Source organism: Puccinia triticina, chromosome 17A, assembly GCF_026914185.1.
Source record: "Puccinia triticina chromosome 17A, complete sequence".
NCBI lineage: Eukaryota > Fungi > Basidiomycota > Pucciniomycetes > Pucciniales > Pucciniaceae > Puccinia > Puccinia triticina.
In genome coordinates, this window is record NC_070574.1 from 2,644,355 (window position 1) to 2,753,764 (window position 109,410).

The following is a 109,410-nucleotide window of genomic DNA, read 5'->3' on the forward strand; positions in this document are numbered from 1 at the left end:
AAGTCAGATCCCGGGTCGTGAACCGGGCGGTGTCCACCTGGCCCCAGTAGGCAATCATCGCGGCCTTGAGCTTCGGCCAATCGGGGGGACTGAACCCTTCCAGCGTCTCGAGAATATCCAACAGCTCGTCGGTAGCAAGGAAAAGCCGAATCTGCCAAGCCATGTCCAACTCGGTGGCCTCGTCCAAGCTAGCCACCATCTCGTAGGTTTCAATAAACCTCTTGACCTTGGTCCCATTGAAGCATAGCCGTTTGTTTGGCGACTTGATCTTGACCATTCCGACGGATTCTAGGGAGAAAACTGACGGACAAGAGAGTGCGGCTCACAGCGGTGGCGATGATGCTTCGATATGAGTGTAGACTTTCGGGGGTGCTACTAAATGGAGGGGACTTACTTCTTCCTCTCCTATGCCCCGCCGCCGAACACAAAAAAAAAGAATATCACAAAAAAAAAGAAAAGGAAAGATTCAAATCGACGAATGACGTGTATTGATGGATCGAGGCCGTTCGATCGTGGGTGTGTGAGATAGGGTGGCCGGATCCAAGAGTTCGAGGAGACAAAGAGACTCCCAATTGATTCAGCTGAGACTCTTGATTTCAAAGGGATTCAAGGTAAAGGAAAAAAAAAAATAAAGAAAAGAATTTTAACCGCCAAACGGCCTCAAAACCACAGTCCGAGACTGTAAATCTTGAGGTCGCTGGTTCGATCCCGGCTCGGGGGACCAAATATGGAGCTTCGTCCGGTGCTAGGCCGGCGACAGCGCTGGGAGGGGAATGGTGCCTGGTGGCTGCCCTCGCGGATCGGTCCGGTAAGATGAGTCGAATGGGATTCAAGGTGATAGCTGGGAAAGTGGTTTTGAGTCGTTTCGTCGAGGGTTAGACTCTCGACGGCGGTTTGTTTTGCTGGGGGATTCTGTTGAGGGATTCTTGGGTTTCTCGATGGGACTCTCGATTCTTTTTGACGGCGGATCAGAATGCCATGCCGCTCCCCTCCTCCAAGTTCTGCAAACTTGGACTCGGGGAGACAACATGTCACATACATTTCATCATATCCTTGCGCGCCACGCGCGCATACACAACAAATCACAGAGACAGAACAGAAACAAAGCCAGCAAAAACTCAAAAGAGGGAAGAAAAGAAAAGAAACCAGACGCCAAACAATGAAGTAATGAAGAACAAGCACCAAAGAAAGCAGAGAGCCAGAGCGGAAGGAGGAGAAGAAGACACAGAAGCCAGAAAGAAAAGGGGGAAAGAAGGGAAGGAATCAAGAGCAAACAAATAAACCCACAGTACAAACTGTGTTAGGACCAAGAATCTAAAAGAGGAGTCTTGAGAGAGGAAGGGAAGCAGAAGAGAAGAAAAAAAAAAGAAAAAAAAAGGGAAGGGGGGGGACGACAGAATAGGAAAGGAGCCTAGAAGTGAGGGGCTGGATTCTTGATGGTTGAGTCTTGAGATTCTTGAGGCTGGGAATCTTGGGGACTGATGCCCGTGAGCGCGGAAACTGAAAATAAATTTGACTACCGGGTTATTCACCACACCGTTCATCCTCTCAATGACCGGCCATGTGCATCATGCCCAGTCATCAATAGGGCATCCAGTCATGGTCATCATTCAACGCCCAGTCATCGGTCTTGATGACCGGTCATCAGTCTTGATGCCCGGTCTTCGGTCTTGATGACCGGCCATAAGTCTTGATGCCCGGTCATCATTCTTGATGCTCGGTCATCAGTCTTGATGCTCGGTCATCAGTCTTGATGATTGGTCATCAGTCTCGATGCCCGGACATCGGCTTTGATGACCGGTCATCCGTCTTGATGCCCGGTAATTGGTCTCAATGACCAATCATCAGTATTGATTCCTGGTGATTGGTCTCAATGTCCGGTCATCCTATTGATGACCGGTCATGGGCATTGATGCCCAGTCATCCTATTGATGATCGGTCATTGGCAGCGAGATCCAATTGAATGAAAAGAGGATCAGCCAGTAGGTGAGGTGGCGTGGGGTGCAAGCTGGTGCGAGGTGTGGTCCAAGAGGCAAGTGTTGGGTTGAAGCAGACTTGCCACAAGTGGAGGGCTGTGGCGAGTTGAGGCAACTAACTCGGGAGGCGTTTGGCAAGTTGTATAGCAAGTCCATTGGAATCTGAAAACTCACCCGACTTGCTAAATTGGGGTCGCGAGTCCCGCTTTACACTGTGAAAAAAAAAACTCAAGAAACTGCTGCCAGTTGACATGCAATATTACAAAGGTGCCTTTGTAATATTGGATGTCAACTGACAGAAGTTTCTTGAGTTTTTTTCACAGTGTTAGCGAGTCCGTTGGAGATGCTCTCAGCAGCCTCGGGCTGGGACAGCACCCTCTTGGAAACTATCTCCAACTGGCTTGCCTTTCTTAGACTATGTATTTACCTACCACACCCTCCAAACACTGAGGTTGGTACAGCTCCGTAGTATCTGTTCTTATCAGTGTAATTACTGGTATTGGTTCATCAAACCAATCAATTAATTACTCTTATCTTTGAAATGCCCTCAGCCATAACCTGGCTTGCCGGACTGGCTGAGACTATGGCCTTGGGCTCACACTATCCCCTTGTGCTGTCAGGCAAAAACCACTTTTTTTCTGATTGCTTCTTCTCCGGAGGTTTTCAATGAACATGCTTCTTTCCTCCCTTTCAGGAAAAGAGAGGAAAAGAGAACGCAGTTAAAGAACTTCCTGTGTGTGAATTTAGCTGTCCCTTGTTCAAAGGCTCGAGCAATCCTCCGAAGAGGGTGACTATGCCTGACCTTGCTAGATAGTAGGCAAAGAAAGTCGATTTTGGACTTTTTTTGTTGTTCCTTCTACAGCAGCTACACGACTACATTGGAAGTCAATTGAAGCAGCCCATGAGATGCAAAAGAGGCATGGCTCGCTGCTCGTATTTTTTTTGGTATTTGTGGTGCTTGAATCTGATTTTTAAAAAATCACCAAAGAACTGTTTGAACTCCACCTCCAAGAACGCATTTTTTGTTTAAGGATTCAAAGGCAGGCCGACAATTGTATCTAATTTATTTCTGATACCTTGTGCCTGAGTGAGATAGACATAAAAAGGCATACACCACAGGAGCACTTTCGGCGCCTTCGGGCCGAGAACCCAACATCACACATTGTTCAACGCCAACCTGACAAGCAGGTCGGGCTGCCGTGGTTCTGCTGGTGATGCCACGTTTGGTGTGACTTGATGGTCATGGCATGCAGTCAAACTTGCGGTGGGCGGCCACCGGTTGGGTTGACCATCCCATACTTTGGACAAGCCGCCCGGCGGCTGACCTCTGTGTTTGTTGGCACCACGACTGCCAAGGGTCCCAAAGTCAACCTGCCGGCGGTTGACCATCAATACACGTCGTCAGCTTGACCATTAGGCTGCCTGACAATTGACCAGAAAGCTAGCAACCTGACCATCAAATCCCTGACGGTCAGGCTGCATCTGGTCAAATGTTAGAATTGGAAGCTCGCCGAGAGATTAAATGGAAAGGGCTGTCTGATTAAATGTTGGGGAGCAGCTCACGGATGCTGTGGTGGCCGGATCCTGGGCGTCATGGCTCAAACTTAAATAAAGTCCCAAGACTTCGGGCCGTCAGGAGGGACTTCACCAAACTGGCACAGCAAGAGTCTGACTTCAATTATTTTTTCAATGATCAATGCTCACACATCTGGTGAGCAAGTGTTGTCTTGTAGGGCTCGCACCATATTCTGAGGGAAGGCTACACAAAAAAAAAACACAAAATGTGTACATATAGTGGAGGACTTCCCGTCGGCATTTAGAGAGCTCTAGATGCCCCAATAACTCCTAAATTAAGACATGTACTAAATTAAAAATCAGTGCGCATGAAAGTCATGAGCTGTAGGGTTAGGAAAACATTTTCCCTTCTACCAAAAATTAAGAGTATGGGTGTGTAAATTGAGATCTGGGAGGTTCCTAGACTTGACAGGAAGTCCTCCAGTGCCCAGCACCTCTTCTTGATGTGCCATTTCCATTCTAACATCATTAGTTTTGGATTCTGTACAGTGTGCATTGTGCAAGATAGAATGAAGTGGACCACAGATCTGATTTTGTTCCCCCAAACTTTTGCTGCCCAATGGGAAGGGGTGAAGCCAGAAAGGTTTGAAAAATGGCATAGTTCTGATTCTGTCAGCCCAAGCTGACATAGGGTCAAGTCCCTCCTTCGGAGGGTCCCTGCGGGACAGCGCCCCCCCTCAAATAAAGGGACCTAGTTAAGTTAGCCGGTGGAGATGCTCTTATGCAAACTCAAGTCCCCTTGTCGCGCCCCGCGAGGGGGAGGGTTAAGTTCGCGCTTGAGGGGTGTAACCCTCAGACAGGCCCTCTCTGAACAATTTTTCCATTTTCCTGACCGTTGTCGATCTTCCTCAACCAACACGGCAGCCTACCAGACGACTCATACAGCTTGACCAGCCTATCAACCTAGCCCCGATGATGGAACGACAGATCAACAACTACCTCGATCTATCACCCAGACAGCCCGGCTCAAGCTCACCAATCACCTTCGAGCAAGCACCAACACCTGGACTAAGCTCGCTCACTCAGGAAGAAGGGGATGTAGATCAGAATGAAGAGCCTGTTCCACCGGAATCCAACCACCACTCACCATCACGTCAGTCGACCCATCCGCCGGCCGAGCCAACATCTTCCAGCAGTGAACCGAAGCAGCAGCAACAGGCACCCCTTTGTTCAGATCCACCACCAGAACATTCTGCGCCAAACCCATCCAAATCAGACTCCACAAAAACAACGTCTCACACTGCTGCCAGCTCGACTACTCTCAAAAAACTGAACAACGCCCAGAATGCACCCCAAACTTCGACGAAAAAGCCTGTGAAACCAAGCTTCAAGAAAGTCAACAATAAAGGCACGACAACGACTGGCTTCCCAGCCCCCTCGAACCCCTCTGCTACATCCACTCCGAAGCCAGCCGCTGCGAATCCAGTCAACCCGCCGAAGAAGAAGGCTGGCGAATACGACCTCAATGATCCGTCTATTTGGGGCGCCTTGTTTTGCCGTAGCGAAAAGGTCGGTCTTCTCTCGTCTCGCTCTCCTCCCCCTCTGTCTCTCTCTCTCTCTCTCCACAAAAACAGCACATAGAGGCTGATTGAGCGGGTTTGATTGGTACGGGTGACAATTGGAATTTGATAGAAGCCGGCCGCCAAACCAGTCCAGCCGGGAAACCTCCCTCCTCAAGCTTCTCTGTGCGTACCCTTCCTTCTGCTCCGCAGTCTTTCCACCCCCACGCGACATTCTCGGAGTTGACCCGGCGTGTATGCGTGATAAGCTTTAACAACTCCGCCGTCGACCGTTTGGAAGCCCGCAAGAAACGGCGCGCCGAGGAGAAGCGGATCTTGAATCAGCAGATGAAGGTTGGCTTCGACTTGCTCCGTCAGAACATGGACATGATGGATTTCGAGGTTCGTGTCCCTTTCTCATTATCAGCAAAAAAAGAGTGACAAAAGAAGACGGTGGAATCGTATCAAGTCTTCTAATATCGAGCTGTTTGTGGGACAGATTGAGTACAAGAACCACGTTCGAGCAATGGTTGAACGGCCCTTGAGTCCGGAGTATCTACCGAAGGAGACGAGTGAGAATGGGAGTGGTGGTGGTGGTTCATGGAAGCCAGAAGCAGGGCCGACGGGAGGGATACCGAGTGGGAGTCAAGGGGTGAATGGGGGTGCACCGGCAAATGTATTCCGTCGGCCGGACGGCTACACGCGATATCTCAATCCACCCCCTCCTTCTTCTCTTCCAGCCTCTCAAACTATCCCCCCTACCCTTTCGCATCAACCCCCAGGCCCTATCTATTCTTCCTCCTTCCCTCCTCATCTTCCTAAAAAGACTCTGCCTAGACCGGGCATGTTTGGCAGCACTTTCTTCATCTGGCAGCCTCCTCATCTGCCTTAGTCATTTTATGTATAACCCTTATTATCTCCTTTCGTGTTTTGATCAGTTACAATTATAGAACCCTTTGCTTGTGTAATTCTTAAACCTAAAACAAGGACAATTCAGCTGTTTTTTTTTGGTGATTGAAAATGTTTAATCCTTCAATCATACAGTTACACAATCGTTTTTTTTTTTTTCTTTTGGATGTCAGGTAATTGCATAATATGTTGTTCTTTTTTGTCCGCCAATCGATGAAATAATTTTGTTAGGTGAATGGCAGTCGTATGTGAAAATACAACCTTTCTCTACTGTTTAAAACTCCGGAATTAACATCAGTTTGTGCCTGGTTCTTTTCCTCCGCTAATGACTGAAGACCAATGAAGTAGATCCTTCCACGAAGTTGTAGATTGCCATTAAGAATTCTTCGAAGTTATAGACAACGCATTTGACAATTGCTCAGGAGGCAAGAAAGATCTTCAGGTTCAACAGCACATCTCTTGATCAAAATATTTTAGATACATTTCATTGTGTGAGCCGATCTTCGGGGGATGAAAAAGAAACAAATGATGCTACAAAGTTACACATTTATTTATGATTGGCAGCTCTTCTTAGAACTCTCAAAAGACAAAGCTAATGAGTGGCAGAAGTTATTCTCAATAACGTGTTATAGTGATTCTCTAGGAAGAAAATTAAGCACAAAATTGGCCTTCAGAATCGCTTCGACTCCCACAGCGGAGGCTACTTCTCACTTTGACCACAGTGAGACCATTATTACCGGCTCCTCCCTTGGTTTGACTTATCACGCCGGACTGTCCAGGGAAAGTTAAATTAGCAAGCATTTGGGTGATTTTTGGTACACGTATGTCAGATGGAGGATCTTACTTTTCCTTTACATTCTTTGATCGTCTTCGATACCACAGGAGCAATCTCCTTTTTCTTACTACATGTCAACCATTTGCCATCAAATCAAGCAGAAAATCGTGAGTTTTTCTTTTTTTGCGTTTACGCGTCACGGATGGGCAGGGGATGAAAGAATCTATGAAAAGATAAGACTTCAACGCACATAATGAGGAAAGAGGCATCGGTTGTGTAGATGAGTACCTATGAGAACATGAGGCGGCAAGGAATTCAGTTCTCATTCAATCCAGTCCATCAACAGCAGAAAGCATTAACAACTATTCTCACCGTGCAGGTTTTGAATGTCTTCAATATGGAAGGCGCCGACGTGCCCTTATCACCTAGCATGCGGCCCTTGTTATCGGTGGGGATGCTGTTGAACGCACTATGTGTAATCATTTGCGGAAACCCGGGATGATAGGTCAGGGTGAAAGGTCTTTTGGAGGAGATTCTGGTGGATGCAAAATATTCATCAAACACTTACGTCTGACAATCGTTGTCGACTGTCAATGGTGCCCCAACGTTGAGACCACAAGCCAAGTTGCTCGGAGGGAAATAATCCGTGTCATGCTCCGCCCGATGGTCTTGAACTGTCAGCTCCACCGAGTTCGGCAACGGGGCTCGACCCGTCTAAATTATATCGATTGAGACGTGAAGATGTGATTGTCAGAGATTCCGATTTGGTGCATCATTTTAGCAGGTTATAAGATGATCACTAACAATAGATGGACACTGGTCGAAGATGCTGTTAAAGCCCGCCTCGAGCTGCTGCTTGGTTCTGCTCGAAGTGAAGTGATGCAAGGAAGTCGAGAATGAGTTTTTGAAGACGACCCGTTTCCATGTGATATACATAAATGCTAAGAATCTCACTGACACTACGCCCCTATTTGGGACCGAGACGATTATCTGGTTATAATCGAAGCATCAGTCCAGAAACTGCGAGAGATAATTTAAGGAATCGACACATACGGTGCAATTACCAGACAGCTTCGCAAACCTGGACGAGACTCTGTCAAGGATATTCTTTGGTTGGTCGTAAACGATCTGGGAGATCGCCCTGGTTAACAGGCACCAAGATTTCCGATTCGGGATTTCGGATATTTGCATATAGAGATCCATCAGTTCGAAAGCATTGGAACCTATTGGAGCGGAGTGGCAGGTCCACAAGCGAGATTCGAGATAACTCACTGAGCGCATTCTTTTCTATCGACTGGTTCAAAGTCGCAGCTCGCAGCGAGGGAAGTAGGTGCAAACCAGGCTCCAGCAAGTGCCAGACTGAGGAGAGTGAGGTGATGGGAGGAAGAAAGCATGATGGCGAGCTCGATGGAGGGGGATGTTGGTGGGGAGAGGAAGCGCCCTCAGGGGGTGGATGGCCTGGTGTTATATACCCTGTCGAGCTTCCACTCAGTTCCTCCCCACTCCCCATGCCTCTCTGCTCTAACCCACCCACGACCGATGGATTGCGTCATAGCACAAAATTAGCTGTGGTGAGCCATCGGCCACCGGGCTCCCTCCCCGGCCGGCGCATATTAATGGGGCTGAATCTGCTCACAAGAACACACTCAAGCCTCAGCTAGTCCACAGATAACCTCAGCAATTCCGGTGCATCCTCATGAATTTATGCGTCATGACTTGATCGAAGATTAATTTCCATTCCCGAATCCCAACCCTCTCTACAATTTATAAGGGTCTTTGACCCCGAGTCTCGACTTACATACATCCGAGATGGACGATGGCCGATGAGTTGGACAGCTTTTTACTGACTATGGATGATTCGAAAGTAAATATTTCGAGGAACTCCTTTCCTGGAAAACCGGGTCTGCTTATGCCACATACTGGGGTTCAGATGGCTGAATGCGAGTGCATACTTGAAACTTCCCGTGGGTTCCTACATAAATATGTGCGCCGCCCTAATTACCAAGCGGATCACAATCCTGGCGTTAAACAGCACCATGAAGTGGCTCTCGCCCGGTGGGGGTTTGTTAGGCCTGGAGTCGTGTTAATCAAGCCTCAAAACTATGTAATCGCACCTTCTGACTTCAATTTCTCGCCAGCAATGCGGCCATCCAAGTCGATCGGAACAGATGATAGCCTGGGTGTGTGTAACAGCGCGTGTTTCCCATCGAGGTCCAAGATCCTTCAACGTGTGCCCGGAATTGCTGGGCGAATCGATGTTATATCAGCTAATTCCCAACTCTGTCCCATTGACAATGCCGGCCGGCCGAAAGCTCATCACAGTAAATATTGTGCTCCGGAAACGCTACGTCGAATTGATGCAATCGATCGGTTGTGGGTTGGCTTGAATGAAAACGGAAGCGTGGGGGGGAGGGGGCTGACTGGAAGGCTAACGGGGTATATAAGACCTGACGAGGCCATCGATTCCTTGGAGTTAATCTTCCCACCAACATCTCCATCCGTCGAGCTTGCCATCATGCTCTCTTCCTCTCATCACTGTACCCTTCTTACTATGGTACTCGCTGGAGCCTGGTTAGCCCCTACTTCCCTCGCAGTGAGCTGCGACTACGATGTAGTCGATAGGAAACAATGCGCGCAGTGAGTTGCCTCGAATCATGCTTGTTGACCTGCCACTCCATTTCAATGGTTTCCAACTGAGTCTGATGGCTTGACATCCATTTGAACTCTCAAATCCAAAATCTTGGTGCTTGTTATGCAGGGCGGTCTCACAGATCGTTTACGACCAACCAAAGAATGTCCTTGACAGAGTCTCGTCCAGGTTTGCGAAGCTATCTGGTAATTGCACCGTATGTGCCGATTCCCTTACTAGTCTTCTTCAGTGATTATCTTGATAGCCAACCAGTTTGTGATTTCTGGACTGATCGGCACTGCTTCCATTTTAAACAGATAAGCGTTTTAAACCCAAATAAGGACGTGGTGTCAGTGAGATTCTTGCCATAAATAACTTGAAAAAAAAATCTTGACGGAATCGCGGAATTGCACTCTTCCATCACTCTGATTTCGAGCAGGACCAAGCAGCAAATTGAGGCAGGCTTTACCAGCATTTTCGACAAATGTCAACCCTGGGTTAGTAATCATCTTCTCTCTGCTCATATGTATAACGGATCAATTCCTGTTGCCAAACACATGTTCATGTTCCAATTGACATAATTAAGACGGGTCAATCTCCGTTATTCAACTCGGTCTATCTCCAAGTTCAAGACCATCAATCGGGCCATGATACGGACTATTTTGCTCCTGAAAAATTGACTTGTGGTCTCAACTCCAACGCACCATTGACACTTGACAAAGATTGTCAGACGTAAGTGCTCGATGCAGCAGAACATTATCCAAAGAGACCTTTTCACCTGACTTGTATGTTTCCTGGAATGACTACACAGTGCGTTTAAAAGTATCCCCGTTGATAACAAGGGTCGTATGTTGGGTGACAAGGGCCAACCGACGTCGTCCATATTGAAGACTTTAAACACGTGCACAGTGAGTTCAGCTGTAGTTTGCTGCTTTTGATGGACTGGATTAGACGACATGCTGACCCTTTGGTGACTGGGCCATAGGTACACATCTACACAACTGATGACTCCCCACTTATCGCGTAGGTTATCCATCAGAGAACATCTTGGGTCTCTTTCACCCCTCAACTGCAATTGGATAGTGCACGAAAGAAACTCATGATTTTCTGTTCTACTTCTTGAAAACTGACTATAACGTATTAGTAAAAAGAGCGAGATCGGTTCAGTGGTATCGAAGACAATCAAAGAATGCCAAGGAAAAGTAAGCCACAAGCATTTTAGTGTCTGCTTTACTGACCGTATATGAGGAAGAAAAATACCTGGGATACTAATAAATTCACATTCTTTTGACAGTCGGGCGTTATAGGTTTAACGAAGGGCGGGGGCGGTAACAATGGGCTCACTGTAATCAAAGTGAGGAGCAGCAAACGCTGCGGTAGTAAAACTGATTCTGAAGGCCAATTTTGTTTTTGATCCCTCCTGCAAAAGATTTTGTACCATCATGCATCATTCAAAATAGCAGACTTTACATGACATTCTTAACAAGGCTCCTCATCAGGCTGGATTTTACATGTAAAATTGGTCACGGTGCTGCACTTTCAGAATTTGACAAAGTTAGGCTTTTACATGGCACATGCAATGTGAAAAATAAACTGTCAAGATCCAATTCCCCCTTCTATTCTCCATCGAAAAAAATCATGAAAAGTGATCAAGGCCAATGGAATGGTACATCATGATATGTGTGTCTAGTACTATCTAGAAGGTGATTATAAACAAACTTGTAGAGAATCAGATCCATCACCACAGAGTTTGCTACTCCTAAGTTTTACCACAGCAAGGCCATTATTACCGCTTGCTCCCTTGGTTAAACTTATGACGCCCGACTGTCAAGAGCATTTTGAGTTAGCATTCCAGAGATTTTTCAAGATACTCAGGTGATGGTGACTTACCTTTCCTTTACAGCCTTTGATCATATCCGAAACCACTGGAGCAATATCGCTCTTCTTACTAGATAATCAGATTCCAAAAGGTAGAGCAGAAAAGCGTGAGTTTTACTCGTGGACTGTTCATCTATTGTTGAGTGGTGAAAGATTCTCCAAAAGTTCAGATTTTTCTGAGAAATAACCCACGCAATTAGTGGTGAGTCATCGGTTGTGTAGAGAAGTATCTATGACCGAGTCACCGAACAAGTCAGCTTGCCATCCCGTACATCAACTTCAGCCAATTGAAATAATAGCTGGACTCACCGTGCATGTTTTGAAAGTCTTGAATGTGGAGGACAAGCGGCCCTGTTTATCAACCGGGATACTATCGAACAGGCTATGATCGATGACGGAACCTTAGAATTAGTCAGGTTCAACGGTTTCTTCGGGGCTCGTGAAATCACTGCTCTACTTACGTCTGACAATCTTTGTCGGCTGTCAACGGTGCGTTACGGTTGAGACCACAGGTCAAGACTCGAGGAGGGAAAAAATTGGTATCATGGCGTGCTTGACGGTTTTGAACTTCAACATAGACCATTTTGAATAGCGGATTTTGACCCGCCTGGTACATAGATTTGGACGCGGACATGCGATCAATCAAGACTCCAAAGTAAACCGATTTTTGGTACATCAGGAATACGGAAAAGTAATTACTAACATGGTTTTGACATTGATCGAGGATGCTATTGAAACCTGCCTCAATTTGCTTCTTTGTTCTGCTCGGAAAAGTGATCCAATAATTCGAGGATCTCGAGAACAGTTTAACACGACCTGATTCCACCAAGTTTTTTCTTGACAAGGTTTATTAAGAATCTCACTGACACAATATCCTTTTCTGTGTTCGAGACGATCACCTAGTTACATTAAAGCATCCTCAATCAGTCCAGAAACTACAGGCTGATTCGCTGTTGATAGAATAATCATTGAGGAAAACATAATCTACACATACCGTGCAATTACCAGATTGCCTCGCAAGTCCAATCGAGACCCTATCGAGGATATTGTTTGGTTTGTCATATATGATTTGTGAGATCGCTCTAGTGGTCAACGAGCAGAAAAAGTTAGGGTTTAACGCATTTAGATGGAAACCTATCAGCTCGAAAACATGGAACAGATTGGCAGGCGAAGGAGGGAGATTTGAGGCAAAAAGATAACTACCCACTGAGCGCATTGTTTCCTATCGACTAATTCGTCAGGCTTACAGCTCACTGCGAGGGTGGTGCGGGTTAGCCAGACTCCAGTCAGCACAAGAGCAACGAGAGTCAAATAATGAGATGATGAAAACATGATGGCGATGTTGATGGATGGAGATGTTGGTGGGGAGAAAACCCTGGAACTGGGAGCAATCGATGGCTTCGCTTTATGCCACTCAGTCCCTCTCCACTCTTTTCTCTCTGCTCTCATTCAAGCCACCGAAAACCGATCAATTGCATGACAGCGACTTCGGAGGAAATCATGTTGGCTGTGATTACAGCCCTATCTCCCCGGCTGACATACAAAGTTCTCGAACAGGATGGCAGAGGGGGATGCGGAGTTTCCAAACTCGGATTTTCGAGGATTTTCCGCACACTGCCAGACCGAAAGTTTTATCCCTGGAAACAAATTCCCGAGCTGCAGCAATGATATTTATGCACGGGGGAAATGATCAATCAGCAGACTGCAGCGACCTGCAGGAAACCTACTGCCAAAAATCCATGTGTTGCACAAGATTGCACCTCCGTGTCATGATTCTTCACATGTCCAAGCAAACTTATCTATAAACCTCCCTCCTGGGCGCGGACTGCCAGGGACTGCCCACATTTGTTGCGATCTCCTAAACACAGGCAAACAGACAGTCACAAAAGGCAACTCATTTAACCCTACATCATTTTGAAGAAAAGGCCCCTAAAGTAATGGGTAGAGAAAGAAACGGGACAAGGAAGTAAATCTCTGTTGAGATGGTGGAGCCCGTTTGTAGTTTTTGTATGCTTGTACATAGATATGTTTCTACCAAGCAGCCCATTACTACATTCTACCAATAATCTCCAAAGACCAAAGAAACAGGATGGTTAAAATTCTCTTGCCATTGTAGGTCTTCTACCTTGCAGTGACGTGAAAATGCACTCTTGCTAAAAGATGGGTGAATATGCCCTCAGGGATTAGATACAGAAGAATGAAAGGTGAAAGGCTTTTGCTATGCAAAGCACAGAATTTTTTGGCCTGGCTAAACTGCACTAATTTGCAGCTCTTTGGTGCTAAGCTTGCACTATTTGGGCCAAGGGTGTAGCTTTTGAGTTTGGTAGCCACGTGTAGCTTTCAAGTTTGGTGGGAAATGTTTTTAGGCCCTGTTTGGCACTGAGATGATTATAGGTGATATAATCGCTGATTAATTCAATAAAAAAATACAAAATTCAACATAAAGGCTCCAATTTTTTTTTGTAGGGAACCTACAGTGCTGGTCTCTTCAACTTTGAAATCAGATTCAACTGATTCAGTCATCTTTAGCACCATAATACCATTATATCACTTTTGACCAATATGAAGCAATATAATGGTGTTATGATGCTGAAGATGGCTGGATGAGATGATTCTGGGTTCACAGTTGAAGAGACCAGCACTTTAGGTTGCCTACAAAAAACATTTGGAGGCTTTATGTTGAATTTTGTATTTTTTATTGAATTAATCAGCAATTATATCACCTATATTTATACGGACTTACTTTGCGCACTGCGGAAAACTCTTCGTGCACTGTGGGGGTCGTTGTCCTGACGTCCAGCCCCCAGTGCGCGCTTCTGCCACGGCTCTTTGCGCACTGCATTTTCCCCCAAAAAAATTGACTTGCATTTCTTGAGATATTTTTTGATGAATCAATCGAATGGCTTTTTATGATCCCCCAAACAAATAATCAAGTCATTTAGGGGTCTCCTTGAGCCTAAAGAAAATTGACATGAAAAAATCATATTTTAACGCAACAAGCATTTAAAAAGCCACTTCCTGCGACCCAGTAGCCACAAAAACTTCACAGTACAATAACGCATATGAAACTTCACAGCCTGATAATTTTTAGAATTTTCACCAGCTTTCCTGTAGCTCAAATAGGTATTAGGGGGGTTCACAATTGGATTTCACCAGCAACTTTTTATCACCTCACCAGTAGAGATGCGCACGCTGCGCAATTAAATTTTTAGCCTCACACCAGGAGGATTTTATGCTGGCTGAGCAAAGGAAACATACTGGTGCCCATCACACCATGAACCTGGGCGGGTCAAGACCGGCCATCAATCTCACACACCTCACAATCATGGGGTCAACAAACACCCATACATGCACCCCACTTGATGACCAACCTGGGATACATACTCCACTCGATGACTTTGGGTCATTGAGTGGATCACCACTACCCGGTCATTGAGTGGGTTCGCACTCCACTCGATGACCGGACCGGGTCATTGAGTGGATACAAACTCCACTCGATGACCAAGCCGTCATCGAGTGCACACACCCCACTTACTCCACTTGATGACCCGGTCCGGCCATCGAGTGGATACACACCCCACTCGATGACCAGTCCACTTGATGACCGGACTGGGTCATTGAGTGGAGTAGTTATCCACTTGATGACCGAGCCGGTCATCGAATCAGGTGTGTATCCACTCAATGGCCGCACCGGGTCATCGGTGTGGATCCACTCGACGGCCAGACCGGCTCATCGGTGTGTATCCACTCGATGGCCGGACCGGCTCATCGGTGTGTATCCACTCGATGGCCGGACCGGGTCATTGGTGTGTATCCACTCGATGGGCGGACCGGTGTGGTCATTATTCCTGTGTTTGTAGGAGGAAAATTCAAACTTTTATGTGTACTCACAAAACGCCTCAAGATACAGCCAACTGGAAAGCAGAAATGGAATCTAGGACCAAAATAGCCCCTAGTCACCCACTGAAACCACCCTCATATCTCTACCGGATCAGAAGATACGCAAATCACCCCTTTCACGCACCAGTCCGAGTGGGTTCACACACAGACTCAACTCTTGGCTACCATACTTAGCATAATGCATACGGCACATGAATTACTTTTCTTCCTTCCTTTTATCAGGCCTCACCTCCTATTTCCCCTTGCATATGTTTGTTTCCCATTTGCATATCTTTGATCTTGGAAAATCCTTGTATGAATATATATGATCCTGTTTGCATATCAAAGGGACGCATTGTAAATAGTCTAGCTAAATTCCCTCAGTTGTACTTTCTCACCAGCCAAATTCCCTCAAAGCTGTTCCCCTGGAGCTAAATTCCCTCATCATTGTCTATACAAGGAGGCCTCTGCCTGCCAGTTGTTTTCTCCTCATCCCATCAGGGGACATTCCCCCTCAGATCCTCATGCCATCCGGCGGTCTATATTCCCTACTCACTTATCACTCATATTATCTATCCATATCACAGTTATCAGCTCACACCACCACTCAGTTCACATACCTTTCACACTTTATTTGAAATTCACATCACCGCTCAGTCACACACCTTTCACCAGTAACCAGTCCCCGGTTCCACTCCTGGTTGAGCTTAGCTCCCTCTCAACCTCATCACCCCTCACGTTCTGAACTTATATACCCTCAGGCAAAGGACCTAGGTTCAAGCCCCACTCGAGACATCAAGTCACCGTCACCTATCACATACATCAGTAACCCCATCAACCTCGGACATCGACAACAATCCTCTTATATATCTCATCTTCGAACATATCCTATCACAAAATAAATTGCCAAGCTTACCTTGGTGGTCTTGTTTTCTGATATACAGAAAGGCAGAGCTAGCACCTCATCCATACCTTTCGCCATTCAGCAAAAGGGTCTCACAACAACTTTTGAGTCTTACACCGGGTCATCGAGTGGATACACACTCCACTCAATGACCGAGCCGTCATCGAGTGCACACACCCCACTTACTCCACTTGATGACCCGGTCCGGCCATCGAGTGGATACACACCCCACTCGATGACCAGCTCGGTCATCGAGTGGATAACTGCAAGAATTCAAGTGACTAAGAGATTTATTTCATTAGATCTTATGTACAAAGTGTATGATAGCTCAAAAGATGAAGAGAAACAGAACATGGACTCTGGTCCGTACCTAAGAGTAGGATCGCACTTATGACAGGCAGCTGATAGAAGAAATAGAGTTTTGATGTGAGTAGAGAGATAGGGATATGACACAAAGAGGGTCTTGAGAAGGAGATAACAAAATAGAAGAAGACGGTCAAGAATAATCAGGATACCGGGACAAGGGCGTCGATATACTGAAGTGAGTCTGAGAAGGTGGTAGAAGCGCTAGAGGGTGTTTCAATGTTTTGTTGGATGAGCGCAGCGGTCGCGGTTGTTTAAGGGATCTTTCAGATGGAAGAGATGAGCAGTGCTGGATAGGAGTCTGATAGAACGCCGATTGTTGTCGCTCTGCACTGGCCCACTAGGGGTCCAGGTTGGTTGCGGTATCTAGGCCCTGACTGGTTTGGTCGTATTCCGCCTGCATGTGGGCTTTGCCTAGGCAGTAAATGAGGGTACAGTGGATGGATTGGTTAGCATACAACTCCTGTATCATCAGTTGAGACTGGTATAGGAGTCGGGCTTACCTGTGCTGTGAGGGTTGATTTGGACTGGAGCTTGAGCTTGATGACTGTGAGGCTGAACCGGTTGAGACGGAGGAGGCGCGTTGCCTGAGGTGTCAGGCGAAGTTTCACAATAACTACTCCACTCAATGACCAGGTCCGGTCATTGAGTGGATACACACCCCACTCAATGACCGGCTTGGTCATTGAGTGGATACACACCCCACTCAATGACCAGCTCGGTCATCGAGTGGATACACACCCCACTCAATGACCAGCTCGGTCATCCAGTGGATAACTACTCCACTCGATGACCCGGTCCGGCTATTGAGTGGATACACACTCCACTCAATGGCCGGACCAGGACATCGAGTCGAGTAGTTATCCACTTGATGGCCGATCCGGTCATCAGGTGGATATTCACCCCACTCAATGTCCCGTTTGGTTCATCGAGTGGAGCAGGTAGCCCACTTAATGACCAACCCGGTCATCGGTGGAGTAGTTATCCACTTGATGACCAACTCGGTCATTGGTGGAGTAGTTATCCACTCAATGACCGGGTTGGTCATTGAGTGGAGTGTGTATCCACTCGATGACCGGGTTGGTCATTGAGTGGAGTGTGTATCCACTCGATGACCCGGTCCGGCCATCGAGTGGAGTGTATGTGTCCACTCGATGACCTGGTCCGGCCATTGAGTTGGTATGGATGACCCGATTGGGTCATTGAGTGGAGTGTGTACCCACTCGATGACCTGGTGCGGTTATCAAGTCGAGTACACCCTGGACGCACTTTTCAAGTTTTCCTTTGGGAGACCTTCGAAGGGAGCGGCTACATTTGAAAAACCATCGAAGTGCCCTTGTTCAAGTAGCTTTCAAAAGTCATCCAAAGATTTTCCCAATTTTTGGGAAAAACTTTGGATGAATTTATCCGGAAAAAACCCGCCCAACCAGCGGGTTTCACCGGATCATCTCTTCGGAGCTCAACTCTGATTGCCCTTCGAAAGGCCTTTGGTGGAGAAACCAGCTCCACCAAATGTCTTCCGAAGGGCATTCAGAGGATATTCGAGTGCCATCCTCAGGGTTCCCCACCCAAGGATATTTGAAGGATTTTTGAATCTGACCCATTAAGTTTGACCAGCGGTCCCAATATTTCCCAATGTACAGCGCGGTGGGCCACAATACGCAGCAGCTGCCTTTTTTGTGCGACTTCAATGGGAAACAGAACTCCCAGACTTCTTCATCCCACCTGTTCCTCGCCAATAATGCTCCTCCCATCATCTCTTCATTTTCCCTCATCTCCACCTCCCTCACAGATCACATCCTCATTGGCCGAGCCTGCTGGGACCGTGAGTTCCAGGGTAAGTTGAAGTCTTACTTCAAGTTTAAGTCCAAAGTCCAGTAGTGAACTCAACTCACCTGATTCTGCTTCTGGTTTTGCAGCTCGGCTTGATCGCTGCCGTTCCGAATCAGCCCAATGGAGGACTGAGCCCAAGAGCCTGGATGACACACATGAAGATTAAATCATTCTCAACTCCGTTTATCTTGATCTCTCACTTCCTTTCTCTCTTCTCCCCCCCCCCTCCTCTCTCCCCTATCTTGATCTCTCACTTCCTTTCTCTCTTCTCCCCCCCCCTCCTCTCTCCCTAGTCTACACTACCAGATATATGATTCAGTTATTAGAAAGCTTCCCCAACAAACTTTGTAAAGGGTTTTTTATTATTGTTGCTTAGATTGATCACAAGAAACATATATGTACAAATTCGAATAGCAATTGGTAAAATGAGCTGGTCTGGATGGGTCCCCAATGCGCGGTCCGGGTGGGTGAGCCGGGCTGAGGAGCATTTGAAAAAACAAGCGGGCCCAGAAGGGTCCCACTTGAATTAATATTGAAACGGAGTGCAATTTCTCAATCGAATAACATTTGAAGTCTAACGACTTCGAATGTTATTCGAAGTTACTCCGGAGATCTTCCAACTATGTGTTGGATGCGCTCCGAAGTGCACTTCGGACAAAACTCAAAGTGGATATCCACCTTGGAAAAACTCTGAAATGGATTCAAAGGACTCCGGGATCCCACTTCGGAGTCCCTTCAAAAGGCCGGTTTGACCCAAGCAAGACGTCCCTGCCTTGCAGGCGGGTACTTCAAAGGATCTCCGGAGTCAATTCGGAGCTCCTTCAAATTTTTGCATCCGGGGTGTATGTAGTTATCCACTCAATGACCGGCTAGGTCATCAAGTGGAGTGTGTGCAGTCAATGGCCAACCCGGGTCATCGAGTGGAGTGTGTATCCACTCGATGACCAGGTTAGGGGTGTTTGCGTGTGTCCAATCACCGGTGTTGGGGACAAGTTGAGTGTTTACCTGACCCAATGACCGGTGTTGACCAGCCATCAGATGGAGTTATGCATTCCAGGTGATGACTGGTATTGACTGGTCATCGGAAGGGGTGCCGTAAAATTTTGCTGGTCCCTGTTGGATGACCAGCAAAGTTTTACCATTTCTGGTGGTAATTTTATGGCCCAAATTGTGCACCAGCAAGGAAGATTTTATGGGGTCACCAGGAGCCAAAAATCCAATCGTGAACCCCCCTATTGCGTTTATTATTTTGCACATATGTATAACTTTTTTGTTACACACACCAAAGGCAAAAAATTTTGAGAGCACAGAGAAATATGCTTCAAATTAATTCCCTGAATTTCCCGCAATAGTGTGTCATTATAAAATGAGATATAATAAGGGGTGCGCGGCAGGCTTAGTAGGAAAATTACTGCTAACTGTATAGCTTTTTTGTTACACACCCAAACAGTCCCAAAATTTCAGAAATTTTTTCATTGTGGATATTCTCCGCGCCTTAAATCTCTTGGCAATAGTGTGTCATGATAACATGAGATATAAGGGGTGCGCGGCGGGCTTAGTAGGAAAATGGCTGCTACATGTATAGATTTTTTGTTACACGCTGAAACAGTCTGAGATTTTCAGGAATGTTTAAATTTTTAATATTCTCCGCGCCATAAAGCTCTTAGCAATATTGTGTCATTAAAACATGAGATAAGTTAGCAGCCATTTTCCTACTAAGCCCGCCGCACTACATTTCATGTTATCATGACACACTATTGCCAAGAAATTTATGGCGCGGAAAATATCCACAATGAAAACATTTCTGAAATTTTGGGACTGTTTGGGTGTGTAACAAAAAAGCTATACAGTTAGCAGTAATTTTCCTACTAAGCCTGCCGCGCACCCCTTATATCTCATTTTATAATGACACAATATTCCTAGGAATTTCAGGGAATTAATTTGAAGCATATTTCTCTGTGCTCTCAAAATTTTGTGCCTTTGGTGTGTGTAACAAAAAAGTTATACATATACACAAAATAATAAACGCAATACCTATTTGAGCTACAGGAAAGCTGGTGAAAATTCTGAAAATTATCAGGCTGTGAAATTGCACATGCACTATTGTGATGTGAACTTTTTTTGGCTACTGGGTCGCAGGAAGTGGCTTTTTAAATGCTTGTTGCGTTAAAATATGATTTTTTCATGTCAATTTTCTCTAGGCTCAAGGAGACCCCTAAATGACTTGATTATTTGTTTGGGGGATCATAAAAAGCCATTCTATTAATTCATCAAAAAATATCTCAAGAAATGCAAGCCGATTTTTTTGGGGGAAAATGCAGTGCGCAAAGAGCCGTGGCAGAAGCGCGCACTGGGGGCTGGACGTCAAGACAACGACCCCCACAGTGTGCGAAGAGGTTTCCGCAGTGCGCGAAGTAAGTCTTTATTTATATTGGTGCAAAACGGGGCCTTAGCTATAACGTAGTGCAAAAGCCTTGTCCAAGGCTAAATGAATCATGTTATGCTTGTTTATAGCTCTATTTTTGCACTATTTTTGGAGGGGGGGGGGGGGGGAGGAAAGTAAACCTATTCCACCAGGAAAAAAAATAGTCACTTGATGACAAGTGACATCATGCCAGCTCCAGTGGGCTACCCACCATCTACCCACCATCTACCCACCATCTAACCACATCTCACCCCCATCTACTTACCTTTCAGAATTTCCACAGGAGATCCTCAGTTTTAGCTGGGCACCACTAATCCTCATTTCTGGTCAGCTGATCCTCAGTTTTGGCTCCCAGCTCATGCTCTGCTTTGGTGTCCAGCTCATGCCCAGCTGTGAACCAGTCCTGGACCATCTGATTCTCAGCTTTATTCCAGTCATGGATCAGCTTAGACTCAGATTAGGACTATCATTGGCCCAGCCAATGCTCAGCTTTGGACCAGTATTGGAGGACTTCCCGTCAGAATCTGCCACTCTCCCAGAAGTGATCTGGGCCCCAAAAAGCTAGATTTCCCGGCAAAAATTTAGACTTGAGAGTCCCAGATTGCACGGGAAGTCCTCCATTGGCTCAGCTGATTTTCAGCTTTGGATCAATCTTGGCCAAGCCAATGCCCACTCCTGTAACAGCTGATGCTCATCTGTGGACCAGCCTTGGCTCAGCTGATGCTCAGGGTCCAAGATTATTGGTAAACACAATATATGTTCACAACAATTTCTTCCTGAGAAGGAAACAGGTCGACTGATGATTGGGAGACTTAGGATGTGTAGTTCGCAAATTCAACTGAGTGGGGAAAGGAAGACACTAGGAATCACGCCTATAAGAAACTTCTTGAATCTCCTCAAGGTCTTCCCCTCCAAATCAATACCTCGGTGGCCTTGGAGTGCAGTAGTCGCTGACAATCAAGATCATCCGTTTATATTGAGATGGGGGCAACAACATATCTCATACAACACAGACACAGCGGCGCACAAGATGGGAATATAGGCCAGATGATTGCGAGGAAAAAGGGGTGGCTGTACAAGTTGCACTAACATGGGACAAATTGAGTGGAGCAGACCAAGAGAGCAAGGGTGTGCCAAGATTCTGCACAGTGATGCATGATCGGCTAGGGGATTACTACTCTTGGACCCGGAGAAATGAAAAAGGTGTGAGGAGAATGGAAATCTTGCAACAGTCCGGGATCGGCGTTTCTGCCCTAGGAAGTCGCTCAACTGAAGGTTGGCGGGAGATGAGGGTGAGGAGTCCCGAGATGAGCAACAAAGGCTGGAAGCAGAGGGGGCCTGGGAGAGGCTACTTACGGCAACAAAGCGAGTGTTGCTAATGCCATCTGTGTCCGGCGCTGAGGGGAGCAACACACAGTCCAAAATGGTTAGCTGAATGATCTGCTTCTGATGATTCTGGAGTGCTGAGAGTCTAGAAGTGGCAGGCTTACCAATAGTTAACATCCCCATCCGACTTGGCTGCAGGGTATGGGAGGAGTGTTGGGGCCGGCGTAAATGGCTGGAAGCGCAACGTGAACGGAGAGCATGAGGATGGTGATCGCAATGTGCGCACTGGCGACGATGCTGGTCGCATGGTCAAACAGTTTCATGTTGGAATCATATCGAATGGGGCTAGGATGGAGGGGATCTGTATTTTTGTGTGTTCTGGAGTTTGATGGGGCTCTGGGGGCATCGGGGCGATGTGGGGCGAGCCAGGGCGTTTTTGGAGGCCAGAGCTCTTCATGAGAGCTCTTGAGTCCTCGACAAGCACGGCCAAGCCCGCACATCACCACTCTCCCAGCGCGAGATTCACTCTACAAATTGCACCTAATGTTCATCATTGTACAAGGGGAAGCCCCCAAATTTGGGGTTCCAGGGGGTGTTAAAGTCATAGGGGTTTGTAAATCACAGCAAGGGAATAGCCCCCAAATTTGGGGTTACAGGGGGTGTGAAAGTCACAGGATGTGAAAGGCCCAAAAGGGAATGGGACAGAGCAAAGGAAATGACATAAAATTTTCAAACCTTTGATGATGCAATTTCAGGGTGACTATGCATTCAGTCAAAGGAGAAACCAAATTTCAACTGAAAAATAGGTCAAAAAACAACATTTCAAGTGAAAACTGGGTGAAATAAGGGCATTTTATTTTGTGAAAAGACACAAAATTTGTTATTGAAAAAGTAAATATTTGGAAAAATGGTGATGAGAGATATCTACTCAAAAACTCCGAAAATGTGAGAGAAATTCCTTTTAAAAAATTTTTGAAGTTTATTATGAAGGCTGGCCACTTTCAGGCTGTGGAATCACTACCTTAGTAGTTTGGCTTGACAATGCAAAACACAGGTTCATGAAGTACAATACCAAAATTACCAATTTTTTGACCTTGAGATTTATTGATTGTGAGGGAGGAGGCCGGATTGAAAGGAAATTTCTTGTGTATGAGCTTGGAAGGCAGTACAGACAGCTCCAGACTTATCTGGGTCAGATGTGAAAGGAATGTGACTGTGAGGGATGGGCACAGAATCATTAACTCTGTTACCTGATACAACTCTTGTGTAAATCACATTTGGGCCCAACCTGGTTCCATTACAAAGTCCCATTGTCCAATCAAGGTTCCTGGGCATTATTATTAAGCAATTTGGTCACCTGTTGGGAGTTTGTAAACTCTTTGATCCACATCTGTAGCATTATCAGTAAGCCTTATTGAGTGATTTGGATTTATTTCAGATGGAACAAATTCAAACTGTTGCATGAGACGATATTAATGGTGAAGGATTGTTTAGATTATTTGCATAAGTCCTGGAAGTAGATCTTGACCATGAACTCTGTGGTTTTCAAACTCATTTTCTGTGTCATATATGTCCAGCTGTAAGAATTTGGGGAATTCCTGTGAAAGTGGAAGCAAACTTCCAATGTTATGGTGAATTGTACCCTTCACCTTGAATGTATGGATACCTTTACCTTGATTGTTGAGTGCATCTCTGGTTGAGGCATTGACTCCAAGAGATGTAAATGTGAAGTTGCTATTTATCAAGCAGATGGATAGAATGAGTTGATTTCCCTCAGGTATATTAGGTTGATATATAATTTTGAAGATCTGAAGCAATTCAGGGGGTGGGGGTGGTTTTTATGAAGTGATCCTGCCTTGGCGGCAGCAAAGTTAGGTTGTTTATCCTGTGAAGATTATGGCTTGACACTTCACACAACATCTCACTGCCCTCAAAGTTTCTGGCCTGAACCCAGGAGGCTCAGTCCAACACCATGCATTTGGTCTGTTTACATCATTCTTGGAATATTTCCGAAGGAATGGTTACCTGTGAAATCATGTTCAACGAAATTTCCAGCAGGAGGATTATTTAAAAATCCTGCTCTTGAGATAAACTTGAATCAATTTGTTCCTGAATAAGGCCCAAATCAATTTCAGGTGGGTCATTCCAGTTTGCGGGTATTTGCACAAGGGATAGATTTGAAGAATATTCATAAGTTTGAAATGGACTCTGCATATTTCTTGGTGAAGCACTCTGGGAGTTGAGCAAGTTAAAAATAGACAACCTGGAGGTGTGGTTGCACTTCCAGCATATTTGGCTGGGTTGAAGTCATCCCAGTTTAACTGGGATGCACTCAACCAATTTAAACTTGGTTGATCTCAACCAATTAAATATAAACCCAAGGGGGGTACCTTCGATTTATATTTCATCAGTTGAGATCACCCAAGTTTAAATTGGTTGAGTGCATCCCAGTTTAACTGGGATAACCTCAGCCAAGCCAATTATGCTGGCAGTGTTGCCATGATTGCTATTTCCATGCTGGGATGGAGATTTGTGTGAGCTGTGTTCAGATTGGTTTTGTGGTTGAGGATTGAAATTGTAAGAAGATTCATGATGTAGATGATACTGTGTTTAGATTGGTTTTGTGTTTGACAATTTAAATTGTCGGGAGATTCATGATTTTGATGATACTGTGTATGCGGGGGTCTGTTGTCAATGTTGATGGAAATTTGGGGATGAAGACCACTCATGATTTGGATTATTTGATTGTTGAGTATGAGGAAAATCTTGAGGCTGATAAATAGAATGTTGGTGCTCCTGCCACAGAGAAAAAGAACATGGGAATGTGAATATTGCTGGTAATGATGGGAGGGCGAGAATTGATGATAATGGGATTGTTGAGAATGAAGAGAGTGTGAAATTTGATGATGATGGGATTGTCAAGCATATATGATGAGAGGAATTATGTAGGTGTTATGATTTCTGAATTCATGCAGATCAATCATCAGTTTAACAATGCTTGAATGGAAATGGTGTCTGTAAGAGTCCGTTTGAGCAATCTGCTTGAACGGGCTTGATTATTGATGTGTGATAAGAGTCCATTCAAGCAATATGGTTGAGCGGACTCGGTGAAATTTGCTCACCAAGTCCGCTTGATGAGTCTGCTTGAACAGACTTGACAAAATGACTCTGGAGTCACTGGTCTGTTCAAGCAGAAGAGCAAACTCTCTTACCAAATCCTTTCAGAGAGTCGCACCAGGAGTCCGTTCAAGCAGAGTCAATTCAGAGGGAACGGACTCTGCATTGAACAAATGCGGTTAATACAAAAAAGTATTGACGCCGGCGTTACTTGCATACCGACGCCGGTGTTACTTGCATGACAGGTATTTGTACTGGTTTGTTTGGCCCCCAGAGGCCATTCCTTTAGCTATATGTAGATTGTGTTTCCCAAGCAGAACACCCATGTCAACACCTTTTCAACTACAACGGCGGTTGCACGATTTAAGGTCTGGCCCGTCAGATTGACAGGGGGTGGAAGCCATCGTCAAATGGCCCCTCAGGCTGTCAAAGGGTGACCACATCTAGGGTTCCAATCTGGACCCCAAAGATCCGGTGCTACCCGACCGGATACCGGGTTGAGTCGGGTCACGGGATGGCTCCCAAGATACCGGGTATCCGGTCGGGTATCTGTAAAGGAGAGGGGCAGAGGAGATCTTCAATCCTCTGCTCCGAGTAGCTTTTCCCTGCCCTGAAATGTGGCAGGGAAATACCTCAAAGAGGACTCGTTTTATATTGCGAGTAAGGAGGGGGGATCGGAACAACAAGAAAGACAAAAAAAACTGCAATGTTGGTAATTTGATTTTATCAACATCAATGATTGCCTCAGCAAGCCAGTCTTTGAGACAGATGAGGGACTCAAGGGTTTCAGCTTTCATCCGATTTTGTGTATAGTCTTGAACGTATCAACCGGCCAAGAATGCCCTTTCTGTTGGAGCACTGGACGCCGGTGCTGCAAGGTGAGTTCGAGCCATACTTGCAAGTGTTGGGAACTCTTTGGAGTGTGGCTTCCAAAAGGTTAGAGGATCACAAGACTCCTCTTTGCATTCGGAGCTCAGATAGCAATTGATCTCCTCATCGAGCGAGGAAACCTTTTGCTTCTTTTTTTTGAAAAGGCTAGACTTGATGGTGTTTTTGGGGGCTGGTTTGGGTGGTTTGTCATTTGTGTGATCTTTGTTGTAGCGGTTATTGACAAATTTCTCGGCTTGACTCCAAAAGTCGTCAAGAACGGATTGCCTGCTGTGATTAATTATCTTGAGGATTTCAGGAGTAAAGATGTTGGTTTTGACGCGTGGGTCAAGCAATGTAGAACAAATATAAACGGGTTTATTTATTGCAGAATCAAAGTATTCCTTCAGCTTGTTGATGTAAGACTCAAAAGTGGTTGTGAAACCCTTTTGCTTAATGGAGAAGGGTATGAAGGAGTTGCAAGCTCTGCCCTTCTATACTACCAGCTACAAGACCCACCAAGCTCCGCTTGGCAATTTTTAATAAGGTGATAGGAGTGGTATGCTCAAGATGAGTTTGTTTGAGACACAGTATAAGGTTGTATTGCTATGTAAGGGTTGTTATGAGTGTAGTAGTAAGTTGTAAGTGTTGTGAGTATAGGTGGTGAGTAAATCACTGATCAGTAATAGACTGAGGAACAAAAATGGGGGGGGGGAGAGAGCTCCTTATATAGACAAATGTGAGGGATTTTTGCTCCAGGGGGGCTGTGCAAATACAGGAGTGGCTGTGTACAATTTATGCAAGGGGTGCGTGCATGAGTGAGGCTGTGCTTAATTTATGCAAGGAGGTGCATAAATGAGGCGGGGAACAATGGGGTTGCAGGGCACAGCTGCAGGGGCAGTGCTACATGATGTAATGCGGATGGAAAACAAATTCAAACTAATATATGCAGTGGAGCTAGAGTGGAGCAGGGAAAATATGGGTTTTTATGTGTATAGTGAGGGAAAGGTGACTTGAGATGCGTGACAGGGGTTTGATGGGATGCTACAGGTTGTCCAAAGGGCTAACTTCCAGTGTAGTGGGGCTCCGGTTACGCTTCCAGTGGGGACTAGGGGGTACTTTGGCTGTAGGTTCCTTTTCTGGGGTCCATGTGGTCGTACCGCGAGGCATTCTATGACTAATTACGCAAATGAGAGAAAAACTTTTGATTTTTCCCATTTTGTATACCACATCCTCCCCCAACTTATTGTCTGTCCCCAGAAAATTTACCACATCTATTTCTGTATCTTGAGGTTTGAAAGCTGAAGTTTGAGCTTTTTTAGCCGGAATTCCTCAGATTTCTAAATAGCTGGCCACCAGATGTCCATGCACATCGCTGCGGGGTGGTTGAGCGGGGTCGACAATTTTGATCCAAATTTGACTTTTGTCATCATTGGATTTTATTGAGGAAAGTTTCTCTGTTGTTGAGGAGCCGTGGCGCTGCGCAGCAGTCAACGTTGTGTCTTTGTATTGTCCGCAGCTGTTGCCCTGGACCGCTAGAGAGCGCACGCCTGGAGCCGTGAGCCTCGGTTGACGAGTATTGATCAGGGACCTGTACCAAGTAATCGGGCCCTGGGCCCGGGTGCTCTCTGCGCTGATTGCGCCCGCCCGTTCTGTTGGATTCCAACCGGGTATGCATATTGGCCATACCCCATGGGGGTTATGTACATATGTATGTGTCAGCCTTAGAGTCAACTCAGCTGACCTAAAAGTCTGCCTTTATCTACTTTTACATATGAATTACTTCATATCTTTTTCATCTTAAGAGATAACCTTGTTTTGACTTCATATTCTGTTTCCTCACGTAATTTTAACCCTAGTTACAACTTACCAATTCTTTGTAACTATACTCCTTCCCTGAGTTATTGAGTTGTGGCGCGCATGCGCAGTTGTGACGTGTCAGCGCTACCAGGCGCACCAAACCACATGTACATATGTAAATTACATAAGCAAACTGTGAAAATTTTTGTAGTCAGGATCCCCCTTGCCTGAGGCGGATCAATAGACTTCAGCACACCAGAACCACACCCCAGATAACCCCAGGATCACCACCAAAGAGTTTACAACACTCCCAGTATACCTACCGTCACAGGCGCCTAGGATATTGACAGTAAGTAACCTCTTTCACTGAACCTTGTTTATCTCAGAGGTAAAACTCTGTGTCTTGCTTGATCTGCTCTTTCCTGCTGGCCTTTGCCTTCTCTTGATCACAGGGCTGTCCCTCCATAACTGCTGGCCTTTGCCTTATCTTGATTACAGGGCTGTCCCTTAGGTTTCCCTTTAAGAACCTTGACTATCCAGAAGGAAGCTAAAAAATTGTGGCTGGATTAAACTTATCTAATCCAGAGACCCTCCACGTTTCTTTGGTGAGAGGAGGCTGTAGCACTCTCTAGCACAGCTTGGCAGCACTCTTCTGAAGAGGTAGCATTGCCAGTGGACATGCATTCCCACCAGATTAACCTTGAATATCTCCTTATCCTGATCCTGCTCAGTTTATTTTTCCCTTTCTTTCTCTCTCTCATAATTGTATTTTCTTTATCCAAAGAAATCCAATTATTTCCCCCTTTCTTTCTTGTGTCCTGCTGTCACTAAAGAGACTCAGGCTCACAGTATGTATCCCTTCTTCCGCTCAGTTCTCGATCCCAACGACCTCGAACGAGTAGCCGACTTTACCAACCGCCCCCTCCATCTCCCGGGGCGGATTCCTTTGAGGCGCCCTCGGTGCCTCAGAGCCAATCCGTTGATTTCGCCGCCATACTGATTCCAACAAACCGGCACCTGATCTCGCTTCTGCAGCCTTGAGCTGCATGGGACCAAACTTCCCAATCTTCGGCCGACTTCTCAATCCAAACAACCTTGACCAACACCTCAATCCTAACTACATAGACGACTTAACGGACCACCTCTACCATCTCCAGGGGTGGATTCCTTTGAGGTGCCCGCGGTGCCTCAGAGCCAATACGCCGAAATCACCACCTCCTTCCACCAGTCTGATTCCAACAAACCCAAACCAAACGACCGACTTCTGCAACCTTCTGCCGACAATCCCAAACATTCAGAGCCGGGTGTACCACAACATACGTATTTATCTGTTTATATTGCTTATTTGCTTGTTCAACCCTGCTGATTTTCCCTTTCATAGTTCCTATGTCCAGGTTGATTTGTTGAGGTCATGCCCTGCTTAACTGCAGAGGCATTTGGCTTTATCACCTCAAAACTACCCCACCTCTTCAAGATCAAAGGTCCAGATCGCGGGGCCTGCAGCCCTTTGTTGTCGCCAAACAGCCCTTTGTCGTCGAGATGTTGCTGGGTGAGTTGTGTTTCTGCTTTGTGGTGTGTGCTCGAGGGGCTGGCTTATAAAAAGGCCTCTTTTCCTGGGAAGCAGAACAGCTCATCATCCTTCCTTCATTCGCAGCAGTATTCAACACAGCCTCCGCATCAAAGTCTTCACTAGCAGTCATGTTTTCTCTTCCAGACCGTGTGTCTCATCCTTATAGTTTGCGCCCTCGTGCGAGTTCCGTTACGACTAGAGTACGTTGTTTATTCAACAAAACTTGTTGATTGATGCTGAGGTGCTCTTCCTGCTCATAGACTGCTTGCCCATCCATCAATCCCCTTGGGTTCGATCACAATTTACTTAATCATCATCCATTAGGGCAGCCGTTCCCTGGGGTAAGTTGTTCATGTTTTGTTATTGTTTTTAGAGAGAAAAAACTGATAATGATCTCTCTTCTCCCAGGATGCTGATGCTACCCCCGTTGAGCAAGCAGCTCACGCATCGTCTGGCCGCATGAAATGGACCCAAGAGCGCCGTGACTACCTCACCCAGTCGCTGGTGATGTCTGATATTTGCTCCGATTCCCCAGAGGCTCTTCGCGAGATCATCATCGGCAATGCAACAATGGATACCTTGAAGAGAGTACGTTCCACCTTACTTCTGTTTATGATTTTGGGTGCTGATTTTGTTTCTTCAGGTTGCAAACTCAGGTCAAGATGTCCCTGCTCCCTCGAGCAATGAAAGGGTGCTTCACCCCTCTCCTTCCTCAGAGGTTGACCGCTTGGTGATACCGCCCGGCCTTGTTGGCCTTCATCCTCAATACCAAACGCCAAAACCATATCCTGCCATCTCTACGGATACAACCGCTTCCATGTGGGAGTCCCCCACTTATCAACCTGGAACTCCCAGTCGTTGTTCTTCCGCTGATTCTCCGGTCTATCAAGCCCAGGTCTCAGACAGTCCTGCTGTCCCAGTAAGTAGACTTTTTATTGCTTGCGGTTTGAAGGCAGCATGTGATGCTTATTTGTCTATTTCTTTCTTTCTCCAGGATTTTTTGTCTAACAGGATTGTTTTCAACGATTCTTGGACCCAATTGCCAGGCTGGATGTCCAAACCAACGGCTCCTCACAAGTCTGAGCCTGACAATCATCAGCCAATCCAGGTTGATGATCAGCCTGACCTTCCTCAGAGCAGTAAAGAGGCTGCTCCAACTAGTTCCAATCATGAGCATGACAAGTTATTGGAAGATGGTTACCGTAGTAACCCAGAGTACCCTTGCATTCCGTTGCCGGCGGTTTGTGGTGATTACGGTATCACCGAGTTTGCTTTTCTTTGCCCTCACCAGATTGAGGCCCTTCTCAACCGTCGCCACAATCCTGTTCCCGCGTCTCCCATCACCATTGAGCCGGCTGTACTCTTTCATTTCTATACCGGGCTAGTTGAAGACTTCATTGCATATTCAAACCGCAGCCCATCTCCCAACAATTTTGATTGCATGGAGCGTATTTGTTTGTTCCAGGCCTGGGCCAATCGATACCTTTCCGCTGATCACTATGTTCGTCAATGACTGATGACAATAGGTGAGTTTCTTTTTTTTTTCTACTCCGTTTGTAGGAGTGTGCCAAAGCACACTCCATTTGTAGGAGTGTGCCACAGCACACTCTGTTTGTAGGAGTGTGCCACAGCACACTCTGTTTGTAGGAGTGTGCCACAGCACACTGCGTTTGTAGGAGTGTGCCACAGCAGACTTCGTTTGAAGTAGTGTGCCACAGCACACTCCGTTTGTAGGAGTGTGCCACAGCACACTCCGTTTGTAGGAGTGTGCCACAGCACACTCCGTTTGTAGGAGTGTGCCACAGCACACTCCGTTTGTAGGAGTGTGCCACAGCACACTCCGTTTGTAGGAGTGTGCCACAGTACACTCCGTTTGTAGGAGTGTGCCACAGCACACTCCGTTTGTAGGAGTGTGCCACAGCACACTCCGTTTGTAGGAGTGTGCCACAGCACACTCCGTTTGTAGGAGTGTGCCACAGCACACTCCGTTTGTAGGAGTGTGCCACAGCACACTCCGTTTGTAGGAGTGTGCCACAGCACACTCCGTTTGTAGGAGTGTGCCACAGCACACTCCGTTTGTAGGAGTGTGCCACAGCACACTCCGTTTGTAGGAGTGTGCCACAGCACACTCCGTTTGTAGGAGTGTGCCACAGCACACTCCGTTTGTAGGAGTGTGCCACAGCACACTCCGTTTGTAGGAGTGTGCCACAGCACACTCCGTTTGTAGGAGTGTGCCACAGCACACTCCGTTTGTAGGAGTGTGCCACAGCACACTCCGTTTGTAGGAGTGTGCCACAGCACACTCCGTTTGTAGGAGTGTGCCACAGCACACTCCGTTTGTAGGAGTGTGCCACAGCACACTCCGTTTGTAGGAGTGTGCCACAGCACACTCCGTTTGTAGGAGTGTGCCACAGCACACTCCGTTTGTAGGAGTGTGCCACAGCACACTCCGTTTGTAGGAGTGTGCCACAGCACACTCCGTTTGTAGGAGTGTGCCACAGCACACTCCGTTTGTAGGAGTGTGCCACAGCACACTCCGTTTGTAGGAGTGTGCCACAGCACACTCCGTTTGTAGGAGTGTGCCACAGCACACTCCGTTTGTAGGAGTGTGCCACAGCACACTCCGTTTGTAGGAGTGTGCCACAGCACACTCCGTTTGTAGGAGTGTGCCACAGCACACTCCGTTTGTAGGAGTGTGCCACAGCACACTCCGTTTGTAGGAGTGTGCCACAGCACACTCCGTTTGTAGGAGTGTGCCACAGCACACTCCGTTTGTAGGAGTGTGCCACAGCACACTCCGTTTGTAGGAGTGTGCCACAGCACACTCCGTTTGTAGGAGTGTGCCACAGCACACTCCGTTTGTAGGAGTGTGCCACAGCACACTCCGTTTGTAGGAGTGTGCCACAGCACACTCCGTTTGTAGGAGTGTGCCACAGCACACTCCGTTTGTAGGAGTGTGCCACAGCACACTCCGTTTGTAGGAGTGTGCCACAGCACACTCCGTTTGTAGGAGTGTGCCACAGCACACTCCGTTTGTAGGAGTGTGCCACAGCACACTCCGTTTGTAGGAGTGTGCCACAGCACACTCCGTTTGTAGGAGTGTGCCACAGCACACTCCGTTTGTAGGAGTGTGCCACAGCACACTCCGTTTGTAGGAGTGTGCCACAGCACACTCCGTTTGTAGGAGTGTGCCACAGCACACTCCGTTTGTAGGAGTGTGCCACAGCACACTCCGTTTGTAGGAGTGTGCCACAGCACACTCCGTTTGTAGGAGTGTGCCACAGCACACTCCGTTTGTAGGAGTGTGCCACAGCACACTCCGTTTGTAGGAGTGTGCCACAGCACACTCCGTTTGTAGGAGTGTGCCACAGCACACTCCGTTTGTAGGAGTGTGCCACAGCACACTCCGTTTGTAGGAGTGTGCCACAGCACACTCCGTTTGTAGGAGTGTGCCACAGCACACTCCGTTTGTAGGAGTGTGCCACAGCACACTCCGTTTGTAGGAGTGTGCCACAGCACACTCCGTTTGTAGGAGTGTGCCACAGCACACTCCGTTTGTAGGAGTGTGCCACAGCACACTCCGTTTGTAGGAGTGTGCCACAGCACACTCCGTTTGTAGGAGTGTGCCACAGCACACTCCGTTTGTAGGAGTGTGCCACAGCACACTCCGTTTGTAGGAGTGTGCCACAGCACACTCCGTTTGTAGGAGTGTGCCACAGCACACTCCGTTTGTAGGAGTGTGCCACAGCACACTCCGTTTGTAGGAGTGTGCCAAAGCACACTCCGTTTCTAGGAGTGTGCCAAAGCACACTCTGTTTCTAGGAGTGTGCCAAAGCACACTCTGTTTCTAGGAGTGTGCCAAAGCACACTCCGTTTACCACGCATGCATCAGCTTGTCAACTGGATTCAGCACCTGATTTCAACTACCAACACTGAAAACATACCTCCAAATGAATTTCAAACTCTGAAAACAGAACTAGCTGAGCTGCAAGCCTCAGTTGACCAATTTACACAATCTACCATCAGAGCACATGCATCAAGAATCCTTCAACACCTTGCAACCATGAGTGGCCAGTTTGTTGGTCCTGGATGGAACAGTCAAACTCCCTTTATGCATGTGAATTACGAACTCAACCTTGTCACCCTGCTCAAGGAAATACAACCTTTTCTACTAGACGTCCTCAAGTACACCAATCAACCACATGATGAACTCAGAGCATCTTTTTTGGCGCAAGGTGAACAGATCTCAGCGCTAAACCACAAGGTTAACTCAGTCATGCAAAAGCTGCAGACTGCCAAGGAGAAAGCAACAAAAACCAAGAGCATGAATGCTGTATACAACTTTGTGCACTCTGTTGAACAGATTCTCTGCCGTCGCCTCAACATTAATGAACCCTGGTCTATCACCATCACTCAAGTGCTCAAGTCACATAAGACCAACTGGCCTGCAGTGAAGACTGCTCTTAAGCGTGGAGATTTAAGCAGGGATTTCCTCCTTGAAACAATCAGGCAGATTAAGAAAGAATGACTTGAGTATGGCCATGCTTCAAAATCTACAGCTATGGGCCTGGTTCTCTCACAGAGCTGCTTCCAATGGCTTTGGATAACCTTTCACTCACCCCTAGCAAGATTGAGATGCTTTGACACCTTCTGGCCTGGATTTTGCCAGACCTCCCAGACTCGGCAATGCTGGACGATCTCAAAGAAGAAGCTTAAAAATTCCTCCTCTGTGTACATGACTTCTGTTCGACCATGTCCGACCTACATGTGTACCTCCAGTACGGACTCTTCAGTAGATCTCATCCTTCTCTCCTTGTAGCTCTTGTCCTCTTGTTCCTTGTCCAATCTGAACAATTTCCTACTTACATCTTCATCACCAATTGCTATAGACTTTGAAACTAACTGGAATACATGTATCTCATGGAATTTATGACTGCAAGACCCACCTGATTGGGGTTTGGTTTAAGATACCTAATCCCAGCTTCACAACTCCACACCTCCCTCTGCATAAATAACATCATTCAACTACAGCCTCAAGTTAATTCAGGGGTTTTGCCTATCACAGCCTGCATAAACGTCACATCATACATGTTGAGATACACCACAATGTGGTCAGATCAATCAACCATCAACAGCGCCAAATTATTATAGTTTCATATAATAAAGTACAATACAAACTACATAATAAATATCTTTAGTACAAATACTTTACATTAAATCTTTTCTCTCAGATTTCACGTCTTTTTATCACCCAGAAAACCTGTGATATTCCACTCAGCAGGAATCAATCACGCCACAAATTAGCACAGTAAAACATCAGTTTCACACAAAGATTCATACTCATACTAGGTGCACAGCTATTTCTGGGTGTTTTTGTTTTCACACATATTTCCCCTCAATGATTTGCATTCACATGTTGGTAAATCTCATCTTAGAAATGATTATCTTTCCCAAATTAGTCATTTTATTTCACATTACATTAATTCCTTTTCACACTATATTAATTTTTATTCACACTCTGATAATTTATTTCACACTACATACATTATTGTACATCAAAAAAACCACTCTTAGACAAGTTTTCATCTATAAAAGGAGGCCTTTCTTGCCCCTTCCTGTTTCCTTTTTCCCCATGCTTGCACTAAATAGTAATATTAAGAAATTACTTCCGCATTCATCACTTTATTATAGTTAGATCATCATAGTTAAGAATTAGATCATAAATTTAGAAATTGATAATTATAACTTTCCCTTGATAACAAACCCAATCACTTCATTTAAAACATCTCTTTATGCGCACAAAACCTGGTTCTTAGGTTCTGAAAAAGCTAGATAATAGAATAATTCAGTAGATTGCGCCACACTAAAATTCTTCCAGAGTTTATTTTACGAAGGCCTTCAAGCACCTTTAGCCTAAACTTTCCTGGTTTTTGCTATATTCCCTTCCAAGCTTGGATCACGCCTTGCGTAGAAGTTCCACAACCGGCGCATAATTTTCAAAGTTCATCGTCAAACCTCCCAAGGCAATGATTTGACATCAACTTGCCGCAGCTATGGCAAAAAGAAGTCCCAGTGAGGCAAGACCGCCAATCACCATCTCCTGACGGGGTAAGGCTAGCCTTCTGCACAGCAGACCTCCTAGCCCCGTCGGGCAGGAGTTGCAATCAATGAGCCGGCAATCTCACCACCTTACAACGGTGCTGCAAAACTGTGCTGGCCCACTTTCCAAAACAAAATGCCCTGTATTTGTCCCGGCAAGAATACCACCCAGCCATGGGCATGGCATCACAGCACAGCCCCATCACGGGCATGGCTACCCGCCACGCATTTATGTACCTAGATATGTAAATAAAAAAAGTTGTTTGTACAGAAAAACTGTAATGTAATGATGTTGAATTAACCATAACAGACCATAACTCTGCATTCTGAATTCATTCATTCTCCGCGGCCTCTTTGTTGTTGGAAACACTCCCACCTGCCCCAAGCCAGGCAGCCAATCCTCCCTCTAACATCGGAATGAGGTGTTGGATGTGCTCTTCTCCCCTCGGGACATTGGCGACCTCCTTATTCCCAGGAAATTTGCCAGAATTGAAAACAAATATGCATACCAGCATCTTTATGCACCACAGTGGTGTTGTTTTCCTCGGCTTCTTTCCGCTGAACACAAACCCGACCTGTGGCTGATGCCTCACACCCTCCTGCAATGGAAATGGATGATGAGCGCTGGAATGTGAAGAAAATTTGATGTGGGTTGCGGATTAGCATGTCAGCAATGATCCTTGTTTGCATTATCAAAGTGTCGCCAAGAGGCCAAACTGTTCAGCTCCACGGGTGGCAGGTGGTCAGTTTGCATAAAAGGAGCTTGGTCCTTTGGCCGCAGGGGATACTCTCTCCTCTCAGCTTGATGTGGAAATCATTCAGCCACCTACCAAGCTTGAAGTCATGGTGAAGATGGTGAAAATGCTGCTCTGCCTCCCGGCAAGCCTCTGCTCTCAATATACATATGCATTTGTACACATTTGTTTAGGAATACAGACCAATGAGACCAGCAGGAACCCTTTTGGAAAACTGCTTGGTTAAACTCAGCTGTGTTGAAAGGCAAGCCCTTCCGCGGTCCCCAGAACCCAGACCCGCTGCAACCAAAAAGGAAGCATGCGCGGTTAAGCCCAGACCCAGCAGCGCGGACAGGTAAGCCCTTCCGCACTTGCCCAGACCAAAACCCTAACCTGCGAGCTAATGTATTGGTTCGCAGATTGCAGAAGCAAACAAGGTGAGAACCTTTTTGGTAATTGCTCCAGACCAAGACCAGCACAAGACAAAGTTAAAAACGTTGTACGTACCGAGACAACTCCGGCAGACCTGATAACCAAGGCTGACCGCAAGTTTGTTCTTACTCAGAAAACTTGCAGAACGACTTGGAATTAACCCAAAGAACCCCAAAGACCTCTTGGAGGAAATTGAAGTTCAAAAAGTAGACTCAGAAGCTACAAAACCGTACGCACCAGACGACGCAAGAGACTCAAGCTATTTAAGCTATCTGCTCATAACTCCCAGAACCAGACAGAGAAGACAGAAGCAGAAAAAGAGCTAGTTAGCTCTATTTCAATCAACAGTCAACGAGCTGAGAGATTATCGACATCATCGCATGCTTGAGAACCCGGTGCAGTCACAAAAGTAAGATGACAGTTGCCTTCATTGACGGCAGCGCACTCGGCTAACAAGTCACTCTAGATCTTCACATTCTTCCCCACATCAGACGTTGCTCAGACCAGACAAAGCATTCCTAAGACCTTTACAAGAGACAGAACCACATGTTCTGCTTTCAGGTAAATAAAGCACATTACTTTTGTTTCACAACAGCGTTGTAATTAGTTAGATAACTGTAGAGTCTAACAAATGAATATATTTCAGTTATTCCAATTCTTTTAATTTGTACACATGTACATCTGGTTTCCAAATTTCTGACCATCCCCTGTACATAGCTCTTGTATTTCTGTTTTCTTCCCTCGCTTCCAGCTTCCCTTTTGTGTATATTTTTTTTGTTGTATTGTGTTTTCCGGGCAGATTTTTTCCTGCCTCGGATGTGTGCACAATAAACAATGACTGTCTCTAATATTTCTCACAGTTATTCGTGGCATTGCGCGTTGCACATCGCGCCCCACTACCACGAGCAAGCGGGCAATACCTGCCAGTTTCATCTTGCCGCGGACAGTTGCACGCGGTAGTTGTGGTGGGGTGCTGTACATATGGTGTGCAATTTTTTTGCTGTGTGGTTTATGGGCCACTGTGTATAGGCCGTCTGTTCTGGCCACCCCGTTTGGTGGACAGGCTGCAAGCAGCCGACTAACATCGGCTGCTTGCGTCTGGTGATGTGGGGTTTGGACGGCGGATTGGGCAATGGAATGGGAGACGGCTTCATGAAGCCGTCGTGGGTCCTGGCACGGGGCCCGTGACTGGGCCGTATGTTGTTTTGGGGGAGGTCCTGTCGTGAGACGTAAGGATCAGCCCGTCCCCAGACGTTCTAGTGCACCCGGGGTGTAGGTGGAGGATTGACCAGGAAGGAAGCATGTCTTGCCAGGGTTACGGGTAATCAGGAGCCGGCCATGTGGCCAATCAACTCGGTGCGACGATGTCTGACTTGCTGCCCTAAATGGGTACGGCGGGCAGAGTGATGTATGGCCTGGAGCTCAAAATCATCTTGGTTGGCACTAACAGCTTGTTGCTAGAAACAAGGAAGGCAAAATCATCATCAGATTCCCTAGCTTGATGAGCGCATATCTTGATAATCCATTGGAAACAAACCAAGTGCTTGATGAGGAGGGATAGCTGCACACTGGCAATCTAGGATTTCTTGACAATCACGGAAGACTTAAAGAAATCATCATTGTTAGAGCATCTGCATTGGTGCAGGAGCAAGTCCGGTAGTAGCAGATTAGCTTACTACCAGATTATTGCTAATCTTGGCCATCAACCACATTGGTGAGTGCCAGTTCAATGTGTAAGTATGGTGTATGCACCTGCAGCTTATTTCAGCTGTGTTTGGTGCATACATTTGAGTGGGGAGCAGTGCCCGCATGCATGGGAATATGCATGCAAGGCTTACTCCCAGGATTAGCAAGGAGTAAATTTACTCCTCCTTAGTCCAAATTGGACTCCAAGGAGGAGTTTAGTCCGACTGAATTGGACCCAATGCGGTTGCCAAGGAGGATTAGCTACGCTAATCCCTCCTTAATCCGCGACCGATGCGGATGCTCTTAAGGGGTAAGCTGTCTGTTTCCTCATACCGCTCCAGTGCTCAAAGAACAGCCCGGCCTCTCATGCAACTCTATGATATGCAGATATCAAGTATCTCCTTTGGACTTGGAAATGTTGATCATCAAAATGGATGCTGTCAACAAGGTTGCAGTCATATCTTTTTACTGCAACGACCAAGCCACAGAGTTCCCAAGGGCTTACATCGTCTCCCAAGGGGATCAGCTACATAGCCGCGCTCTGTGAAATTGTCAACAGTAATATCTCTCAATGTGAGTTTGTCCATCATCCCCGTTACAACAATCTCACCAAACTGGCTCTCCAAGTCAAAGGTTTTTTGAATCCCACATGGTTCATTACAAGTGGCCAGTCTGCACTTTCTGGCTGCCTTGGCTATCATTCAATCTTTGGCAGACATTAAAATCTGATGCTCACCAACTGCCTTTCATTCTTTCTTTGCGCCAACAACAACCACCCTAATGTATAGAAAAGGTTGAGGGATAATATTATCCTAATCTCACACATCGCAAAGTCTCCTAGTGGAAAGGTTCTCAAAAGAATCCCAGTGCCACTCAAGGATTCAAGATTCCCCTGTACCTGCCAAAAGTTGTTCCGTCCAAGCTTGAAGTTGTAAATCTTGCTTGCTTCCATGCTTTTTTTCTCGAAACAATTTCACTGTTTTAATTGTACTAGAGGCCAAGGCGGCTCCGCCGCTGCAGGGAAAAAAGGCCCAAGGTCACAGTTGTGGGTGGAAAGTTACTGTGCACCGTTTTTAAGCTTGTCCAGATGGTCTGGGGGCAAAAAAATGAATAAATAGGCCTTTTAAAAAGTTTTGGAAAATATGAGTTCATTTCAAATGCTTGATTGCAATAAGCGTAACAGCATGCTTAGCTATACACCCACTTATACTACACTGGATTATCCCACTTTTCAGCTTGGTTTTCCTCTTGAAGCTGCATAACATACACCAGGCTGAAAACAGAGGCAATGTGTCCACATTGCCTGTGTTTTGGGCCCTGATTTTTTATTTGGTTGAGGGAAACCAATTGCTTGTTACCAAGAGCAGGGAGTTGCATTAGGTGTTCCACATAGATGTTCATCCTTGCTTCAGTGCTTCCCCTCATCTAAAATCACTATATTATCTACTCAATGGTTTTTTTATCCCACCATCTCAATTGAATTTTTCTAAAGTCTCAAGTAATATTTGATGAAAATTTCATTGTACCTAGATGGAAAGATCAATGCAGTTATTTCTATTTCTTATTAACCTCCAGGTTGGTATTTAAAAATGATTGGGAGTGGTGGCATCATGAATGAGTCAAACTGCCAGATTCATGAAAAAATGAGGCAAGCTGACACTTGGTTCCTGAGTGTGACATCAGCCAAACAAAGAAAAATCATCATGAGGAAGAAAGAAATATCAATTTTTTAGGTGCAAGGATCTGAATAAATCAAACAAATATCAGGATAGACCTCAACACAGAAAAATGTGTTTTGTGTTGGGTATAACCCAATCAGTCAAGCATAAAAAGATATATTAACTCTGGTGCCCACTTCTTATGGCTGTTGTTATCAGAGGAAAACTAAGTGTTTCTTTAATATTTGTTTCAGCTCTTGCTATTTTAGACTTTCATGTGAAAGATCATGTGAAAGACCAGTTCTGCCACCGCTTCACTGCAGGATTTTGAATGAGCAGGGTTGTCGGGGAGAGAATTGGTGGTGGTGAGGGTGGGGGAGAATCCTTGCGGGTTCGGAGTAGGGGAGCGCGTGGTTTCCTCTCGTCGAGGATGTAATCAGATGGACGGAGAGGGCGGGCGCGGACTGGAGGATAGGGCAGGGGATTGATGGACATACATAGAAAGCGTTGAAGATCTCGGTCATGACATCGAGGAGCATGATGCTTCATGTGGGGCAGGCGAGGACCGGCGCCGAGGCAGGCGGAGCAATGGACGATGACAGGACCTTCACCGGCGTCGACGGCCTGCTGGACGCCCCCAGGGTGGGTGGGCTGCAGGTGGGTGGTGACTAAGGTGTCGAAGGCCTGGGCGGCAAGAGAATTGATTTCGTGGGCGGCCCGCTATGACCGGCACAGACCGGTCATCGGAGATCCGAGTCCCCTCAATGACCGGCACAGACCGGTCATTGGGAGGAGATCTTAGTCCCCTTGATGACCGGTGCAGACAGACCGGTCATTGGGAGGAGATCTGAGTCCCATCGATGGCCAGTCAGACCGGTCAACCGGCCATCGGGAGGTGTGAGTTCCCTCAATGGCCAGTCAGACCAGTCATTGAGAGGTATTAGCCCCCTCAATGGCCGGTCTGACCCGTCATCCAGAGATGTGCAGGCCGCCAAGGAGGTTGAAGCCTCCCCAGCAAGCGAGGGCACATTCCGACTGCTTGAAGCCAAATTCCTCGGATTCGGAACAACCCTGGATGTCCCTGACTGGTCATCCAGAGGAGTAAACCTCTCAAGCTGACCTGTAAACACTTGGACGAGTGTGTACAGGACAGCATTTTTTCTGCCCAGGTGCAGGGCCCTGGCAACAGAGTTGTGTTCAGGCAGGTGCAAAGAATGTCAGAGCCCAGGAACCTTTGTCATGTGCGAGCTGGGACCAATACTTAAAGGGCTACACCACGGGCGCACAAATTTCAAAGTTCGTCGTCAAACCGCCCAAGGCGAAAATTTGACATCGAACCGCCGCAGGTACGGCAACTGTCAGTCCCCATCAGGCAAGACGGCCGAAAGCCATCCACCGACGGGGCTAGGCCAGCCTGCCCCAAACAGACCTTCTAGCCCCGTCGGGCATAAATTGCCGTCGAGCTGCCGGCAATCTGACCACATCACGACGGTGTCGCAATAGAGTGCCCGCCCGCCGTCCAAAACAACATTGCCCGTACTTGTCCCGGCAAGAATACCGCCCCACCACGGGCATGGCTTCACGACACAGCCCCTCCACAGGCACGCATCATACCACGGCCCCATCACCGGCATGGCTCCAGGCCACGCAGTGGGAATGGCTCCCCCGGGGCCGCTGCCTCCCCTGCGGGCTACCCCGGGCGCCTACCCCCAAGGACCGCCCCAAGCACCACCCACCCCTCAAGCCAGCCTCTTCTCATCTCCATCCGCTCATCCGCAACCACCATGGCCACCACAACCTCCTCCTCAGCACACTCCTCCTTCGCCCACCACCGGCCATCAAACCTCTCCATCGACATGCCCATCGCAACATCCTCAGTCGTCAACAAGACCGCCTCCAGATCCGCATCCCTCTACCAGAACTGTCTCGAAACCAGGGCCCTGCTCAGAAGAGTCCCGGGCTTCGAGCAAGGCCCATGGATCACCGAAACGAGAAACCCAAACAGTCTGCTCAATGGTACACCCACCCCCTTCCTCACACAGAAAAAACAAACAAACAAACAACTCACTGACTCACTCACTCATCCTTGCAACAGACTCGCCTACCGACCCCAACACCCCGCACTCCAAACACTCCTCCAATCCACTCGATCCAGTCACCCAGACCCTCGAAAAATTATAGGAGATACTTTCTTCTCTCAGCTGGATGCGGACACCATTCGGCCCCCCACTGAGCTCGAAGTCATGGCAAAGATGGCCATTCTTGCGGAAGAAAGTGCAGTTGCTGCTCTTGCTTCCGGTCCTGCAACCCGCTAAGCGTCCGCTCTCATGTTTCTGGACTGTTTGACCCCCCCACCTGTACATAAAAACTCCTATGTACATATTTCTCTTTTATTTCTGTGTTGCTGTTTGACTCGTGTCCATGTTTCATCCCCCCTGTACACAAAACTCCTATTTCTCTTTTCTTTCTGTTTCATTTGTGTCTATAGTAGCTTTTTTGTATTGTGTTTGTTGGGGCAGATTGCTTTTCTATCCCTGATATGTGCACAATTAACAACTCACTCTTTTGTACTTGTTGGTGGCACTGTGTCATCTGAACACTTTGTGTGCCGCTGCCGCGAGCAAGCGGGCAATTCAACTGAGATTTTTGCAACCTTTATCTTGCCTTATAAGACGGTCACACGCCGTAGCTGAAGTACAATGCCGTACATATGGCGTGCATTGGTTTCGGCCATTGGACGTCTGGTATGGCCAGCCTGTTTGGTTGACGTGATCCAAGCAGCTGGGTAACGTCAGCTGCTTGCGTCTTGTGACGTTGGATTCAGACAGCGGAAGATGCGAGGGGGTGGAAGACGGCTCCACGGAGCCGTTGTGGGGCCTGACACGGGGCCCGTAGCTTGGCCGTATGTCGTTGCAGGGGAGGTCCTGTCCTGAGACGGGAGGATCAGCCCGTCCCCAGACGTGCTCGTGCGCCCGGTGTGTAGGGGGAAGCTGTTTGTCCCCCCAGGGGATCTGGGTTTCGTCCCACCCCCTCCCTGAAGGCCCCCTGTTTCATTTGAGTAGGCTCCTTCTTGATTTCAAAAAACACAAATTTGATTTGAATCTTGAAAAAAACTTTAAAATTTAAACTTCAAACTCACACAAAACAAAAAATATGACCACAATCAAAACATACAAAAAATAAAATAAACTCAAACAAAACCAAAAATTTACACTCAAACAAAACATAAACTCTAAATTCAAACAAACCATAAACTCTAAACTCAAGCAAGAAAACCAACTTGAACTTTTTAAACTCAAAAAACACGAATTTGAAACTTTTAATTTCTTTTGCCTGCAATTTCAATGAAATGCAGCATGAACCCATGAAGTCAGTTTCTGTGAAACTGTGGTTTTAATAAACTTGGATTCCAGGATGATTTACAACTGTTTTCAACAGCTGACTTCCAGTATTTTTCATGCCTATCCAATTTGCATTTACCAAAGGCCTCCAGCACAGTTATGGAAAAAAGTTACGGTAGGGAACTCCCTGGGGAGTGGGAAAGTATCTCCCCTGGTGAATGCAAATGAAATTGAGAGAACACAAAAAGGAATCATCTCAGCACCCTCTGCTCAATCTCCAACAGAGATTCCACAAAAGTTCTTCAAAAAATTTTCAGCAATTTCCCTTAACCAAACACTGCAAAAAAAACTTGGTCAGTTGACATGCAGGATACTTAAGCCAAGCTGCCATTGTAACTCCATCTGAAAGCACAAGGGTCTTTGTTGGCACAGTCACTGTGCAAGGTGCACAGTGACTGTGCATTAAAGCTTGGGTTGAGTCAAACCTTGAGTAAGGCTGGTGTAACAACACAAGCTTCCTCAGAGTTACCGCATGTCAACTGCTCACAGTTGACACAGTTTTTTTTTGCAGTGAAAGGTACCAATATGAGCCTGAAGCTCTAGAACCTGAGGGCTGAGACTTTGTCCAGAAACGCTCATGAATTGAGCTGCTGCAGTCAGCACAGGCAGATGTCTAAATGAAGGTGCATCAAAAATTGAAATTTAGTATAATCCTTTTAAGGTTGATAAGGCAAAAAAAATCACTTGTATTCATCTCCTTGAGTCACTGTTGTTGATAATCTTCAACTCAGCCACCACCTGCTCCAGCCTTTGTACCCTAGATAGTATCTCAGCTTCAAAATTCTCCAGCTTTTGCTGAGCCTATTGTTGTTGATCATCCTCTTGCCTTTGGGTGTCTTGGAAATTGAAGTTTTTGTGATCTGTTAGAGAATAAGATTAGTTTCCTGTGTGTTACAAAGTATCAAAGGGAAAAAAACTTACCAACAGCAATTATGGTAGCTGAAACAGCAAGAGCAACTATCATATTGTCTTGCAGTGTCAAAGAATTTTTTTTGCAAGGTACTTAATCATAAAAATAATAATAATGTGTGTCTTGAGTACTTACTTGGATTGTTTTTTGAAAGATGGCCAGAGAGGAAAAACCCAATATGTGTGAAGTGGCTGTTTGTGATGGTTGGAATTTTGTCTTTGATGGGATGAAGGGGGTCAGCAAGTTATAACAGGAAGGTTTGAATTAAGCTAACTCACCTATCAGGGGGTTAGCAACTGTATTCACAGAAACAACTTCTAATCCAAGGTCTCCAAGGCTGGGAGGGTTTCAATTGGCTGTCAGAAATGTGAAATGAAAAAAGAATTGATATCAAGAAGTGAGGGATGGGGCAAGGCTAGTCCCTCCAAGGCAAAAAAATCATGATGGTCCAGCCTGCTGCAAGTGCACGGGCCTCTCCTCGCACATCTCCAACAGTCCCCTGATGGCCTGCTGGCTGGTCAACAAACTGGTTTCCCAGCTATTCTCCAAGTGGGAAGCGCTCAAGACACCCAAATATTGACACTCACAGACCGGCCAGCCAAGATGATAGAGAGCATCCGCTGTTCAATGCCTGTCTTGAACTGCTGTCTGCGCAAGATCATCCTGAGCAAGCCTCATCCAGAGTCAGACCACAGGGAGCTTGCACTGCTGCTACAGAGCTCCCTCAAAAGCATGCATTGCAAGAAAAACTCTAGAAACTGCTAGCAGCTGAGATGTAGAAGCTTAAAGGAAGCTTGAGGTGATACTCAAGCCTTTCTCAAAGGTTATTTCAACCAAGGTTGAATACACAGTCACTGTGCGCATTGCAGTGACTGTGCATGAAAGGGCATGATGTAATTATGTGGAGTTACAATGGCAGTTACACTGGATTATGCTGCATGTCAACTGCTGGCAGTTTCTAAATTCTTTCTTGCAGTTGATGTGAATGGTCGAGCCAAGTGCAAAACTTGCCCGCCCAGGCTTATACCAGATCTTGAAGGAGTACACCAGCCCAAATCTAGAATTGCTCACGCTCAAAGTCCGCGATGGCTGGCACCCACCCGGTCAGCAAGGCCGAGCGTGCCCAAGGTTCCGATGACCCTAGCAAGACCAATGGCCTGCTAGAAATTGTCCCGGTCAGCAGAGTCAAGATCCCATGCCAGCAGATGCGAACTGCTATGAAATGATTTTACAAATAGGTGTGATTCTTTATGCCACAGTAGAGGCAAAACAGAGATTATGTTGATAGCTTGACTCGACGTGTGTTGTCACAATCACATTGATCATCTGAGTATAATGGATGTACATACAAAACAAAATGTGGAAACTACAACTTGTATTGATCAATATTGATGGAAGTTTGGTGGCCCACAATTGAGTTAGGAACTGATCATATGGGCAAGTGGAAGAGAGAGATAAAAAAAACTGCTGATGAGTAAGAGAACAAGAGAAGAAAAAATACACTGCTTTTTGCTGGTTATCATTTTCGTATGTAGACTGAGTTTGAAAATATGTCAGTGACATGACTATGAGTAATCACTATGAAAACCAAAGGGAAATCACAATTTTGAATCGATCGATGATGAGGTCGATGTTACGGAAAACGCATAATACAACCAAACTTTTTTAAGCAATCAAAGGTGCATGCTCGGAGTCGGTGAGACGAATCCTGCCTCCTCTGAACGAAGAGTATACAGCCTATATTTTACCGGGGAAAGGAGAAAGAAATTACACAAGGAAGTTGGGCAAATGAAAATTGTCAGGAATCGCATTGGGTTGCAAGTTCTAGTGAAATCTGGACGCTTCAGGCTTACTTTAATGATAGCTAGGATGGTAGCAATGAAAGCTGCGAACGCGACCCAATGGATGCTCTCGGGTTCAGTCTGACGAGTAAACACCCCAACAAGCTCAATTGCTATCACAATCGCGCCGGCGACATCTCTTTGATCACTGTGTAGGGTGTAGCCGATGCCAGTACTGTCACCACAAGCGAAAAAATGTAAACAATTAGCCCATGATCAAAGTGAAGCCTGCCCAGAAGAAATGCACTGACGAAGCAAGTAACAAGAGGGCCACGATGACGAGGGCTTGTGTGATTGGACCCGCCTTATGATCAGCCTTGTCGACCCCGAAAGCAGTGAATGCGCTCAAGACGAGAAGGAAGACGAGGTATGCATGCAACAAGCTGAAGGGCAAATGGACCAGAAACAGTTCGGTCTTCGTCCGGAGACTCGAGGCTACCAGGTCCCAATAAACATGCGAAACGACGGAGGCAACGATCACAGAGAATATGAATGCTAGGATGTAATGGTGACCTGCGGACAACTAATTCGGCGTAGGTTTCAGGAAGGAGGTATCAGTGGACTATGTGGTTGTAGTTTTGACGGATGTTGTTGTCCGATAATAAACGTACGTGAATCCAGATGGATTGTAAAACGCCGATTGCTGCAAATCTCCATCCGATAACGTCAATCGAAGCTTTGGTCCCAGATTCGAAAAACTGGAAAACCACAAAGCCAAGGAACAAGAACTGTGGAAACGATTCAAAGAGATCAGAGATAATAATGTCACATAATTGAAGAGGAGTGGTAAATTGAAAAGAACGGTAGTATATCGGAAAATCAGCATCACAGTCTGACTTACATTGATCACGGTCCATATCCAAAAAGTCTCTGGAGCTGGGGTGATGTAGCTGTGGATTGTGGGCGAACGATATCAACATATGTAGTAAACGAATGCTGAGGATTTACAACTTACGTTTCCTTTTGAGAATAGTAACCGGTGGATGGACCACCAAGGGAGCTGTAAAGATTCGAGCCGAAGAAAAAGATGAAAACGATCACATTGAGGATCTGTTCGACCGGAGCAAATCAAATGGCCGCAGATTTAGTTATCTAATGTAACACTAATTAGGTGTATAATTTATAGCCAAAGACATGATTATCGAAGAGTGAATTTTGGGCGGAACGAACCTTAATAGCCAGCGCATGATTGTTATCCCAGTTCTGTTTGTGACATCATACGGAATTCATAGGTGAACGAAGGAAACGTAAGACGTTATATGAACATAACAACCGATTTGAGCTTGTCGGGGATATTTGATGTATATCAGACGGAAGGAGGTAGAAGCTGATGGAAACCAAAAAGACATACCAAAGCCATTGATGAAAGTCACTCGATCACGCCTTTGTTCCCGCTCTTCAGACTGATTAACTCGTTCTGCCTTCCAAGACCAGATTTATGTAGACCAAGCTGTTGATAATGGGGTAATAGTTTTGGGAACGAGGACTTGAGCCAGGGGGACGGAGGAGTCAACGCAGGTCAGATTCCACATACGATAATTCCCTGGGTATTTGGCAAAGTGGAACAAAGGGGACATACGCTTGGTACCAGGTGTTTTATAGCCCGACTTCAGCTTATAAATTCTCTTGTTGTACCACTGCTTTCAAGGGGCGAGTGGTGTGGGTACATACATATATCCTGCAGTCGAAACACACAGCTCCGAGGAGAACACAAGCTATGGCGAATCAAGCTGTGCCGCAGCCACATTATGAAGCATCAATCAATTACGTCATGGATCATGAGAATGTCTTGGGAGGTCTTGGGCTGTCTTGTGATCAATTTTCAATGAAAAAATATCGGCTGCCGCGATGATGGTAGGTATTTTCAAGAGGAAACAACCAGAGCTTTTGATATTTTGAAGGTAGTTTCCAATCGAGGCTTTCAAACTCCAATATATTTGAATGTGTCAGTCTGTTCGATATGTGCTAGGACTGCTGGCCGGCCGGATCATGATGGAGTGCTTCTTGTTCGGAGGGGGAACACTGCGGGACGGTCGGCGTTCCCTGTAGTCAACCAATCAGCTGAACAAACACAAGGTGTTCTACGCTAACCAAATGGATAAAATGCTGTTTCCCCTGGCAGTTAATATTTATCATTACATATTTACATGTCTATTTAGATAATTTGTTGTTTGAAGCGTTGCAGAGTTTTAACCGCGTCCCAAGCACACCTACCGGCAGCAATGTACCGCGTGCCTGACTCTTGCGCCGATGGAACGCGCAGTTCTCGTCACACCTCGGCGCGGCATGTTGAGGTATCGATATTAACGACCGGCAATTGTGGGTTGCCGACTGATTATTGAGGAGCTTCGTGGCCAGTCTACCCCCGCCAGCTGTCTCAATTTACTGCTTCATCCTTGATTAGACAGCCCACCCTCATTGTCTCCGGAAAAGTCACAACGAACATGCGGTTTTCACGCATACCCGTAATGGTTGAGTTTTTTTGGTGATATTGATTTTCTTTACGATGGGTTTTGAGAGTTGGGAATCTGACGTTCTTGGGATAGGCTTGTGCTCTCATTATATCTGCAATTTCCCCAGGATCTGTCGTCTGCGCAGAAGGTGAATACCAAGCACTAGGATCACTCAAAGAAAGTGCAATTAAACCAGGCGTTCCAACACCCACTGGCAGTGAAGGAGTTGATCCCGAAGCACCCATCCTGCGGCCTCAGGGTGATCCGGAGTTTACCGCTCTACACGTCTCTCCGGACAGTCAGTTGACCCAAGCGGGCCACCAAGAGCCGCTGGTGGAGATCTACGCACCGTCATCAACCGCTGACCTGCTTTGGCACTGCGAAAAGCGAGTCTTCGGCAACCTTGCAGCATTCACCGTGCTTTGGAACTTCTTCCCCGAGCTTTTTTGTCCAGAATCATCCGTCTTCCTCTCGCCTGGTTTCTTCCTCTCTAACCTCCCTAGTATATCTTGCTATCTTTATGATCGCTTCCACAATGATCGTTCATTACAGGCGTGGCGTTGATCATCCATGCTTGGTTTTTGACCCCTGTCAGGGCAGTTCACATTGGTGAATTTGGAATCAGTTTAACGATGCTGATGATAAGATTTTAGATTCAGTTGTTTCGGACATTTTTGATGGCGTTAAAAAAACTGACATTACATTTCGAAATGTGAATAGTGCTATCATAAGAATTTTGTTATTCAAGGTTCCATCCCCATAGGCTATCCCCCCACTTTTTGCAATCTTGACCTTCCTATGTAGTTGGCCCAGAGATATCAATTTTCCCTGCTCATGAACAGGTTTTTGATTGGCGCTGTCTCATCGCATATCCTCCGGAGTCCACAGCTCTTGTTGGTCTTTATCTACTTCAACTTCAATTAGAGTGTGGCCCAAGTTTTTTTTTTCATCTTATGAACTAGACTATTCAGTTCTGACAAACCATCTTGAAAGTTGACGGGCTCATGTGGAGCCAATCCATTGTTGACAGCCAACCGTAACCAGGAGAGAATCAGGTTATTTTGTGAGTTAAAAGATGGATAGTCTCAAGGAACCAACCAAGGATCGATGAAAATCTCTTGGAAAAATATAAACTCCCTTTTTGGAAGGCCTTGAGCTTTGCTACCCCAGGATCTCTTGACGGGGGAGAGTTGAGATTGACTGTCAGGAAAGAGTGAACCAAGTAAAATTAAACAAGACCCTATATATTTTCTCTGCAACTGCCTCTCTCGACAGATGGCCCGGCAATACAACCCAAAAAAATGTCATTTTTGTAGGCAGTACATAGCCGAGCACGAAAAGAGGAAAAAAGAAGCCACGAGGACAATGCGGGCTACGAAAGGAGAAGTGATATACATGCAGGGGAGCGAGAAGGGGGAAAGAGGAGAGTTAATCCCATTCATCGTCGCTCTCGGCTTCTTCCTCACTATCCTCGCCCATAGTGCCTTTTCGCTTATTAAGAGCCGCGGCCAACGAGGCGGCCAGGTTACCACCGCCGCCTCCACCGTCATGGTCCTCAGCAGAGCCGATAGATCGCGTGGATTGGGAGAGCGGATTAGCGGAGTCTGAGGGGTGTGCGGACGCCCCATGAGGAGTCTGTGTTGAGAAACACCATCAGGACTCAAGAACGGGGCGGGTGGAAATTATAGAGAGGTTGGAAGCATACCTTTTTCAGGGCGTGGATCCCTTTCCCTTGTATACTTGACAGTAAGTCTGCTCTAGACCCATTCGAAACGGGTGATATGGAGGAGGAAGGTGCTGGTGGAGGTGGCGGGGCGTTGCTGGGTGGTGGGGGAGGTGCTGGAGGCGCTGGTGCTGGGGGTGCTGGGGGTGCTGGTGGGGGTGGTGCATTAGGTGGTGGTGGTGCATGACTGGAGGGCGGAGGAGGTGGTGGTGGTGGTGCATGACTAGAGGGTGGTGGCGGCGGCGGCGGCGCTGGTGGCGGGGGAGCCATAACTGGAGGCGGCGGCGCTGAGGGAGGGGGAGGAGCCGATTTGACGGATACTGGAGGAGGAGGGGCGGTCGGAGGGGCAGGAGGGTTGCTGACGGGGGCAGATGGGGCAGGAGTGACAGGCATGGTCGGAGGAGGTCGGGAGGGAGCAGCGGCGATAGGTGGAGCTCGGGAGGGAGCCGAGGGAACTCTCGCGGAAGGCGCAGGAGTAGCTGGGTTGTGATTTTCATTCGACGTCCCCGTGCGACGGGTTGGAGCTGGTGGTGCTGGGGGCTTGACTCGCTTGGAAGTGATCGGATTCGCCGGAGGCGGTGGCACTCTTGTCGGGGGCGACGCCGATGTGTTGTTATGTGAGCTTAGAACTTGATCGATCCCCCCGGCTTGGTTGACATAGTCTTTGATAAATGATTCACTATTGTTTATCTCGTCCTGAAAGCAAATAATATGACAGTACTTTTGCGTCAGTCCATGTATGTATTCAATTGCTAGGATCAACTGATCGTGAGACTACAAACTTTACTGAATCCCATGTTCGTCAGATTTGTTAGAAGTTGTGCCCATGAAGGATCCACATTTTCTGCTGTGAAGCCCGCGTTGGAGTCGTATCCCATGTGAGCTACCCGCTAAGTGAAGTACAGCAAGGGATGAGTCGCGGGAATCAGGAAGCGGTTTGCTTAAGCTGTGGACACGGATGATCAGACTACCTACCTTGAAGTCAGTGGGTGCACTAATCATACTTTTATCTATCGCTCCCTTTTTCTTCCCACTGGGTGCAAGAACAGGAGTAGGAGCCGCTGGCAATGGTGCTTCGACAGGCTTGACTTTGGCCGCGCTTTTGCCTGTATAATCAAATGTTGAGAACAGCGAACAGGAGGTAGATAGAGGGAAATTGGGATAGACGGTTGCTCACTGGTGTACTTTGATCTGTTGATGACCTTTTTATGTATCGCTGAAGCCTCATCCTCATTGACAAAGACGAAAGCAATCATACAGTCCTAGTTTAGATAATTAAGCCACAGGGATCAGTTATCAATTGACAAACTTGCCAGGAAACAAAGAGAAATACATAGACTTACATCACCCTGAAAAGTGTGCCAAAACGTGCGCTCTTGATGATACCCAAAATGACCATGACCAGGTCTACCAGGGCCATCTTCGTAGACTTCATGTTCCCAGATCGTGCCTCGAGTTCCAGAGAGGTCGATCAATTTGAACCAGAAGCTTCCGGCAATACCTGAGCTTGGGCGTCCGAAGACCAGGGCTCCTGAAAGACCTGTATAAGACCATCTGAGTTTTGTTTTTCAGAGTAAGAATGAAGAAAGGGGTGGTTATGAATTAGTCCCCAAAGTTTCGAATACGGCGGTTGTCAGATTGCATGGGTTGTTGAGGATTGAGATCAATTGTTACTACACTTGTTGGGGTCCGGGTAGGCGTAATAGATCCGACATAGGCCAGCGGCCAGAATCTTATTGTGATCCGAGGGCAGTACATGTTTGATGATAGCCTTCTCGCTGGCGGTGAAGCTTGAGGAAGAAGGCATTGTGCGGTGCGAACCTCCTGCGAGTATCAGGGCAGCGGGTAGGTTGGGTTGGTTATAAGGTCGACGGGGACGAAGTCTTCAGGGTTCGGCGAGCATTGATCGATGCCTTGAGGCTGTCCTGTCGAGGTTTCCTTCCAAGCCAATTGGGGAAGTTGCCCAGGGTTCAGGCAGATCAGCCACTATTACGTCAACAGCGGCAAGGGTTCACAGATGTCATGCTGTACTTTCACCCGCTCTCTGCCGAGTTTGGAAATTGTGACAGGTGGCGCTAAAATGAGATCATCAAAAGATCCTTCATCTTTTGATGATCCGCAACACATCCTCTTGGAACTTGGAAGTAAGCATGTATAATCACATCCTCAACACCCTGAGCACATGAAATATTTTACAGTGACCCCGCCATGTAAGCATTCACGATGTAAGCATAATCACAATGTAAGCATAGCATAAATGTAGATTTCCCGCAACCATTCTCTTGGTTTTGCTGGGATTTTACTTCAATAAGAAGCATACCGCGATGTAAGCATATATGCTTACATGGCGGGGTCACTGTACTTTGGAATAATGGAAGACTTCCTGTACGATGTACGCCCCCCCCCCCCCCCTAACAGACTAAAATTTTGTAGATCTGTTGCCCAACATTAAATGCCCTGACATACAGTGGGTCTAACTAAACACAAGTCCCCCTGGTGGGAGGCTCACTGTGGCTGCCCGCAAAATGGCCCCTCCCGCAGGGAGGGACTTGCGTGTCAAAATGTTGGCTGGGAAAGAAATGGCCAATGGCTGGAGGGAAAATATTAAGCCTCAGCCAGCCTCCCCCTCAGCTCCTGTGGACCTGCCTCAGAGCCAAAAAAAACTTCTTGACCTCAGCTTTCAAATGGCGCTGGTCTCATCTCCCCAATCCAAACCATTTGCACTGTACTAATGCTTTAAAAATAAATAAATAAATAAAACACAAAGAAATGTAAACTAAGGATGCACAACCATCATGCCTGGTGGATGCTGGATCCGCAAACCCGCAGATATCTGCAGATCCTGCAAATTTATGTAGCCACTCAATTGTTACATTTTGTTACAGATAGGATATTCAATCTTGCATATTATCAGAAAATCTGCAAATGGGTCTTCAGAGCAATTGATATCCTTCAGGATTCCTTTGACGTTCAAAACAAATTCCTTCCATCAGTTTTGGAGATTTTCACTCAATCATTTGGGTGAGAGTGCGCATCAGTAATGCCAATAAATCTGTCTATTCAGTTTTTTTTTGTGCATATTTTGCTGATTTTGAAATACGGACTTACTTCACGCACTGCAAAAAGCTCTTCGCGCACTGTGCAGTGCGCGAAGTTTGCAAACACTTCGCGCACTGCGCGTGAAGGGCGCAACTTTTTCAAATTATTTTTTGACCAATCAATAAGCAAGCTTATTATTTTCCTCTGTGAATTTATTTGGAGTTTTTGGAAGCTTCCTTGTATGCTTAAAAATCCCACCAATAAAAAAAAACAAGTACAGCCATTTGGGGACCTGGAATTCATATTCCCACGGGCCAAAAAATCCAAATATTTTAGTGAATCATATTAAATATGTATTTAAAAGTTTTAGAACTTTTTGGCGACTTTGTACAAGGACAAGGCTTTCAAAAACCAGTAACTTTTTCTCTAGATATGCCAAAATGTGCCACTAAGTGGTGAACTTTCCTAATTTTTGAAAGCCTTATTCTTGCACAAAGTGGCCAAAAAATTCTAAAAAGTTTGAATTCATATGTATCATGATTCACTAAATTATTTGGATTTTTTGACTGGTGGGAATATGGATTCCAGGTCCCCAAGTGACTGTACTTGTTCATTTTATTGGTGGAATTTTTAAGCATACAGAGAAGCTTCAAAAAACTCCAAATAAATTTACAGAGGACAATAATAAGCTTTTCTATTGACTAGAGTATGAGGCGGCTACGCCGCTGCACTTTCAGGGGCACAGCCTTATTTTATCAGCTGTATCAAAGCTGTTCCACCCATTGAAAGTGCTTGTTTACTGCCATTGGTGATTCTGTATGGCATGGGTTCTATCTGATGCAAGGTTATGGATCCCATGCATCTACTCTTCTCAAAACTGATCATCTTGTGGACATTGCTACTCAAAATACCTTCATGTGAGCTGTAATGCAGAATTTCAATTGAATTATTACAATTCATGTGTGGTTTAAAACCTCTGTGTACATTCAATTTTGTTATGGTCAGGTCTGTGGAGAGGAACATGTGATCTTGGGTTTTGGGGTTCTGGGTTTCAGGGTCTTTGTATATGGTACATTGCAGGATAAGGACTCCAGCCTCTAAAACCATGAATCTGTGGTCCATGACATCATCATGGACATGTGTGTGTTAGCCATATACATGAGAGACTGCACCAGGGAGTCCGTGCTACAGCTCACAACAACTTCATTATATTTTGATTATTATTATCAGACTCTTGTGGACTGGGTTTCTTTTCCTTGCTTTGGTTGGCAGCTTTGTGGCTTATGAAGAATTTCAACAATTCTTGCTTGCCATCTTGAGACCAATAAGTTTTTCAGGACTTTATGAACAAGTGCAATCTGTTTTTAACATTGGGTAAGAAATATACCACTTGCTTCTCCAGGAAGGAAGGGACTTGGGAGAGAAAAGTACAAATTTGTGCTTCTGAAAATGAAGTACATCAAAACAATTTTTTTCTGCCTTGTAAAACTTGATGCCTTGAAGTTGATGTGACTCTCAGCATGTGCTCATGTAGCCAGAGTTTGCTTACATCTTTGAGGTCTCATTTTACAACATACACATTTCCATAATTCTTCTTGGGGACCCATGCCTGCATGTTACACAACATTTACTCCTTTCTTAATCAAATCAAATTTTTACTTTCCTTACACACAACATGTAACTGGTATTGCAGCTTAATGAAGATTTTGGCTACATGGCTAAGAAAAAAATGTACAACAACAGTAAGCTATTGGAAAGGATGTAAGAGATATAGGCTTGAAATGATGTGATCATCATTTCAGTTAGCAATTACAATACAAACCGGGTCATTATTGTTGCCATTGTGCATGTCATTCAAGTGTTAGTTGCTTGATATTTTTCAATAATTTATTTAAATTGACATAATGACCAGTAGCAGGATGAGGATTGAAGAAGAAAGTCAAACTTAGCCATCACACTTTACATGCCTGTTGACTTGGTGAAATTAACAAAAAAACTCACGGCCTGGGCATTCCTGGGGGCCTCGAAGTGAGGGAGAGTAAGGGGACACCTGTTTACATGTTTTGATAACATCGAATTGATTAGTAAGAGTCGCAGCCAAAGCGCCGCTGAGGCAGTTTGCAAAGAAGCTCTGGAGGGCAAGCTGGTGCACGCTGGCCCGATTATCATACTCTCTAAAGCTGACTCCTCTGCCGAGTATCCGCCCGGCAGCCTTGAGACGGTCAAGGGAGTCAAATGGTGGTTGGATGAGGCCGAGCGTAGCATATTGTACCCAAGAATATAAACTACATGGTCTCGGTCCAGGATGGTGACCGTCGGGGTAGGCACAATCCCTCGCCACAGCAAGCCGATTCCCTTGAAGCGGGCACCAAGGTTGTGGCTGGGTTGTTCTTGTTTGAGAAGCGGTTGGAGGCGTGAATCCGAGCGCAATCTGGCTGCCATCCAGCACCCTGATCATCCGTCAGGTCGTCAGTATGAACACATGTCAGTTCTTATAACGCCTGGCTTGGCTTTTCATCTTGTATTCAGTTGGTCTGTGTGAAATCTCTAAAGACCAAGCTGGTTGCTGCCCATTGGGAGCAGAGTAGACAGCTTTCGATTAGGCTTCGGAGCATGAATACTCAGGCAAACAACAGATCTATAGATGGCCGTTGAAGAGAACAGAGCAAGTGCGGCGGGGTCAATTACAAGTTTTAGAGAGAAAGAGCGGAGGGAGAGACAATTAACTCAGCAGCCAGGGGGTGGGCAAGGGCCAAGCAAGGAGGATTGCTGTTCACAGAGGACGGCGCGGAGGTCGGATCGGAGTGGTAAATGAGCGACGAATGGAAGCGGGTGTAGAGCTTGAGCCGGTTTGAACCACGCGGCCGGGCCCTCCTGAGAAGATATCTGGTCAGCAGCACCAGCAGCAGGCCTTGCAATCTTTGGGAGGCCCGGTCCGCTGCTGCACGCAATCTTCCCCTCTTTGACTGCTCGTAGTACTCGTCCTAGATCTCGAACAACATTGTATGCGTCTTGGTGTGTCGGCGAAGTGAGTATGTGTGGAGGTAGTTGGAGTCCACTTCTGAGGAGCCACCGCAGGTTGCCAAAAAAGGAGGCGGGGCCACATAGGAGTTGGAGATGGTGAAGAAACTTGCAGGGAATGGGATTGTTGGCGTGGCTGTTGATCATTGCAGCACGGATGTTCAGACCGAGCTACAGCATTCTCATCAGGTATAGCCATGCATCAGCCACTTCACCCGCGCAACTGTTGTCCTCTATTGGACGTACCGGAAGGGCCAACTTACCGCGTACACTTCAGTTGGTCTGATGGGTATATAATCCCACCAGATCCTCCAGGATTGCTTTCCCCCCAGGTGACCTTCCCTCCGCTTGCACCTGCAGCAGACTGGTGGTGATCCTCCCCCTCCCCAATTGTATTTGCAATTGGCTGAGGGGTTTCCAGCCCTGACTTTTGCCCCACGCACTTGCGCCAGGCTGAGCAGGTTAAACCCGGTCTCTTTTCACCTGTGGCGTGTCACAGGCTGGGAGTTCGTCAAATCAGCTGCTTTTTATGTAAATAGATTGAAAATTGTTAAATTGTTACTTTTGTTTGGAGTTTTTTTAGCTTGTATGTAGGGGAAACCCTTTTATTTGTTTGGGAAAATGCTTATGTACAGGGGAAACTCCTGAATTTTTTTTTGGCAAATCTGTGGTTTTAATAAACTTAGATTTTAGTGTTTTGAGTTGTTGACCAACAGATTATTGCCCTGATAGTTGCAGATCCAAACCTGATCTCAGATATGATTGTGGTTGGTGGTGGCAAAACATCCATTGCATTTCTACAAGGGGTTTTGTGAGGTGATGGGGGTGTTGTTGGTGTTGATTGTTGACGGAGGATGCAAGGTGCACTGCAAGCTTGACTAATCTTCTCCAAAGGTGAGGCTTACCTCCAATGTCACACCATTGGCCTTACAGGATCAAGATGTTCTTGTAAAAAACACTTGTTTTCTTTTTGAAATGCTTTTAAAAATGTAGTATTTCACTGCTGGCTTGTCAAAATTGATTAAGATGGATTTTTCACCAGCCAATAAGGATAAGGCATAGTGCCTCACTCTGAATCAAGCAATTTAGGCATAAGGAAGTCCTCCATTAGATTTTAGCCACAATTTTAGCTGAGGTAAAATCCTCCACTGGCCTGAATTTCACAGCATGTATCCTTGACTCCTTGAGGCTGAGCCAATTTTCAACAATATTCAACATAAAACACAGGTTGGTGTGGATTTTGATTGAACATAAATCTGCATATGCCTGCAGCTGCCAGCCATCCAGCTCTTGCACTGCAGGAAGTGTCCATCAGACAGAACTATGCATGCTTGGTTCTGGACATTACCATAGAAGGCATTCCCTGGATGGTATGCAAAGTGTCTGCCAGATATTTACAACCATCCCTGTATTTCCAAAATTTCAGGCCGGCTTGGTTGGCGCAGTGGATGTGGAAGCCTGCCTCGGGTCCCGGAGCAGGTGGGGCTCTCATGAGCATTAGAGTGGAGTGTGGGGAGCTGATTGGAGATTGATCAGCCCAAGGATTGAACACACAACCGACAGGGTGCACGGGGGGTACAGTAATCACAGTGCTTAGCAACTACATCATCACAATGATAGAGGCGGACCCACAACCTAAACTAAGTAATTATGTAGACCCTTGTGCAAAAAGCTGAATGTTTTGGACCCTCAATATATCCATCAGACCCCAATTGACCCCACAAACAGAACTTAATTTTGAGAGGGTGGCAGCTTTTGGTCATATCTCCTACTAAGGTACTTGTTACCTGGCATATTCATAACTTCCTTTCCCATGCAGAGCATGCATAAAAATTTGGTAGCACACATAATTATGCATAAAACAAACTCCCTGAAAGTTTTATCAATAGTGTGTCATCAGAACGTGAGATACAAGGGGTGCACGGCGGAATTAGTAGGAAAATGTCTTCTAACTTTATACCTTTTTGGTTACAGACACAAACACTTTGAACATTTCAGGAATGATTTAATGTTGCATATTCTTCATACCATGAAGTTATTAGAAATGGGTTGGCATCAAAACACTTTCCTCATGCACTGCTTCTTCCTGGTTTGAAAGAGCAATGACTTTACTGTCAGTGTAATTCCCCCTCCATACACATTATGATAACTGCTCATATCACCATCCATCTCATGCCAGGTTTATTCAAAAAAATGACCTGGGTCTTTATTGAGGCTTCCTAATGCTGAGCAATGATCAGCAACTGGGGCTCAGACACAACCAGGTCAAACATCTTGATTGTGTGCTCACATTCACAAGTCCCTAACCATTAGATGCAATCTGTAATCTTCTGAAATCTGTTAAAAGTTTAATCTTCTACAGTCTGTGATAAGTTTAATGTTCTGGGTATTGCAGCACGGAATCACCATGACAACAACTTGAAATCAGCTCAATGAGTCATAATGACTGCCTAAGTGATTCAACATTACAAAAGGCTGAACTTAATGTTCCACAATCATGTCACAACTGCAGCACATGCTACCAATGAGAATTCTCTTGATTAACACACCAAAACTTTGAGAGGTCCAGATTGTTGTCAAAAAACTGAAAAGCCATTATGAGTTCAACATAATGTGAAGTTGTGGCTGCAGGACTGGAATCTGCCCAGGAGTGAGTCCAGGTATGGGGGGGGGGGGGGGGTTCACTATAAGATGGAAGGAGGTGGGAGGGGGGGGTTCACTATAAGATGGGAGGAGGTGGGGCTTGGGGTGGCACCATACCCGCATGTGAGCATTCTCTCTTACGTATCCCTCCAAAAAACCCTGTTATCTAAGAATAAATTTGTCTAGTTTAGAACTATTCTCAAGCATCATCAGTAAGGTTAATATGTAGTAAGGCTATAGCCTATATCACAGCTTTATATATTTGTTGAGCCCTGATTGTTAGAGCTATGTTAGTCATTTATCTTCATGTAGACTTGATGATTGTTTTTTTATTCATTTTTGTCTCAAGCACATTCTGAACACTTGTTGATAGCCTATAATTACTAGTGTACATCAAGTAATCATACCTCATTGGCTCTCTCTCAACTTTCTCTTTGCACACCCTTGAGCTGCATCTGGTGAGCTATCAATACTCACTGCCCTTCATCTTGAGCCTCAAACACCACAAGCTCATTCTTTTTGAAATCACTGTCAGTCTATAGCTAAGAGTTGAATTTTCAACACTTATCAATTTTTGAAAGAAAAAAAATCTTCACAAACACATCAAAATGTGTCAAATGTGTCCAAAAGTATTTAAAGTTCAATTTTGAACCCCCTCCCCATTGTAGCTTCTTCTTCATTTTATGCTTTGTATATCACACCAACAAATAGGGCAATCTCATACTCAACATGAGTATGTACTACATCAAGTATAATGACAACACATAGCATTCAGCTGAAGTTGATACATAGACTTACTGGATTGCAAGACAAGTTTGTTTATTTGTTTCAAGATTACAGACATTATAAATTCAAATTTTGCCAACTATTGGATTGGGAATGATCTCCAATTACCACGCAGGTTTAAATTTTAATTGGTAAGCTGAAGCAGATTGAATTGTCTATCTATCACCAATCAATCAAAACATAAAATATCATTTTCTAGTCTCATAAAATGGGTTTCCATTCTGAAGTGTAACAAAATTAAACATCACGTAAGCAATTTGAAGGAAAACATGCTTGTAAGGAAATGGCATTAGGACAACCTGATCTGAAAAAATTATGTGATTTTATCAAATAAAAGTAAGTATGTCCATGGTAAAAGGTGTGAATGATACATAAGAGTCTGAAGGGCATTAGATATAATCTGAGGAGGCTTTATTCTTTAATTAATTCACCGGTTTGGTGGGGGAAAAGGGTGTTTGGATCCTCGTTGGAACTATTCCAAGTTTCTGCCTGGGACCAGCCACCCAAACCCCTCAAGATTTGAAAGCAAGGGACATCCAGTCGACAACCGCCAAAGTAGATAGATCTGATGGGCGACCAAAACCTTTGCCACGCGCGGATTTGAGGTGAGGACTCATTAGGAACGAGTTCGTGGAATAAAACCTTGCCTGTTTTGGGTTTCAGTAATGTCCCAATCACCTGCGAAATTGCTTGGTGATCTGATCTCCACTTGGAGTAATCGAGACGCTCTTGCTCAGGATGGAGTATCGAACAAAATGACAGAACCGATATAATCGTGTCGACGGATCCCGGCAAGAGATTCGGATGTTTAGCGGCAATGAGATGATGGAGCTCGTTGGCCGGATTAGGAAAGATCACACATTGTTGCACTCTAAAGCCAGCTTTTTTTGCTTCAACTCTGGGTTCGGACCGGGTCCAGTATCATGATCGTATGTCATGGGCGTCCATCGATATAAGTAGAAAAGTTGGGTCTGTTAGTCGAAAACTCCGAGCCGATACACATCTTACGACCGTTACCTGAGTCATACTTTGTGAAGTTGAAAGTAAGTAACGGACTTACCGAATAGCAGGGTGCATGGCCTTATTTGGCTCACAGGCAATGTATAAAGTTACAAGTCTAGGATCAAGATAGCGAAGGGCATGACCAAGTCCAGCCCCAACGTCTAGTACCACACCAAAGGCTCGTCGACTAATTAGTTTTAACTTCCGATCCCGGTGACGTTGATCAGTGTCTTCGGCCACACGTCTCCATACGTGAAAGAAAAAAGTTCTTGATATCCGGGCTCGGACTTCCCGTCGATGAATTCCCCATAGACTGGGGTTGACCCACATCGCGAGAAGCGTAGGATAGAGACCATAGCGTATAGCGACTAACATCTCGTTGAGCGGCTCCAAAGCGGTGGCTGGTATCGGAAGAATCTTGAACATCACTCCAATTCAATTCGCGATGAGCTCAGAAACGGGTTTGTGAGGGCTCAAGTAAGAAACAGTTTGGCGAGAGCTCCAGTGGTCGATGTGCAATCCATCGCGCCACTTTTCCTCTTTAACTAAAATTCTAAACAGTGGAGCTCTGCCAACACAGTGCCGGTGCATAGAATACATAGACATAGCCGACTGCTGTGATTTGGATTCCCAATGCGGTACCGGAGTTGGCATGTTAGCGCATTTCTCAAAGCTACCTTTCGGTAGGCCAAACCCAGGATATCACGGAGCCTTGACAACCTCGGCATGAACACGGAACCTTCCGTCTTCATAGCCAAGCGTCCATGAAGCAGTGCCATCAACTCCGGCACAACACACATGCAGCATTGGCTGGGTGCACTGGCAATTTTCATTTAAGGGGCGCTATGTGTAAACGCTGGGGCTGGTAATCTATGCGTACCGCCTTTACTGACGATATGAGCGCCCGGGTGGTTACTCTGGTGTCAACGGAGATAACACCCACCAGCAGAAGCTAATTGTAAGAATACAGGCCAAGGGGAACGGGCCCACTCGCCTAAGGCGAGGCGAGCTTAACAAAGCCTCACTGTGAGAGCCCCAAAGGGGCAGCCCCGCAGGGTCTCTGTCTCACAGAGAGGCTTACCTGCAAAAACCTGTATCTGGCCTGAGAGCCCCAGGAATATCAGCCTGTATCAGGCTTTTTTTCACTCTTTTCATTTTTGAACATCAACCATTGGCCCGTTGAGGTCGCCCTTCTGGACTTAAGAAGTGCTTGGGAGTGTGCTTCTTCTGATGCAATTTGGGCCTTGTAGCTGCTGATATAATGCCTGATCCTCCCGGTTGAAATTTCCAATCATGGAGGAAAAGTGTGCAGTTTGATGAGATCTTATTTATTGCAAACACTTAAAAACCAGTAGTAGTAAACTAATGAAAACAAGACAATTAATAAGATAATTCATGAGAAAGAAACAATTGTTGATTTGAGTTTTACCCAGTTTGTTGAGTGTTAAGATCTGACAGACTATTTGAGAAAGCAATGATGAAGTGAGAGATAGTGAGAACTATCCTCCTCCCCCTGAACAATGCTCCTGGAGTTGTGTCGATTGAAGCTGGTGCTGATACTGCTTGTTTGGCGTTGGTGTAGGTGCTCTTGAGTTGCTGTGCTGGTTCTGAGTTGTCCGGATGGTGGTTCTGAGTTGGCCAGCTGAGTAGAAATTGGCTCGGAAGGTTCTAGACAAGATTCCGTACATGACATGCGTGTGACATTTTACCCAACAAAGTGGCCGTGTAGAGAGTGAGATTTGTTGTACAAGAACTGTACAACTCTATTAGTCATCTCAAAGGATTCTTGGAAAGTGAGCTCCTTTGAGCCAATCTCCAGCTCATGGGAGGAGGGCAATGGTGGCATGCTTACCACCAATTTGAAGAGGAGATGCAGGTCTTTCACCGGTTCAAGAGGCGGGCAACATGCCCTCTGGGAAGTGGGGGATTTGGGGGCACAAAGTTGGCCACCTGCAAAAAACACCAACTGCACGCGGGGCTCTCACGCCAGGATTTGTGGATTGCACGCAAGTCCCTCCCTGACGGGAGATCGCACTTTGTGCGAGGCGCTTTGCGCCCCTGCCCCCTGGCAGGCGAGGGACTTGTGCTAAGTTCGAAGGCAAGGAGGGTACCGCGAACCACAACAGCTGCGGAAGAAGGTAAGCCAAGCGAACCCTTCTCCGCAGTCCAAGCTGCTTGCGGGGTTGGGAAAACTGAGCGCATCTTCTTGATGAATGCAGGTACCAACCACGACAGCAGCAAGATCAACAAAGCAAGCAAACCTTGCCAATCATTGTTACTGGAACGGATCTTGTCTACCACCTCTGGTGAGTAATAGAGTTCCGGCCCTGATAACTGACAAGGAAGAAGCTGATAGCTCTTCCCCTCCAAACAGGCAAACATCCCAAAAGAAGAACTTGAGCAGCAGCTACCGCGAGCCAAATAGGCAACGCAAGAGGTAAGCGGCTGAGTTCCATAAGCTAGGAAAAAGAAGCGGAGGCAATAACGATGATTCTGTTAAAGCAGATATTGTCGGAAGCCCGGACCAATCGTAAACCCTAAGCCAAGGCAGCAAAAGAAGACCAACCTCAGCCCAAGTAAGAGAACCTTACCTAAACCCACTGTTGAAATTACTCAGGTGAAAAGAATTGTGTGTTGTGGGATTTGAACCCACGACCTTCTACATTCATGAGAGCTGCTCTTATACCACTGACACTGCCAGCAAACAGGTGACATAATCCGGGTTTCGTCGCGCTGACGTAATCCAGATTCCAATTCAAACCCGCGCCCCGGGTGTGTTGTCACCTGTTGTGGATTTTGTCACCTGCCATTCAAGACAAAAGCACGACTCCCTCAATGGCCGGTGCTAACCGGTCATTGAGGGGACACACACACCTCCCTTGATGGCCTGTCTGGACCGGCCATCAAGAGGAACACACAACATTATCTTGTTGGCCGGTCAGTACCGGCCAGCAAGAGTAAGGCACTATTTGCACTCTCGATGGCCGCTACTGACCGGCCATCGAAGGGTGACACATATACCCCTTGGTGGCCTGTCAGTACACCGGCCATCAAGACAAAAACACTAAACTCTTGATGGCCCGTACTGGCCGGCCATCAAGAGCAAAACTCTTTTCTCAATGTGTATACACATCACCCTTCATGGCCCGTCAGTACCGGCCATCGAGAGGAACATAATACACTCTTGATGGCCTGGACTGATCGGCCATCGAGAGGACATGCACATCTTGCACAGTGACCCAACTGGTCATTGAGAGCAAAGCGCTTCACTCTTGATGGCCAGTCAGCGCAGGCCATCAAGAGTGTAGTATATTCCTCTTGATGGCCGGTACTGATGGGCCATTGAGTGGGGTGTGTATTTCCTCTTGATGGCCAATCAGTCCAGGCCATCGAGAGTGTATTATGTTCCTCTCAATGGCCGGTACTGACAAGCCATTGAGGGTGATGTGTCATCACCAAGAGAGTTTTGCTCTCAATGACCGGCCAGTACGGGCCTTCAAGAGTTTAGTGTTTTCGTCTTGATGGCCGGTGTACTGACAGGCCACCAAGGGGTATATGTGTCACCCTTTGATGGCCGGTGAGGAACTCTGGCCGGTGCTAGGCCGGCAGCAGTTCGGGGAGGGGAAAAGAAAATATGAATCTGAGATGTGTATGCCCTCCGGTTACGATTGGCCGTAAAAGAGCGCGACGAGTCGTGTAGCGTTGGGGGGGGTTGATTTTTCTGACGGCTGGAGATGCGCGTCGGCGGTGTTTTGAGTTTGAGAGGGAGCCGGGGATACTGCCGGCGGGATGAGGGATGTGATCTAAACCGGTAAGGTGGAAGAGATCGGCGTTTTGCGGGGTAATGAACTTAGAAGACGTGTGAAAAACGGATGATACGGGCGGAAAGCGCCAAGACTTCTAACTTTGAATTTCGATGGAGAACTGAATTTTTCTTTTTGTTCAGAGTAGGTCCATGCCGCTCCAAAGCCGGAGTTCGAACTGAACTCAAACTTTGGAGCTTGTGACATCTAACAGACAGCTCATCACAACCTAGCGCGCACACGCGCGCAACAACAACACGAGACACAAGACAGAAACAAAACCAAACAAACAGAAACAAAACAAACCAACCCTCCTCATACAAAACCTAACCAACGCGCGCCAAATGAAAAAAAAGAAATTTAACAAAACATAATGAAAGGAAACTGACAGGAAAACAGAAGCGTGAAAAAGAAACAAAAAGAAAAGAAATAAAAAAGAAGACCTGAAACGCCTTGAGGAAGCGCGCCACGCCGCGCCATTGAACCTTGAGGAAGCCTTGAGGGCTTGCTGGCTTGAACCTTGATGTCCCTGGCGCGCGCCATGCGCCGCGAAAAGCCTGATTCCCACGCGTGTACAGATCTGTCCACCACATCCACCCACGACTTGCAGTCTGTCCCTAGACTGCTCGTCCAATGCCCGTGCCTAAAGAAAATCCAAGTCCTAGAGAAAGAAAGGAAAACAAACCGGGGGCCTCCGCGGGGCTCACGAGCGTGGCATAGAGTAGGGTTTTGACGATACGCGGTAGTAACTACCCGGGAGGTGCACACTTGGAGAGGAACTTACTTGTGGTCAGCAATGTCCTCCCGGGAAAAGAACCTTTTCACTTGATCCGCGGCGAAGCGGCGCTTGAGCTCCGTGCCGTCCAGTTCCGCCAAGACATAAGAGCCCCCTTGTACCTGCTCCACGACGCGATACGGGCCGTTCCAACGATGCGCAAACAACTGACCCCACTGCACTTCCAGTGACCGGTTGTACGCTAAAACCTGATCACCCGATTTGAGCGGCTCCCGGATCCGTGACGCGTTCTTCTCCTCCCAATACCGTACCGATTCTCCCCTCGCGTCCATCATCTTCTTGTACGCGAGTTCGCGCGTCTCCTCACTGCGCTCTAATTGCCGAGAGCGCGCAACTAACAGGTCGGCAGTGTCTCGTACGGAATCCCAGTCGACCCCGAGGTAGGATTCAATCTCCAGATCCAAAGGAAGAACGGCCCGCTGGCCGAAGACAAGCTCGAAAGGGGAATAGCCCGTGGTCCGTTTTGTTGAAATGCGGTCGGCAAACAAAACCAACGGCAGGAATTTGCGACAATTCTTGCCGCTTTCGCCCGCCAGCTTCACTAGGGCCGCCTTGAGAGGACCATGGCCTCGCTCCACCATGCCCTGACCTTCAGGGTAGTAAGGCGTAGACACGCGATGTTGACCGGGTAGAGCTCGGAGCATGGCCGCCAACGCGCCACCAAATTCAGAGCCGCCGTCGGTGGAATAAGCTTGCGCGAGGCCATAGCGCATGGTCCAATGTTCCTGCAAAAACGCTGCCACGGCCTCCGACGTCAAATTATTGAGAATCTTGGCTTCGACCCAACCGGAGAAATCGTCGCGCGCAACAATCAAGTACTTAGCGCCGCCAGCTTTTAGGTGAACGGCGTCCATGGATACTCGCCCGAAAACTGTCGTCTCCCCCGTAGGATAGCGCAGCTCCTGCGGGCGCCTGAGGTCCTTTTTCTGACACGCCTCGCAGCTGCGACACCACCTGACAACCGCCTCCTTCAACGACGGCCACCAAAAGCGCTCTGCGACCCGTCGGTACGTCTCCGTGGAGCCCCTATGGCCCAGATCCTCATGAAGCTTAGTCAGTATCTCCTGCTGCTTCGCCGGGATGGTCACTACAATGCGAGGTAGAGGACTTCCCCTCTTCATCAGTCTTCCGGCTTGCAAGAAAAAATCCGCCGACCGGCGCTTCAACGCTCGAAAATCCTTCGCGTCCATCCCGTCCGGCTTGAGCAGCGTAGCTAGAAACAGCTCCATGCAGCGCCAATAGCCTTCCTGATAGCCTGTATAAGCTTCCTCAGCGGCCACCGCGTAGGAGTGTCGTGCTATGATGTGAGGTGCCTCTTCGTCGAAATCTGAAGGGGGGTCCGACTCGTCGTCACCTCGAGGTCGTCTTGAGAGGCCGTCGGGCATGGTAAAAGACTTTCCCGGCCGGTGTACGATTTCGAAGGAAAACAACTGAATAAAAGCAACCCAACGCGTCATGGGCGCATTGGGAAGACTGGGTGCGTTGATCATCTCAATCAGAGAATGTGCGTCGACCTGAAGCTCGAAGTGCTGGCCCCAGAGTACAGTCTGCATCTTCTTGAGAATCCGCGCTACGCCGCACAGCTCGAGTTTGGGCTGAGAATAACGAGATTCCACGTCTGAGAACAGAAGAGACTTGTAAAGAGCAGGCCGATCAAGCCCGTTTGCGTCTTGTTGCGTAAGAACCGCACCGGCCGCGTGGAAACTAGAATCCACCGCTAACTTCAGCTGACCCGCTCCGGAGCCGTACATAATCTTCACCAAAACTATGTCCTTGCCGACGATAACTTTCAACTTCTCGAAGGCTTCCTCGCATTCTTTCGTCCAGTCCCAAACCGCGTCCTTACGCGTCAAACGCCGCAAAGGGAGGCAAACCTCGGACAACTTAGGTATAAAGATCCTCACATAAACCACGACTCCCAAAAACCCGCGCACCTCCGTAGGGTTCACCGGCGTTGGCCACGAGACGATCTTATTCACCTTGCTCGCCGACATCTTGCGACCCTCCTTGCATACCGCGTGTCCGACTATCTCTAGTGCCGGAACACACGCGGCCAACTTCGAAGCTGACACCGTTAACCCGGATTCTTCAATGCGGAAGAGAACCCGCTCGAGTATTGTAGCGTACTCCCAAATAAACCGGCGGATTCCTGTGTGCCAAGGGAGGAGTTCGTTGTCGTAATCAGAGACGGGCCCTTTGATGCCGCCGTCGTCGATGAAAATCCCCGCGTGATCCGGGATTTCGTCCTGCAGTATCCATACCATTTGGGCCTGGTACACGGCGACGGAGTTAGTCGCTCCTTGAGGTAGCCGTGTGAGTTGAAAACGCCCGAGAGGAGTGTCGAAAGTCGTAAGTGGGCGAGAGATGGGGTCTAGAGCGCGCTCGTCGTAGCCGCCCATAATATCGCCCAAGCCGTAGCATGCGCGGCCAGCGAAGGACTCAACAAATTCCTCCGTAGCGGGCGGAACACCCGCGTCCTTAATCGTAACCTTATTCAAAGGCTGCAGATCGTGGACGACCCGAATTTTGCCGTTGCTCTTGAGAACACAGAAGACCGGAGAAGTGTAACTCGACGTTGACTGTTCGTAGAGTCCCGTGGCGACACGCTCGCGAACCACTCGGATGAACTCCTCTAGCTTAGCCGAGGGAATAGGAATCTTCTTTTTTTGCCACGGCTCGTGTTCCACGACCGGTATGATATAAGGCATCCCATACGACTCCTTCAACAATCCGCGCTCGCTCTCCGTAAATGCTATAGACAGGTTGCGTTCAGCCAACACGTTTTTGATGAGATTCAACTCGTCTGGCCACAGCCACCCCTCAGGACCGAAGTTTACCACGGAAAGCCGGTCTTCAGTCACCCGTCCTTGTGGCGCGAAGGGCCCCGCTAATGATCTGGAGAGGCCGCAGTACGGGTCACGAGAGAGAGACGGACGACGAAGAGGGGGGTTGAGATTCTGAGGCATGGGCTGGTTCACCGGCTTGATCTTCCTTGCGACCGGCTTGTATTTTGCCGCGAAGGACAGAAGAGCTCCACCGCGCCATGATTCCGCGAGCGCTGTTTGAGCACGCAAACCAAGTCCACATTCCAGCAGTCGCCACGTCCGGTGCTCCACGGGATCTTCAAAAGCTGCCTTCTCTGCAAGAGTAGAAAGAAACGCCGGCGCTTTGCTCACGAGTGTGGCCCGAGGTAGGGTTTTCGACAATGATGCGGCATCTTGCCCGGAGGTGCACAATTGGGAGGAACTTACTTTTGGTTCTCCCAATCCCTCCGTCGTCCCAAAATACACATACCCTCCTTCTGCCGCCATCCGATATACCGCTAGTTTCACCTCATCGCGGAGCTGAATTAGTTTTACCTCGTCGCGGAGGCTCGGGAGTTTAGGCTCATCGCGGAGCTGAACTAGTTTTATCTCGTTGCGGAGGACGTCAGAAGACGTATCTAGTTTATTCTCATTACGGAGCCGTGAAAGAACTGAATCCGGTGATAGTTTTCCCTCATTCCGGAGGCATGAAATAGCGGCTAGTTTATTCTCGTCGCGGAGACGAGTATGAATTGAGTCCGGCGCTAGTTTCTCCTCATTGCGGAGGCTCGACTGGCAGGCTGAACGATCCGCTGAGAAGAAAAGGCGAGAAAATTCGACGGTGGGGCTCACATATGTGGCATGTAATGTTTTTGACGGTGCGGTAGAGCCCTTGGAGGTGCATAACTGGGAGGAACTTACTTCTAGTTCTCCCAATCCTCGCGCCAAACCTTTTTCCTCCTTTCCGGCCACTATTTCCGAATCATCCATCGCAAAGGAGGCCTCTGGGCCCTGAACCGCATCCGAATCTTGAGATAACTTGAAAGACAAAGGAGAAAACTGAGAGGAAACCGTCGAAGGAACTGAGGAGCCGGAAGAAATGATTTTTTTTTATGCTTTGAGGGTTTTCTGACTGTTTTTTGATGTTTTCTGACTGTTTTTTCTGGTGAGAATGAGAAGATAAAGAAAAATAGCGGCCTTGAGTTCCTGAATGTGCAGTTGATCCAGCGGCGAGATTTCGGAACCCTAAATTAGATCTGCCGCCTCCCGGATCAACCGTGTCTACAAAAAATGACGGCCCTCCAGCGGGTCTTCACAAGCCTTTCCTTTATGGGAAAGGACCGCTTTACGTCCGTGGCCGGGAAAGTCTCGCTCCCAACGCCCGGAATCAACTGAACATAAAGAGACCTCAATCTTGCGGCCAGTCGAATCTGGTAGAAGAATCCTCTTGCCGACTTGATTGTCGAAATTGAGAGAAGCATTGAAGTCCATGAGAAAAGGCCGACCGAAGATGAGCGGCCCGTCCATGCGCGTGATCCAGAAGTGACACGAGCCAACGATGGTCTTCCCAACTCGAATTGGAACATCCTCCGCAACTCCTACAAGTTCACACGCCTGGTTTCCAATCCCATACACCGCGGAGCTAAAATTCACGCGCGGACTGATATTAAACTTATTAGCCATGGAATCAGAGATTAGGTTCAACTGGGAACCAGAGTCGACTAGCGGAAGGGCGTTACTCTCCTCATCGCCGACCAAGCACGGCATGTAACCCAATGGGCAAGAGTAAAGCCTCATCCCATCAATCCGCCCTTCTCCTTCTGAATCCTCCGCCAAGGTCCCGGACGCCACCTTCATCTCCTCGGCACCGACTTCGACGCGCCGCCGAGAGACCCACTTCTTCATTCCTTCCGCAACCGAAGGAGCCACCGCCAAGAGCTCCGAAACCGTGACGTTCGGCACCGAGACGTCGAACATTTTCTTAAGTATCACGTCCGCCGCATTGGGGTGGTCCTTGGAGATGCCACGCTCAAAGCGCACCTTGGGAGTCGGCGGGATTGTCTTGGACGTCGCAGGAGCGGCTGGGCTGTCCTTCGGCGTATCTTCAGGAGAGGGAGCCGCAGGCACCCGCTCAAACAGCTCAGATTCCGCATCCATTCCATCCGTATCCGATCCGGATTTCGGTGTTGAGGCCTTGCGCATAGGTCGCCGCGCCGCCGCAGGGGGAACCATAGGAGCCTTAAAAGGCTTAGGGGGCTCGTGCTTCTTCTTCGCGGGGTCCGCCTGATATGTCCCAGAAAACGACTGCGAGGAAATTGAGGGTGGTTGCCAAGGGTCCAGAGAACCGCACGCCGCCCGAAACTCCTGGTCTGGAACGCTAGCCGTCGCTGCCTTTGGGTTGTACGAGGCTACCACATGCCGGATCGGTCGCGAGGAATCGACAGGAATAAGTGCACCATTGGGGAGAAAGAAACTGCCCCCCCTTTGCTCCACCAATTTTTCTTCCTTGTCCTTCTGCAGTTCAGCGCAACGACCAAGACCGTGGCCCTCTCGATGACAATAATAACAAACCATCGGCCCTCGCGGCGTTGACGGCCTCGCCTGCGTCGTAAACTTCTGCTCCATCCGCTGTTCGAACGACTGCAGCATACGCTCGATCTCGTCCACCGTAGCCGGAGCCCTAGCTTGACTGGGCGCTTCTCTTGGGCGACGATCGAGCTCGATCTTCTGCATGACTTCATTTGCTTCCTTAAACGAGCCAGAAGTGACTGGAACCAACGCGCGAGACCCTTCGAACGTAAGCGCAGTCTGAGTCTTCATTACTTCCTCAACTGCCGTCTTCAAGATCTCGAACGATGGAAGCTTAAAACGATTATCCAAGGTCGTAATCATCGTTTTATCCTTGATTAATTGATTGCGGATTCGTTCCTGAAGTCCAGCTGAGAAGGACTGATAATAAAGGCGTTTGATCTCCTCGACTGAGTCAATATGGTCCTTCCTCAGCAGATAAGACTGAATAGGCTGCCAGGTCTTCCGAAATTCTTGAAAATCGACAACAGAAGCCACACCACCTTTCTCCTTCCACCCCTGAACTAGGTTCTCGAGATCTTGCGTTGTAAACCGGGCGATATCAATCTTGCCCCAATGAGCCAACATCGCCGCTTTCAACGCCGCCCAGTTAGGCGGATCAAACCCGTCTAACGTCTCCACAACGTCCTTCACCTCAGCGCTCCGAATGAAAAACCGTAATTGCTGCGCCATGTCGGCCTCTGACGCACCGTCCAGCTTCGCCGCGAATTGAAACTCGGAAAGAAATCGCTCCACATTAGAGCCGTCAAAGCCCAAGGTCTTGTCTTGAGGCTTAATCTTAACCATCCTTGAGACCGACGATCCCGCAGTTGCATCGGCCATCGCTAGCGCCTCTAAAACGATGTCCTGACGAAACGAAACGAACTAGATTCGAGGCTCACAGATGTGGCTTGTAATGTTGCGACTCGTAGCAGATAGAACCCGGGAGGTGCACAATTGGAGGGACTTACTTCTAGTCTCCTTGCCCTCGCCGCTGAACCCTAAAAAAAAGAAAAGAAACTCTAAATGAAAACAAAGACCGCCAAGCGTCTCGAATCCGTCCAAATCGGCGAGACTGTAAATCTTGAGGTCGCTGGTTCGATCCCGGCTCGGGGGACCAAATGAGGAACTCTGGCCGGTGCTAGGCCGGCAGCAGTTCGGGGAGGGGAAAAGAAAATATGAATCTGAGATGTGTATGCCCTCCGGTTACGATTGGCCGTAAAAGAGCGCGACGAGTCGTGTAGCGTTGGGGGGGGTTGATTTTTCTGACGGCTGGAGATGCGCGTCGGCGGTGTTTTGAGTTTGAGAGGGAGCCGGGGATACTGCCGGCGGGATGAGGGATGTGATCTAAACCGGTAAGGTGGAAGAGATCGGCGTTTTGCGGGGTAATGAACTTAGAAGACGTGTGAAAAACGGATGATACGGGCGGAAAGCGCCAAGACTTCTAACTTTGAATTTCGATGGAGAACTGAATTTTTCTTTTTGTTCAGAGTAGGTCCATGCCGCTCCAAAGCCGGAGTTCGAACTGAACTCAAACTTTGGAGCTTGTGACATCTAACAGACAGCTCATCACAACCTAGCGCGCACACGCGCGCAACAACAACACGAGACACAAGACAGAAACAAAACCAAACAAACAGAAACAAAACAAACCAACCCTCCTCATACAAAACCTAACCAACGCGCGCCAAATGAAAAAAAAGAAATTTAACAAAACATAATGAAAGGAAACTGACAGGAAAACAGAAGCGTGAAAAAGAAACAAAAAGAAAAGAAATAAAAAAGAAGACCTGAAACGCCTTGAGGAAGCGCGCCACGCCGCGCCATTGAACCTTGAGGAAGCCTTGAGGGCTTGCTGGCTTGAACCTTGATGTCCCTGGCGCGCGCCATGCGCCGCGAAAAGCCTGATTCCCACGCGTGTACAGATCTGTCCACCACACCGGTCAGTAGCGGCCATCAAGAGTGCAAACAGTGCCTTACTCTCGCTGGCCGGTACTGACCGGCCAACAAGATAATGTTGTGTGTTCCTCTTGATGGCCGGTCCAGACGGGCCATCAAGGGAGGTGTGTGTGTCCCCTCGATGACCGGTTAGCACCGGCCATCGAGGGAGTCGTGCTTTTGTCTTGCACCTGCCACTGAGAATGGCAGGTGACAAAATCCACAACAGGTGACGACACACCCAGGGCGCAAGTTTGAATTTGAGTTTGGATTTTGTCAGCACGAAGAAATCCGGGTTACGTCAGCTGTTTGCTGGCGGTGTGAGCTAAACACACAGTTGGTCTTACTGGTGATTTTTGGATATTAGATCATATAGCTTGGCCCCTCAAATGGAGCTTGAAGCATATATTCCAACACCCACAAGGGAATAAAAGGGCCAAAGACTGATGTTGATACACAACCCCAATAGATCAGCGGCAGCTTTGTAGAACAGCAATATCCCCTCTCCCTAACCCAAACCTAGAAAGTGGCCCTTTAGTATGCTTCTAGGTAAATCCTTCATCCTAACTCAATCTACTTTCTTTCTTATGTTAGGACTGTTGCTACACCTTGAACTGCTGTCTAATGAAATAGAAAAATTCTAGTTCTCCTAATTCTCTCACTAATCAGGTAGTGATGGTAGGTGAGTCTGGACTAACACTACCTGTGACTACCGTAGTGCCAGGATAGGGCAGAATGAGGGTATGCGCCCATCAGTATCAGTCAGGTCAGACTATTCCCAACACGTATAAATCAACGTCAACAAGCTGCCACACTTCTAATTGCAAAAGAGTTGCAACTCAAGATAAATCAAAGAATTGTACTGAAACAGACGGGAGACCATAATGAATATAAGTGTGAGCCGCAAGGCACTGGTTTGAACTTAGTCACGAGGCACTTTGTGTAAAAATGGTAGAAGTAATGCCTTATTGAAACAGTTAAATGATTAAGAACTCAATGAAAGGTAATACACTTGAATAATGAAAAAGATAATATGATTAGCTTTTTTGTATATGATTTAAAAATGATGATGTAAATGAATACCTCAAAGGATGAACCAAAACAAAAAGAAAATCTTGACACAAAGAATAACGACAACGCTGCGCAAGCACAAGCAATACCACAACGAAACAGCCTAAATAGAACAATTGTAGGAACAATGGCAATAACAGTAATGATAAAGGTTTGCGCAGATAGAGTATGAAATGACTACCTGCCCAGAGACTAAATCTAGCTTTCCTGATGCTTGGGGAGTCAACGATTGTTAGATTGAGTCTTTGATTGAATCAATTTGGTACAATGAAGAAATTCTTTGAGTAGCGTAGGAATCAATGAGGTTTGTAAGTGGTGTGAGTGGTGATGTTGAAGGTAAAAGCAATGAGGAACGGAAATAAGAATGGAAGGGGGAAGAACAGAGTTGTTGGTCAATAGAGTCATGATTACCAGAGTCCGGCGGAATTGAGATCAATCATCATGCTTATGATTCACCAAACCATATGCAAAGCCGCATACATAGAATTTAAACATAACTCAATTATGGTGTTCAAAGTTGGTTTGCATAATTTTATGCATGCATAAATCATAAAATCATAAAAATATTTGGTGAGGAAATTTTGTATTACATAATCAGACAGTCATATCCCCTGCAAAAAAAGATTTTGTGATTTTATGATTTATGCATGCATAAAATTATGCAAACCAACTTTGAACACCATAAATGTACAAGTTTTAAACTCAACACTGTGATGAAAATTTGACTCAACGTGTCAAGAGAAACATATGCAAGTATATTTGTTCTTAGTGAATCATCTTCGCTTTTCCCAAATGACCTGAGTGGCTTCTTTTGCCTACTATATGATAGGGGGTTTCAAAGTTGGCCAGATGCAACTTGCATGCACTTTTGCAAGTCGGTGTTCAAGTTTGTTCTTGGACGCCAAGTTGCAAAAGTGAATGCAAGCCACACTTTACTACATCCCCTAAGCCTGCTTGAATGTTTTTTTGAAAATTGATGTTCAATAAAAGCCTTGAACACCAACTTGCAAAAGTGCATGCAAGTCATACATGGCCAACTTTGAATCCCCCTGATCTTCTTAGTAGCTCATCAAATTAAGAAGCTCAAATGGAGCAACACTGGGTCGCTACGCTAACCATAGCGGTTAGCGTAGCGTAGCGCAGCGCAAATGCGCTATTTTTTAGCGTAGCGTTAGCGCAATTGCACGCATATGCGCTAACGCTACGCGCACGCGGTGCGCAGCTATTTTAGCTGATAGCGTAGTGTTAGCGCAGATGCGCGCAATTGCGCTAACGCTACACATGCAGGGCGCAAAAGAGCGCGCGCTACGCTGCGCTACAGCGCCTTTAGCGGGAAAAAAGGGCTTTTTTTCCGCTAAAAGCGCTGTAGCGCAGCGTAGCGCAGCGTAGCGTAGCGTAGCGACTGTAGCGGCGCGCTAACGCTAACAAAGAATTAGCGCGCTGTTAGCGCCGCTGAAAATTAGCGCAGCGTAGCGGCGCTAACAGCGCGCTAACGCTATGCAAAATAGATGGGCGCTATTTGCCGCTACGCTAACACGTAGCGCTGAAATAGCGTAGCGTAGCGTAGCGTAGCGTAGCGTAGCGTAGCGTAGCGTAGCGACCCAGTGTTGAAAGGAGCTCGTCTTTTGGGCCTGGACAAGACTGACATCAATCCAAATCTCTATGAGACTGAAGATATGCCATTTACTCTCATTTGGCAGAGCTGGTTTGGGTAGACCAAAATGGAATAAAAGAATCGGGGTGTTCCAATACAACATGATGCAAGGGATATATTCTTGAAAAAGAGAAACAAATTAATCTGACTATGACAATCTCAACACTTCAGAAAACATGCTTTCAAGTTATGGTGACATCTATACTGATTTTGCGGGAAACATTCAAATAATCACTTTATGAACAAACACTTGGGACTGGGAAGAATGTCCAAATCGAAGTTACGAAGTAGATGATTCATATGCTACGTGTACCCTTTTTAGCTTTTGACAACGAATTCTGATCATCTTGCATCCTAATGTAGTTCGTTTAAAAAAATGAAGGTACGTGGAATGATGATGGCAAGTAAATAGAGCATTCGGGTGCTGAAAAACTGTTTTGGATTTTCCACTTCTGGAGTTAATGACCGGTCGAGGGCGAATCAGATGGTCAAAGAGCCGCAGGGAACTGAAGGAGTCCCAAAAGTGTAAGAGTTTCTGGTTGAGGTTGTTTTGGCTCCAAGTAGTTGCTATTTGGAAATTGGCATATCTCGACAGATTCTATGGTATTTGAGTTGTACCCCGGCATAGCTGGGGGAGGTAGAATCGAAGCCATATCGGGGTAGTCATGTGGTGGAAGTAGTTGAGATGCACCGGGGGGAGTTGTTTGAAATAGACAAGAATGTGCGGAGGACTGTGAGGCGATCGAGTGCGAACCAGTGTCCAGATTATTATTGTTTGTCACATTCTTTCTGAGGGATGATAATTGCGATGGGGGAGTGGATTGTGGGTAACCATTGCTAGCGCGGAAGGTCGGAGACAACTCCGATTGCATTTCAGCTTGAGGTGGAGACGTAGTAATAAGAAAATTATGGGAAGCCATCAACTCGAAGACTGTCTTATAAGTATTCAAGGTACGATTTTCCTCTTCCAATTGATGAACGAGCTGCTTCAAGCACCGATTCTCTTCTAGAAGAGGCTCCTGCTTTGCAACCATTTCATCAATTCGATCTTGAAGATCTTGGAGGTGCTGGAAAATAATAGGCAATGATGACGCGTTTAGCTCAGGAGCATAAATTTAAATGGCAGTGTTCAGAGGTAGAGATATTGAAAATAATAACTATTGGCTGACCTTCTCTTTCCTTGCTCGAAACGCACGTTGGGCGTTCCTGACGAAGAAGAGGTTATATTCGGAGTAACAAGTTAGCTACTTGATCGCCCGGCCCAATCTATTGTCTATCGAGGTGAGCGTAAACCAACCGATTTTGCTCCTTGCGTGTATTTGCATTATTCTTTGTGTAACCAGGTTGAGAGTGGACATGACGTGTATACGTTCCATTTGCGTAAGGAACCGCAGGAGCCTCCAATCCAAAGTCAGGAGTTTTGGGAGTGGGGGGCAGGCCAAAGGAAGACGATTCCAGATCCGCCAGAGGAATTAAAGTATCAGAAGGGATAGCTTTACGATTCAAACCAGAAGCGCTCGTCAAATCGGGGTGGAAACCGCCGCTTGAAGAGGAGGTGGGAGAGAGAGGCAGGTTCGACGCGGACATCTGTTCGGGCCAAATCAAGAATTGAGAGAACTCCGCCGATGAATCAGAGGGAACCAAGAGCCCAAGCTGCCGAAGTCAAGCAGAGCAGTTGATCTAGGAAAAGCAAATGTTCGTTTCATCAACTCTCAGTCATAAACTTAAAACAGGAGTAACTACAAATGTAGTAATAAACCACTGAACTCCACACTGAGAACAAGCCGTTTCTGGGTGAACGCCAAGGAACTGTGACTAGATCAAGTGAAAGGATTAGATATCCGGGTATATATAGGTTCGTTGGTCCCAGATACCGATCGGTTGGTGTTGAGCGGTAAGCGTGCGCCGTGCAGTAACAGTAATCGAAATCGTACGAAGTTCAACCAAGAGGGACGAATAGCACTGGGGAAACTTTTATCTCTGGCAAACCGAGCCTTGCCCTTCGCCACCAGTTTATATATTTACATTGGGGGTACGAAGAGAGGCAAACTGCCAGAAGTCCCTCCTGGGGTGCGCCCAGGAGGGACTTGGCTAGGTTCGGGACAGAGGCTCGCGATATGACGTGGCCGAGTGGGAGTGGACATGAACAGACAGGAAGATGGTGGGACGCCTTCTGTCAATACGCAAGCTCGATCTTCACAGCCAGAAGCTGAAGATCGAACGGGACTTGACAAATATTTATCTTTTGATTTCAATTTCCTCCCGTCTGCCGGGACAACTTTACATAGAGGGCTGGGCAAAGGTAAACTGCACCCCGGTCCCCGACCCGTCAAGTCGACCCGGCAAAGGTGAGCTTGTCAAAGATGAAAGAAATTGGTGAGAATTCCGGCGTTCACAATCATCAATCAACGATTTGACGGCCGAGGGCCACATGGCACACGGCCACTCCGTCCGGCACTCAGCAAACTCGATTGACATCGAGAGAAAAGTGAGCTGACATGGTACCATTGAACAAAATTGTACACGCAACTCCGGCTTGATCCCAGAACGAGTGACCAAAGGTGACCAATTGAATCGAAAGAAGTGAGCAGTCTAAAAGTTATACAGTGACCCCGCCATGTAAGCATAAGGATGGTGGACAAAAATCCTATGCTTACATTGCGGTATGCTTCTTATCGAGGTAAAATCCCAGCAAAACCAAGAGAATGGTCGCGGGAAATCTACATTTATGCTATGCTTACATCGTGATTATGCTTACATTGTGAATGCTTACATGGCGGGGTCACTGTATAGCAGAATTTTATTTGGGATGGTTTGAACTGGAAACCATTCAAAATAGCGCTTCTTGCCGTCGACCTTCCGTCGACCTTGATGATATTGCAAGACGTCGGCGGCAACTCGGTGCGCTCATAGCACGGAGCAGGCCATATGTAGAGAAAAGTTCCTTGCGGGTGATAGGCGAAGCAAATGAAATTTAGCGACTCCTTCTTATGCCATTTAGACGACGGGAAGTCCTCCAATCATCGAAAGGTGTGTTCGGCTGTTTGTCAAGTCAACCTGGAGCCGGTTTGGTATCTAATTCTACTTAACCAGAATGTGTCTACGTGATTGCACCGCAATTACATATAGTCGGCAGGTACCTCAAGACCACCGGGGGAATGTTCCCGTGTTGGCTCGTGTTGATTTCACGAACAGTTATTTTTACGGCGGCGCGAGCCATGCCATTGGACGACGGCAGGATGACGAAACACTTGACCCGCCCTCGAGTAAAATTTGGGTAAATATAGCATTGTACCAAAAAACGGGCACCCACTAGCTGTAACTGACTGACGTACGAGCGGCAGCCCAACTTGCCCCCAGGCCGGTTGATATCAAGTTTGCTATACGGTCAGTACGAAAAATCTGGGCATGAATTGCCGGCTCCAGAGGAGAGAAGCTGAGAGAATTTTCAAATAATAAAAGGTAGGACCAGAGATAGAAGGGAATATATGCCGATAGGAGATAGTCCGAAAGAACTTACCCTGCACGCGATGTGTGTCTGCTATAGATTAGAGACTCTGTGGATATGAAATTTTATGTTCTATTGTGTTCTGTATTGTGCGAGGGCAAGTAAATTATGTAGCACAAAGGTGATGGATAGGCCTTGGTTTATAGGCAACTTAAATCAGCTCTGTGGCTTGGTTCCTGAGCTCATGCAGAAGATACTAATCGGGGATGATCCGGACTGGATTCTGTGATTTTCTAGGATCTCAAAGTCGATGGTTGAAAGACTTTTTTATATTTTTCCCATCACCCGCCTGGATCAATCCACAATATATATGGGGCCACGTACGGGCGGTACAACTCGTCATGGAATGGTCAAGTTGAAGGTTCTCAAATCGGATTTCGGAGGTCATATAAAATACAGCTGAGAAGTGCCCAAGGAGCCAGTTTTGAAATTAGGGTCTTCAATTATCCTTCAGCAAAGCCGGCTATAGTATCTCCGACAGAGCAGACTGCTGATACTTGAAAAGATGAAACACTGGCGATGACTGCGCATCTTGCTATGTCGCTATGGCTTCGGAGAGCCGACATGGCCAAAAATAGTATGCATAAATTACTCAAACCCCTAATTTTAAGAATTAAACCAAAATGCTAGCGGAAATCGAAGGTGGCACAGTTCAATATGGAAAGTTTTCACGGCCTTGCTTCAGCTTCTCCGACAGTCTTCGTATCTTTTTTTTGTGAAGACAATACGGCTTGACATGTTTACGACTGTGGCACATCTTTATGAATGTTTCGTTGGAGTTGTAATTCTATATCGGCCGCCGGGGAGCAGCACCTCATTTTTTTTTGCAACTTCCCTGATGAGAGTATCCAGTCTCCATGATCGAGGGTTAGGAGTCGTGCTAAATTAGATGAAGTGCCTCAATTCAGAGGGCCGCTGGCGCGAAGGCTAAGCGCCCCTCCGAAGGATCGCTAGCTCTCCAAAGAAAGGTAGTCGAGTTAAGTTAGGGAGTCATGACTCCGGAGGACATCGGTGATCGCTGCCTAATTTTGACTTCTCCCTCCCTGATTCTTTCCTTCGCGAAAAAAAATCCGAGGAAATTTACTTGATACAAACTTCTTCCTTCGTAGTTTTATCCACGAGCCTTATGAACATCTCCACAAGCCTTATGAGCGTCTCTTCTGGAGAATGCACTTCTACCGGCAGCAGAGGGTGAAAAAGAGTTACCTCTGATGGACCTTTTTGTCATAGCAATCAATCTGTCAGATCTTCACAGAAACTTTCTTTTCTTTCTTTGGGGGAGGAGGACCTGTTGCTACGGGCAACGGTGAAACAGATACTATACAATAGGGGGGTTCACAATAGGATAAAAATAAAACTTTAGAGTCAATTTTAAGGCCTTTATCAACAACTTTTTAAAAATATGGCAGGATGTACAGGATTAGGTGTCCCCTGGCAATCAGAGGGTGTTCTTCATTTTTTAAAAAATTGTCTGTAAAGGCCTTAAAATTGGCTCTAAAGTTTTATTTTTATTGTATTGTGAACCCCCCTAATACAGTATCTTCAGATACTTGTGTATTCTATCTGTTTAAAAATACAAAATTGTAAATGCAAATGTATTGTATCTTCCTGAAGATAAAATACCATAGTATTGTATCAATAAAGTATTGAAACTTGATTTTCTTGTTTTTGGCAACTCTGGACTGTATACAGAAAAACTATCAAAAAACATGAAATTACAGTATCTTGAAGTTTGAATACATTTGTATAGTATTGGTCTTTGAATACAATACAAATAAATAGTATTGGTTGCAAAACAGATACAAATACAGGCAGATACAGATACATGTATTGTATTTTTTTCACTGTTGCTACGGGGATTGAATTTGGACGCCACACTGCAAAAAAAACTGTGTCAACTGTGAGCAGTTGACATGCGCTCACAGTTGACATGCGGTAACTCTGAGGAAGCTTGTGGTGTTACACCAGCCTTACTCAAGGTTTGACTCAACCCAAGCTTCAATGCACAGTCACTGTACACCTTGCACAGTGACTGTGCCAACAAAGACACTTGTGCATTCAGGTGGAGTTACAATGGCAGCTTGGCTTGAGTATCCTGCATGTCAACTGCAAGCAGTTGACCAAGTTTTTTTTGCAGTGCCAGCTTCTAAGGAGCAGGGAGGGGATGGCAATTCCACACACCATCTTCTTCTCTCCAGCAGACATTGGAAGGCAAATGTATCTGGCATATACCAATTAAAAATGGTGAAAAAAACAATTATAGGTGGCTTCCCATTGAGATCTGAGGGCTGGCAGAAGTGATCAGGAGCCCCAAAAGCTAGATTTCCGACTTACATATTGGGGCTTTATCCACAACTGCGAGGGTCCCAGATGTGACGGGAAGTCATCCATTGGATGACTTGCTGTTGGCTAAAATGCTTGATCTAGAGGGAAAGGCTAAACCTTACTGGCCGATGAAAGCTGATCAAGATTGAGTTTTCATTAGCAAACAGGGTTTAGGCTTAGCGCCTTGAATCTTTGTGTGCAAACTATAATTAAAAGTCAAAAATTGAGGAAAGATATTTTTAACTCAATCAGGTTGGAAGAGTAACAGCAGCTTGGTTTGGTTTGTGTCTGTAATGGAGGATTTCCCATCACCTAAAAGGCTTGATTTACAGGGGTCCGCTAAACCCTACTTGCTGGTGAAAACTTGATCTCAAAGGCTTAATCTAGAGAGACGGGCTAAACTTTACTGGCTGGTGAAAGTTTGTGATCAATTTTTCACCAGCAAACAAGGTTTAGCGGACCCCTGTAAATCAAGCCATTTCGACAAAAAGTCCTCCATTTGCAAGGCAAAAACCTAAATCTCTTGCTAAAGCGCGAACACCCAGTTCTCAATTATAATTTGCACACAAGGTCTCAAAAACCGCGTCTAAATCAAGTCATTTAGTCGAAAGGAAGTCCTCCAATGAGTATAATTTTTTCAAATATGGTGGGGATTTGGTCTGTGAATGGGTGTTGGATGGATTTCGATGTGTCTTGCAAGTCCCGGTGCCAGAAGTCAACCCAAACATCTTGATAAGATGTGCGGGCACATCCTTGCTATATGGAGCCGGTCTGACAGCCATATACACGCGTTGAGATTTCCGCTACAAGATATATCACAGTGGCTTTCCAGGACCCCCGCTGCTATACACGGAAGCTGGAGCTTCGATTCCTAGAGGATTCAAGGTCTGACGAATGATAGTATCAGACGGGGGACTATGTGGAGAAAAGAGGAAAGAAAATCGATAAAGTGGAAAGGGGTGAGAACGAGAGCAAGAACAAGATAGAGAAATAGGTAACGATGCGGTGGAATAGGAAAGAGGGGATTGAAAAAAAGATAGAAGACGACCAAGGTTTCTATACTGGGGAGCCAAAGCACCGCGGAAGTTACAGTTGAACTCGAGACAGAAGATTTGTAGAAATAATAATATTATTATACACACAGGTACACACTTACATGGACATCAGTAACTATGAAGAATGAGCAGAAGGTATGACTTGCACATAAGAACAAAATCAAGCCTCACATGAAACATCAAGTGCATTGAAGAAAAAGAAAAAAAGAACAAAACTTCACCGGATTCTTATTCCAACAAAAATAAATATCGTGATAATAATAAAATAGCAGGTTTGTATTCTTAATCGGGAAGCGCGATGATACTTTTTTTAAGTAGGGCCATCCTCGTCATCGAAGCCCTCTTCATTGTCGATGACAACCGACTGATCTTCCTCTTCAACTTCTTCAATTAACTCAGGTTTGCCAGAAAGAATCTCGGCCGATCCAGTAGTCGATTTACCCTCGTTGACACCTAGACCAACGATGCTTTTGCCTTGCAAGGATTTCTGTTTGGTACCAACGATATGTTTCATGATGTCGGATAACGAGATCATCCCGACCAGTCGATCTTTAACTTTCTTCCTTCGAGTGATTCTAGACCTGGCGTTGGGTTGGTCGGTTTCGAATTTGGGGGGACTGGCTTCTGCTAGGGGAGTCGCATCTTCATCCCTCTCGTGTTCAGCTTCCGTCACTTCAGTCTCGATCACCGTCTCGTCTGCCACTATAACAAATCGATGTACCCGTCTTTCTCCAATGTACTTGAGTATATTCGCCAGTGAATCTTCTGCGGAACAGACTGTAACGCCGCAAAATTCCGGGGAGCGACGAGCTATAGCCTCTGCAATCGTTAAATCAAGTAACCGGTACGCATCCGAACGAACAAGATCCTACCAATCCCATCCAACATTAAGACAATGCTGAGTTTGTGGGCTCACGTAACAAAAGTGTGGAGAAGCCGCAATCGGTAGTAGATAATCAAAGATTTAAAGACTTACAACAATATCCACTGCTTCGTACATGTCGATCACGCTCCCATCAGAATCAACGATGGGGACGGCACTTATCCCACGCTCAGAAAACATATGCACGACATCGAACACGGTGGTTTCCAGGGTGGCTGTCGCGAGCGGATGGAAAGGGTCGTGATGATGTTCATCGTCACTCAAGTGATTCATGGGTTCTGATTGGTAGGAGGAAACATAAGAGCCTATCCCCAGGGATCCTATCGACTGAGTCAGTCGAATAACGTCAGATTGTGCCTGCAAATTGTCCAAAAATCGAAGTCAGGTTTCACTCCACTGGAGATGTCGGTTAGGTCAAAGTTTGGAAAAGTTTGGAATTGACATGGCGTACATTGATAGCAATAAATTTCAAGACTCTGTATTGAGTTAGCACGCATAATATTGAATCCTTTCCGGTGACTGAATCTACGTCAATGAGTGGTAGACGCCGGGCGTGAGTTCGAATAAGCTGCTCACAAGCCTCGATCAGCGGCTGATGAGAAGGGGCACGAAGGGTAGCCGTCAGAATTTACATTCCATTTCTAGGGTCGATATCGGTACTAACTGCATCTGGGTGGACATGAACTGTGGGTGGTGGTGGAGCCTCGATAGCTTGTTCGATATCTCTCAGGCGGGACAATGGGAAAGACTCCACTTCAGCAGCCGCCAGCGCATATGGATCTTCTGCTGGACTGCTAGTTGCTGATTGGGTTAATTCGGCGGGCTTGTTTGCGGAGGAGGATAATGGTGTTGACGAGGGGATATTTGGTTGGTCATTGATCTGGTGTTGAATCCTCAGAGATGGTGACGATGTTGCTGATGATGCCGACGAATGGGCACTATTAAACGGTGCTGGAGAGGCTTTCAAGTAAAAGTATTGGATCACTGCTCTCGGAACGCGCCCAGAATGAAAGATGCGATAGTAGATCACGGATACATTGGACCAAAACGTGCGGACAAAAACAGGACGAAGTATTCAAGAAAAGGAATCAGGTGAATTTCAGTCAGCATTCCAAAAGGCCCAAAATGATATATCTGATTTAGAATTTTCTACAGGGTATATTGAACTAGGCAAAAAAGTCATTGGTAGAATTGTTCTTACAATGAATGACATCGGTCAAAGTAAACATTCCACAAAACTTGAACGATGAAGAATCGTACAACGGAGCTGAGACGACGCCTACAACGCGTAATCGAAAGCCTTCAAGTCAATGGAGGTGGGCTATGCAATGCAATCATGTTTTTACTGACCATTCGTCATCAAAGCAGTCAATGCACGTTTAATTCCTAACCTGGAACAAATAAGGAAACTTCAACATTTGAATTTTTTTGAGGACCAAGTAGGATGAAGGGAGCGGAAAAAAGAGGTGAACGAACGAATTGTCGAAGACGATTAGTCTGTAGCTTTCAGGTAGAATATCATAGCACGTTTTTTCAGCAAGGAATTCTCGCAGGTTTGCCAGAGCTTGGGTATGAGCATTTGTTGGTTTGACGAGCTTTGAAGGTGCGGTTGTTCTGGTGGCCGTTGTTGAAGTCGATGTGGGTGCTGAAGCCATGTGAAGGAGGTCTTGCGATGTCCAAGCCAAGTCGAAGCTGGGGTTCTGCCGCTTCCAGAGTTCAGTGAGATTCCGATCTGATCCCCGAAGATCCGGTACTGCCCGACACCTCGGGCCTCGGGGGTTGCAGATTCACGATCCGATTCACGGATAGTTCTTCACTTAGTCTTCATCATTCCCAGATGTCATTGTCGGAAGCAATCTACCAGAATCTACCCGTGAACTTTGAAGGAATCAATCAGGACCCAGGAAAACCCCTATAAATGGGGGTAATAGCTATGTATGAATTTGTTTGGCAAAAACCCAAAATGGTAGGCACAAAAATGGTATGAATGGGCTTTTTGGGCCTCTGGTACTTCAAGTGTATGAAATTTTTCCTGGGCAAGGGAGGGTAGTAACTAAGATGTATGAAATTCCTGAGAGTGCAGAGTGCACCAGGAAAGCCCCCCCCCCCCCCCCCCCTCAGCAGCACACTTTGTCTTAGGGCCTGTACCATGGGGCACCAAAATTCAATTTTCACAAGTTTATCTCCCTCAATACTTCTTGAAAATCAAGCTGAATACCACCAGAAGGAATTCTTGAGCCCAAAAGTGAAGAATTTCAACAATTGAACCCTCCTATTGTTTTCAATTTTTGAGTAGAGGACAAGAAAAGTGGAAATTTTGCAAAATTGAAGCGCAGACCCCACCTTGGTGCCCCCAAGTTTTTTTTTCTTTTTTTGCACTCACACACATGAACCCCTGGGCAGCAATGGTAGGCATAAAAAATGTATGAAAAACTGGAAAACCACCTGAGTGTAGGCATGAAACGTGTATTAATCAAGTCAAAAAATGTATGAATTTTGGCAAAATTCTGGATTTTACATTACCCCCATTTATGGGTTTCCTGGGTCCTAATCAATCTAACTGTTTCATGAAAAGTTCTTCAACCATCCATCCAGGAATAGTCACCTGAGACAGCAAGACTGAGAGTCAGTTCTTGGATGAAACAGTTCTAATGTATCACGGCCTCTGGGCACTGTTTGTTAAAGGTTGTGGGAAATCCAGAACAAAACATACAAATAAATTACACCATGAGCTTCACAACACATCAGTGCAATCACAGCTGTTTTCTCCTGTTGTCCCTGTTAGTCATTGATATACACAGCCAATGGCATACACTCTTATTTACCCCTGTGAATCTAATCAAGCTCAACAGAACGATCCCTTTGGAGTTTGTTGCGCCTGTCAAAGTGCAAGCTTGATTGCGCTTGAACAATTCCTTCCTTGGCCAACAAAGAGTTCAGTGGGTGTGCTGTTGATGATTGGCAATGTTTGTCTGAGTAATGAAAAACCAACCAAGGAAGGTTTCAATGATTGTTGCGCAGCCGTAAGATAAAAAGTGACTATGAACAAGGACCTCTGGAAGATGATGTGAGTGATCTGCTAGCAAATCACATTCTGGCGAGCATGTCAAGTTTTTAAGTCATAATGCGCAGAAGGCTGGTCGTGATTATTCCAAAGTTTAAGAGTACATCCAGACGTGTAGAAGGACATTTGAGAAGAACAAGAACGAGACGGACCATCGAGAGGGTAAAGCACACAAGATTTACTGGAAATTTTTCATCTGCAACAATTACGAATAAGTACTGGATATCACTGCCAACCAACCCAAGAGAAGGAAAAAATAAGATAAAAAGATGATCTAAAACACTACGGACTAAGGAACTTTACAACACAGAAAGGCACACAAACCTGAACAGAACCAATAAAATGACACTCTAGTCCCTACAACTTCCTTCGTCTTCTATGGTTACCATCCGACCCTTAACCAGATTTTCTTGTTCAATCTCATCATCATCGAGACGGGTACATGTGGCCTTGCGGCCGATTGTTTCCACGGGATCCATTTGAGCCGCTTTGCGTTTCTTGTCGACCCGGGCCCGCTTCTCCTCGGAGATGAGTAACTGATTCAAGATGCTGATGATCTCTGGGCTAAACCGGGGGGCATCGTCGGAGGGAACTTCGGTCCGGTTGGCCAAGGATTGGATAGCTTGGATAAGAACAGAGATTGAATGGACCGACGCTAGGAGAGCTTGGCCGGAGCTGCGATCGTTTGCGGTGGATTTGGAGGGGGATCTGTGGACTGAATGAGGCGAGTTGAAACCGACCGGCTTGAGCTTAGTAGGAGTGCAGAGGGCCGATCGTTGGAAAGCGCCTTGTTTCCGTTTGCTTGGCGACTTGAAAGGCGACGGTCCTGGATTGTTGTTATGAGATGTTGAAGGGGTTGAAGGACGAGATAGACCGGCGCGCTCGTTCAGGCAGCTCACCAATCCTCTAGTCTGGAGCCCTGACTCAAGCAGATCGGCCCATTCACTTTCACTGACTGGGTTGATTCCAACGTTGAAAGTGTTTCTTGCGCCGTATCCATCACCCGGCTTTAAACAGTTACGGTAGATTTCATAGGCTTGGCTTCTTGCGACAGCACATCCCGTGTTATTGGATTCATCTTGCTCTCGGGACCACGCGACGCATAGGCAAACTAGAACTAAGCTTTGATGAAGATTCAAATCTTGGAGTTTCTTCAAACATTCGGCCTGAGATGTGTCAAAGGTAGGTGTTTCCAAAATCCCGCTCGTCTTGAAATACTTCACGACATCGCTTGGCGAGATCTTCGGGGCAGTGTGAGGAGTGAAATGATTGCATGGGTCTTTAGCCTTTACCTTAGCCCACTCGTTTTCAGAAGATCGGCCAGCCAGATCGGGCGCTAGTTGAGAGGTTGAAATGATCCTAGTGAATTTGCGCATTTTCGTAGGCGTGTCGAGGACCGACTTCTGACTGCCCATTGATTGCTCTAGAAACTGGCTGTTACGGATTGCGTTTTGCTCCAAGGAGTCCACTAATTTGCGCAAAATTGATAGAAACGTTCGCAAATCACCAGTCACCGCAGACACCTTCTTGGCACAAAGTTGGAGCGCGGCCGGGTGAAACAAAGGGATCAAATTGGCGTCTTGGTTCAAAGAAACATCCCGGGTAGAACATGCAAAAAGCTTTTGAGGTGTAGATGCAGGCCAGTCGGGGCCAGCTTCATGAGCGTAGGATGTGTAGAGATGCCTTAGGCGTTGTTTGGCGATGTCGACCAAGTCGGTTGACTCAAAAGATGTGAAATGGATCAATTGAGGTTGGATCTTGCCGTTATTTGAAGACATGGAAGGTTTGACAAGTCGGGCCGTTAGATCCAAGGTATTGGCGATGCCGACAATGGTAAAGTTCGCATTGGGGGACCGTTGAGACAGCGACAAAAGCGGGTTAATCAAAGGGAGCTTGGAGGCTGCCAGGTAGTCAATCTCATCTAGAATGATAAGGCTGAGGAACCAGAAAGAAGTCAGGCGGGTGATGTTTTTCAAAAGGAGGGAGCGACGTAAAGACTGACCTCGGCATGATGTTATCTTGCATGACGTGAGTTTCGACAAGAGCACGCGAAGACAGATTCTTGCCATGTACGGAAGCGGATCGAGAGATCCCGAGGCAAGCCGCTACTTGATGCCACATTTGTTCGTCCAGTGCGTTTAGTCCAGTCCCGGATGATAAGCCCGAAGCTCCGCAGGTAGTACTCAATGCGACGCAGTTGATAAACTGAACTTGAACACCAGCCTTGTTGAGGGCGCGCGCGACTTCATGGTTCTGGTTGAGTAGGACTGATCTGATCATGTGAGTCTTGCCAGTGCCAGGGGGTCCGGAAATGTACAAGCTACCTGAGGAGGAGTCACTGTGAGCACTGGATGAGTCGATAGGATCTGGGCCGAGGTCTAGCAGGTTTTGATAACGCTCGGAGAGAAAGTTCTTCAGCTTGAGCAGTTCTTTGGAGCGCCCCAAAAAATCCTCAGAAGAAATAACATCCGTCGATGAAAGTTTGAGTAGATGTCGAGCATGGGCAAATACGTTGGAAAACCCGGAAATCGCGTGGAAAGTGCTGTTTTTCGGAGTTTCTACCACTAGTTTATCACCTGCTCAATCAGTTTGGCCGATGCGATGTCAGTTCGGTGCGTCAGCAGTTGGCAGCCCAGGAAAATGTACTACAGCTTACATAAGGAAGTCAAATTCTTGGATAGACTTTGGGGATGGGAGCAAGATTTGGAGATCGTAGATTTGGGCTGGAGATTTTCAATCGCCCTCAAGCGTTTCCGTACAGGTGATCCAGCTTCTTGGCCAGGTAATAACATGCTGCGCGACTTTGGGAGCGGTGTGGCATCTTGCAGACTGCTTGAGGTGTGAGCTCGGCAGGATTTGGAAGACCTCGCAGCTTTCTTCTTTGGGGAAGGAGGAGGAGAGCTGGACCAGGCGATGGTATCGGATGTGGATACATCTGAAGACGCTTCAGGTTCGGAAATGTCGCAGTGAAAAGACCGAGAACGTAAGCCGACGCGTTTTGATTGAACAGATTTCAACGGTGCCTTCGAAACCAATGTAAAGCCTTGAGGAATAGAGTCGAGTCGAGAGGGTGTGCGACGCGTGGAAACCATGCTGACAGAGAGGTGATATAAAGTACGGACAAACGGAGCAGCAACAGAATTTCGGATGAGGATGAATGTCCGGCGGGTGCGTGTTCCTTGGTATAGGATTCAGGACAGGAGACAAACTGGTACGAGTGATGGACGAGGAGGGAGTGGTGAATAAGTTGAGTGGTGTGGGGGTGGAGGTGATGGAGTGTGGGAGGATTTCTGAGGGGAAGATGGATGGGATCGGCTCTGAAGCTGAAACACCCTGGACGCGTCGAGTCACGCCAGGATCCGTTCGTGTCGGAATGCACATCCAGCCTACATATTACGTAAGCCCAGCACGCGCGCACCTGCATTTCCCAGCAACATCAAAGCTCCCCAACAACCGGCACCGGCCTTGTGCTGCACAAATGCTCAATCGATCCAGTACATTCCATGACTTTCGCCTACACCCCGGGCGCACGAGCACGTCTGGGGACGGGCTGATCCTCCCGAACTTAACACAAGTCCCTCCCTGTGTCCCGCTTGCGGGAGGGACTTGTGCCTAATGTCCAACATTTGGCTTGAGGCTGCCCAGCCAAATGTTGAAAAATCCCTTCTAACCCCCATATCACCCTATGCCCGACGGGGCTAGAGGGTCTGTTTGTGGGAGGCTGGCCTGGCCCCGTCGGTGGATGGCTTTTGGCCGTCTTGCCTGATGGGGACTGATAGTTGCCGTACCTGCGGCGGTTCGATCATCGATGTCGAATTTTCGCCTTGGGCGGTTTGACGACGAACTTAATTTGTGCGCCCGTGGTGTATGTAAACCATGCTCAATAAAAAAAAGTTGCAACTTTTAGTGGAGAGCTTGTCGCGCTGCGTCCCTGTTGACTCCACTACATACAATGACAAGTGTCCGCTCAGCTGTCTTCACCGCGGGAGTGATGGCTAGAACCTCCGCAATCTCTGCGAGCATCTGCCGAGGGACACAGCGTCCGAATGGAGCCGCGCTGCCTAGCATGTTTAGATAGCGCATTCGAAACATACGGAGTAGTGTGGATGTAATACCATACGGACGCTAGGATTCGGACACAAGCTTGGTTTATTTACATAGTCAAGATGAATTATCTTCATTATTAGGATTATTAAACGAGTGTGAGGGGAAGGGAGAGGAAAAGGCTTGAGGTGTAACAAAGTCAAGATAAAAAGATGGGGCACAAGAAGGGCGGTCGCGTAATCAACCCGCACCGAGACCAATGGCAATTCCATCTGTGAGGGATTCCAAAAGGAGGAAAAGATGAAGTCAGCCATGAGCGAACTCAATGTGAGTTTGGGATTCAAAACTGACCGCTCCGGACCATCTCAAGTGTCGTACTTAGGCTTGGTTCTTGTTCTCGGCAGCAGCCTTCTTGTCCTGATACGAGGAAAGTGCCAGATCAGTGATCAGTCACCGGAGTCAAGTCCGCTTGAAACACTCACATCGGTACTCTTGGCGAAGAATCCATCACCGGGGCTGAGGAAGCTGTCGCTCGGAGCGGAGTACATGCTGCAACCGTTGTACTGGCTGATGTCGGCTTGGACCAGGGAATCAGCCCCGCCACATCGCATACCACCGCCGTTGCGACCGAAGCCGCCGTTGCCATTGACCATGTCGCAGGTGTTGGCACCGCCGAGGCGTGCCCCAACGAGGTTACGATTGTAACCACACGACATTCCAGATTCGGGGAGACCTCCGCCAGGAATCAAAAAGTCGAACAGACCGCGCTTCTCAACGGCGAGCTCGGCGGAAGACGCTTGAACGAAAGCCAGGGTGGCGGCAAGAGCGACGGCAGTGAAACGCATGTTGTTGGCTGGAGTTTGCGACAGGTTGAAATGTAAAGGGAAAGTGAAAGGGATACTGGGTGTAATGTGCCTTGATGAGAGTGGGTGAGCGGATGAGCGGAGGAGGGGGGGGATGGTCAGCTATTTATACCTTTCCAGCCGCCATCGTCTCTTCCTCAAGCCTCCATCATCAGGAACCGTTCGTTCCCTTGTCAAACTGCACCGAGCAGTCAGCGCAGAACTTGACAAAAACACAATATATGATTTAAATAAGGATTTGATTTGCACTCGGGTGCGACCACCTGTCAGGCTATCTCGGCCTCGGAGCTCACCCCCGCAATACATATTGATGTACCCATCCGAGCTCGGCGCCGCTCGCCGTGCTCGCAGGGCCAACAACCGTCAGACTCTCTCCACATGAATTGTCCAACGTATTTACATATGTAAATACGAAATTAGATAGGCGATAGGCTGTTACATGTCTGGTGGCGCATGGTTCTGGGTCTTGTTCTGGGTAGCGCTGGAAGTTCCCCCAGAACGTCTGGGGGAATGCTCACTGATCCTATTCCTCTCGATCAAAGATGAAACAATCTTTTGCACTTGCTTGCGGATTGCCTTCCTGCGAGAGCCTGCAAGCGCTGCCATGTGTGGTCAACACGGCCGTCTCGCTGAGTGCTAAGGCGCGGCCGAGCACACATGTCCTTCATCGACGTGGTCACGTGATGCTTCCTGTCAGAGCCAACAATCTGCCGACAGCTGCCAGCAGCTGCCGACTTCTCCAACCCGGACCAAGTGAAACGCGATGCCGCGTGAGAAACACGCTGCCGACATGTTCAACCCAGGCCAGGGTTTCCATTTGTCATGTGCGAATTTGGTCTTCAAGGTTGAGATGTTCTTTCATAAACTTTCAGTGTATGAGAGCATCTCCACCGCGAACTTAGGGCCTGTACCATAGCAGGTTGAAAAACAGTTTTTCCTGCAAAAATCGTTTTTTTGTGCAAAAAACAGTTTTTGCTAAAAAATGTGTACCACAGCACCTGTTTTTTGGGTCATCCAGAAAACAGTTTTCCTCAAAAAAAGGCAATTTTCAAAAACAGGTCTGACCCTGTTTTTCACAGCTGTTTTTCCTCCCCCATCACCTTCCATCACCTCATTACTCCAAGCCCGGAGCAAGCCAGCAATCAATCATCTTTCTCCAGGAAGTCCTCCCTCCGCTCGGAACGAACCATCATAGCTGACCAATCCAACCACTACAACTGGATTGGTCCAAGGAAAACGAAGAGAGTTTGGAAAAAAGAGTCCTTCTGGTTTGTCCTTCATCTCTCCTCCTTTACCTTGGACCGCTCTTCTCCTTCTTCCCACTTGGATCACTCTGTAGTATTGGTCCGAGAGGAATTGTCTTCTCTCTCTCCAAACAATAGAACATGATCGTTCCGAGAGAAAAGAGAACTCAATTGTTCCGAGAGAAAAGAGAACTTGATCTTTCCAAGAGAAAAGAGAACTCGATCTTTCCGAGAGAAATGAGAACTCGATCGTTCTAAGAGGAACAAGAAATCAAATTTTTAGGGAGAAAGGAGAAAGAAACCTCGGGTCTCTCCTCCTTCCCTCCCCTTGGACATATAAAGTTAAATTGTGTAGGAATACAGACCAAGCCCACCCGCAGCAACCGCTAAGGAAGCTCGCGCGGATAGCCCGAGGCGCAAGCCCAAGCCCAGCTGCAAAGAAAGGTAAGCCCTTTCGCAGTCCAGACCCCAGACCCCCTGTCAGCTGGCTACTATGGCAGAGCCACCATGACAAATAAAAATATAAAAATAGTTTTACATATGAAAGAGATATTATTACTCTTACACATGTAAAACTACACAAAAACATTAAATACATATATAATTAATTAATTACTCAGCTTTATGTAATTAATATGTAAAATATTATAGAAGATTCTTATTCTACGGGTAAAATAACCCAGGGTACCTCACTTACAAGTACCCTTAATTATTATCCCTTCCTTGTGTAAACTAACTTCAAAGTTTGCGCAAGTGCATCACGCCCCGCGTAGATGCACTTGTATGCACATATATATATAAGTACATATATTTACACCCATTTTTAGTGACGTAACTGAGGTGTTGTGTATAGTTTAAAAGATGGCTTTATTTGTTGCGTGGCGCACCCAAGCCCGCGTGCTCTGTTGCCTAGAGCTCAAGCCCGCGCTCCTAGTGTACATATATGCATAATGCATAAACTAGCCTGCAACCAAAGCGCTCAGGTTACCAGTAAGTAAGAATGGGCCAGAATACGCCCCAATAGCAATATTACATGTGTTATATGTCTTGTACACATGTAATTAATCACCAAACAAGATGTAATTACCACGTCATCCAATATCAAAACATTCTAGATGGAAAAAGGCTCTTGCAACGTGCACAGGAGACACTAGAAAGCGCCCCAGCTTCTCCCAAGCCTCACTACGTGTAAATTACAACTGTAGTAAATATGTAGAAGGGGTCAAATGAACTGGAGCACTTAATAAGCGCCTCCAGAACATGTATGTAGCACTGCTTGCACGTGTACAATTGCACAGAAGCCAGTTCTAGTACCTTCTGTGGCACATTTCCACGGAAATGAGCGTCACAGAACCCCCAAACCAGCCCCCATGACGTGTAAGGCATGTGTAAAAACACGCAGAACCTCTGTAAAAGGCTCTTGGCAACCCTTGTATCCAAGCCCCAAGGTTCCACGACCCACAGCGCCTTCTAGCGCAACCAAATTGCCTCAGAATGCGCCCACAAGTGTCCCCATGTCCCCTGGGCGCCCCTGGAGGCCTGCCTAGGCTATATAAAGGGCCCTTTCTCCGCCCAAAAGGAGATTCCCCAGCTTTACATTACCTATTAGAATTCTACGCGCCTTCAACAGCCTCATTAGCCTGTGATTTGCCAGGTAAAATACCTACTTTCGTGATTTTTAGCCCCAATTTCCGCCCTGAAGCTGTCCAGTAACCACCCTGCCCTCAAGATTACCACTTCTGAGCGCCTCCAGCTGCCCAACTTCACGCCTGAAGAACCTCAAGTGCCCCTAGGGTCTTATACTAGTAAGTTTAAGCCCCTTCTCTTGAGATTCTCCGCTATTTCTTTCTGGGATTTGAAACACCCCTGTTTACAGGCCCCAGTTCTTCATTCTAGAGGGATTAAACACCCCTGATTTATCAGGCCCCTCTTTAAAATTAATTATATTCATTTTATTATGTCAAATTGGCCCAAATTGGCCCAAATTGCCTTATTCTTACGCCATAATTCCCAACAATTACGTTGGAATCAACCCTTATAACCTTGTCTTAGAGTTTTATAACTCTAATCTTTTGCTTTGCACCACGTGTAGCTAGAAGGATAATATCCTTGGCATCACGTAGGCTGACACCCCCAGACCCTAGCCCTAACCATGGAAGCTAACACCAAAGTATTGCTTGACGATTACAGTAGCGAACCAGACCAGAACCTTATCAGTCCCAGCCCAAAGCCAAGCACAGCACAAGCACAGAACCTTAACTCTCGCGGATTGACTTGGACCCAAGAACCAGCCAGATCTACTGGCCAGACTGTTGGAAGCTAACTCTACCCAAACAGACACATCTCAGGCGTTCAGACAGGATAAGACAAAGTTACTACGATAACTCGGCTTAGACCCAACTTTTCACCGCACACACAAATGTCAACCGGCAAAGCCTGCGCTAAGCGCACAACTTCCTTTCTCACTCTCAAGACATAGATCCCGGGCACGTTGTGGTGACTTTTTTCGTGGCGCCCATGGCGCAGTGGATCCCTCAACTTTTCAGCCATCAAGACATCAGCTCATGGGCGTCAAGGTCAATTAGCGCGCGTCGCGCGCGGTGGAATCCGCAAGACGTTTCAGGATTAGGCCTTGGTTTTCTTTTGTGTTTGCTTGGTTGCTTTTCATTTTCTTTTCCTGTCTTATGTTCTTCCATTTCTAAAAAGCGCGCGTTGGAAAGGTTTTTGTTATGCGGAGGGTTGGTTTTTCTCCTGTTGCTGTTGTTTCTTGCTTCTTACTCTTCCGTGGTTGTTGCTGTTGTTGCGCGCTTGTGCGCGCGGGTGTATGATGACTTGTCCGCAGCATGTCACAGTTCCCGGAGTCTGAGTTCAGCTCGAACTCAGAAGATGGGGCGGCATGGGAATTCGTCTGAACCAAAATTTTCCTTGTCAGATCATCTCATCAACTCGAATCTAAAGTTTATTGATCCTTTGTTCACCAATATACTCGCGGAGCTTCTGAGTTTCCCCTCTCAGCCCCGCGCCGATCCTCTTCAAGATTCTTTTCCTCTAAGATCACGGTTCCCGGTCCAGTTCGCCGGCTCTTTTCCCAGATTCCCAACAAATAAACTACCGCCAACGGGAATCTACCTCCCGTTGTCTCAAAACAAAATCCCCTTCCATTTCCGCTATCGTCGATTCCCCAGACTCACACATCACCCGGATCACCGTGAAGGCAGCGCACCAGCGCAACATTCCCTTCTAGTAACTGCCGACGGCCCAGCACCGGTCGGAGTTCCACATTTGGTCCCCCGAGCCGGGATCGAACCAGCGACCTCAAGATTTACAGTCTCGTCTCTACGGGATTTCGAGACGCTTGGCGGTCAACATTTCTGCTCTTCCACTGAGCAACTATTCTTATCTTTTTTTTTGCTGCTCTGGTTTTCTTTTCTGTTTCTTTTTTTTAGTGTTCAGCGGCGGAGGCGCAAGGGAGCAAAAGTAAGTCCTCCCAATTGTGCACCTCCAGGGTTCTACTACGCATTGTCGAAGCATTACATTTGCCACGTGCTGTGAGCCACTTCGGACCCAATCGTCTTTTCTTTCAGATTCTCCTTCTCTTTCCCGCTGCGCAGCGAGATGGCCGACCCAATAGCCGGACAGCCTGTTAACCAAAGAGTGAAGATTAAGCCTCAAGATCGATCGCTGAAGTTTACCGGCACGAGGATTGAGGCTTTCCTTCGTGAATATGAATTAGCCGCCGACTTGGATGGCGCCTCTCAGGAGGACATGGTTCTCCAAGTGACCTCGTTTCTTGGCAGCAAAGATCTCAAGGACGCCGTGTGGGATATGGGCGGGTACACAAGCAAGTCGTGGCCTGCGCTGAAAGAGCAGATGATCGAACGTTGGGGACAGGTTGATGTAGTCCGATACACAGTCGCTGATTTGCAAGCCCTCAAGGATTCGTGGATCGCTAAGGGCGGGATCTCAACGCTGGAAGGCTATCGGCTCTTCAAGTCGACATTCGATGTCATTTTATCGTATCTGATCCGCTACAAGCACCTTTCATCCGAAGATCTGTCAGTGGACTATTTCTTTTTTGCGTTCTCACTCGGATTTCAGCAACGCATCAAGTCGTATCTCATCAAAGAGAAGAAGATGCTGAAGACTCTAGACGGACGATACCTCCTCCCGGCCCTTAAGGAACTTCGTGCGGCCGCTACTTCTGAGATGGAGGAGGAGGTAGCGTTTACCTCGGAGCAAATCAAGCCACAAGCGCCTCTCCCGTCGAAATCCGAATTTAAAGAGTCCAACGAGATCATGAAAAAGATGGAGGCCGACCGGCGCCCTAAGGATGCCCCTGTTCAGTCGCAGGCGCCGGCCACAGTGGACGATCTATCCCGCATGCTTCAGTCTTTCGAGCAGCGGCTGAAGAAGGAGCTGGCAGTTTCTTCTCCCGCCGCTGCTGCGCCATCAGGATCGCGTGGACCTCTCGTCTGCTACTATTGTCACCGCGAAGGTCACGGGACGGCGCGTTGTTTCGAGCTCAAGAAGGATAAGGAGGAGAAGCTGGTGGAGCAAAAAGGTACCAACTTCTTCCTCCCAAACGGTGCTTTAATTCCGTTCGATGCTTCACGCCCGATTCGCCATGTGGTGGCATCCTTTCAACCCCAGTCTAGTTCTGCGACTACAGAGTACCGAGCCACGTGTGGCTCCTTGGATCCCTGGTATCCCCCTGCCGTGTCATCTCAATCTTTTTCGGGTGCTTATCAATCCGACCCGGCACGCAAGAAGCACGAGGTGCCTAAACCTTACAAGGCCCCGTGTCAGCCTTAGAGTCATCACAGCTGACCTAAAAGCTGCCTGTTCTACCTTTGTTACATATAAATTACTTTATATCTTTTTCATCTTAAGAGATAACCTTGTTTTGACTTCATATTCTGTTTCCTCATGCAATTTTAACCCTAGTTACAACTTATAAATTCCTTGTAACTATACTCCTTCCCTGAGTTACTGAGTTATGGCGCCCTTGCGCAGTTGTGACGTGTCAGCGCTACCAGGCGCGCCAAACCACATGTACATATGTAAATTACATATACAAACTGTGAAAATTTTCGTAGTCAGGATCCCCCTTGCCTGAGGCGGATCTACAGACTTCAGCACACCAGAACCACCACCCAGATAACTCCAGGATCACCACCAAAGAGCCTACTATACTCCCAGTATACCTACCGTCACAGGCGCCTAGGATATTGACAGTAAGTAACCTCTTTCACTGAACCTTGTTTATCTCAGAGGTACAACTCTGTGTCTTGCTGGATCTGCCTTTTTCTTCTTGCTTTGCTTTCTCCTTGATCACAGGGCTGTCCCTCCATATCTATAGGCCTTTGCCTCCATCTTGATCATAGGGCTGTCCCTTCTTATCATCAGGCCTTTGCCTCAAAATCTAGGTTCAGGGCTGTCCCTCAGGTTTCCCATTAAGAACCTTGACTGTCCAGAGAGAAGTCTAAAAAACTGTGGCTGGATTAAGACTTATCTAATCCAGATACCCTCCTGAGAGGAAGCTGTAGCACATCTTGCACAGATTAGCAGCACTCTTCTGAAGAGTAGCATTGCCAGTGGATGTGCATTCCCACTAGAATAACCTAGTACTTCTCTTCCTTCTTATCCTGCTTGGTTTCTCTCTCTCTTTCTCTTTTTCTATTATAGTTGTAATTTCTTTATCCCAAGAAATCCAACAATTGCCCCCCCATTTCTTGTGTCCTGCTGTCACTATAGAGACTCAGGCTCACACCCCGACAGTTCCAGCTTCTGCCGCTAGGAAGACCCCGAAGAAGGTGCCCCTCCCTAATTCTGGATCAGAAGCTGAGGATATGGACGAAGAGCCCGAGCTCTTCGAACGTTCCCCGGCGAGCCAGCCTCCGCAGCCAGTGCAGGCTGAACCTGCTCCTTCGCCGGCCGCCACTAAATCGGACGGGGGCCCCTCAAGAGTGAGATTCGAGAGAGGGATCGCCAAGGATCATCCCAAGGCTGTGGAAGGTATGCTCCAGAGGATTTCCGATCTTCCGTTGACGGTCACGGTTGCAGAGCTATGCGCCGTCGCGCCGGCTATTGCGGATGGGATGAAGCGTTGGGTTTCGAAGCGCCGCGTGGAAGTCAACTCGGAGGATCTTAAGGTCCACTCCGGAACGCTTCTGGAAGAGTTCCTGGCTCAAGAGGAAGAGAACCGGCTGTACTCCTGTCCGCTGGGGTATTTACCCTGCCTGCTCGGAGAAGAAGAGGGCAATGCGGCCCCCTTAGTAGATTCAGGATCCCAGCTGAATTTGATCTCGGATGCGAAGGCATCAAAGCTTAACCTAAGCCCCCGCGTCAACTTCAACTCTGCGGTGTACGGGATTGGCAATCAGGCGTGCGAGTTGGTCGGTGTCGCCAAAGACGTTCCCATTAGGATTGGGAAGTCGATAGTGGGCACTTGCCACTTTTGGATCACGCGCGTGGACGGGCCCATCATCTTGGGAAGGCCCTTTCTCATGGATTTTGATGTTACACTCGACTTCTCTGGTCAGACGGGCGAGAAGATCCTCCTACCGGACGCCAATGGTCGAAGAATCGAGTTGACTCTTTGCTCTGTGGATTCTGGGCGTTGGGAGCGCGATTTTCCGGGCGGCGGTCGCAAGGCGATACTGACGCGTAAAGGGAAAGCTCGCTACGATCCAGTGGAAGGCCGGCATTTTTTGTAGAGCAGGTTGGCTCAGGAAGCGGCAGACTTAATTTAGAGTCTCGCAGTCTCGCCGCGGAGTCAACTTTTAATCCAGAGTCTCATGGGCGCTATTCTTCTTTTCCTTCTGTTACTCGTCAAAACAATAAAGCCAAAAAACAATTCAAAATCCTGCAAAAGTCTAAAAACAGTTCTCCTATCTCCAAATCAGTTTCATCAAGTTTTTCCGGCCCCTCATCAAGATTCTCTGATTCCTCAAGCCTTCCTTTGGCTATTTCCTCAAGTCTCTATTCTCTGGGCAGTTCCTTGGGTGATGGTTCGCGGTTATCAGCATGCGAGGAGGATAATGGTGTTACATGGAGGCCGGGAGGAGTCAAAGTAAGTTCCTCCCGATTATGCACCTCCGGGCTTGATGCCATCTCGTTGTCAAAAACTCTACCGCGCGTCACTGTCGTGAGCCTCGAAAAACCCCCGTTCTGCCCTTCAGTTTCAGACGGCCCGTCATCCCATCAAACACGGCTCTCTTCTCAAGTTGCGCATCAAGACGCGCTGGCGGCTTCGTTTCAGGAATTTCATATAAATGGCGTCGAACCGCCCCAGGATTCTGGCGCAGGCTCTTCGCCTCACAATTCCGCTGCGGTTCACCTTCGTCTCCGCAATGAGATTAAACTACCTACTAAATCACGTCTCCGCGAAGAGAATAAACTCGTCCTACCCATTGAGGTCCTCCGCAACGAGGTTAATCTAGTTCCGTCTTTCGAGACCCTCCGCAATGAGGCTAAACTTCCGAGCCTCCGCGACGAGGATAAACTAAAGACCCTCCGTAATGAGGTGAAACTATCTTCTTCAATTGCGAGTAACTGTGCGTTTGGGGAAGATTTTGGGCTTCCGCGGAGGTTGGGAGAGGTCGAAGTAAGTTCCTCCCGATTATGCACCTCCGGGCTTGATGCTCCTACGTCGTCGCAAGCATTACATGCCACTGCTGTGAGCCGCACCCCAAATTTCGGTTTTCTGGCATCTTTAGGTGGCGCAACGGTCATCGGAAGCCTTCTCCGGAACGAGGATAAACTATTTTCTTTGAGATTGGATTGCGAGGATGGAGTGGTGGAGTTTGGTATGCCGTGGGGGTCATTGGGACTAGATCAAGTAAGTTCCTCCCAATGTGCACCTCCGAGGCGTGATGCTTCTAGCCCCGTCAAAGCCCTACCACGCGCCACACTCGTGAGCCACAAAAGCCCTTCTGGTTTCTCGTTTTCAGAAAAGGCTTCCTTCGAAGACGGCGCGGAGCACCGCACCTGGCAACTGCTCGAGCACGGTCTCAGTCATTGCGCTCAGTTGGCGCTTGTGGATTCCTGGACGGAGGGGTCTCTCTTGTCATTTGCGGCAAAGTACAAGCCGGTATCCCGAAAGGTCAAGCCGGTGAACCAGCCAATGCCTCAGAGCCTCAACCCTCCACTGCAAAGACCGCTCTTGTCGCGCGATCCGTACCGCGGTCTTCCCAGATCTCTCGCACGTGCCTTTATTCCGCGCGGTCGGGTCACAGAAGAGAGTCTTCAGATCGTCAACTTCGGTCCACCCGGATGGTTATGGCCGGCGGAGCTAGACTTGATTAAGAATGTGCTGGCGGAGCGCGGTTCGGCTATTGCGTTCAACGAATCCCAGCGAGGACTTTTGAAGGAATCTTACGGTCTTCCTTACATTATTCCGGTGGTCGAGCACGAGCCTTGGCAGAAAAAGAAGATTCCGATTCCCGCAGCAAAAATGGAGGAGTTTATCAAGATTGTTCAAGAGCGGGAGCGCAACGGGCTGTACGAGCAGTCAACTTCTAGCTACACTAGCCCGGTGTTCTGTGTGCTCAAAAGCAATGGGAAATTGCGCATCGTACACGATCTCCAACCCCTCAACAAAGTCACTATCCGAGACGCTGGTGTGCCTCCAGCTACAGAAGAGTTCGTGGAGTCCTTCTCAGGCCGCGCTTGTTATGGCCTTGGCGACATTATGGGCGGCTACGACGAGCGCGCTCTTCATCCAATCTCGCGTCCCCTCACTACATTTGATACGCCATTGGGGCGATTTCAGCTCACCAGGCTCCCCCAGGGAGCCACGAACTCTGTCGCGGTCTACCAAGCACAGATGGTTTGGATTCTTCAGGACGAGATTCCGGATCATGCCGGGATCTTCATCGACGACGGGGGTATCAAGGGCCCGGTTTCTGATTACGACAACGAAGCGCTGGCGTGGCACTCTGGGATCCGACGATTCATTTGGGAGTACGCGGAAATTCTTGAGCGCGTCCTGTTTCGGATCGAAGAGTCGGGCCTTACGGTTTCCGCATCCAAGCTAGCGGCGTGCGTCCCGGCCTTGGAAATCGTGGGCCATGTGGTTTGTAAGGAGGGTCGACGTATGGCTACGACCAAAATCAATAAGATTCTCTCCTGGCCGACCCCAGTTAACGCGACTGAAGTGCGGGGCTTTCTGGGTGTGGTGGTGTACGTTAGAATTTTCATCCCTTGCCTGTCCCAGATTTGTCTGCCGCTTCGCCGTCTGACGCGCAAGGACGCGGATTTTGTTTGGACGGAGGGCTGCGAGGAGGCGTTTGAGGAGCTCAAGGCTATCGTGGGAAAGGACATTGTTCTAGTTAAAATCAAATACGGACCCGACGCTGGAAAACTCAAGCTCGCCGTCGATTCTAGCTTTCATGCCGCGGGCGCAGTTCTCACTCAAGAAGACGCAAACGGCCTGGATCGCCCTGCCCTTTACGAGTCTCTGCTGTTTTCCGACGTAGAGTCACGGTATTCTCAGTCCAAATTGGAGTTATGCGGCGTTGCTAGGATCCTCAAGAAGCTCCAGACCATCTTATGGGGGCAGTATTTCGAGCTTCAAGTCGACGCGCAGTCCCTTATTCAAATGATTAACGCGCCAAGCCTCCCCAACGCGCCAATGACGCGCTGGGTGGCTTTCATCCAACTCTTTTCCTTCAACATCACACACCGCCCTGGAAAGTCCTTCACCATGCCGGACGGTCTCTCGCGGCGCCCTCAAGGCGATGACGACAGCGATCCCCCTTCCTCTGAGTTTGATGAGGATTCTCCAGTGATTCGTCCGCTTCAATTTTTCACCGTTTACTCGGAAACAGGCTATTCTGGGTATCAGGAGGGTTTTTGGCGCCGTATGGAGATTTTTCTTGCGACTTTGTCTCGGCCAGAAGGTTCCGATGCGGCTGAGTTTCGCGCTTTGAAGCGCAGATCTGCAGACTTCTTTTTGCAAGCGGGCCGGCTCATGAAGCGTGGCAGCCCGTTGCCGCGCATCGTCGTAACTATCCCATCAAAGCAAGATTTGATCCTATGTAAGCTTCACGAGAACTTGGGCCATCGTGGCACCGCGGAGACCTATCGACGTGTCTCTGAGCGCTTCTGGTGGCCGGCTCTCAAGCAATCTGTGGTGCGTTGGTGTCGGAGCTGCGAGGCTTGCCAGAAGAAAGACCTCAGGCGCCCTCAAGAGCTGCGGTACCCAACCGGAGAATCAACGGTTTTCGGGCGTGTTTCAATGGACGCAGTTCATCTCAAGGCTAGCGGCGCTAAATATTTAATCGTGGCTCGTGATGACTTCTCAGGGTGGGTCGAGGCTAAGATCCTGAATAATCTCACTTTGGAGGCAGTTGCAGCCTTTCTTCAAGAGAACTGGACGATGCGCTACGGACTAGCGCGCTCTTATTCGACAGACGGCGGATCCGAGTTTGGCGGCGCCTTGGCCGAGATGCTGCGTGAGCTCCCGGGCCAGCACCGCGTCTCTACACCCTACTATCCCGAAGGACAGGGCATGGTCGAGCGCGGCCACGGACCCCTCAAGTCCGCGTTGGTAAAGCTGGCCGGCGAGAGCGGGAAGAATTGTCGCAAGTACCTGCCCCTCGTGCTTTTTTCCGACCGAATCTCCACCAAGCGGACGACCGGCTACTCCCCCTATGAAATCGTTTTTGGCCAGCGCGCAGTGCTTCCCCTGGATCTTGAAATAGAATCTTATCTTGGCGTCGACTGGGACGCGGTGAAGGATACGTCTGACCTCCTTGTTGCGCGCTCCCGGCAACTAGAGCGCAGCGAGGAGACTCGTGGGATTGCTTACAAGAAGCTGATGGACGCGCGGGGCGACTCTTTGCGCTACTGGGAAGAGAAGAACGCGGCGCGGATTCGAGAATCTCTAAAGCCTGGCGATTGAGTTCTTGCCTTCAACAGGTCCTTGGAGACGCAGTGGGGGCAGTTGTTTGCCCACCAATGGAACGGCCCCTACCGCATTGTGAAACAGGTTCCTGGAGGTTCCTACGTCCTGTCGGAACTCGACGGCACGGAATTGAAACGGCGTTTTGCCGCGGATCAGGTAAAAAGGTTTTATTCTCGCGAGGACTTTCCTGACCAGAAGTAAGTTCCTCTCCTGGTATGCACTTCCCGGGTAGTTACTACCGTTATGCGTCGAAACCCTACTTCTTGCCACACTTGTGAGCGTTGCGTTGGCACCCGGTTTTCTCCTCTTTGTCTTTAGGATCCCTTTCCCCCTCTTTCTTTCCTTTTCTCTCCTTTTAGTGCGCCGATGGAAGACGAGCAGTCTAGGGACAGACTGCAAGTGTGGTGGAGATGTGGTGACTTTTTTCGTGGCGCCCATGGCGCAGTGGATCCCTCAACTTTTCAGCCATCAAGACATCAGCTCATGGGCGTCAAGGTCAATTAGCGCGCGTCGCGCGCGGTGGAATCCGCAAGACGTTTCAGGATTAGGCCTTGGTTTTCTTTTGTGTTTGCTTGGTTGCTTTTCATTTTCTTTTCCTGTCTTATGTTCTTCCATTTCTAAAAAGCGCGCGTTGGAAAGGTTTTTGTTATGCGGAGGGTTGGTTTTTCTCCTGTTGCTGTTGTTTCTTGCTTCTTACTCTTCCGTGGTTGTTGCTGTTGTTGCGCGCTTGTGCGCGCGGGTGTATGATGACTTGTCCGCAGCATGTCACAGTTCCCGGAGTCTGAGTTCAGCTCGAACTCAGAAGATGGGGCGGCATGGGAATTCGTCTGAACCAAAATTTTCCTTGTCAGATCATCTCATCAACTCGAATCTAAAGTTTATTGATCCTTTGTTCACCAATATACTCGCGGAGCTTCTGAGTTTCCCCTCTCAGCCCCGCGCCGATCCTCTTCGAGATTCTTTTCCTCTAAGATCACGGTTCCCGGTCCAGTTCGCCGGCTCTTTTCCCAGATTCCCAACAAATAAACTACCGCCAACGGGAATCTACCTCCCGTTGTCTCAAAACAAAATCCCCTTCCATTTCCGCTATCGTCGATTCCCCAGACTCACACATCACCCGGATCACCGTGAAGGCAGCGCACCAGCGCAACATTCCCTTCTAGTAACTGCCGACGGCCCAGCACCGGTCGGAGTTCCACAACGTTCTGCCCTGCTTTCAGGTACATGATTGTGCCGCTGTCCCTCTACTCAAATCTCTCTAGTCAGATCACTATACATGTACATAGTTATCTAACAAGCAATACAATCTTTCAGTTGCTTGGATTCTTTTAGATTTACAGTCTTGCGACGCTCGAGCGGACCTCTCCACCAACGCAGCTGAAAGCAGGATAGAATGGCCAACACGCGAAACCAAGGCCCGAGCAGCAGCACTGAACGCACTCCAGCGCTGGCCAAAAGTGACGCGTACAGCCCAGACAAGGATCATGTCAACGTCCCCAAATTCGACAGGACCAACTTCCCACTATGGGAAAGGAAAATTAAAATGCATCTCAGACCTCGTCGACTTGAGACCTACATCGAGGAGCCCTTATCAAAAGAACCGGACAATGAAGAACTCCAAGGTGCCCTTCGAACTTGCAGCATCCTAAGCAAAGCGCTCTCCAACACAATTTTCACCAGTGTTATCAATGACGAGAACGAGAAGGACCCTTTCACCATATGGTCAGACATCAAGACCATCTACGCCTCCGACTCACTCCTGTCGGTGTTCCAGGTTTGGAACAAATGGCTCGATATTCAATACAACAAAGATCTGAATTCCTATATCGTCGAAATGGAGGAAATTCTCGCCGAGTTCAGCTCCCTCGGTCTCAAGGTTCCCAACGTTCTGGTTGGTTGCGGTATCGTGGGTAAAATCACCAAGCGGCGACCCATGCTTATGCAGGCCTTATTCACCGATCTGAAGGCGCTAGCAAAAACCAAGGAGATCATTGCCAAGTTGCGTGACATAGGCCGCCACGAAACGGCAACCAAAAGAAAATTCGTTGAAGACGCCGAATCTTCCTCAACTGCTCTCGCCACCGGACCAAGCCGCAAACCCAAGAGGCAAGGAGGACCACATGCCAGCTCCAAAGGACCAATCATCCGGTGCAGCAATGGCAAACACAACCCCAAGGCCACCACGCACGTCGAGGCTGACTGCTGGACTATCAATCCAAACTCCCGTCCGCCAGACAGGCCTCTCCAGCAGCAAGAACGGCCGCCGAAGAAACAGCGCACTGCCTATCATGCCACCGCTGATGACGAGGACGAAGACGACGAAGAAGACGCCTTACACACCGCAATAGCCAAGCCGTCATTCATGTACAACACCTCAATCGATGGCGCAGCGCTATCCACGGTGCTAGACTCAGGAGCGAGCAACCACATGCTCAACTCCTTGGATTATTTTTCGACCACCGTCCCGGTTCATATCAACATCGTCACTGGAAGCGGCAAATCAGAAATGACCGCAGTAGCTAGGGGAACAGCCCATCTTTGCCTGTCCTCGGGCCAGGTCTTGACTCTCCCTGAAGCCCTTTACGTCCCCAAGCTATCAAGAAACCTTATCTCCCTGGTCCAACTCATGGACCGCCGAGTGATCATCAGCCAAAACGGCGGCGCTTTTGAAGTGAAACTCGATGACTCCGACCCGTTCCCAGTATCCGTCGTTAACGACCTGCTCGAGATACCAGACGCACGCCCCGAGACTAGCCTATCCACGGTGGCTGTGACTAACCTCTCAGACTTCCAGAAATGGCACAATAGACTGGGCCACGCAAGCTCCGGTCGTATTGCTCAGGCCACTCAAGAGAAAATTGATCTCACGAAGACGCATGCCTGCGCTGCCTGCATGCAGGGGAAGCTCACTCGTCTCCCATGCACGGGTACATTTAAGGAGGCCGACGCGCCACTCAGCGTAGTCCACGGCGACCTGGTCGGGCCAATCTCACCTCCAACAAACGGAGGAGCCCGCTACTTTCTGACCTTGGTTGACCAATACACCGGCTACATCCACACGGTCATACTTAAGGACAAAGGACAAGCCACGCGAGCCATACTCGAGTTCAAGGCGTTCTTTGAGAAACAAACCGGTCAGAACCTCAAGAAGACCATCACCGATGGAGGCGGTGAATTCGTGAATGGAACCCTGGGCGAGTACCTCAAGACGGAGGGCATCCAGCACAACGTTGCTCCTCCCTACACGCCCCAAAACAATGGGCTCGCCGAACAAGCGAACAGGACAATCATTGATATGACAAGATGTCTGCTCATGCAAGCCAATCTGGCTCCCGAATGGTGGGCAGAGGCAGTACAAGCAGCAACCGCCACAACTAATGCCTCCCCTCATTGGCAAAAAGCAAAATCTCACCTCTGGAGCTCCTCTTCAAAGCAAAACCGAATATCAACTTCTTCCGACCTTTTGGTTGTCGAGTCTGGATCGTCAAACCCAAGCAGAAGCGAGAGACCAAGTTCGGTTCCATATCATGGGAAGGTGTCTTGCTTGGATACACGAATGATTACTCATCCTACCGAGTTTACCGCTTCAAAGATAGATCCATCATCACCGCCAAGCACGTCCATTTTGATGAGGCTAACTTCCCTGACTGCCCAGCGACGAACAAAAGCTATGTGGCCCTCGGGCCAAACAAGATGCCTAGCTTTAACTCCTCGGATCCCCTCCCCTTCAGCGAAGACGACTTACCGAATGATGAACAACCTGACCCGCAGGCGCAAGCAGAGCTAGACCTAGAGGAACAAGACATCTCCCGAATCCTCCAGGACATTTGCTCCCGTAGCCCATCTGCTCAGCAGCCCCCGCAAACTTCCCCAGTCCCGCTGCCGTCCCAACCAGCACTCCCTGCTCCTCAGCCACACAGTCCACAGCTCCCCCAACAGGCAGGGAGGAGATACGCATGGACCTCGGCTCCGCCGCCAAAGGAAATCTCCAGCGGCATAGACACCGACAACATCATCCAAGGAAAGAGGCGCAGGCAAGCATTCCTAATTGAGATAGACGTGGACCCCAAGAACCAAAAGCAGGCCATGAGCGGCCCGGACCGCGCCAACTGGTCGCAAGCTGAGCGAAAGGAAATCGCCAACATGCTTAAACATCAAGTCTGGACTGTGCGCCAACGACTACAATCCAATGAGCCAATCCCATCGACCTGGGCGTACAGATGGAAGCTCGGCGCCTCAAACGAGGTTATCGAATTCAAAGCGCAAATCTGCGCCCAAGGTTTTCAACAGATTCACGGCAGAAATTTCAACATCATTTACGCTCCAACCGGCAAGGCGGCATCCCTCCAGCTGCTTATCTCCTTCGCCGTCAACCACGGTATGAAGATTCACCAGCTCGACATCCGGAGCGCGTTCCTCACATGCCCGCTGGAGGAGACAGTCACTCTACTGCCTCCTCAGGGTTATGAATGCCCCCCTAACTCGGTACTTCACCTAAAGAAAGCCATCTATGGCTTGCGCCAAGCTCCGCTTGTCTGGTACAAGCGACTGACAACATATCTCAAGTCCCTCGGGTTCAATATCTCCGTCTCGGATCCATGCGTGTTCTGGAGAAATGAAGCAGCCAACAGGCCTGCCACTTGGCTGTTTGCTCATGTGGACGACATCCTCATAATAAGCCATCAACCAGAAATCTTCCGGAGCGAGATGGAAAAAGAATTCAAAATCAAATACCCTGGCGACGCTGAGTTTCTCCTTGGAATGAATATTGACCGCTTTCACGGCGGCCTTCAGATCAACCAGACGCAGTACGTCGAGCGGAAGCTAGTTGAATACGGACTTGACAGGGAGCATCCGGCTTCGTGCCCACTCAATCCCAGAGAGAGACTCTCCAAAGCAACCGCACACAAGATTGATACATTGAAAAAGCTCAACATCAACTACCGGGGACTTGTAGGATCACTCAACTACCTCAGTATCCTGACTCGACCCAACATCTCACTCGCGGTTAGCCAGCTCTCCCAATACCTGGAGGAACCAGGGATCAAGCACTATCAGGCCGCGGTGCAGGTCTTCCGCTACTTGTCAGGCACTAGACAAGTCGGGCTAACCTTTCAGCGCTCAGAATCAGCTCGACTAAAAGCATTCTCTGATGCGGACTGGGGTAATTGCCCAGACACCAGGCGCTCCACCACCGGCTTTGTGGTCACGGCGGGCTCTCACTTACTCAACTGGAAATCCAGCAAGCAGCCCACAGTTTCCCTCTCAACAGCGGAGGCCGAGTACAAGGCGCTATCCGATCTAGGAAGGGATCTAGCCTGGTTCGCTAGCCTCATCGGCGAGATCGGTCTGCAAAACTCGGTTGATAACATTGATGTAGCCGTAGACAACAAAGGTGCTATTGATCTCGCCAACAGCGAGACCTCTCAAAACAGCTTCAGGACGAAGCACATGAACATTCGCCTTCACTTCGTGCGGGAATTAATTCTCTTCAAGACAATCAAGCTCAGATACGTCAAGACGAGCGCCAACGCTGCCGACTTCCTCACGAAACCCCTCGGAAGATCTGTCATTCGCCAATCCCTCGCCCAAATTGGAGTCATCCAAATCTCAGAAGCTACTTCGAATCTCACGACTCGAAGTATGCGAGGCTGTAGGAATACAGACCAAGCCCACCCGCAGCAACCGCTAAGGAAGCTCGCGCGGATAGCCCGAGGCGCAACCCCAAGCCCAGCTGCAAAGAAAGGTAAGCCCTTTCGCAGTCCAGACCCCAGACCCCCAGACCCTAGCCCTAACCATGGAAGCTAACGCCAAAGTATCGCTTGACGATTACAGTAGCGAACCAGACCAGAACCTTATCAGTCCCAGCCCAAAGCCAAGCACAGCAAAAGCACAGAACCTTAACTCTCGCGGATCGACTTGGACCCAAGAGCCAGCCAGATCTACTGGCCAGACTGTCAGAAGCTAATGCTACCCAAACAGACGCATCTCAGGCGTTCAGACAGGATAAGACGAAGTTACTACGATAACTCGGCTTAGACCCGACTTTTCACCGCACGCACAAACGTCAACTGGCAAAGCCTGCGCTAAGCGCACAACTTCCTTTCTCACTCTCAAGACATAGATCC

At 47.6% G+C, this 109,410-nt stretch overlaps 16 protein-coding genes across 16 annotated transcripts; 5 read left to right on the plus strand and 11 right to left on the minus strand.

Annotated features, from left to right (window-relative positions):
• Window positions 1-4,463: 4,463 nt before the first annotated feature.
• Window positions 4,464-5,942, plus strand: PtA15_17A225 (uncharacterized protein; the record flags this gene model as incomplete). Its single annotated transcript, XM_053164319.1, has 4 exons — window positions 4,464-4,976; window positions 5,184-5,236; window positions 5,320-5,452; window positions 5,550-5,942. The coding sequence occupies 4 exons, from the start codon at window positions 4,464-4,466 to the stop codon at window positions 5,940-5,942; spliced, it is 1,092 nt and encodes a 363-aa protein (XP_053028298.1).
• A 668-nt stretch (window positions 5,943-6,610) lies between these two features.
• Window positions 6,611-8,128, minus strand: PtA15_17A226 (uncharacterized protein; the record flags this gene model as incomplete). Its single annotated transcript, XM_053164320.1, has 9 exons — window positions 6,611-6,730; window positions 6,804-6,861; window positions 6,985-7,022; window positions 7,107-7,203; window positions 7,303-7,448; window positions 7,539-7,596; window positions 7,693-7,724; window positions 7,788-7,875; window positions 8,007-8,128. 9 exons carry the CDS (start codon window positions 8,126-8,128, stop codon window positions 6,611-6,613), a joined length of 759 nt encoding a protein of 252 aa, XP_053028299.1.
• A 746-nt stretch (window positions 8,129-8,874) lies between these two features.
• PtA15_17A227 (uncharacterized protein) lies at window positions 8,875-10,777 on the plus strand (the record flags this gene model as incomplete). Its single annotated transcript, XM_053164321.1, has 9 exons — window positions 8,875-9,371; window positions 9,493-9,580; window positions 9,681-9,712; window positions 9,803-9,860; window positions 9,950-10,095; window positions 10,175-10,271; window positions 10,349-10,386; window positions 10,508-10,565; window positions 10,658-10,777. 9 exons carry the CDS (start codon window positions 8,875-8,877, stop codon window positions 10,775-10,777), a joined length of 1,134 nt encoding a protein of 377 aa, XP_053028300.1.
• A 293-nt stretch (window positions 10,778-11,070) lies between these two features.
• Window positions 11,071-22,030, minus strand: PtA15_17A228 (uncharacterized protein; the record flags this gene model as incomplete). The annotated part of the gene is made up of 9 exons (XM_053164322.1): window positions 11,071-11,187; window positions 11,254-11,311; window positions 11,434-11,471; window positions 11,551-11,623; window positions 11,703-11,848; window positions 11,945-12,002; window positions 12,109-12,140; window positions 12,236-12,323; window positions 22,002-22,030. The coding sequence occupies 9 exons, from the start codon at window positions 22,028-22,030 to the stop codon at window positions 11,071-11,073; spliced, it is 639 nt and encodes a 212-aa protein (XP_053028301.1).
• A 111-nt stretch (window positions 22,031-22,141) lies between these two features.
• PtA15_17A229 (uncharacterized protein) lies at window positions 22,142-25,492 on the minus strand (the record flags this gene model as incomplete). Its single annotated transcript, XM_053164323.1, has 2 exons — window positions 22,142-22,443; window positions 25,438-25,492. The coding sequence occupies 2 exons, from the start codon at window positions 25,490-25,492 to the stop codon at window positions 22,142-22,144; spliced, it is 357 nt and encodes a 118-aa protein (XP_053028302.1).
• Window positions 25,493-33,388: 7,896 nt separating this feature from the next.
• PtA15_17A230 (uncharacterized protein) lies at window positions 33,389-34,041 on the plus strand (the record flags this gene model as incomplete). Its single annotated transcript, XM_053164325.1, has 2 exons — window positions 33,389-33,794; window positions 33,995-34,041. The coding sequence occupies 2 exons, from the start codon at window positions 33,389-33,391 to the stop codon at window positions 34,039-34,041; spliced, it is 453 nt and encodes a 150-aa protein (XP_053028303.1).
• Window positions 34,042-41,718: 7,677 nt separating this feature from the next.
• On the plus strand, window positions 41,719-42,115 carry PtA15_17A231 (uncharacterized protein; the record flags this gene model as incomplete). Its single annotated transcript, XM_053164326.1, has 2 exons — window positions 41,719-41,950; window positions 42,030-42,115. The coding sequence occupies 2 exons, from the start codon at window positions 41,719-41,721 to the stop codon at window positions 42,113-42,115; spliced, it is 318 nt and encodes a 105-aa protein (XP_053028304.1).
• Window positions 42,116-45,910: 3,795 nt separating this feature from the next.
• On the minus strand, window positions 45,911-47,446 carry PtA15_17A232 (uncharacterized protein; the record flags this gene model as incomplete). Its single annotated transcript, XM_053164327.1, has 8 exons — window positions 45,911-45,982; window positions 46,099-46,261; window positions 46,338-46,609; window positions 46,698-46,814; window positions 46,928-46,976; window positions 47,042-47,136; window positions 47,257-47,289; window positions 47,438-47,446. 8 exons carry the CDS (start codon window positions 47,444-47,446, stop codon window positions 45,911-45,913), a joined length of 810 nt encoding a protein of 269 aa, XP_053028305.1.
• Window positions 47,447-48,308: 862 nt separating this feature from the next.
• PtA15_17A233 (uncharacterized protein) lies at window positions 48,309-49,103 on the plus strand (the record flags this gene model as incomplete). Its single annotated transcript, XM_053164328.1, has 3 exons — window positions 48,309-48,405; window positions 48,495-48,557; window positions 48,667-49,103. The coding sequence occupies 3 exons, from the start codon at window positions 48,309-48,311 to the stop codon at window positions 49,101-49,103; spliced, it is 597 nt and encodes a 198-aa protein (XP_053028306.1).
• Window positions 49,104-49,967: 864 nt separating this feature from the next.
• PtA15_17A234 (uncharacterized protein) lies at window positions 49,968-52,069 on the minus strand (the record flags this gene model as incomplete). The annotated part of the gene is made up of 7 exons (XM_053164329.1): window positions 49,968-50,174; window positions 50,584-50,958; window positions 51,045-51,152; window positions 51,238-51,368; window positions 51,440-51,524; window positions 51,606-51,816; window positions 51,942-52,069. The coding sequence occupies 7 exons, from the start codon at window positions 52,067-52,069 to the stop codon at window positions 49,968-49,970; spliced, it is 1,245 nt and encodes a 414-aa protein (XP_053028307.1).
• A 3,229-nt stretch (window positions 52,070-55,298) lies between these two features.
• PtA15_17A235 (uncharacterized protein) lies at window positions 55,299-56,469 on the minus strand (the record flags this gene model as incomplete). The annotated part of the gene is made up of 3 exons (XM_053164330.1): window positions 55,299-55,351; window positions 55,473-55,751; window positions 56,079-56,469. The coding sequence occupies 3 exons, from the start codon at window positions 56,467-56,469 to the stop codon at window positions 55,299-55,301; spliced, it is 723 nt and encodes a 240-aa protein (XP_053028308.1).
• Window positions 56,470-60,162: 3,693 nt separating this feature from the next.
• On the minus strand, window positions 60,163-61,179 carry PtA15_17A236 (uncharacterized protein; the record flags this gene model as incomplete). The annotated part of the gene is made up of 2 exons (XM_053164331.1): window positions 60,163-60,649; window positions 60,812-61,179. 2 exons carry the CDS (start codon window positions 61,177-61,179, stop codon window positions 60,163-60,165), a joined length of 855 nt encoding a protein of 284 aa, XP_053028309.1.
• A 14,696-nt stretch (window positions 61,180-75,875) lies between these two features.
• PtA15_17A237 (uncharacterized protein) lies at window positions 75,876-76,974 on the minus strand (the record flags this gene model as incomplete). Its single annotated transcript, XM_053164332.1, has 3 exons — window positions 75,876-76,454; window positions 76,557-76,593; window positions 76,685-76,974. The coding sequence occupies 3 exons, from the start codon at window positions 76,972-76,974 to the stop codon at window positions 75,876-75,878; spliced, it is 906 nt and encodes a 301-aa protein (XP_053028310.1).
• Window positions 76,975-82,585: 5,611 nt separating this feature from the next.
• Window positions 82,586-84,813, minus strand: PtA15_17A238 (uncharacterized protein; the record flags this gene model as incomplete). The annotated part of the gene is made up of 7 exons (XM_053164333.1): window positions 82,586-83,143; window positions 83,252-83,515; window positions 83,610-83,750; window positions 83,823-84,142; window positions 84,360-84,437; window positions 84,509-84,549; window positions 84,635-84,813. The coding sequence occupies 7 exons, from the start codon at window positions 84,811-84,813 to the stop codon at window positions 82,586-82,588; spliced, it is 1,581 nt and encodes a 526-aa protein (XP_053028311.1).
• Window positions 84,814-86,572: 1,759 nt separating this feature from the next.
• On the minus strand, window positions 86,573-89,314 carry PtA15_17A239 (uncharacterized protein; the record flags this gene model as incomplete). Its single annotated transcript, XM_053164334.1, has 3 exons — window positions 86,573-88,157; window positions 88,225-88,798; window positions 88,879-89,314. The coding sequence occupies 3 exons, from the start codon at window positions 89,312-89,314 to the stop codon at window positions 86,573-86,575; spliced, it is 2,595 nt and encodes an 864-aa protein (XP_053028312.1).
• Window positions 89,315-90,644: 1,330 nt separating this feature from the next.
• PtA15_17A240 (uncharacterized protein) lies at window positions 90,645-91,111 on the minus strand (the record flags this gene model as incomplete). Its single annotated transcript, XM_053164336.1, has 2 exons — window positions 90,645-90,683; window positions 90,749-91,111. 2 exons carry the CDS (start codon window positions 91,109-91,111, stop codon window positions 90,645-90,647), a joined length of 402 nt encoding a protein of 133 aa, XP_053028313.1.
• Window positions 91,112-109,410: the final 18,299 nt, after the last annotated feature.